The sequence below is a fragment of the Stegostoma tigrinum genome, chromosome 4 (genome assembly GCF_030684315.1).
Source record: "Stegostoma tigrinum isolate sSteTig4 chromosome 4, sSteTig4.hap1, whole genome shotgun sequence".
Lineage (NCBI taxonomy): Eukaryota > Metazoa > Chordata > Chondrichthyes > Orectolobiformes > Stegostomatidae > Stegostoma > Stegostoma tigrinum.
Genome location: NC_081357.1, coordinates 89,471,430 through 89,615,608, shown reverse-complemented (window position 1 = coordinate 89,615,608; position 144,179 = coordinate 89,471,430).

The following is a 144,179-nucleotide window of genomic DNA, read 5'->3' as shown; positions in this document are numbered from 1 at the left end:
AGGAGAGAGATAACAAGGTGTAGAGCTGGATGAACACTGCAGGCCAAGCGGCATCAGAAGAGCAGGAAGGCCGATGTTTCAGGTCTAGATCCTTGTAGTAGTTTGCTGCCACTGTCCTCTTCCGTTGATTAGGTGTAAAGAGCTCTTTGATCTCTCCTCTTTTCCTCTCCCGATCACTTTCCTCCGTCTGCTCCTGACTGTCACTATTATTTGGGAGAGTGGGACAACTGTATGAACCAGCATAAGTCAAGCTGCTAATATGAATGTTTATATCAATGGCTTTTAACAGTGCACTGGACCTGCTACATTTTGTGTCAGTTCTTCCTGCAGTATTTTAAACAGAAAAGAGTAATATCCTTGCAGATTAAATTATCTAAGAACACTAATTAAAATGGACAGTTTTAATTGATTCAAAGGTCTTTGATGTCATTGTACAAATGATCAGAATTGAAGATTGTGGTTGAAATAGATACATGTCGAGATCATTTCAGGAAGGAACAAGTTTTGTCGCACCCGTAAAGTTCTACCTTCTGAAAAATATCTTTTATACTATATTTGTTCGTTAAAAATGTCTGCACTCTCTTATTAATAGATGCAACGCCCATATCATTGAATTGCCAGGCCAGTTTTAATTTAATTGAGTGCAGATAATGTTGTCAATTGTTACAAGAAAAGAACTGCAGTTCCTAGAAAGCTACACTTTTGTTGCTTTCTTTAGCTTGTCAAGCTGTCTATTCAGCATCAAATTTCAGTGACTTATAATTTCTTCCATTTGAACTTTTGGAGAACTTGAACCATTGTCTTTAATTTCACTCTCGTAATGCCAGTCACTGATATCATTTCTGTCCTGGCAAGCCTCAGGTCGAACCAGATTATATGCAGCCTTTTCACCAGAGTTAAGTGTCTCATTCTAAACCTTCTCCATCACAAATATTGATCATTTTCACCTCTTTAACATTGTGACATAACTCTGCTACTGCCAGAATTCATCTGCAGCTAACACACTCAACCATGTATCTCTCACCTCTGGCTTGGATTACTTCAAAATTTCCTGAAGAGTTTCTCAACCTCTGCTGTCTATAAACTGATCCAAAACCCTTTCATATCAGAGATAATGGGAACTGCAGATGCCAGAGAATCTGAGATAACAAAGTGTGGAGCTGGATGAACACAACAGGCCAAGCAGCATCCTGGAGCACAAAAGCTGACGTTTTGGACCTAGATCCTTCACAGCAGGCCAGGCAGCATCAGGGGAGCAGGAGCAGGGAAACAGAAATTTCTGAAGAAAGGTCACGACCCAAAACGTCAGCTTTCTTGCACCACTGATGCTGCCTGGCCTGTTGTATTCCTCCAGCTCCACATTGTGTTAACTCGAATAGCAGCCATGGCTCAGTGAGTAGCATGATCACTCTGTCGAAGCCATGGGTCAAGCACCACTCCTGCAATTTACATAAATAGTTAAATGTCCTTTTAGAGAAGGAAATCTGCTGTTTTTAACCTAGTCCAGTCTTCACATGATTCTAAACGCACAATATGTGGTTTTGTCTTTGTCTCTGAAATGGTCTAGCAAATCAGATAATACAAGGGCAATTAGGGACCTTGGCAGTGATGCTTACATTCCATGAAAATATGTGTAAAAAAAGTCTAAGGTGATCCTTTATTGGCAGTGTGGAGAGAATGCTGTAGAGATTGTTGTAATTGCCATATTTTAGACGATATCTATTCAGCGCTCTCAAATGATGCAAAAGCTGCAATGACACTATTTCAGGGAAGTACTCCCTAATGTATAGACCAATATTCATCCATCAATCAATGACACTAAAAGTGGAAAAAAAAGTGTCATTGTCACATGCTATCTACAGGAGCTTGCTAAGTGCAAATAGGCTACTGCATTTCATATGGTTCAACAGCCAATACACGTCAAAATAATTCTTAATTGGCTATAAAGCAATTTGGAAAGATCTGAGGCCATGGAGGATGCTATGCAAGGGAAATTATTTCTACCAAGCAAAAGGATAATTCATGTAAATTTTCTTATGTATTTGGTTTGATTCACTGCCTGTAAGATAGTTGACTGACGTTTGTTATCCAAATTTAATCTGCAAGATTATTTTTGGCACTGCTCCTTTTACTGTTTGATTTCAGTAACTTTTTCCAACAAGTTGTAACATCCATTCAGCAGGTTTTCACTGCCCCACTGGGAAAAGAAATGCTGCACTCCCAGACAACAGAAGGTAATTAATATGCTGCAATTAAACTGGGCTGACAGTGCTTTGCTGAGATGTCCCCATTTCAACTCTTGCTTTTGAGACATACCTATTTAATTAATTAATTTATGCTTTAATGACTCTGTACAAACCCTGTGAAGCTGTGTGATTTTATTGAACAAAGGTAAATTAGGTGCAAAAATCTACTTAATGATTAAATAATTGCCTGTAATCATTTCTGTTGCTGCATTGACTACCCCATGATGAAACCGTCTGTGGAAAATGCATTGCTTTCGAAAGGGTTTCTAAGCAGGAGTGGAAACACATCGGTCAGATTTTTGGCATGCTATGTGAATTGCAACTGAGCTAACAGTAAAACATAAATGTCATGGCACAGCTATTGATAGTCACTCCCTTCATCACTCAACACAGTGGCTGCAGTGCGCATCATCTACAAAATAGGCTGCAGCAAGTCGTCATCGTTTAAAACAGGATTTCTTAATTTTTTTTCCACTGTGACCCCCATTTTGAAGCTTGAAAATTGCTTTGACCTGTCAGTGGGACTTATGCGAACAGGGATGGGAACGGAGGGAACCTGCAATTTTCATAAATCTGAACACAGCTCCATTGGAGCCAAACCCAAAATTTCAGCTCCTGGCCTTAATTGGGATTCCAAACCTTACTGTGGGAAACCCTGAACTAGAAGGGAGAGGGCAACAGACACATGGGAGACCCACCACTCAGACTCCCCTCCAAACTACTGATTATCCTGATTTGAAAAGGTATCACTTTCCTTCACCACTGCTGGGTGTAGATCCTGGAATTCCCTCGGAAAGACTGCAGCCGCTCAAGAAACAGCTCATCACCACCTTCTCCTGGGAATGAGGAATGGACGGCAGATATTGGTTTTTCCAGTCACTCACACGTCCCAAAAATGAATAGAAAAGCTAACATGAAAATTTACTTCAAAGAACGGTAAATAAGAGAAATCGGTCACAAAACTATTTTTCAGCCTCCTGAATCCTCAAACCAAAGTGATAAAAAAACAAGGTCTTGATTCCCTGTCAGCTGCAATTTCTTATAAAATTAGCCTTGGCAGCCATAGTCTATTTCTTTAAGGTTGCAGCTTGGCAATACAGAAAATGCTTCTCTTTAGCCACAACTTAATGAGGAATTAGCAACCTCATTCAAAGGTCACAAAACTGGCTGGAATGAAAATGAAAATGTCACAAGAGCGTGTTGAATAAAATTTTGATGTTGGTCATAGCCTGAAACTTGGAGCTTTTGACTGTGTATTAATACAACAGCTTTGACGTAATAGTTATCTTATGTGCAGGTGGATCCCCACCTTTGGCCCTAGAAGACATTATTTCTCAAATAGCTTGGGTTCATTTTTGGAATAAGCATGGCGGCAACAATTGAATGCATCCCGTTTATGATTTAAACAGATCACACAGGGAACAGCCAACCACTGCTGAATTCAGTGCCATAGTAACCATTATCAGGTAAAAATTTGGCTTGGAATTCAACTCTATGGAAGTATTACTCTCGTAGAAGGTGACTGCCCATTTTATGCCTCAAAATGGGATCTCAAAAATTTGACTTTTGCACAAGTGTAAATGATAAATTTTTCAGCTGAGACTTGGGCCCACAAGCTAAAGAGATGGAACTGAAATGTGTGCTTGTGTACACTTGCATCTACATGGTTGTGTGCATGTGTCAACATGAGACTCCACCCCCCACCACCCGAAAAAATAATCTACTAGTTCGGTCCCTTTTACTTTCGAGGAAGACAGCAGTTATGGCAAGTCACAGAGCATGAACTATTTAGGATCTCAGAGTGCAAAGCTGCATGGAATAGATTGAACTTTGGCTGAGCTGAACTGAACCTCACAGAAATATCATCACGTGTTCTCCTACTTTCCAGATACTGATGCCTTGTGACCAATGCTTGGAACCAGCAGCAGGAATGACCAGGCTGTTTCAGATAGGAGGCAAATCCAAACAGGCAAATCAGATCCTAAGAGATACTTTGAACTCCAGACATTTTGAAGACACAAACAAATAGAGTATGGTCCCTGTCCATTTGTCTCTGCACTTTTTGCCTTAGCTAACAACAGACTAGTTGAAAAAATTCCAAAAATTACTTAAATTAGGTGACCCTTCAAAGTGCAAAGTATTAACTGAGAGCTTCTTGAAATACTTAAGGAAGAAAGAAGCCAAGCTGAACATGGGCCTCTTGGAGAATGAGGCTGGAGAAATAACAAAGGAGAACCAAGAAATGGCGAAGAGATAAGAAAGCATCAGTTCTCAAAATTACAGAAGGGGCAAAAGCAGGAGAGGAAATAAATGTCACTATGACTCGAAGAAGTGTTAAGGAAACTAATAGGGCCAAATTCTGATAATTCACCTAGGCTTGATGCATCCGAAAATGTTAAAAGGAGTAACTATAGAGATATGGGTACATTGTTAGTAAACTTCTAGGAAGCCTTGATTTCTGGAGAAGTTCCAGAAGATTGGAATATGGCCAATGTAACATTTTCATTTACAAAATGAAAGAAACAAAACGGGTATATATAGGCTAGTTAGCCTAATATTATCTGAATAACAGATGATAAGTCTATTATAAAGGATATAATACCATAGCATGTAGAAATACATAATATGATCAAGCAGAATCAGCATTACTTCATGAAGAGGAAATCATGCCTGAAAAATTTGCTAAAATTCTTTGAAGAGGTATCATGCAGGATAGATAAAGGAGAAGCAGTATTTGCAATAAATTTGGATATTTAGAAGGTGTTTGATAAGTTACCATACATTATGTCATGTCATGGACAAGGACAAGAATGGTTCTCGAGTGACTGTGCTTAGTTGGACAAGGGCCAACTACATTCAAATTAGACAGGAACTGAGGAATGTGGAATGGGGCAGTTCTTTGAAGCAAATCTATGTCTAGCATGTGGGAGGCTTTTAAAGACCCATTGATTAAAGTGCAGGTCATGCATATTCCTGCAAAACTGAAGGAAAGGAATGGCAGGATTCAGGAACCATGGATAATAAAGGAAATTGTAAGCTTAGTCAAAAGGCAAAAGGAAGCATACATTTGGTCCCTCTGATGAAGGGCCGAGGCCCGAAACATCAGTTTTTGTGCTCCTGAGATACTGCTGGGCCTGCTGTGTTCATCCAGCCTCACATTTTATTATCTCGGATTCTCCAGCATCTGCAGTTTCCATTATCACTCATACATTTGGTCCTGGCAGCTACAAACTACAAAGCCCTTGAAGAGTTTAGAGAAATTAGGAAGGAACTTAAGCATGGAATTAGGAATGCTAAAAGGGGCTATGAAATGTCTTTAGCAAACAGGGTCAGGGAGAATCCCAAGACTGTTTATGCATGTATTAGAAAAAAAGAGGGTGGCAAAGGAAAGAATAGTCCCACTCAAGGACAAAGAATGAAGTTATGTATGGAGCCACATGAAGTGGAAGAAAGCCTTAATGAGTACTTTGTATTGGTATTCACCAACAGAAGGACATGACCAATGTTGAGGTCAGGAATAAGTGTGTAAATACTCTAGTGAATGTCAATATACTGAAGGTGAAAGTTTTGGGTATCTTATATTGCATTACAGTACACAAGCTCCCAGGGCCAGATGGGATCTATCCCAGGCTTCCACGAGAGGCAAGGGAAGAAATAGTTGGGGTATTAGCAGATATATTCACATCTTCTTTCACCACAGGCGAGCTTCGAGAGGAATGTAGATTAGCCAATGTTTTTCACTTGTTTAAGAAAGGAAGTAGGGATAACCCAGGAAATCATAGGCTGTTGAAACTTGCCACCCAGGTTGACAGGGCTGTTAAGAAGGCATACACTGTTTTAGCTTTTATTAATAGGGGGATCAAGTTCCGGAACCAAGAGGTTATGCTGCAGCTGTACAAAACTGATGCGGCTGCACTTGGAGTATTGTGTGCAGTTCTGGTCACCGCATTATAAGAAGGATATGGAAGCTTTGGAAAGGGTGCGGAGGAGATTTACTAGCATGTTGCGTGGTCTGGAGGGAAGGACTTACGATGAAAGGCTGAGGGACTTAAGGCTGTTTTCGTTAGAGAGAAGAAGGTTGAGAGGTGACTTAATTGAGACACAAGATAATCAGAGGGTTAGATAGGGTGAATAGGGGGCGCCTTTTTCCTAGGATGGTGACGGCGAGCACAAGGGGGCATAGCTTTAAATTGAGGGGTGGAAGATATAGCACAGATGCCAGAGGTAGTTCCTTTACTCAGAGTGGTAAGGGAATGGAACGCTTTGCCTGGAATGGTAGTAGATTCGCCAACTTTAAGTACATTGAAGTCATCATTGGACAAGCATATGGACATACATGGAATAGTGTAGGTTAGATGGGCTTCAGATTGGTATGGCAGGTCGGCACAACATCGAGGGCCGAAGGGCCTGTACTGTGCTGTAATGTTCTATGTTCTAAGCTGGTGAGCCTGATATCTGTGGTGCGGAAGGTCTTGGACAAAATACTGAGGGACAGGATATATGCGCATTTGGAAGAAAATGGACTAGTTAGTGACAGGCTGCATGATTTTATATGGGAAAGTCATATCTCATCAGCCTGATTCAATTTTTTGAAGAGGTGATAAAGACAATTAATGAGGGAAAGCCTGTGGATGCAGTTTATGTAGGCTTTAATAAGGTATTGATAAAGTCATGGCAGATGACAGATTGGAACAAAAGCTAAGATCACATGGATTCAGGGTGGGCTGGCTAGATGGATACAAAACTGGCTTGGTCATAGCAGACAGAGGGTAGCAGTATAAGCGTGTTTTTTCGGAATGGAGACCAGTAACTAGTGGTGTTCCACTAGAGATCAGTTTTAGAACCTCTTTGTATTATATATGAAAAGATCTGGTGGAAAATGTGGGTGGTCTCATTAGTACGTTTGAAGATAATACACAGATTTCTAAAGTTGCTGATATTGCCGATGATTATGAAAGGACACAACAGGACGTAAATAAATTAGCAACTTGGGCAAAGAAATGGCAGATGGAATTCAATCCAGCCAAATCCAAGGTGATGCATTTTGGAGGACCAAATTAAGTGTGAATTATACTGTAAATGGCAGGACCCTTAGAAATATTAACATACACATGGATCTAGTCATGCAGTCCCATAGTTCCCTACAATTGGCAACATATCTGGCCAAGGTGATTAAGAAGATATATGGCATGTTTGCCTTCATCGACTGGGTATTGGAGTACAAGAGTTGGCAAACCAGGTTGCAACTATATAAAACCCTTGTTAGGCCACATTTGGAGTATTGTGTGCAGTTTTGGTTGCCACACTACCAGAAGGGTGTGGAAGCTTTGGAGAGAGTGCAGAGAAGGTTCACCAGGATGTTGCCTGGACTCAAGTGCATTGACTATGATGAAAAATTAAAAAGACTAGGATTGTTTTTACTGGAAAGATGGCAGCTAGGATGAGACCTGACTGGGGCCTGTACAATCATGAAAGGCACAGATAGGGTGGATAGCCTGATGCTTTTCTCCAGGGTTGAAGTTTCAATTACAAAGGAGCACAGATTCAAGGTTAGAGGGGGAAAGTTTAATGGAGATGTGCAAGGGACAATTTTCACACAGGGAGTGGTAAGAGCCAGGAATGCACTGCCAGAAGAGGTGATGGAAGCAGGCACATTAGTAACATTTAAGATGCATCTGGATGGTTTCACGAATAGGGAGGGAATAGAGGGATAAGGATCGAATAAAGGCAGAATGTTTGTTTCTTAGTTTAGTTAGGACATGATGATCAGCACAAGCTTGGAGAACCGAAGGGCCTGTTCCTGCGCTGTACTTCTCTTTTGTTCTTTGCCCATTATGCTACTAATAGGATAACAAACTATGGTGTTGAGATAGTACATTAGCATAGAGAGAAGCTTGGTTAACTAGTAGAAGACAGAGAATTGGAATAAGGGACACATTTTCAAGATGGAAACTTGTAACAAATAGAGTGCTGCAGGGATTGATGCTGGGGACGCAATTACTTATAACAGTTATTAAATGACTTGGATGAGGAATGTGAATGTACAATAGACAAGTTTGTAGATGAAACAAAAATAGGTGGAGTGGCAAATGGTTTTCATTGTTGTGGGTCTGGAGTCAAATATGGGCGACACTAGAAAAGGACAGGAGAATTTTTTTCCCTGAAGGACATGAGTGAACCAGATGGGAAATTACAACCATCAATAATGGTCACAAGGTCACCATTAATGAGACTAGCTTTCAATTCCATATTCAAAGCTTAAATTCTACCAGCTGCCTTGCTGGGATTGGATCTCATGTCTACAGAACATTAGCCCTAGTGTCTGATTGCTGCCCCACTGATATTATAATGACACCACCACCTACTCTGCTGTACTGAATTAGCTCAGAGAGCCATAGAGACCTATAGCCCTTTGGCCCAAACTGGCCCATGCTGATCAAATGTTCATCCACTCTAAGATAACAAAGTGTGGAGCTGGATGAACACAGCAGGCCAAACAGCATCTCAGGAGCACAAAAGCTGGCGTTTCGGGCCTAGGCCTTTCATCAGAGGTCTAGGCTCAAAACGTCAGCTTTTGTGCTGCTGAGATGCTGCTTGGCCTGCTGTGTTCATCCAGCTCCACACTTTGTTATCTTGGATTTTCCAGCATCCGCAGTTCCCATTATCTCCATCCACTCTAACCCCATTTCCCTGTACTTGGTCCATATTCTTCTACACCTTTCCTCTCCATTTATTCATCCAAATGCCTTTTAAATGTTAATGTATGTCTGTCAACCACATCCAGCGGTAGCTTATTCCATATGCATACTGCCCGCTGTGTAAAAAAAGTTGCCTGTCGGGTTCCCATGTATTCTTTCCCCTCATACTCTAACCTGATGCCGTCTAGTCCTCAATTCCCCAACCCTCGGAAAAAGACTGAGTGCATTCACCCTGTTCATTCCTGTCATAGTTTATACACTTTTACAAGAGGCCCCCTCAGTTTTCTGTGCTCTATAGAAAAAAGTCCTAGTTTGTCTAACTCTATAACTCAGTCCCTTGAGTGCTGGCAACATCCTTGTAAATTTCTTCTGCACTCTTTCCAGTTTAATAACATCCTTCCTATAGCAAGGTGACCAAAGTGAACACAATATTCCAAGTGTGGCCTCGCCAATGACCGGTAAAACTGCAACATAATTTCCCAACTTCTATACTCAATTCCCCGTCTGCCCTGTCTAACTGTGACTCCACTTTCAGAGAGCCAAAACACCTGAACTCCAAAGTCCCTCTGTTCCACTACACTCCCTAAGGCCCTACTATTCACCATGGAACCTCCAGTTTGAATTGACTTTCCAAAATGCAACACCTCATACTTGTCTATTTTAAATTCCATTTGCAAGTTTATTGGAAATTGGAAATATGTCACTGTTACTTGCCTGTTGCTGGGTCAAAATCCTGGAATTCCCTCCCTAAGGGCATTGTGCGTCAACCTACAGCAGTGGGGCTGCAGGTGTTCAAGAAGGCAGCTCACCACCACCTTCTCAAGGGCAGCTAGGGATGGGTAAGAAATGCTGGCCAGCCAGCAATGCCCACATCCCACAAATGAATAGGAAAAGAAATTGCCATTTCACAGTCCATTTCCCCAGCTGTTCAAGATCCTGCTGCAATTTTTGATGACCTTCCTTGCTGTCCACATTACCGCCTATTTTAGTGTCATCTGCAAACTTACTAGTCATGCCTTGCACATTCTCATCATTGATACAGATAAACAGCAAAAAGCCCAGGGCTAATTCCTGAGGCACACCACTGGTCACAGACCTCCAGTCGGAAAAGCATCCTTCCACTATTACTCTCTGCTTCCTACCATCAAGCCAATTGTGTGTCCAATCTACCAGCTCCCAATTCCATGTGGTCTAACCTTCCGGAGCACCCCCCCATATGGAAACTTATCAAAGGCCTGAAATCCACATAAATAATGTCTACTGCTTTCTCATCAACCTACCTCATCATTTCATCAATGAACTTTAACAAATTTGTAAGGCATGACGTCCCATGCACAAAGCAATGCTGGTTCCTACTAATCAAACCCTGTCTTTCTAAATGCGTAGATATCTTATCCCTCAAAATCTTCTCATGTAATTTACCTGCCACAGATTTTAGGCTTACTGGTCTACAATTCACAGATTTTTCTTTGTAGCCCTTCTTGAGTAAGGGCGCCACATTTGCTAACCTTCAGTCTTCACACCTCTGGCTAATGATGATGCAAACATATCAGACAAGCACCTCCAGAACTTCTTCTCTAGGCTCTTGCAAGGTTCTTGAATATATCTGGTCAGGACCAGGAGATATATTCACCTTGATACATTCTAATACTTCCAACACCTCCTCTACTGTGATATGGAATATCCTCAAGTTATCGCCACTAACTTTCCCAAGTTTCCAAGCCTTCATGTCTTTCCCCATGGTAAACACAGAGGAGAAATATTCATTGAGGACCTTGCCCATCTCCTGGGGTTCCACACATTTCGCAAATGTCCTTGAGGCATTCTATTCTCTCTCTGGTTGTAACTTTTCCTTTAATATACTTAAAGAATCTCTTTGGATTCACCCGAATCTTCTCAGCTATCTCATGCCCCCTTTTGCCTTTCTGACTTCCTTTTCAGTAAACTCCTGTATCCCATATATACCTCCGGGGATTTCCTTGATCCTGGATGCCTGTACCCGAGCCTTGCCTCCTTTGTTTTACTGGTCAAAGCCTCACCATCTCTTGTCATCCAGTGTTCCCTACTCCTCCCAAACTTGCCCTTCACCCTCATAGGAACATTCAAACCTTGAATTGTAGCTATCACACTTGTAAAGGCCTCCCATTTGCCAGAGGTTCCTTTGCCTATAAACAAACTATTCCAATCAATCCTTGCAAGTTCCTGTTTAATTCCGTCAAAACTTGTCTTCCCCCAATTTAGAAATTGAACCTGTGGACCAGTTTCGTCCTTCTCCATAACTATTTTAAAATTAATAGAGCTCCGGTCATTGCTCCCAAAATGCTCCTCCACTGTCACCTCAGTCACCTGTCCTGTCCTATTTCCTAACAGTAGGTCACGTTTTTCCTCTTCCTGCATGGAACCCTTTATATACTGCTTAAGCAAACCTTCCTGAGCACATTTAACAAATTCTACCCCGTCTAAGCCCTTAACACTATGGCAGTCCCAGTCTATGTCAGGAAAATTAAAACCCCCCACTATGACAGCCTTATTGTTCCTGCAGGTCTCCCCAGACTCGCTGCATAGTTGTTCCTCTAATTCGTGTTGACTATTTGGGGGCCTATAGCACAAACCCAATATCATCACTGCATTTTTTTTTCTTAGCTCCATCCACAAAGCCTCACTAGATGATCCATCAGTTATTTAACCTTTGACTAATACTCTGCTACTCCCCTTAATCAAAAATGCAACTGCCTCACCCCTTTTTCCTCCATGTCTGTCCTGCCTAAAGGACCTGCACCCTGGCACATTAAGCTGTCTGTCCTGGCTCTCCCTTAGCCATTTTCTTTTAATGGGTATAATATCCAGTCCTATGTATCTATCCATGCCCTGAGTTTATCAGCCTTCCTTATCAGCCCTCTTGCATTGAGTCATCCCCCTCATCCTCAGTCATACCCCACCAACAATATACAAAACTGTGCACTTGTTACAAAGGGGAATGGCCATGGGGGATTCCTGCATTCTCTGCCTACTCCTTTTGCCTTTCCTCATGATCAACTCACCACTCCTTGATGCCAGACACATGACAATTCACTCTTCAGTGCAGGTGGCTGCTTCCGGGCTGAAACAAATGCATCAAAATAATGCCATTTCCTCCTAGTCAACCTCTGCTGGATGCTGTTGGAACATTGCAGAAGTCTGGGTAGCAAATCAATTAGGGACGCTATCCGTGCTCTGAAATATCATGGTCAAATACGACCGTGGGCAGTCTTACAGCCTTACCTGCTGGAAAAATGTCTACAAGACCTGGGACATGGCTGAGATGTCAAGCCTTCTCAAATATCTTCACCATTCAAAGCGTGGCAAGCATGTCGCGATATTAGGAAGGATCACTCATGTGGTGGAGGTGAAGTAATCATCAAAAAAGCATTGCAAGTGATGATAAAACTGGGGCTGAAATGGGATGTTGCCAGCCACTGCCCTTCACACTCCATTGCTAATTGTTCGATGATAAAGACTATTTCCTTTTGCAACATACACTAACTGGAGCAGGATGTCATGGGCAGTACAGTTGCACTGTACTGCTTTCAAGTGTGCTCTTTGCCTTTCCTGAGTCAAATTACTAACTTGACTTCATTCAGTAACTTTTCAGCAAAGTAATCCTCACAACACATCATTCAAAGACAAAGTAAAATCTGGATCACTGTGATGTGTGTAAAACTGATTTGCGCTCGATTGTCTTGTGTGAAAGAAAAGAGCATGACAACTGCATAGCTCCTTGCGAACAACAGCCTTGGAATTTTTGCTCTTTGTCAGTATGAATTGAGCCTCTGCTTCGTGTTTAATGATAGTATCTGGAGGTGTTCTGACCATTGGATCAGGACATTATCTGAGATGGCACCGAGTGAGGCAGTCACAGATATGTTCCCATGCCAAACAGCGAGCCTCTTCACTTTAGACCTAACAGTAAAAGTGGCACAGACAGGGATTATACCCTCCAGAAAAGAGGAGAGGTGAGAATCATTAGAAGACTTGGCTCCCCTTTAGTCTTTCATGGGATATGAGTCTTATTTCTTGCCCATCCCTAATGGTCTTTGAATTACAATCTCAAAGTCAGCCACATTGCTCTGGTCTGAGAACTCGGTAAGTTTTTACAACAATTGATCATAGTCACCATGACTAAGACCGGCCTTTGCATGTCATATTTATTCATTGAATTAAAATTTGATGAGTTACCACGCTGGGATTTGAATCCATGTCTCCAGAATACTTGCCTGGACCACAATATCATCATATCTCTCTTTAATATGAGTGGTGATGGGCCCTTTATTTCGTAAGTATGGAGACCAAGTCAGTGTCAACAGCCTATGGTCAGATCCCAGTCTCTCAGATTTGGAAGTTGCCCATTTGTTTTGCTTGTAAGTGAAAGTCATGGCACTTTGCAATCAATCGACAAGTAATCACCAAGGCACCTGTTCAGGCAGAAAGACAAAGAACTAAGGTGGAAAAAAGGAGATTGAAAAGAGTGACAACCAATATAAAATAGCCATTAAAAAATATAAGAAATTCATAAGAAATATACTTACCAAGAGAGCGATGGAAATGTGTAACACTGCAAGGAGTGTTTATGGTGAAGAATATAGAAGCATGTTGCAGAAGGCAAATAGGTATATGGGACTGAGAGAAATAAAAGGATAGCATGATGTGTTTAGATGATGAGGGACCAGGGATGTTCATATTGATCAGAAATAAGTGTGGGCTGGTTGGGCTGGATGGTCTGTTGCTGTGCTTTTAAATACAATGTAATTTTGTGACATCATATCAATGTTTCTTCACTTGTCTTCATAATTAGGTGGTGATTACTGAGGGTTACAGAAGCTTTGCAAGTCAGCAGTCAACAGAATTGACTTTTAACACTCAATAGGTTTGCACAAGTCTATCAGGTTTCCAGCCTGCTCAGCAGCAGGATATGGCAATTTTAACCTGCCTAAATTATCGCCAAACCTGTTGCTGCCCATCAAATTCAGAATAGGCAGTGACTGATGGTTGGCCTTGTCCAAGGTTAACTGGCAACAAGTGGACAGGAATATGATAAAGCAGTTTCCTGGAAAGATTCCTTGGGGGAGGTATAGTTGGTCCTGGTGTAGACAGTTGGAAGCAGTCAAACCTCTTCAGACACCTTTCAGGCTTGGGTCAATGGGCAACTCCCAGCTTTCACAGTGATCTCCCAGTATCTCAAACAACAAACACTGGCGTCAGAACCAATCAACCATTGTATCTCATTAAAAGGTTTTCCTCCTCTTTAGGATTTCAAACACGTTTAGAAGGGCTAAATCTGTGGCACAAAAATATCTCCAACAGTCTCAAATGGAACATTATGAGGCTTTTTTTCCCTAATAGCTGTGAAATGTACTTTAAGGAGCAGGCCTGAAATGTTTTATGTATGGTTGACTGGATAGCTTGTTTGTTGATTACCCAATGCATTACGCATGAAATCAGGAAATGTAATTATGTAGGTGATGGGCATCTTGCTGACCGTTCAGGGAGCTAGTGAGAGCCCTGACTCACCAATTGGTGGGAAGACCCAATGCATTGAATGCCAACCAGGCAAAGGCAGTAGTGAGATTTTCCAGGATCAGCGACATTGAAGATGGATATGCAATAATCCCTTCGCCAACTCCCAAACACTGGCCAACCAGACACTAGCACTGCAGACCTTGCCCAGCACAGTGGTTGCTGCAGGCACTACATAATCCCAAGACCTGGGATCACGGGGCACCCAAGCATAGATGAGTGATTGCACAAAAGTGGGGAATCACTGAGTTGGTGTCCATGGGGTGGGGGTTCGGGAGGTGTGGTACTTAACAGGCACCCCTCTCTAATAATGTTTAGTCCATAGCCAGAAGGGTTCCCATCCGCTATTGATCTGCCTGAATAATGCCACTCCCACCCCCAAGACTCATTGCAAAGGGAGGGCATCACATTCTGTCAAATTTGCATTAATGGGAGGGCAGTTTGACAAACGAATTAATTTTATGCCCTCTTCCCTTTGACTGATTTGTTGAGATTTGGACATTCTGGGGCTAGAAAAGGTTCTTTATAAATACATGACTTTTCTTCAATGCTCCTAGCTTCGAGACAATCCCAAGAACTTCTGCCAAATATCATCTTGCTTCGAGGATGAGGTGCAATCTTCTGGCTCCAGAGCACTTATAATTCCTAAATTACAGATATTGAGATAGAAACAGAATTTTCAGAAATGCAGATAAATCAAATTAAAAATAAAGGATAATTTGGGATCAATTTTTTATTTAGTCAAAGACTATCATGCGAATTGAAAGGTCACAACATATAGCTTAAGGTGCTTGAAATCTATGTCAGGCCAGGGTTTATTACCAACACATCATCATAAAAAAGATTTCTAAATTATGAACTAAAGACAGCAGAGCTTTTAGTGATTTTGAACTCAAATAAGCAAGGCATTTTCAAAGAATTAATATGTCCTCACTTTAAAGTTAGTTAACAGATAACTCCATTGACACATACTGGTGACAGTCAAACTTTATGGGAACTTGGGTTATTGCATGGACATACCCCTTTTCATTTTAGAAATGATGACCGTCCCCACGCATACACACATGCACACTAATCAGTGTGTATGATGTGCAAAAAATGCACACAAGATACATTTCTGGCACGTACAATGTGTTCACATGCACAAATGCAGTCATTTAAGGGTAAGTGTGGACAACAAATTCTCATTCATAAAAATATAATATCTCATGTGCAAGCACATTGACACAAGTAGAAACATAAAAACAGCCAGATGTCTGCTGATCACTTGAACGGTTTTTACTTGCTAAACACAAGACTTTGGGTCTTGCTGCATGCATTATCCTGTTCTACAGTGGATTTCTGGGGATCCAGTATGGTGCAAAATGCTGACTTTGCACCAGAGTTGGGCTCTTGGCAAATTTATGAAGGCCCCTTCATGGGTGTGCAAGTTCCTGTGTGATTGGGGTCCTTTGCATACCCACATCAGCATCCGTTATTATTCTTTAGGGCTTCCTTTGCACAAACTGAAGATGAAAGATCACAGCATGTGCTGTGCTGTTGCCTTCTTTGAGTGGTTGGCTTTGGGCACAGTCAATTGACAGCAGCTTCTACAGTATATTTTGTACTTCATATATAAAATTTTATATCAGCTTTCCAATAGCAACACTTCTAGTACGCTATTAATGCAATGCTCCCCTGTGTGACCCCAATGCAGTTGGTGATAATCATGGGTTGCTGAGATATTTTTGACACGAGCTCCTGAGAAAATGCTTTGATAACTGTTTAGAGTTTGATAAGAATAGCGGAAGAAGAGATCTTTTCAACTGAAATGTTTTTTTTCAATAAATGTCCCTTTGATTTTCATCTCCCAGATGATAAAAACAGCATTTTAAAAAAAAATTCCTGGACACTTCAACTCTAGACAGTTACCATACCCAGTCTTGCATCTTCACTGATATGACTCTCCAGTCAAATCAATGGAGACTAAAGTTGAATGATGCATTGAACAGGCATTGAATAAAAACTCATCCATTTCGGGTAGGGAATGTCAAAAAGACATTCCATCAACGGCCTCTGCACTTCCCTCAATCATTTAACATAATCATCTTGCTCACATCAGGATGTGCATTCAGAGCTTCACACACTGATATATGTAGGGGACTGTGAAACATGGAAAAATGATTTGCGTGAGGTAGCCTTCTGTCTCATAAGATGATAGTTTGTGCTTGTTGGTTATCTATGTTAAAACATTGCTTAGTGTGGCTCAGGACTCCAAGATCATGGAAAGAAGAGTTTACATTTATGTAGCATCTTTCATGATCTCAGGATGCCCCGAAGTGCTTTTGAGGTTGTGAAGTATTTTGTGAAGCACAACCACTGTGTAAAGCAGTGACAGATCAAGCTCTCCTATGCAGTAATGTGATAAACTTTCAAGGCACCATGCATTTAAATGAGTTTCTTTTATTAAATTGTCAACTGTTTTCTCAAGTGACTGTCAAAAATATGTTTTGATAACTGTTTTGTCATACTGGCAAGGAAATTTTTTTTTGAAATTACAATTTGAGTAAAACGGTTTATAGAAATGCAATGTCTCACAATTCAGACTTGGACAGAGGAATGACAAGTATTCACGCCATTCAAACACCAAGCAATGACTGTCTCCAGCAGAAGAGAATTCAACCATCATTCCTTGACATTTAATGGCACGGCCATTGCTGAAACCCCATTATTAGCATTCTGAGGGTTATCATTGACAAGAAACTGAACTGAACTAACCATAAAAATGTAATGGTTACAAGAACAGGTCTGAGGCTAGGGATGCTGTGATGAGTAACTTGCTCACTGACTCCCCAAATTCTGCCAAGATCTACATGACACAAGTCAAGACGGTGACGGAATATTCTCCACTTGCCTGGATAGTGCAGATCCACAACACTCAAGAAGCTTGAAACCATATAAGGCAAAGTAGCTTGTTTGATCAGCCCTCTGCCCATCACCAATGTACAATGTGTCCCCTATGTAAGATTTTCTGAAGCCAATTAACTAAAGCTCCCTCAACAGCACCTTCTAAATCCAAACTTAGAAAGACAAGGGCAGCAGGCACAAGGGACACCATTTCTGCATGTGCCTCTCCAAACTACATACCATTCTGACTTGAAATGTCTCACTGTTCCTTTATTTTCATGGGTCAAAATCCTGGAGCCCACTCACTACCAGCATTGTGGACTTCCCTACATCAGTACTAGAGTCCCTACTGCAGTGGATCATGTGATTAGGAATGGGCAATAAATGGTAGCTTCACTAGCATGCCTCACATCTCATGCACAAATAAACACCAAAAATTGTTAGCAGAATAAAATGATACTCCCAATGCATGAAGTGGCTTTAAAGCCAAAAAGCAAAGTATCCAACACGTATTTGAAATCACAGGAAACTATACTTGGCATCCACATTTTCTTCTAGTTATCACATCCAGAATCTTATCATTGTAACACACTTTAGAAAGGCACAAATAGCTAATTGAAACCAATTGACACATTTGGCTAAGACTAGTAGAAGCTTTCAACTTGCAAGCACTGATTTACAATTGATCTCATTTTAACAGTAAATGGCTAGTGCTGATTGTCCGAGTCAGACAACAGATTGTAATAAGCTTGGATTGTTTAAGACGCACAACACACAAACCTTTCTTTAATTAGACAAAGCCTAACATGTAGTTAGAAAACAAAGGACTCTTGTCATCCATAATATTTGCTGAATAGATAACAGTTACTGTCACAACAGAATGAGTAATCAGCCACTTCTATCTTAAGGATCATTGTCCCAAGGATGACTGTTTTCTGATGTTAGAGAGAGCTAACAGAACTCTTTTTTATTTGTGACCCAGTAAAGCTCCATTAATGATTAAATAAGACCTTTGGAGATACATTTCTAGCTTTCAGAGATGCATTTGAAAGTTTTTTTGTTCAAGTTTCCATTTTTAAAAGCTCTCTGTTTCTGTTGTTGGCAGGGGCCAGACGCAGTTACAGCTTGTGGGTCTAAAGACTGAGAAGGTAGGAGAAAGAAAAATGATAAGCTAATTTCAAGGTGGATGGTGAGTTTGATCTGTTTCTGGAGAAGCAAGAGATGAATGATATTTGGAGAAGATGGGCATTCTACATATTTCTGAACTTGTACCTTATCCCATTCACTAATCACCCCAGCTCTGTCTACTATGCATCCCAATCTAGCAACACTTTAATTGGAGTATTTATATCTGAACATATATATTCCTCTCTTGGAAACACTGCCTGTGCCATCAGCTCCCTAAACCAGTCTACATCTGTCTCTCTCTCTCTCTTCCTTTAGAGAATCACAGAATTGTTATAGCTCAGGATGAGTCCAGTTGGCCCATTTTGTCTGCACCAACACTCCAAGTGATCAACTCACCTGGCACCTTTCTCCTGTCTTCTCCCCATAATCCTGCAAATCCTTTCTTTTCTGATACATACTTAATTCCCTTTTGAACGCCTTGATTGAATCTGCCTCCACCATCTTGAAGTAGCACATTCCAGATCTTTACTGTTTGCTGTGTGGAAAAGTTCTTTCTCATGCCACATTTACTTCTTTTGTTTATTCCTGTAAAATAGCGCCCTCTCATTCTCAAATGCGCTTCTTAAAACCTGTTTCTTTGATCATTTGGACATCTATCGTCATATGTCCGTAAAGAGGCTCAGTGTCAAGTTTTATTCTATTTCCTGTGAAGGACCTGGGATGTTTTACTATGTTACTATGTTTACTATAAATGCAAATGGCTGTTGTTATAAGTCTATACATTATCCTAGAAAACAATATAGTTTAAAGGGGGAATTTGGAACAGTTGGGAAGTGATTTCAACATTTCAGAATGAGATATTTTTAACCAGATTAAACATGAACAATTCAAATTGTATAATTTCATGTTAAGGTTATCTGAAAACCTCTTCTCCTATTTTCAGACAGAAGGAGTAGTAGCTGGGTATTGAAACCATTCTACATGGTCTTCAAGACATAGAATAGATTGCGAGATACTAAACATATGGAGATATTGGGACAAACAAGAAAGCTTAAACAAATAATTACATGACTGACAAAGAGGTAGACAGATAAATGGGTGAACAGAATGAAAACAATAAATAAAGAGATAACCAGATTCCGATAGATAATCATAGATTAGAGATAAAAATAGAAAGACTGACAACTGATTAGATAGATTAAAACAATTTGAGAAAAGGTAGGCAGACAGAAGAAAGGGATGTTGTTAATACTGATCAAAGGCAAATAAAAGGAGAGTTGAGGAGCTAAAGTTGGACTTGGGAAACTTCACACGCTTCCAACTTACCACAATCATTTCAATGAAGCGCTTTCCATCCATTTCCAATTGAAAAGATCACAGTAATGCCCTAATAATACCTCGTAAATGGTACGCCATATGTGGTAAATGGAATGTATATGGAAGGTGATGAATGAGGACAGCATGACCGGACAAGATTGATAGTTTACTGCCCCTGAAGGAGGAAGAAAGGGCCTCCAAGCTTCATTGTTATGACTCAGAGAATCTTTTATTATTGGATTCTCCAGAACTACATCCGGCAAACAGATTCATCCTTCTACAGCTCTCAAGTCAGGATCTTTCATTGACTTCAGAAGCCATTTTACTTCCTTAGTTCTGGATGGTACTAGAAATGAAGGTGAAGGATCATGAAAAGGAATTACTAGGAGCAGCAGAACACTCAATCTCCAAGCTTGGGCTTCTCCAAGGATGGGACCTATGTGCAAGAAGCCACAATTAACACTCAGATTCTATAGATCAAGATACAGAGTCTTTGATGTTTATTGGCATTTCTATAGCTGAATCCCCCACTGGCAACATCCAAGGACTAACCACAGACAGAAACGGAACTGGACCAACCAAATAAATACTGTTGTTACAAGAACAGAAATTCTGTGCTGAATAAATCACATTCTGACTTTGAAAATCCTATCTGCCATCTGCAAAGAACAAGTCAGGAGTGTGATAGAACATTGCCTGGACGGAAGCAGCTCCAACAACATTGAAGACGCTCAGCACCATCCATGAAAACACAGCCCATTTGATTGGTGCCTCATTCATCACCTTCCACATACATTCCATTTACCACATACGGTGGTACCATTTACAAGATGACATACGCTGCAAAAAACTGACCACAGCTTCTTCAACATCAACCATCTCGAAGGAAAAGGGCTGCAGATGGATGGGAACACCACCACCTCCAAATTCTCCTGCAAACCACTCACCATCCTTAACTGGAAATGTATCATCATTCCTCAGAGTTGCTGAGTCACAATGCTTGAACTCTCTCCTTAATAGCTATGTGGATGATCTTATACCACAAGGACTGTGGCAACTGAACTCCTCCAACATCTTCTCAAATGCAGCTTAGGGATGGGCAACATGTGCTGGCCAGCCATTCATGCCCACACCATGTGAAAGAATATAACAAAGTAAGAGATACATCTGAGTACTGATGCAAGGGAAGGTAGACTCTCTCTCAGTGGACTATCTTGGGCCCCTATAATCTTGGGCAGTGGCACTTCCTAATGTTTAAACTATTGGGATATACTAAGCCATGTCATGTCATGCCAGTAGGTTTGCAGTCCTGAATTTCTTTGCCACTAGAGATTTTCAGGGTCTTTATAGTGGGTATCATTTACATTTTGCTGTCAGCAGCTCATAGCTCTGCTATCCAGATTTCTTGACTCTTCTCTCAGACTAGACTGAGGAATACAAAACCCTCGCTGCTAAATCTTGTAGTCTTGGGTTTGTAAGTAAAATGCCTTCTCTTACACAACAGATGTGATTAACTGGATTCTATCATTGTCTGAATATGAATGCACTCTCTGTCATAATTGTTGCACTTTTTGCAACTGTGTGAGGAATGTGACAGGAAGCTGCTGGGGAATAGGAAAGGCCCACCAGTGAACTTGGTTATTGACACCCATTGAAAGTTGAGTTACTACCTGAAAGGGTTAATTGACATCACAAGGTACTTAAATCCATTAGGATATAAAGGACTATTCTGGATGAGAGTAACTAGAGCTTCAGGATACCTAATGATTCAGTGATTGATACTTCATTTTAAAAACAAGTGGCTAAAGTCAAACATGCAGCTATTATAGACTTAGCCATGCATTGAGCCTGAAGTCTCAGAGGAGAATATAACTTCTCAGGGTGGCAGTAACTCAGTGGTTAGCACGCTACTCTCTCAGCACCAGCAACCTGAGTTCAGTTCCAACCTCGGGTGACTGTCTGAATCGATTTTGCAAATTCTTACCATGTCTGTGTGGGTTGTCTCCAGATGCTCTGGCTTCCTCACAAAATCCAAAGATGTTCAGTGTAGCTGGAATGGCCATGTTTAATTGCCTAACGAGTCCAAGGATGTGCAGGCTAGGTGGATTAGCCATGGGAAATGCAGGATTACAGGTTTAGGGTAGGGAGGAGTAGGTCTGGGTGGGATGCTCTTCAGAAAGATGGTGTGGACTTCATGGGCTGAATGGCCTGCTTCAAAACACTGGGCTTCCTGTGATTCTATGAATTAAACTGTCCAGCTAAGTTATATGTAATAAATCTACTCACTGATTATCAAGATTGAGGTCAGTTTCTTTCGGACAGTTGTGTGTGAATTCTTTCCCACAAGCTATCAGTAGCTTAGACTGATACAAGCAAGACAGTGGCAGTTAATACAACAAGAGGCATCCCAGATGGTTCCAGTAGAAATCAACATGTACTAGATTGCGCAGCACAGGTACAATGGAAGACAGGACACAACCACAATCTTTACAGACCACATGATAGCAAGGTTCAAGCAGACAATTTAGGTCTTTGGACACTAATGTTCCTTCAGTAATATGCCACAGGCTGAGTCCACTGCATTGCTGTGTACTTGTATATCGCATAGCACTGAATTATAGAGATGCCTACACTTGGGCAGATAGGGCAGCAGCAGTGCTCCTCATCAAATGCAGAGGAACAGAAGAAGGAGATGAGGAACAAGTTAAGTCTCACAATCTTGCAACCAGGGATGTGCAGAAGCAGCCATTTGCTCAGCAATCCTACTGACTTTCACACACAGCCTGCACCGTGAATCTTGTTCCATCCTTCAGTGCCTTCCTGCATCTGGCACTCTCAGAAGAACATTCAAACCATTCAGAATAGCTTCTAAAACCAATAAACATTCTGACAATGGAAAGACAGAAGGACAAAGATAGATAAAGGAAGGGAATGAAAGGTACCCGCTGATCAACGTATATATCTATGCACCTTGTTTTGATTTAAAGTGAACCCTCGGGGCAAATTGATAGTGACAATATTAAAATAATACTTCATATGAACTGGTACATATCTTACAGTAAATAATAATAACTGACATATTGATTTAAACATTTGTCTTTGCTCCGTTATTCAAACTTGTGATTAGGAAGCCACTGTGAATGAGTTTTTTTTTTGCCATTCCTATAAACAGCTGACATGAAACCAATATAAATGACTACACTGGGCATAGATTACTCCACACACCTAATTGTCTCAACAGGACATTTTCTTTTGCAAAAGAGCTTCTCAAGATGTGTTGCCAATGAACTGCTTTTAACTGGAAGAACTATTAACACAGGAACGGCACCATATTTCAGTGAATTGAAAATTGATGGCTTCACGAATATTGACCTTCCTATTAGTAAATGAGTGAGGGAATTCAGTATCCAATTGCTTTGACACTTGCTGAAGCAAATAACGCAAGGAATACAAAGAAAACACACTACCGAATGACACAAACACCAACACTTTCCAGCAGACAGCAGTATGTGCCCAACAATGAGGACTTCTCAAAAAAATTAGTAAAGGCTCTAAAAGCATAACCTTTAGCAAATTTACCCATGTCATTGTATCTCAAAATTATTCAGTTAATCATTCCCAGTACAGGAAGAAAAATCAAATACCTGTGAGCCTAAGAAAACACCAATTCCATTTCAAACAGAAACAAAAAAGAAGCACGAGCTTTCCTCCCTGAATCAAGATTATTCCTTGCATAGTTTGGCCTAATATTTCAGAAGAAGCTGCCAGAAGATGATTGCAGTGGTACATCCCCTGGGTAGGTGTCCTGCAGAGGAGTTACTATTCTCAGCCACAGCTTCAGGGAATAGAAAATATTAATTCACAATGTACTGAGCATGTGTCTAATATTGAAGTTGTTATGCTGGGGATTTGGGGGTGTCCATGTCAGACTTTACTCCCCCACTGGACCATAACCTGTTAAGATTAGTTCTCATGCTGCCTTGTTAAGGCTGAATTTGTAATAGAGTATAGGAGGCAGGAAAATTATTCTGATGAGAATCTGAACGAATATTACAGCATTAAAGCACAGTTTTAATACCAATAATAATTTCTTATTTGATTCTTTTTTAATTAGCAGCATCACGTACAATTATATCACTCCTTTAATATTGTAAAGTTGTCCAAATGTGTCACACAGGAATATTATCAAACAAAATTATTCACTGAGTCACTTAAATGGATAATAGGAAAGTCAACCAAAAACAGGTCAAAGATGTTGGCTTCAAGGAGCATAGTAGAGGAGCAGACTGAGCAATAAAGAGATGCTGTGAGGCAGAACATACATTATATCAATTGTACTGATTGCAACAAGGTGAGGCAGGCTTTTGTGCTCCTAAGATGCTGATTGGCCTGCTGAGTTCATCTAGCTCTACACTTTGTTATCTCAGACCTCATAGAATATGAATTCACTGATTTGGCCTGTTAATCTGGTCCAATTAGGTAGCCCTGGCTAAAAACAGGAGTGTCAGATATCCTGACACTCTTAGAGCTGGCTCTGAGGGAGCTGAATCAGTATCAACAATGTTCAGCATGTAAATAAATAGTGATTTGGTGACAGGATACTGACCTCAGTGAAGTTATTTCAGTACTTTTTTTTGGGTCATTTGTTTGTAACAATTTGTCTGAGTTTTAGCTTGTGGATGAACTGATAAATCAAATTGTGAAATCAGTTTTTCTGAAATATACGTTGGGACTTTGTGATTCCATTTACAGAGTTTGATAAGCTGGAGGTCATTTGACTGTAGAACTGGGTGTGTTTGACTGCAAACAGTGGAACCAGGATGTGGTGTTGCTACGAGAAAATTTGCCTTTTGTTCTCATGATGGGAGTTCAGCCCTCAACTGTTACATTGGGAAGATGTAGTTAAAAATATGCTGCCTTGCAGCCTGGGTTGTTGAGTGATGATTTAGACTGAGAGATGTGAAATTGTGGTGATTTCAATAATAAGCAACTATAGATAAATATTGAAATTATGTCAGAAGGCATAGCAATGCAAATTAGGGATGTAGAAGAGGTCTGAAATGGAGGTGTTCAGGAATCTGGACTTGGAGAGGGTTGTAAGAAAATAAGGAGGGACATGATCAAAATAGAATTCTGAAAGAGGAAATCTGTTAGCCCTATACACTTGGTGCATTGCCACGATTCCCTGATTATGTGCACAATTTCAGTTACATCACTCACAGGCTCCAATCACATTGTAGCGACTGCCATTGCATAGACAAAGTAGAAGCTCACACTCATTCACATCCAACTTACACAAAGTTCCACAATATCCTACTGCACAGATACACTGGAACCTGAGGGAGAGAGAAAGAGGGAGACAGATTTGTGTACATAAATTAAATCAATAAACAAGGATGACCATGATAAAGCAGCCTGTGTTTTGTTTATCTTATTGATTCTGACTCAGTTTCTATTCTGGTCTTGAGACTGTGACATTGTCAATGTTGTTAATTTTCAATTGGAATCACAGTAGCGGGCAAGTTGACTTGATTCAGATGCTGATTTTCTATTCATGCTATGTGGCTAGCAAGTGAATGCGCACAGAGGGCAGAGTATAGACATGAATAATATAGATTGAGAGAGAATGGGAACAGCAGATGCTGGAGAATTCCAAGATAATAAAATGTGAGGCTGGATGAACACAGCAGGCCAAGCAGCATCTCAGGAGCACAAAAGCTGACGTTTCGGGCCTAGACCCTTCATCAGAGCTCTCTGATGAAGGGTCTAGGCCCGAAACATCAGCTTTTGTGCTCCTGAGATGCTGCTTGGCCTGCTGTGTTCATCCAGCCTCACATTTTATTATCTTAATATAAATTGAGGTTGGCCTTGGAATTCTAAAAGGTTATATCTCAACTAACCAGGCCATCAAGCTTATTTCACCATTCACTAAAATCATGGCCAATATTAGTGTAGCCTTAAATAAACTGTCATGTCTACCCAAACCCACTAATCCTTGATTCTTTTGATCAAGAATCTATCTACTTTTGCCTTAATAGTAATCAATGGACCAGCCTCCACTGCTCTCTGGGCAAGAGTTCCAAAGAGTCATTGCACACCGAGAAAAGAAAACCTCCTCATTCAAGTTTGTTTTAAGTTGTGTCCTCTAGTTCGACATACAAAAGACAGGGAATAAGGATTAATGAGTTTTTCTCAGATTGAAAAGGCAAAATCAGTAAAAAGTCACAATAGTTAGTCTTATGGCCTCAATTATTACCTTGACATTAATGTTTTGGAACAGGGAGGAAAGTGCACTGTGTCCAAATTTTCTGATGATCCAAAAATAGGTGAAAGGGCATATTGTGATGAGGACAAAGGTTAAGCAGAAATATATGGGATTTAGGTCAATTGAGTAAGTCAGCAAAACCCTGGCAGATAGGGTTTAATGGAGAAATGTGCGAGGTCATGTACTTTGGAAGGAAGAATCAAAAGGTACATTATTATTTAAATGGAAAGAGATTCCAAAAATAGTACAGCACAGAAGGATCTGGATGTTCTTGTGCATGAAACACAAAAAAGTTGGCATTGGACGTGCAGCAGTTACATGATAAGTCAAATGGAATTTTGAAATTTATTGCTTGGAGTTAGAGCTTGAAAACAGGAGAGTCTTGTTACAACTGTATAGGCTTTTTCTGAGGCCACTCATGGAGTACTGTATATAGCTTTGGTCCCCATATTGAAGAAAGGATTTCCTGGTATTGGAAGATATTTCAAAGAAACCCATGAGGTTGATTCATGGGATGAAAAGGTTGACTGATCAAGAGCAGCTGTAAACAAGTTACATCTTCATTCTTTAGAGTTTAGGCTAATGTGGATGACTCTGTTGAACAAAAAAGTTTCTGAGGGGATACTGTTGTTGTTGAGAAGATGTTTAGTTGGAAATCTTGAACATAGGGGACATAGTTACAGAATAAAGGATACACATTTTAAACTGAAATATGAAGGAATTTCTTCTCCCGGATGAATGAATATCTGAAATTCTCTAACCTAGATTATTGTGGAGATTAGATTACTGGAAGTACTTGAGAGCAAAACACTGAGTAATTTCAAGAAGGAGTTAGATGCAATTTTTAGAGCTAAAAGGATCAAAGGAGATAACGGATAGTGAGAACAGGATATTGAGTTGGACGATCAACCATGATCATATTGAATGACACAGCAGACCCAAAAGGTTGAATGGCTTACCTTTGGCTCCTAAATCCTATGCAATAGTTCAATATGCAGTTGTATCTTCTTCCCCATGACAGAAAACTTTTTGCAGAGTTTCAGAAACAAAATCCAGGTTGACATTTGTGTGCAGTATTGAAATAGGGCTGCATTATCAGAGGTGTTGTCAATCACATAGGAAACTCATCTTCCTTCTGCTTTTAGGGTCAATGTAAAATATCCAATGGTCTATTTTGATAAAGAGGAAAGAAGATCACCGAATGTCTTTGCCAATAATTATCGCCCTGGTTTCATTACTAAAAAATAATTAGTTTGTCATGGGAACTTGACTTTTTATGGGAGCTTCCTGTGTTCAAATTGGCTACTGTATTTTCTGCATTCTTTGGAAACATTATGAGGTTATGAATGCTAGACTCTTTAATTTCTTATTATGATTTTGATGAGCTGGATAAATATATAAAGTCCTCATCCATGGACAGCAGTCTCTTAGGGTTAGTTAGTGGCCTTTAGGTGGTTCTGTCTTTAGTGGATTGATGTTACATTTTGAAGACAAAGGACAGTCTCTCAGCAGCCCATTTTCACCTTCACTGCTTCCACCATCAATGACTTCAGGCTGTTTAGTACGTCCATAGCAACAGATGCAACCTGCACATTGCTGTTATATTTCCAACAGATGTTTCCTTCATGTGTTTAGCAAAATGAAATATTAAGTAAACTTCATTTGAATCTTAAAGGTGATGAATAATGAATCATAACAAGTGTTTGTTAGATAATGCCAGTGACTTTCTACAGACACGGGGTTATGCTATTAGGCAATAGTTGCGTTCTAGTGCAACATTGCATTATACAAAATCATGCTATAGTGATAATGGGGCCGATGGGAAAAGCGCGCTTGGGGCAGAGCACAAAAAAAAATCACTCAACGCTCAAACACTCCAGCTCTGTGTCAGAGATAATGGGAACTGCAAATGCTGGAGAATCCGAGATAACAATGTGTGGAGATGGATGAACACAGCAGGCCAAGCAGCAACTTAGGAGCACAAAAGCTGACGTTTCGGGTGTAGACCCTTCATCAGAAAAGGGGGAGGGGGGGAGGGTTCTGAAATAAATAGGGAGAGAGGGATAGGCGGATCAAAGATGGATAGAGGAGAAGATAGGTGGAGAGGAGACAGACGATTAAAGAGGCAGGGATGGAGCCAGTAGACGTGAGTGTAGGTGGGGAGGTAGGGGGGGGATAGGTCAGTCCGGGGAGGACGGACAGGTCAAGGGGGCGGGATGAGGTTAGTAGGTAGGAAATGGGGGTGCGGCTTGAGGTGGCAGGAGGGGATAGCTGAGAGGAAGAACAGGTTAGGGAGGCGGGGACGAGCTGTGCTGGTTTTGGGATGCAGTAGGGAGAGGAGAGATTTTGAAGCTTGTGAAATCCATATTGATACCATGGGGCTGCAGGGTTTCCAAGGGGAATATGAGTTGCTGTTCCTGCAACTTTTGGGTGGCATCATTGTGGCACTGCAGGAGACCCAGGATGGACATGTCATCTAAGGAATGGGAGGGGGGGGGGTGGGGGGGAATTGAAATCATTTACGACTGGGAGGTGCAGTTGTTTATTGCAAACCGAGCGTAGGTGTTCTGCAAAGCGGTCCCGAAGCCTCTGCTTGGTTTCCCCAATGTAGAGGAGGCCACAATGGGTATAGCGGGTGCAGTATACCACATTGGTAGATGTGCAGGTGAACATCTGCTTGATGTGAAAAGTCTTCTTGGGGCCTGGGATGGGGGTGAGGGAGGAGGTATGGAGGCAAGTGTAGCACTTCCTGCGGTTGCAGGGGAAAGTGCCGGGTGTGGTAGGGCTGCAGGGGAGTTATGGAGCCGACAAGGGAGTCATGGAGAGAGTGGTCCCTCCGGAAAGCAGACGAAGGTGGGGATGTTAAAATGTCTTTGGTGGTGGGGGTGGATTGTAGATGGCAGAAGTGTCGGAGGATGATGCGTTGTATCCAGAGGTTGGTGGGGTGGTGTGTGAGAACGAGGGTGGCCAGTACTTGTACACCTTCATTTCCCATGCAGATGGCCAAAAGGCTCTCTGCTTTGTCCTGTCCCGCAGGCCCGATCAGTCCCCCTCCACTGACACCCACATCTGCCTCGCCGGTCTTGTTCTCATCCTGAACAACTTCTTTTTTGATTCCTCCTACTTTCTACAGACAAACTGGGTCGCCATGTTTACCCGCATGGGCCCAAGCTATGCCTGCCTCTTTGCAGGTTACGTGGAACAATCCCTCTTCCGCACCTACACTGGGCCTAAACCCCACCTCTTCCTCCATTACATTGATGACTGTATCAATGCCACCTTGTGCTCCCAAGAGGAGCTCGAACAGTTCATCCACTTCACCAACACCTTCCACCCCAACCTCAAGTTCAAGTCGACGATCTCTAATGCATCCCTCAGCCTCCTGGGCCTCTCTGTCCCCATCTCAGGCAAACATCTAGAAACCGATATCCATTGCAAGCCCACAGACTCCCACAGCTACCAAGAATACACCTCCTCCCACCCACCTTCCTGCAAAGATTCCATTCCCTATTCCCAATTCCTCCGCCTCCGCCGCATCTGCTCCCAGGATGAGGCATTCCACTCCCGTACATCTCAGATGTCCTCATTTTTCAAGGACCGCAACTTCCCCTCCGCAGTGGTTGAGAATACCCTTTACCACATCTCACGCATTTCCTGCAACTCATCCCTCACACCCCGACCCCCCAATAACCACCAAAAGAGAATTCTCTTCGTCCTCACATACCACCCCACCAATCTCCAGATCCAACGCATCATCCTTCGACACTTCCACCATCTACAATCCGACCTCACCACCAAAGACATTTTTCCATCCCCATCATTGTCTGCTATCCGGAAGGACCACTGTCTTCATGATTCGCTTGTCTGCTCCACACTCCCCTACCACCCCACAACACGCGGCACATTCCCCTGCAACCGCAGGAAGTGCTACACTTACCCCCATACCTCCTCCCTCACCCCCATCCCAGGCCCCAAGAAGACGTTCCACATCAAGCAGATGTTCACCTGCAGATCCACCAATGTGGTATACTGCATCCGCTGTACCCGTTGTGGCTTCCTCTACTTTGGGGAAACCAAGCGGAGGCTTGGGGACTGCTTTTGCAGAACACCTACGCTTGGTTCGCAATAAACAACTGCACTTCCAAGTCGCGAACCATTTCAATTCCCTCCTCGCATTCCTTAGACAACATGTTCATCCTGGGCCTCCTACAGTGCCACAATGATGCCACCCGTAGGTTGCAGGAACAGCAACTCATATTCCCCTTGGGAACCCTGCAGCCCCATGGTATCAATGTGGATTTCACAAGTTTCAAAATCTCCCCTCCCCCCACTGCATCCCAAAACCAGCCCAGCTCGTCCCCGTCTCCCTAACCTGTTCCTCCTCTCAGCTATCCCCTCCTCCCACCTGAGACCGCACCCCATTTCCTACCTACTAACCTCATCCCACCCCCTTGACCTGTCCATCCTCCCCGGACTGACCCATCCCCTCCCTACCTCCCCACCTACACTCACCTCTACTGACTCCATCCTTGCCTCCTTAACTTGAGCATCTCCTCTCCACCTATCTTCTCCTCTATCCATCTTTGATCTACCTCTCCCTCTCTCCCTATTTATTTCAGAACCCTCTCCCCTCCTCCCCCTTTTCTGATGAAGTGCCTAGGCCTGAAATGTCAGCTTTTGTGCTCCTAAAATGCTGCTTGGCCTGCTGTGTTCATCCAGCTCCACACTTTGTTATCTCTTACTCCAGCTGTGTTTGTTCATTTCATGTGCACGTATCTCTTGCTGCCTGGGTCCATCCCCATCTCTGGAATCTAAGCGTGTTATAGCCAACAGAAACTTTGTACTTTAGAAATATTGTTCCCTGTTTGCCAATCGCATTTTAGCCAGCTTGTGTTGCCAGAACACACTTTGTGCAAGACCCCCCTGTATTAGGAATATTAAATAATAATTCACAATTCGTTAGGTCAGAAGTGGGGGTGCTCGATGATGATGCCATAATCTTCAGCACCATCCATGACTTCTCAGACACTGAAGCGGTCCAAGTCCAAATACAACAAGATCTGGACAATATCCAGGCTTCGGCTGACATGTGGCAAGTAGCATTAATGCCACATAACTACCTGTCTATAACCATCACCAACAAGAGACAATCCAACCACTGCCCCTTGACATTCAATGGTGTTTCCATCATGGAATCCCCCACAGTCAACGTTCTGGGGGTTAAAATTGATCAGAAACTCAACTCACCACATAAACACAGCTGCAACAAAAGCAGGTCAGAGGCTTGGAATACTGTGGTGAGTAACACATGTCCTGATTCCCAAAAGCCTATCCACCATCTACAAGGGGCAAGTCAGGAATGTGATGGAATATTCCCCACTTGCCTGGATAAGTGCAGCCCGACAACACTCAAGAAGATTGACACCGTCAAAGACAAAACAGCCTGTTTGATCATCATTGCATCCACAAGAATCCACACTGTTCACCATCAATGTTCAGTAGCAGCAGTGTGTACTATGTACAAGATGCACTACAGAAATTCCCTTACGATCCTCAGAAAGCACCTTCCAAACCCATGACCACTTCCATCAGGAAACACAAGAGCAACAGATATATGGGAATACCATCACCTTCAAGTTCCCCTCCAAGCCACTCATCATCCTGCCTTGAAAATATATTGCCGTTCCTTCACTTTTACTGAGTCAAAATCCTGGAGTTGGTTCCCTAATGGCATTGTGGGTCAACCCACAGCAGGTGGACTGCAGCAGTTCAAGAAGGCTGCTCACCATCACCTTCTCAAGGGCAATAAATGTTGGCCTGGTAGCGATGCCCACATCGCACAAAACATGTATAAGTGAAAATGCCTGGTCATTAAGATTGCTCTCAAAGCAAACAAAGATCAGTGGCAATTTCTGAAAATAGTGCCATTGTAATCCTCTGGCATTTAAGGCAAATAAATTGGTCAGAGTCCCCTGGTATTGATGAAATGGGTGGATGAGAGTAGCAAATGAGTCAGTACTTTCAGTTTCCAACTGGAGTTTAGTGCACTCTGCAAGGAAATGTGGTACTTGTTTGCAAAGTGCTCATGCCGCCTACAAGAATCAGGGCAGTTGATATATGGAAACACTACCCAAATTGAGAGTATTTCTCCAAACTGTGCACCATCCTGACTCAGAAATATACCCTTGTTCCATCAATGTCGCTGATCAAAATCCTAAGACTCCCTAATGGAAGGTGTATCTTCACCATGCGAACTGCTGTAGTTCAAGAAGGCAAATTCCCAAGCGCGGTTATGAACTGACAATAAACGTTGGCCTGGCTAGCAATTCCCACATCCTGTGAACAAATTAAAAACTTACGGACACTGGAATCATCAAAGAGTTAGATTTGTACATCAAGTGGCAAATTCAGAATAATCTGCTATGGATCAGTGCTAGCTTCCTTCATCTTTGTTAGTCCCACTTCAGGGACTCGAGCACAAGATCCTGGGCTCTCACTCATACTGACGGAGTGCTGACATTCAAATGGGAGATGCTATATATTTGTTTGAGACTGAAAGAGTTCACGATAAGGAATGTCTTAATCGCAACACAAAGTTGCTGGAAAATCTCAGCCGGTCTGGAAGCATGTGTGAAGGACAAAACAGAGTCATCGTTTCAGGTCCCCAGTTCTGAGGAAGGGTCATCGGACCCAAAATGTTAACTCTGTTTTCTCCTTCACAGATGCTGCCAGATCTGCTGAGCTTTTCCAGCAACATTTTTTTTGTTCCTGATTTACAGCATCCGCAATTCTTCTGGCTTTTAATATCTTAATCACAGCCTAGCATTATGTCATGATATGGGCTTAGTGAGAGAATAACTTAGGATCCAAAGAGCATTCAAAGCTATCAGCTGGATCCAGCCAGTAACAAAGTCCATCACACCTGTGTAACTTGTACTCAGTTGCTATTATCCAACAAACTCTTGTTTAATAAAGAGTCTTATCGTAAGATGACAAAGTGGTATTCCTCATCTCAACCAAGCAAATCCTTGATTCCAGACAGGAGGGACAATGGTGACAGCATATCTGCCTTATAGTGAGTAATAATCCAGAAAACTCATACCACATGGTGAGCAGTGGTACAGATTGCTGATGCAACAGGATATTGAAGATGAATCCAAAAGATCATACAGCAGAATTTTGAGGAAAAGCATCAGAGTCCACCACTTAATGTCCTGAGAAATATTCATTCCTCAGGCCATATTAAAAAATGAGATCATCTGGTCATTAAAGTTTGCAGCGTACAATGAGTTATTATAGTTTACTGTACTACTGTAGTTACTGTTTTAGTAATCAAATGCAAATATAAAATACTAAGCAACTGAGAATCTGAATATTAGAACATGTATTGTTGCAAATATTCAACTGGCCAAATAGCATCGATGGAGGGAGAACAAAGTTTACATTCCTGGTCACTGATCTTTCATCAGAAAATCCTGAAGTTATGAAAAAAAACTGTAGGTGCAGGAGATCTGAAACAAAAAGAAACAGAAATTGCTGGAGAAACTCAAGAGGACTGGTAATATCTCTGAAGCGAAAACAGAGTTAATGTTTGGAGTTCAGTGACCCTTCTTCAGAATGGAAGACCACGGTTGCCTGAGCTGCTGAGTTTCTTAATCAATTTCAGTTTTGGTCTGCTTCTGAGGTTGTGAGTATTTCTATTTAAATGTGAGTCTTTTATTTTAAAAAAATACATTTACAAAGCTTGAGAAGTCAGTCTGCATGTGACAAATCATATCCCAACCCATGTTCATACTTCTGATGCATTAAGGACCTGAAAAGGAAAGAAAATTAAGAGGTTATATCATGCAATTATTTAAAGCTGTATTAGTCTCCAGTGGCAAAGAAAGCCAGAAAACTATCCCCAACTGTAACTGCAGGGATGTGGTCATCTTGGAATCACTTGAATTAAAGGGATACCCAAACAATTTGGAATAAGGCTTGTTGCTAATTTCCTCTTTCAGTAACTATAAGAGTTAAACTCTCAGATACATTTTATTCAAATCTATTTCATTCTTAGAACAAGTTCCATTTATTTTGGCGTTTTTTTTTCCTCCACAGTTGATATAAACTTTAGTTCTTAACTGGTAAGCCAGAGACTTTATAACTGTGAGCTAACATGTACTTTCTTCAAGCAAGTAAAAGTTTATGGGGAAGAAAAATCAAGGAGCAGCACATTCTGAAAAGATAAATAAAGGACCATCTCAGTCAGCCCTATGAACAGGAAACAGTGAACTGCCTTCCTAGCCTTTTCCTTTACCCATAACACCCATTTTCTTTTGTCTGTATCTGTCTTATTTATGCGTGTTTGAAGAGGGGGAGTTTAGAAATGGGTTAGACTTTTAACTAAAAGAGTTTCTCTGTTAATGGTTATGAACTGTTCATCTGTTTATCATGATTTATTGGTAAGGAATAGTAATTTTTGTTAAATACAGAAGCCCGGTCAATGATTTCTGTTAGCCTGGGCGTGAAAAATAGGCAAATTAAGGAATTATTTAATTTTTTAACATTTGTGACCATTATGGGAACAGGAGGGCTCAATTTCCAGTCTCCACATGCAAGTAAAACGTCACAACACGCACAGACAATATCATCACATCTTCCGAGCCACTAAATCTCTGAACGGAGTAGCCAAGTCACCCTGGCTCTCCATGGGCAGAGCAGGAATCAGATAATCACCTCCATCACAGGTTTGCCACTGATCAGCAGCTCTGACCTGAATATTCCCACTGGCTTTACGACATAAGTAGTATCAGCCATTTTTTTGTGTCTACCGAGATGTGAAATATATCACAAAGCACTGAAAATCATTGGTCTCCTTGCCTGACACCACACCATTTTCATTCGGCATCTTTACAGGTCAGGAAGGGTACAAAATAAAAAGGCGCCTTTTGTGAGATTGGGGTTCCTATTGTGAAGATCACAGTAAGATGATGTTTTCTCCTGCATGTAATCTCTACTTGCTAGCATGGAAGCCCAAAAAAAACAGACCTCCTTGAATGGTTCATTACATCTGCAAAAAGCCGACTGAAGAATCAGTACAGTGTGGGGATGGAGGAACACAGCAGGTCAGGCAGCATCAGAGGAACAGGAAAGACAATGATTTAGGTCGGGGCCCTTCATCAGGAATGATGAAGGGCCCCGACCTGAAACGTCAACTTTACTGCTCTTCTGATGCTGCCTGACCTGCTGTGTTCCTTCAGCTCCATGCTGAATCGACACAGATTCCAGCATCTGTAGTTGTTGCTGTCTCTGAGTGAATGAAGAGACTACCGAAGAGTCAGGAGTATTTTAAAAGGCAAGCTTAAAGTGTTTACACCCTCTTAAATGTGACCATTAGCTATTGTACCGTAATATTGATATGTTTTAATGAGTTTCAAAATCATAGGGATCTGTCCTGCAGAGGTGAGTTGACCTTTAAATTTACTAGCATTGTGCACATGTTATTATGTAGGACAAGGCCTCTCTGTTAAGAGAAAAGTATCATTATGCATTGCATGAGGACAAAACAATCCTGTCAGCCTTTGCTATTCTTTTTTATTAACTTATTTTCCTAATCAACCTGTTCAGTGATCTTAGTACATATCTCTGCAATGGGTGGGACTTGAACCCAAGCCTCCCAGTCCAATTTAGGGACACTAACACCATGTCACAAAAGGGCCTAAGCCTTTGCTGTTATGTTTGGATTTAAGTTGCTTGATGGCTCTGTCTGTTTCAATAAATTCCTTGCTTTTAAAATTTGAAAAGTTCCTTGCATGAGCTGCCATTATTAATTGGCAGGCACTCTGCTTTAAAAGTGAAAAGGGACACCATTCTACTCTGTCAGTTTAAGGCAATAAAGCAGGAAGCAATGGCTGTAGCCATAATGAATGCTTAGCTTCATTTCAGAATTTGACAATAGCTTCAGTACTGCAGATGGCTCAAGAAGTTGCAGTAATAGAATATGCTACTGATGTGGCTACTTGTTTGTTTATAAACCTAATTGGAAGTCATCAAATTGTTCTTTTCCAGCACTGCATTTTTTTGTTCTTTCTGATATTAGTAAAATTGCTTGAATTCAGAATATTATGAGACTGCAAAGGCTTTACCTTTTTACGAATTAAAGCAATTTCCATTGTTTTAGAATGTCTCCCTTGAACTGTATACAGTATATTATTAGGTGAGAAGCTATGAAGAATGCACAGGGGAAGCACTGGTAATCCGAAATGGCATGGGGAGTATTAAGCCGGTGGCACACTGTGTGGGGTGCTCCACGTCAAATTAAAGCACAGGAAAAGGATGAAAGAAGGAGATACATAAAGGCACCTCAGCACATGGGATCACAGGGTGAGAGTTATATCTTGGATGTCTCTGTGTGTTTGTTTGCTTGCAAAGATCTATACTCACTCCATTTCTCTCTTTCTAATCGATAACTTTAAGATATGATTTGATTCGATTTGATTTATTGTTATCACATATACCTAAGTACAGAGAAAAGTTTTGTTTTGCAAACAGGATTGGCTGATTATAGCAAATAAGGACATACAGATAAAGCAAGGCATGCAATGTTACAGCTGCATGGGAAGTGCACAAAATCAAGGTCAATGTTAGATTTGAAATTAGAAAGATCTGTTCAGCAGTCTGATAACAGCAGGGAAGAAGCTGCCTTGAACCTGCTGATGCATATGTTTCAAGCTTATGACAGAAGAAGTTGGAAGGGAGTATTACTGATTTGGGAGGGGTCTTTGATGATATTGACAGCCTCTCGGCAGCAATGAGAAGTGTAAATGGAGTCCATGGATGGGAGGTTGGCTTCCATGATGGACCAGTTGTCATGTACACAACTTTCTATAGTTTCTTAGATATGGCCAATACAATGGTAATCATGTGAATGAAGGGCTATGATGAATGAATGAACTTGGGGTGGTATCACCACCAGGTCCTGTGTATCAATCTGGCCTTTAATGAAAGACCATCACAGCAATCACATGCGATTTGGGGTGGCAGGCATTTTTAATTGTATTGCAGGAAGTTGACAGTGTATAAAACACATGCATACTTCCCTTGCACACATGCCAGCGACCATGTCCATCATTCCCTCATGTCACACCTAGTGGTTTTCACCTCATCCTCGTCTTCAAACACCACACACTCATTATTGTTGTCCTCACTGAACATCTATCCACAGCAGTAGATTGTACCAAACTGATCAGACTGTCATATATAGGAGACCCTAACTGTTCATTTGGAGGCCAACTCCAACAACACACCAGCGACCAAGTTGGAAAGGTCTGAAACACGTTTTCTGAAGCTAAGTGCCTATTTAACGGTCATCCTGTGATTCCTTTTGAAGTAAGATTGTAATTACAGCAGTGGTGTAAGGCTATTAGCGGATGAGTGTCTCTCAGATCCTCTGCTGTGCACACAGTAAATGAAGCCAAGGTGAAAACATTGCAACATGAGGGATGCTCAGCACTCACACTTATAATTCAACAGTCAGGAAGACAAGTCAAGAATGACAGTACATGAGGATAGCAAGCAATCTAATAAAATGATCTTACATGTTAAAACCCTACCAGAGCTTCCAATCTCTGCCCTATGCCTACCTGCATGAAATCACAGTTGAGCAAAATAGCAGTTGGGCAAAGGCAACACTCCGCCACAGTCAACCCTTGTGTCCTTGGATCTGGAAAAAGAGCTACTGAAACACACGCGTCCCCAGGCTCTATGAAAGGTTTGAGGTGCTGTAGAATATTATCCTTAATGGACAAATTAACTGGTTCAATTGGTTACGCACAACTCATCAGAAAATTTCTGATCTCACTGGCTGAATCCCTACTACTCACCTCAACACTACCTCAAATAAATTTGGCCAGTGGCAGGTAGTCTCTCCAATGTGCTCACCCATCATTTTCCAGCTCCCCTGCCCCCAAGCTCATCCTATTTGGTGAGTAATTCCATGTCTCACCTTGAGTCCCAAACTGAGTTTTGTAAAGCTGGCAAGTTTAACTGAAGCAGCAAGGTCCACTTCACTAAGGGAAGAAGAGAAGGTTGGTGAATGAGGACATAGGGCAACATACCAGGGTCTTCATAAGGATTGTACCATAGGCATGGCGGAGAAGGAAGAAATCTCTGCAGATGCTTGGTTTACACAAGTCATGATGATTCAGGTACAAACACAATGCCTCACATTCTAAAATGGTGCAAGTATGAATGTTTCTTTTTCATTTATTTATTCTAAGGATATCGGTTTTGCTAGCTCGGCCAAAATTTACTGCCCATCTCTAATTGCTCTGGAGAAGGTGTTATGGGGTCACTGTTTTGAATTGCTGCAATCCAGTGGTGCAGGAGCATCCACAATAATGTAAATAAGAGAGTTCCAGGAATTTGACCAGCAACAGTGAAGGAATGGTGGATAGTGAGTGGCTTGAAGGGGAAATTGCAGATGGTGGAGTTGCCATGTACCTGCTGCCCTTGGATTTCCAGGTTTGGAAGATGCTGAAGAAGGAGATTTGGTGAGTTGTTGCAGTATACTCTGTGGCTGTGCATCAATGTGGCAGGGAGGACATACTTAAAGTTAAGTGCCACTCAAGTGGGCAGCCTTGACCTGGATGATGACAAGTTTTAGAATTAGAATTGGAATTACATTTTATTGTCATGGGTTCTCAAGTACAGGGATACAGGAATAGTGAAAATTCTCCAATGTTATCATTCCTGGCACCATCTTAGGGTCAAGATACTTAGATACTAAATCTTAGGTACAAAACAGAAAAAGAAAGAAAGTACAACATTAAAATCCTTCTTAGTGTAAAGTAGAAATATAAAGAAATAAAGTTCAAAGTTGCTGTCCTTCTTAAGTGCTTAGGTAAGCTGGGCTCATATTCCCCACAAGGCATCGATCTCCTTCACATTGTCTCAATCTCTCCTCACTCGTTGCCACTCCAGATGCTGGGAGATCTCAAGCTGCCTGCTCTTGCCACTGCCGCATATGCTGTACTATTGTTGGAGCTACATTCATCCAGATGAGTGAAGAGTATTCCATCATACTCTTCATTTGTGCCCTGTGGATACCATGAAGGGTCAAGAGATGCATCTCCTAATGTGACTCCTATTATTGTTACTGCATTAGCAGGTGAGAGCAGCTGATGCAGTAAGTGGGTTAAACATTGCAGTGAGTTATTGGTCCTTCATGTCTACAAAGCACTGCCAGAAATATCTTGCTGTTCTAATGATAATACATATGCTTCTGTAACTTTTTGATAGTTCTTGTTCCCAGTGATCAATTACCTTGGGAAAGAGAAAATACGCACAGTCCTTCCTATCCTTCACAGTATCATGCACCACAAAAAAAGCGTACTATGTAGCTCCAACATATTACCAACAATTGTGTGATTTCTCCCACCTCAAATATTCATCCAGGACATAAAGAATCTCAAGATTTTCCTTGGGCAAATAACTATATAAAATTGCCAAGAAGGTTTACTACCACTGTCAGTTTACTTTGTATCTTAAACATTTTATTATTTTAGTGGAAGGCATTGTTAAAGTTCTGTACTATATACTTGTCCAGTATTAGCTCAGCAGCTTCAGAAAGAGCAGTCAGAAAGACACAAAACCAAGATTATCATATATCTCATGATAACTAACAGCAGTTGATTGGATGAGTTCTTACCCCCTTCATCTTGAAAATGACTTGCCTATAAAATTGCTGGTTGAGCCGAGAACATCATAGACAGGTAGCAGGGTTGTTGATGAACAATGGGACACTCATGACATTTCCTAAACCAATTAAACATAAAAATTGAGAAAAGGTCTCTTGAGGGGCAATGATAATGTCTCTATCTGTGTGCAAGGAGGCTTGGGCTCACATCCCACCTCCTCCTCCAGAGTGTCAATGTATGCCTGAACAAGTTAATCACAAAATCTAAAAATTGAAAAAGGCATGAAATGAAGGTGAAGGAACGAGGTTGAATTTCAATAAAATTAACACCATATGGGAAAAATAGTCCAATTAAGCCCCATTATCAACATTCTTCTATCCAGGACCAACAAACAATGGAAGCATTGGATACCATATCCACAATATGTGCCGCAGCAAATCACCAAGGCTCTGTCAATACTAGCTTCCAATCCTATGCTCTCTACCATCTAGAAGGACAAGGGGAGCAGATTCAGAAGAATGCCACCATCTGCAAATTCCCCAACATAACTTGGGACTAGCTACACCATATGGAATGAAGAAGGTCAAGAAGGCAGATCAGCCCAACTATTCAAGGGTAAAAAAATGTTAGCCCAGGTAGTGATGCCCACATTCCATGAAAGAACAAGAATGGAGAATAAAGAGAAGGAAAAATATCAGATTAAGAGACAGAGAAAAAGTATGATAGAAAAATCAACAAAGAAAACGAAACAATTAAGAGTTGACTTTTTTATGTACTTATATCACTTCACAACTTTGAGGAATGGGAATTCACATTTATAGCACTGTAAGATGGGGCAATGCAGTGACTCAAAGGTTAGCACTGCTGCCTCACAGAGCTGGGGACCCAGGTTTGATTCCATGCTCAGGTGACTGTCTATGTAGAATTTGCACATTCTCATTGGTTTTCAAAGAACAAAGAACAAAGAACAAAGAAAATTACAGCACAGGAACAGGCCCTTCAGCCCTCCAAGCCTGCGCCGGTACTCCACTTTCCTCCTACAGTCCAAAGATGTGAAAGTTAGGTGGATTGGCCATGGGAAATTCAGGGTTATAGGGATAGTGTGAGGGTTAGTGGGGTCTGGGTCGGCTGCTCTTCAAAGGGTCATTGGGAACTCAATGAGTCGGATGGCCTATTTCCACATTGCTGGCAGCCTGTTCTGTACACATTCTATATACCTTCTGTGGGAAAAAAGTTGCCCATGCCTTTTAAATCTTTCCCCTCTCCTCTTGAAGCTATACCCTCTAGTACTGGGCTCCCATACCCTGGGAAATGACCTCGGCTATTGACCTATCTACGCCCATCATGATTTTATAAACCTTTATAAGGTTACCCTCCTGACAATCAAGATTGGTTTCAAGGTTACCATTAGACTTTTAGTTCCAGATTTTTACTGAATTCAAACTTCACTATCTACCATGGCGGGATTCAAATCCAGATCCCTAAAGTATTACTTGAGTCTCTGGATTAATAATCGAGCAATAATATGACTCGGCTAATTCCTTAAAAGAATACGGTTCAAGTTACACAACCTCTGCTCGTAAGAAAACTCCTCAGTAACCAGGATATATGAATTTTCTCTTTGGGTGCCTCCAATGCCAATAATCTTTCATTGACTAAAGAGACCAAAACTGTTCACAGTATTCGAGGCGTGGTCTATGTAATGCTTTGTATATTTTTAGCCAGACTTTCTTCTTTTTGTACTCCACTCCCTTTGTCATACGGATCAACACAAAATTTGTTTTCCTTCTTTCTTGGCTGAGTGTTAGTTTCTTGTGATTTATGCACAAGGAATCCCAAATCTATCTGTGCTGCAGATTTCTCAGTTTATAAAGTTGCAAAATCTCTATTGAAATAACATTCAGTTCCTCTATTTTACTGTTAAATTGCATAACCTCACATTTCCCCCGTTGTTTTTCATCTGCCACGTTTATACCCATTCATTTCACCTATCTATATCCTTCTGTCGGTTCCATGTGTCATCCTTCCCAGTTGCCTTCCCATCTGTCTTTCTGTAATTTGCAAACTTGGCTAATAGTATAGACATTTTTCTCATCTGCATCATTTATAAATATTGTAAATATTCGTGGCGCCAGCACTGATCCTTGTGTCACTCCACTAGTCACATATGGCCATCCTGAAAGCGCAACCCTTATCAAATCTCTCCATCTCCTTGTACTTAGCCAATCCTCTAACCATGCTAATGATAATACCTCATTATGTTGCCTAATGCATGGTATTTATCAAATGCTTTCTGGAAATCCAAATAAATTACATACATTGTTTTCTCTTTATCTCTCCAGCTTGTTTTCTCCTCAAAGAATGTGGTGGAGTTAGGAGGCATGATTTCACCTTCATGAAGCCAAGCTGACTCTCCTTGATTATATTGTGTTTTTAAGTTCTCTACTACATCTTATATGACAGAATCTAGCATTTTCTTTTAACCTTGACTTTTTGAATAATGGTGTTTTATTGGCAGTTTTGCAATCCTCCAGTCCTTTTCCAGATTTCAAAGATTCTTAGATGATTACTTCTAGTGATTCCACTGTCTCTGTAGGTACTCGTTTTAATATCCTAGAATGCATCCTATTAGCTCTATGGGCTAAATAGTCTTTAGCCCTTGGAGTGGAGCTTTCAGACTGTGGTGTTCTGTTGCATCTGCCCTTCTTTTCCTTCTAAGTGGTACAAGTTCTAGGTTTGAACAGTGCTGTCTACAGGGCTTTCGTGAGTTATTGCAGCAAATCTTAGAGATAATACACATTGCTATCTCTGTGCATCAACAGTGAAGACAGTGAATGTTGAAGGCATTGGATGTAGTGCTAATCAAGATGGCTGCTATGCATACAACATTACACAGAGAGTATCAAATGTGCATTAGATCACTTATTTGTGTGCACAGAGCTGCATTGCCTCTTATCTGGCCTAAACTAATATGATGAGCAGGAAACATCTAGCACATAACGAATTAGTGTTTTCTATTTGCCATATTGGAAAACTAAACATCTGTTTATGCCTTGAAAAATGGATTTGATCTTCTGAGCCAGTTACTCAAGTACAGGAGAAAGAGATATTAGAACACAGCAATGAGAACAAAAAATTACAGGAACAGTTAGCACCCACAATAAAAATAATTTTCTTTGATCGTTAATTGAAGAATCGGAGAATCCCTATAGTATGTAAGCAGGTCAATTAGCTCATCAAGTCCACACTGACCATCCGAAGAGCATCCTACCCAGGCACACTCCCTAAACTAACCCTGTAACCCTGCATTTCCCATGACTAATTGTCCTAGCCTGCCCCAGTCTTAACACGACTTTCCGATATTCTGCATGAGTACACATTTGCCCTCATTTAATCCCATAAGTGTATGCTTTAATCTTATAGATTTAATAGAATCCCTAGGCCATTTGATCCAACAGGTCCACACTGACCCTCCAAGAGCATCCCACCCAGACTCATCCATCTGCCTTGCATCCCTGCATTTCCCATGACTATCCAGCTAGCCTGCATATCCATGCACACTATGGGCAATATAGCAAGTTCAAACCACCTTACTTGCACATCTTTGGACTGTGGGAGGAAACTGGAACACCTAGCGAAAACCCACGCAGACATGGGGAGAACGTGCAAACTCCACACAGACGGCAGTCCAAGGGTGGAATTGAACCCAAGTGCCTGGTGCTGGGATGTAGCAATGCTAACCACTGAGCCACTATGCCTCCCCAATCTTCTTGCTTGCTAAATCAGAAAAAAATAAGCATAGTTTTATATATTGATTGGTACTATATCTAATGTTATAGTTCAACGGGGCATGAAAGCTGGCACAGATACTTATTGACGTTCTATAAGGTATTGAAAATAATTTTAATCAGAGAACAAATACGTTCATTAGAGAGCAAGATTTAAAATGAGCTAAACATAAAGGGAAATCCATGTGTTGTTTTGTTAATGAGCTGTACAGATTAATGGAAAAATGAGGCTTGAGTTTCAAATCAGAATTTGTAAGAGAAGTATTGTTGAAGTTACTAATGAACATTTATCAGATTTTGGATACTGCAAAGAAGATCAGATTTTGGAGACATACATTCAGAACATAAGGGAAACAAAGGACCAGAAGCAGTCACATATCAATCCAAAGACGAACAATTCAATTGTATCACAGGATATTATCAAAATCCTTTCACTTAAGGCATAAAAATCATAAAGACAAACAACATTCCAGCACACAGCAGCAAACACTAAAAGTCCATATCAGTAGAACAAAAAAGTCTCACAAATACAAGCAGTGCTCAATTTTCTTTTAAAAAATGGTATAACTGAAACACAGCGTATCACTTGCAGAAGTAGAATGCAGTTATAAAACAGCGAAATGTAAGCTGAAAACATATATAAATGAGGTAGTGCAACCTTCAACAGAAGAGATAACTAATGCTTTTTAGGTGCAACTGGTGATCAAATGAATTCCTTTTCACTAGAAGTGATTTCTCTCAAAAGATCAGTGATCATAATATGACTGAATTTTGCAGTCAGTTTTAGGGCGAGAGGAATAGATTCAGACTATCATTTTAAACACAAAGAAAAAGAATATGAGAGCATGAAAGCAAAGCTAAAATAAACTATCAAATAGTTCAACAGAGATGTAGTAGCAAACTAAGGAAATATTTCAGATTATATTATTTACATATATTTAAGTCAGAAAATAAAATCCAAAGAGGAGAGCCCACCGCCCATGATTAAATAAAATGTTAAAGATAGTATCAAAGTTAAATCAAAAAGCATATAATTACAGAACATGGGTGGCAGGTTCAGAAGATTAGAAAGAATACTTTTTTAAAAGTTTAATATGGACAGAGAAATTAGACTATAAGAGAACATTAGCTAGTAAGATAAAATAGATCGCAAGCATTTCCCTAGACAGTTGAAAAGGAGAAGAGTTAATAAAGTAAATGGGATAACAAGGTGTAGAGTTGAATGAACACAGCAGGCCAAGCAGCATCAGAAGAGCAGGAAGGCTGATGGTTCGGGCCTAGACTCTTCTTTAGAAACCTCTAGGCCTGAAACGTCAGCCTTCCTGCTCCTGTGATGCTGCTTGGCCTGCTGTGTTCATCCAGCTCTACACCTTGCTATCTTAGATTCTCCAGCATCTGCAGTTCCTACTATCTCTGAAACAAAGTTAATTTGCCTTGATCTCTAACTTATTTGAATGGCAGGAGTAAATTAAGCTTAGAATTAAAGTAGGAGTAAAACTCTAGCACACTGGACAAAGGCAACCCATCAAGCCATAAACTTCAAGGAGGTGTCAAGGAGGTGACATCCAAATAGTATTGTCATTACAAAATCCAGGGATCCAGGTTCTTCTGGAAACCTGGATTTGAATTCCTGCCATGATAGATGGTGGAACTTGAACTCATTAAACATATGGAAATAAGAGTTTCATGATGACCATGAAATCACTGTTGATTTTTGGAAAACTCCATCCAGTTCATCAATACCTTTAGGAAAGGAAGCTGCCATCTTTACCTGATCTGGCCTACGCATGACTCCAGACACACAGCAATGTGATTGACTCTGAACTGCCCTCTGGGCAATTAGGGATGAGCAATAAATGCTGGTGGCACCACCATCAAAACCCATGACCGGTAAATGAAAACAAAGTTTAAGGGGGTGAACTACTTCCTAAGCCAAATTTGCACAAAAATTTGGAGTACAGTCAAACTGTGCTGCAGCCATTGAGCAATGTAGGATTAACCCTACATTAATCAACAACATGTACATTTGAAATTGGAACAGCATTGCTCCTGTGGTGTCAATTAAGTGTCCTAGATACATTGGATACTCAGAAGAATCAAGGGTTGAATAATAGAACAGAATAGAACAGACTTTATTGTCACTTATACTCAATGAGTACAATGAAAAGTTTATATGTTGCCAATTACAGTGTTAACTACATACAAAAGCACCTAGGTACAGCTTCTTCAGTTACAAGATCTTAGATGATTGAGAAACAAAATGCTTAGCAGTACAGAAATAATAGTACAACAGTCTACACTGGTGCCTAGTCTGCACCAGACTCTGTTACCATGCCATGCTAGAAAGACCCAATGGGAGGATGCCAGTAGGTCATCACACCACATTGGGAGGTGCTGTGCCACTCCAGGATGCAACTGTGCCACTCCAAGAGGCCACTGTGTCATGCTGGAGGCTGATGTGCCAGGTTCTGAGCTTGCCATGCCAATGCCAGGAGGCTGCTGCATCAGGCTGGGAGGATGCCACACCGGGAGACTGATTTGCCAAGATGGGACTCATTGCCAGAGACCAGGGATCATGGCTCCCTGGAGACTGGGAATCATGGCCAGAGGCTGGGAGCAAATGAGGCAAAAAAAGTGAGAAGAAAGCACTGAGAGGAAGAAAAAGAAGAAATGAAGAAGAGGAATGATGGAGCAGACAGGGTCCAGATGGAACATCCTATTCTGCCGATATCTTGCAACAATGGGAACAGGAATGTGAAGTGGAGTTGAAGTAGAAGATCAGGCGTCATCTGGAATGGTGGAGCAGGCTGGCAGTGCTAAATTTTCTACTCTTGCTCCTATTTGTTATGATTTTGTGTTCTTATGGTTGCAGCATAACTGTATTAATGATTGAATTGTACAATATCTTAAATAATCAGCTCTTGTAGGGCAGAACAGAACTGTTGGCATTGTTTTAAAATGAGCAGTCCTCCTTTAAGCACAGAAATTAAGATTATTTTTCTCTCTCATAGGGCTGTACAACTTTGGAACACTCTGCTCAGAAGGCAGTGGCTATGGGGTCATTTTTTTTTAATGGCGAGGCTGATGGCTTCTTGTTAGGCAAGGGAGACAGGAAAATGGAATTTGATCACAAACAGATGAATCGTCAAATGGCCGAGCAGACTTGAGGGGCTGAAGGATCTCATATGTTCAAAACAATGTAATTTTGGAGCCTGGCTCCATGAACCAATGGCTACATATACTTACAACCAGTTATACGGGGTTAGAATGAGTTATTCTGGGATCTCAGAATGGGAACAAAACCTCTTATTCAGTGCTCCTCCATTTAATTAAATTGATACTGACTTGTGTTTCACCCACTACTGCCTAAACCTGTACCTGTAACGTTTGCACCAAACAAAAAGCTCTCAGTCATATTCTAACAGATCATCAATTGAAGTGCGTATCATCAACTTTTTTGGAAGAGACAATTCCATGTAGATTTCACTATGTTTTTTGTGAAGTAGGGCCTCTTGATTTTCCTTCTGAATGGCTTAAAAGTAAGTTTAATTTTATTGTGAATAAACATTTGTGTCTTGTGGATTATGCAATTTGAGTAACTTTTTCAACATTTAGAAATTCAACAAAACAGTCATAAAATAATATCATGAGCAAGAGGTGATGTTGATAACTTTTTTTACCCTCTATGCCTGAAGGCCACAGGTTCAAGTCACCTCAATACTTAATGGTCAGAGAAGAAACCAGCCTTTAGTACAAGCATTGAAGTGTCAGAACCCAGCCTCAATAAATGGAGAGAGTCAGGCACAGGAAGAGCATGTGAAAAACTACCTCCAGATCCAAAACCTTTTTATTGCTATAAAGGGTGATCCACCAGCTTTGTGGTAACCCCAGCTAACATGGAAAAAGCCAAAAGAGAAAACAAATTATTTACTTTCCATCTGATATACATGATTGCTTCTTGTTAGACATTATGCTCAACTTAATATCAAGTACACATGAATATTTTTGAAACATTCTGTAAATGCACAGATATTAATATTCACACAGAGAACAAGTCAGCTTGTCACAGGAATAGTCCTGCATTTCCTAATGGGTGAAACATAGCTTAAGATCTCAGTTAACCTGTTCAGTTAAAAAAAATACAGTATTTAAACTGATGGTTCTGTGCATGTTTGAGAGACTGCAGAACTGTTGGTAATGAAGCCTCCTGGATGTATTGACAAATAATGGCCCAATCTATCCCTCTCAGACATCTGAAACAGAGCTACAAAATTCTCCTCCTTATCAACTTTTGCATTACAGCCAAGATATTATCCCAATGAGCATGTCAGTGAATTCAGTTCTCTTTATGTGAGCTTGTTGTGCACAGATAGGTCACTAAGATCCCCATATTACAAGTGACTACAGGCCAAATCTTGCATTTTATTGGCCTTGACTGCAAGTTGTAATTGGCATTTTGGAGGGATTCTCACCACAAGGTCTGGTGAAATTTCTGGCTATATCTTACCTCAATAACTGCCTACAATCTCCTACGGCGCCCCATACATCCCCATCTTACTGTGTGCCTTTTCCAGAGCAGCTTGGTATTCAGTAGCTATCCACCTGCCAACATCTCTTGCATCCAGGATATCTGTGAAAGGCTGCTGTGCTACAGACAAGCATTGACAATCTGGCACAGCTCCTCACCAGCAACATAATGACACAGCAGCCATAGAATCAGATGAAAAATAGCTCGCATGGCTGTTATTCCTCACATATATAGCCCATTCTCTCACCCCAGTTGATATCTAACCATCTGGCCAACACTTTATTTGTCCTTAGTTACACTTCATCTAAAGACCCTGTCCAAATTCCTGCTATTCTATTCCATTGTCCAGTGCACATCTGCATGGTTTCATTCTCTTGTCTGGCAACATCATTTACAATATGCAATTGGCAACATCTAAATATGAGGTTTTATTGACAGACACAACAGTAAATACAAAGGAAATTAATCCAGGGTGCAATTCACTTCCATTGCAGACCAAATATTGGCATATGACGTTGACAGTCAAAGATGGTTTGCTGTACCAACTGTGCATTCCTCTCCCCATAGCCTTGAAGCTTCTGAATGACCAATGCTTTCAAGGCAGTGGGCTTGCTCTAATATTCATTTCATGCTTTCATGTTCTACAAAGAACTACATGAGGAAATAGATTCTCATTTTTTTTTATCCAATCTCATCTTTTAGTGATAAACATATTATTTTGTTCATCCCTCAATCTTGTATATTTTGGGGAAAACAAGTCAAATCTATGCATCTTTTCTCACAATGTAATTTCCTAGGGTAAATGTTAACATTCCATTCAGCTTTTTTAATTATTTGTATGCCTGTCCACTAGTTTAGAATCATTTCGACACTTAGATCTCTAACTCTGCAGGAACAGTGGCCACACAATAATCTATGGTGGCATCCACACTGGAATTAGATCCACTGGATGATGGAGGGTTTGGAGACAAGGACATTACTGGCACAGTGTTTTTTTAATGAAATTCACCAGATAGTTCACTTTGATGTCATGAACTTGCGCCTAGGTTTCAGGTCTTTTGACCTGGACTGATTTGTAAAACACTATGAATTAAAGCAATGAATTAATTGTCTCTTAAATACTAGTCTCCCGTTGGACAGGGCAAGTGTTCATTTATAGCAGTGCAAGTGTTTCTTAATTGTGTCTGTATTAAGTCAATTCAGTGTTCATGTTCTTTTGAACTTAATTTAGAGTACAAAATGAAAGGACTAGCAAATGAAATTGCAACATAATCAGTGTTTACAGATGCACTGGCAGTAAAAAAATAAAAGTAAGAAATCATGTTCTTAGGAAGGAACATAAATTGTTAAACACCAAAGTAACAGGGTTGGCGTCGAGTACACATCGTGCAGCTACGAGACAAAGCCCAAGAAGCAAAGAAACTGGGCTGGTCAAAAAGGGGAGACAGGTGATGAATTTCTCAATAAATGAATAAAAGCAAAAGACATGGGAGGAAACTGAAGAATGAGATATGTCAATCAGTGATTAGGTGTTAAAGTAAAAATAAAGAATGCTTAACCCTGCCCTATACTGCAGTTAGTGGGAATGGATTTCACCTTGTTAGAAGCATAACGATACAAGTACACTCTCTTGGGGAAGTAGTGATCATCCTTCATTTTGTCAGCATACAAACTAACCTATGTGCTTATATAGAGGGCAACTGTTTATTGACTAATAAAGCAGTATCAATTTCACTAATATACAGATTTGTGAATAATTTGCTCTATGGCTCAAATAAAAATACAAAGGCAACAGAGTGAATCCTACATAGAGTGTGAAATCTCCCATAACCACGTGGTGAGTTTCAATCTTCAGACAGTATTATTCACATTATAAATGTTCCTCCTAATCTTTTGAAGAGGTGATAATTAGAAGCAGCTGACTTGAAGTTCTTTGTGGTTGGTCTGATGAGTATAATTACTAGCTATGGTTCAGCATTGCAGGTGATTCTTTCCCAGGGCTGCAGTGCTATTCCTCAGATTAGTGAACTGTGACCCTGTTCACATGCCATTATTCAAGATGTCAACCTCAGGTGAGAAGTCACTAGATCTTCAAACATGTACAAAAATCTGTGCATTCAGAAGGTACATGGAAGTACTAAAACTTATAGTTAAATGGAACTGCATGTGTGGACCTCAGATATGTAGTGTTTCACTTTTTTGTTGTGATTCTTTCTTTCCTTTTTACGTGTAAGGGTTTTACAACTGGACAAACTGCCCCAAACCTCCCTTCTGCTAGTTTTAACAAAGATGGGACAAGAGTTGGGACAATATTAAGTTGGTCAGTAAGTAGGTTTTAGTAAGGTGGCAAGATTCTATATTAATAAACATTTTTGCCTAACATTGGCTGGGATACCCATGCCTTGGGAAAGACAGTGAATATAATAAGGCAAGAGGTTGAACCAAAAAGATAAGTACCATTATGACACTGCTTGTGGGTCAGATTGAGCAGGAGTGCTTCATCCAGGCCCAACAAATTGATCCATTGATGTCCCTGGGACTGTCAACTTCCTAAAGATTCTATACAATATTACAAAGAACACTGTCAAATCTCATGTTTCATTTTCCCAAATTTAGCATTATTCAATCCCATCTTTAATTAAGAAAATTCCTGTCATATATGAAATGTATTTATGCATAAATCAACTAGTCATTTTTTTTATTGGTACATACCTGTTTTTGAGTTCCAGCCATGAGGCATTATTTCTGCAGAGTCTTGATGAACATTCATTGATGTTCCTTTCACAATGTTTTCCAGAGAATCCTGGCAAACGGAGGCATCTGGAAAAACATGACAGAACAGAGTTAAATACCAAATGTCACTTCAGAGGCTGAGAATCTCGTCACCATCACAGTCAAGGAAAACAACAGCTAATGGAAATGAATAATTATGGGATCAATTCATCTCTAGATCAAAACGTCAATGAATGCAGTTTTTGTTCTTAAAACTAAGTTGAATGCAAAGGTGTAAAATGTAGTGATGTAATAACAAGGCTGTCAGTCTTGCCTCATTGATTCCAATTCAAGAGATGTTTCATTGCATCACTGACACTCCAGTACAGAATATGAGGAGTGTTGCACTAATGGTAGGGCTGTCTTTTGGTTAAGTTGAGGCAGATTTTATGCTCTGAGCTGAATGTAAAAGATCTCACAAAACTATTTTGACTCAGAGCTGGAAAACGCTCCCTGATGTCCTGATTAATAATTATCCTTCAATCAAAATCACAAACAGATTGAATGCTTATTATCTTATTGTTGGTGGGAGTTTGCTGTTTGCAAACTGACAACTACGTCACCTACACTAGTGACAGGATTTAAAAATGTTATTTGCCGCATAAGGTATACAATGTGTGTATAGTAGTGTCAGGATAGGGGAGGGAGAGAACTTTAGGGTGACTGGAGCAGGAAAGCTGCTGAGGGAGGGAGAGGCAATTCAAATTACAGAATAGATAAACTGTGAGTTGGTCTTTTCACACATCTATCCAACAATTTGCAATCTCCCTCCTTCTACCATCTTCTCTCCTTTCTCCCTTCCCCTTTCTTATCTCCTCTGTCCTGCCAATATATATTCTTCTCCTCTTTACTCTTGCTTGTTCCTTGTCCTAGCTCCTCTTCCATTATTGAGGATTGCAACAAATGTACTTCAAAACAATGATTACTTACTAGCAGCTATAACTGGAAATGGTTGGTCTGTGGTCAGCACTCCCTCGGGAACATAAGACATCCCTACTCTAACATTCAAAGAGAAAAGGATGCCATACAAAGATTTACTTGTGAGACTTTTCTTAACCGAAAGCTATGATGTGGAATGCACTACAGTGTAGCAGCGCGCCCTGTTTCAGCATGCTTCAGTCTAAAGATTTTCTGCCTCAGCCTGCTGGAAGTGCCAGCCGATAATGGGCTTGTCAGGTTAAATCAGGCTGAGAAAGAGAAGCAAAGAGAAAGAAAGAAAGGCTACATTAAGATTAGATTAGGAGAGGGGAAAGAAAAACAGAAAGCAAAGGTAAGAAAAATAATGTAAAGCTTTAAAAAAAAGTTATCCTTAAAATCTCTAAAGAAATTTTATTTCTTGCAGCAATTATACTGATAAGTTTAAATTGTTCAATTTTTGGCAAACAATGGTTGCCGTTTGCTGGGTTCTTAGGTCATTAAGTTCTGGCCTGAACTTTCTGTAGCGAGTTCATGGGCATTTAGTGTTTGAATCCAGCAAATTCTTACAAATAACAGGCAGGTTGAAATTAGGATGTTGTTTGTGACGCAAGCTGTGAAGAGCTGGAAATCACCCTGTAATTTCTAGAGATTCACAATGGTGGCACAGTGGCTCAGTGGTTAGCACTGCAGCCTCACAGCACCAGGGACCGGGGTTCGATTCCAGCCTCGGGCAACTGCCTGTGTGGAGTTTGCACATTCTCCCCGTGTCTGCGTGGGTTTCCTCCGGGTGCTCCGGTTTCCTCCCACAGTCCAAAAGATGTGTGCGCTAGGTGGATCGGCCATGCTAAATTGCCCGTAGTGTTCAGGGGTGTGTGTGGGCTATAGGGGGATGGGTCTGGTTGGGATGCTGCAAGGGGCCGTGTGGACTTGTTGGGCCAAAGGACCTGTTTCCACACTGTAGGGAATCTAATCTAATCTTACTGTATTTGAATTAAGACTCCGAACATTGTCTGATGTACATGTTAATAATGGTGTCTGACACTGACAGAGCAATATTTTTGCAACCAGATCTGGCCAAATAGGTTTACTGCACTTTGCACATCTAACTGAAGGTTTATGAGACCCTTATTTCCATTGCAGCATGACTGTAGTTGGTGATAAAAAGATACTGAAATATAGTTGTTATGTAAATGCAAACATATAAACTGTAAGGCAAATCCTTGATTATGTTGTGCTCCATGTCACATGTAACTAGTTTGGGCTTTCTACATCTGCATACAGCAGGGCAATTGCACTATTCAGAGTTGATGTTCACTCAGAGCTACCACCGAGACACATCTCTCCTGTTTTTGTTCCAATCCATGTCATGACCTGTAGGTGTTGTCATGATCCCTGCAATTGCCCTCGTTTTGGCAGGAACTGGAGAGGCACTCAATAGTGTCAATTTCACAGCGAGCTCCTTCAATGATAAATGAGATAGACATGGATCAGAGCTGCAGGACATAGTGCGAGCAGCAGCTTAAATGATAACAATGGCCCCAGTGGGCACAATCTTAATGGAATGAGTAACCTCAATAGCTACCTTATTTTCACACTTCAGACACCAGCCAATTTAAATCACATACAAGTTCCACTTATACTTTGAGAAAGAGGCCGGACTGATTTAAAATGAGGGAGTATTTGGCTGAATGGAATCTATATCAGAAAGAAGGAGAAAGGGAAAAAAAAATACTTTTTAAAAAAAGTATTGTAATCATAGAGTAGAGCCCCTTAAAATTAAGTCACAATGTTCCTAAATTTTAAACTTCTCATCCATGTTTTCAACTTGCTCCGAGTCATCTCCAGAGGGCTGAGAAAGATTTGTCTTTGAGGATATTTAAAAGGAGAGAGTGATAGATGTCTGAATACCAATGATTAAAAGGGTTATGGGAATAGTGCTGGGTAAAAAGGCATTGATCAACCAGGTCATAATAAAGGTGCATAATACAGATGCAATCTTGATGGGCTGAATGGCCTACTCCTGTTCGTATGTACAACCCTCAGAGATAAAAACTGAAAGTGCCAGAGAAGCTAAGTAGGTCTGGCAGGATCTCTGGAGAGAGAAGCAGAGTTAACATGTCAAGTCTAATGAGAAGCAGTATTGGACATGAAACACTTGCGCTGTTTATTTCTGCACAGATGCTGCCAGGCCTATTGAATTCTCAAACATCTACTCTTTAATTTGAGATCTCCAGCATCAATAGTAGTCTGTTTTTACTTAAATTTTGATGCCAGATCTCAACAAGTTTCACTATATCACTGTAGATGGCTGAACATTCAGTGCTGTGGAATTCATCCCCTTGTGCAGCACGGTGGCTCCGTGGCTAGCACTGCAGCCTCACAGCGCCAGGGACCCAGGTTCGGTTCCAGCCTTGCGCAACTGTCTGTGTGGAGTTTGCACATTCTCCCCATGTATGCATGGGTTTCCTCCGGGTGCTCCGGTTTCCTACCACAGTCCAAAGATGTGCAGGCTAGGTGGATTGGCCATGCTAAATTGCCCATAGTGTTCAGGGGTGTGTGGGTTATAGGGGGATGGGTCTGGGTGGGATGCTTCAAGGGGCAGTGTGGACTTGATGGGCCGTAGGGCCTGTTTCCACACTGTAGGGAATCTAATCTAATCACTCAGCGTGTCCAACTCTCCATTCTCATTTCAGAACTTCCTAATATTTTGATGAAGCTTTATGCTGTCGATCACTAATATTCCATTTAATATCCCATGTAAAAGCTTTCTTCTTTATTGCGTCCCTAGTCAGCAGAGAGCCATTTGGCCCATCAAGACCATGCCAGCTCTCAGTTCAGCAATACAGTCAGTTCATTTCGTCCTGTAAATTTATTTCCTGCAAATGCCCTTACTGCTTCCTTCTGAAACCAAAGATCGTCTCCGTTTCCGCCACCCACATGGGCAGCAAATTCCAGATCATTACAACTCACTGCATTTAAAAATTCTTTGCCACATTGTTCTCTTTATCTCTTGCCTCAAAGCCTTAACTCTATGTCCCCCAGGTCCTTATATCACCAACTCATGGGAATAGTTTTTCTTTGTTAATATAGCTCATAGCACTCAACAGAAATGAATTGCGGTCAAAAAGAAGGGCCTAGTGAGAAGGATGAACTGCCTGTGTTTAATAAAGATGGTCAAGGAGAGTATCCAATCAAAAACTAAGGCTTACAAAGTGATAGGCCAGAAATGTTGGAACATGTTTTAGGAAATGTTAGCACATACCTATAATGTTAATAAAGAAGGAGAAAACTGATTATGAAAATAAATTGACAAGAGCCCTATAAACTATCAAAAATACACTCTACAGGAAATATAAAGAAGAACACTGAAGTAAGTGTGAGGCCCTTGCAAGATGCAATTGGGAAATTATAATGGAGAATAGGGAATTGTCACATAACTAAATCAATATTTTGCATGTGGAGGACACTGTATGTATCTCAAAGATATCAGATAAGTGAAGTTCTAGTGGGAGGAATAAACTTGTAACAGTCTCTTTCATGAGTGACAAAGTATTTGATAAACTATAGGGTATTGAATCCAAAACAAATCATCAGGACCTGATGGCCCGCATCCAAGGGTAGCCACTGGAACATCACAAACGCAATACCCCCATTCAAGAAAGGCGGGAAACATAATGCAGGAAACTATTGACTAGTTAATCTAATATCTGTCTTCAGAAAGTGTGAGAGTGTATTATCAAGCTGAAAACCAGAGGGCAATTAGAAAATTTTAATGTAACAGAGCCAACACAATTTTATGAAAAAGAAATCATGAATGACAAACTTATTAGAATTCTTTGAAGGTGTAACATGCAGAGTTGATAATGAGGAAGAGATAGATATTACACATTTGGATATCCAGAAGACTTTCACTGTGGTGCCACATAAAAGCTTAACACACAAGATAGGAGCTCATTGTATTGGGATAATGTATTAGCATGCATTGAGAACCAAAACAGAAATTGTCAGAAAAAAACTCAGCAGGCCTGGCAGCAGCAGTGGAGTGGAATCAGAGTCAGTGTTTCAAGCCAAGTGACCCTTCTACAGAACTGATGGTAACCAGGAAAAAAATATTTTTTTAATGCCAAAAACAAGCCTAACTTCTGATTTCAATGATAAATAAATGTAAAGCACCTAAGGAAATATTATATGCTAAACCAAAATTGTTTAATCTTAAAGGAATCGTAGTCCAAAATCCATTTCATTCAATTCCTATGATTTTAAATGTGAAGTTTGTAAGTTTGTAATGTTTTGGGTCCATTTCTTTAATTTAGCATGAGGTGGAAGAATGAAGAGCTTCATGCAGCCTAGTCTGAATTGTATCTGACATCAAACTTGACTGGATTGGTTATAAAAGGGAAAAGAGCTTGATTTACACGGAAGAAGGTGCAAATGTTCACACCTGTAAATAGTGGAAGAAGCACCTGTATGGATAGAATTTATGTTAGGTAGAGTTAAGTATATCCAGTTCAAGAAAGGGTCATTTAAGGAGGCCGAGAGAAAGGCCGATAAGTGTTTCTACTTGGACATAATTCTCATAACTCACATTACATTAGAGGTTGGTTCTGGGGGAATGGAGAAAAAAAAGAGGGGGGAGAAAGTCAGCCAAACAGAGATAAAAAGAGGGGGGAGAAAATGAAAAAAGAGACAGAGGCAGCAAGACCTGTACACAAAGGAGAAAAATGCTGTTTTTGTTGTTCACTACGTGGAACGTTATTGGCAGGTCACATTCAAATGTTGAGCTCTCGAGGTTTAAAAAAGTTTGGACGTTTCACCTCGCTTTGACGAGAGGCATCAATCTCCAGGTCATCCCGAAATGTGAAAGTCGGTCTTGGGTCTGCAAGTTACGTGGCTGGGAAACAAAAGGGTCCAAGCTGAATTGAATGGAGACTTAGAACATAGCACATAGAACATTACAGCACAATACAGGCCCTCGATGTTGTGCCAACCTGTTATACCGATCTCAAGCCCATCTAACCTACACTATTCCATGTACGTCCATATGCTTATCCAATGACACCTTAAATGTACCCAAAGTTGGCGAATCTCCTACCGTTGCAGGCAAAGCGTCCCATTCCCTTACTACTCTCTGAGTAAAGAAACTACCCCTGACATCTGTCCTATATCTTTCATCCCTCAATTTAAAGCTATGTCCCCTCGTGCTCGCCGTCACCATCCTAGGAAAAAGGCTCTCCCTATCCACCCTATCTAACCCTCTGATTAATTTATTTGGGAGAATAAACATCTGATAAAAGGGCAGGGTAAAATATATGGGATCAGCAGCTGTACCGAATGCTGCTTCTCAACCTTTCCCCTTGCCTGAGGTGTGGTGTCCTCAAGTTAAAACTCCAACAACCATATCTCTTTATTGGGAAATAGAAGGGCTGTGGTAATTTTACTTTTAGCTGGAATGGAATCTTTTCAGTATTTTAATATATAAGTTGCCTCTAAATATAATCTTGATCAATACAGCTCTTACCACTTTCTCTCCAAAGATGCTGTCAGACCTGCTGAGCTTTTCCAGGAATTTCTGTTTTCTTTCGCAGCTTTTAGTTTGTTCGCCACAGTCAATGTCTTAAAATTTTGTCATGTGATCTTTTCAGTTGGTTGTTGTAATTCAACTATAAACTTTGTGAAAAGGAAATGAGAAGCTGAGGCTTTTCAATTAAATTCATCAAATATATGATAGACCATTCACAACGCCTCAGACACAGAAGCAGTCCATGTTCAAATGCATCAAGAGCTGGATGATAGGCAGGCTTGGGCTGACAAGCAGCAAGTAACATTCACACCACAGAAATGCCAGGCAATGACCAACTCACATTAGACAATCTAACTACTACCCCTCGACATCAATGATGTTATCATCAGTGAAAGCCCACTATCAAACCTGGGGGTTATTAATGATCAGAAAATCAACTGGACTGGGCACATAAACACAGTTGTTGCAAGAACAGGTCAGAGGTTAGGATTATACTGGCAAGTAACTCACATCCTGATCCCCAAAGCCTGTCCACCATCTACAAGGCACAAGTCAGGAATTTGATGGAATGCTCCCCATTTGCCTGGATGGGTACAGCTCTAACAACACTCAAAAAGCTTGAATTGATCCAGGAAAAAAGGGGTCTGCTTGATTGACATCATATCCACAGCATCCACTTCCTTCTATCACTGATGCTCAGTTGCAGCACTGTGTACTATCTACAAGATGCATTTCATAAATACACCCCAGATGCTTAGACAGCATCTTCCAAACTCATGATCATTTCCATCTGGAAGGACAAGAACTGCAAATATATTGGAACACCATTCCCTGCAAAGTCTTCTTCAAGCCACTCACCATCCTGACTTGAAAATATATCACCATTTCTTGACTGTCATTGGGTCAAAAGCCTGAATTTCCTCCCTAAGGGTGTTGTGTATCAATCTACAGCACATAGACTGCAGCGGTTCAAGAAAGCAGCTCACCACCATCATCTCAAGGCAGCTAGGGACAGGCATTAAATGCTGGCCAGCCAGTGACTCCCAAGTCCCATCAGTGAAGAAGGTTATTTCAGACTACAACAGGACATTGATAATTGGGCCAACAGGCCAAGAAGTGGCAGATGGAGTTTAATTTAGATAAATGTGAGCTGCTGCATTTTGGTAAGGAAAATCAGGGTAGGACTTATACAGTAAATGGTTGGGCCCTGGAACGTGTTGTTAAACAATGAGACCCCGGGTGCAGATGCATAGTTGCTTGAAAGTTGAATCGCAGGGAGACAGGGTGGTGAAGAAAGCATTTGGCTTCAATAGTCAATGTATTGAGTATAGAGTTGGGGTGTCATGTTGCAGCTGTGCAGGACATTGATCACATTTGGAATATTGCATTCAGTTCTGGTTTCCCTGCTATAGGAAAGATGTTCTTACACTTGAAATAGCTCAGAAAAGATTTACAAAGATGTTGCCAGGATTGGAGAATTTGAGTTACAGGGAGAGGTCGAATGGGTTGAGGCTTTTTTCCCCTGGAGTGTCTGAGGCTGAGAGGTGACCTTGTAGAGGTTTATAAAATCATGAAGGCGACAGATAGCAAGTTCTTTTTCCCAATGTAGTGGAGTCAAAAACTAAAGGGCACAGGTTTAAGGTGAGTGGGGAAGGATTTAAAAGTGACGTGAGGGGCAACTTTTTCATGCAGAAGTTGGTCCATGTAAGGGAAGGAAGAAGTGCTGGAGGCGAGTACAGCTGTGACATTTAAAAGCCACATGAATGGGAAGTCTTGAGAGGGATATGGGCCAAATGATAGCAAATGAACTAGATTCAATTAGGATATCTGTTCAGCATAAACGAGTTGCACCGAAGAGTCTGTTTCTATGCTACATGACTCCATGAATGATATGAAAAAAACAGACTTGAAAAATCAAGATACCATTGTCAATCCCTTGGTTAGGAAGTCGAAAATCAAGGGACAAAGTCTCAAGATATGGAATAGGCCATTTAAGAGTGGGATGAGGAAACACTTCTTCATTCAGAGGGTGGTCAACTTATTGAATTCACTACCATCGAAACTGTGGAAACTCAATCAGTGAAAATATTCACAAAACAGATCAATAATTCTTTTCTATTAAAGCCACCAGAGGGTAAATAGAGAAAGCAGGACATGCCAGTGAGATGGACGATCAGCATTGATAATATTGAATGGAAGATTATGGAAGGCTTGAAGGGCGAAATGACCTATTCCTGCTCCTAATTTCTATGTTATGTACCATAAGAAGAGGGTACTTACTGATCGGGTGACAATTGGAATGGAGATGCAGCAAGAACAGTTAACTGTTAAACTTAATTCTCAGACGAGGCAAGTCTGTGACCTTAACTGTTTTTGTTGCAGCTGCATGCCAATGACTGTCACCAATCAGCATCCTTTTCTCATGATACATAAAATAGTGTCACTTTTCAACAAGATATTATGACTGCTGACGGTGGAGAATCTGAGATAATATGGTGTAGAGCCATATAAACACAGCAGGCTAAGCAGCATCAGAGGAGTAGGAAAGCTGGTGTTTCATGTCGAGACCCTTCTTCAGAAATGGGGAAGGGGAAGGGAATTCTGAAATAAATAGGGAGAGTGGGGGAGCCAGATGGAAGATGAATAGAGGAGAAGATAGGTGGAGAGGAGATAGACAGGTCAAAGAGGGGGGTTGGAGCCAGTGAATGTGAATGTAGGTGGGGAGTTAGGAAGGGGATAGGTTTGTCCAAGGGTGACAGACAGGTCAAGGAGGTGGGATGAGGTTGGTGGGTGGGAGATGGGGGTGGGGCGTGAGGTGAGAGGAATGATTAGGGAATGGGGGACCAGCTCGTATCCACTGTTCCTGTTGTGGCCTCCTCTACATTGGGGAAACCAAATGGAGGCTTGGGGACCACTTTGCGGAACACCTACGCTCAGTTCACAACAAACAACTGCACCTCCCAGTCGCAAACCATTTCAACTCCCCCTCCCACCCCTTGGATGACATGTCTATTCTGGGCCTTCTGCATTGCCACAATGACGCCATCCAAAAGCTGGAGGAACAGCATCTCATATTTTGTTTGGGAACCCTGTAGCCCAAGGGTATCAATGTGGATTTCACAAGCTTCAAAAATCTCCCCTCCCCCAACCGCATCCCAAAACCAGCCCAGCTAGTCCTCACCTCCCTAACCATTCCTCCCACCTCAAGCCCGACCCCCATCTTCTACCCACCAACATCATCCCGCCTCCTTGACCTGTCCGTCCTCCCTGGACCGACCGATCCCCTCCCTAACTCCCCGCCTACATTCACCTTCACTGATTCCAACTCCACCTTTTTGACCTTTCTGTCTCCTTTCCACCTATCTTCTCCTCTATCCATCTTCTATCCACCTTCCCCTCTCTCCCTATTTATTTTAGAATCCCCTTCCCCTTCCCCATTTCTGAAGAAGGTCTCGACATGAAATGTCAGCTTCCTGCTCCTCTGATACTGCTTGCCCTGCTGCGTTCATCCAGCTCTACACCGTGTTATCTCACTTTCTAAGTTTGCTTTTTTCATTCTAATTGTGATGAGTGCAAGACAAAACCCTTCAACTTCTAGCTTCTTTTTAGCGATGTTTACATTCTGCACTACCAAAATTCAAGTATTGGCTCGACAAGCTTCAAGAAACTTTCAAAATAGAATTGGGTCAAATACTTCTGGGGTGAGATAATTTACAAGTTTGTCAGGCAATAAAAAGAGTTGCAAGACTAATTGGATTACTCTTTCAAGAAGCCTGCACAAGCATGGCGAGCCAAATAGCCTCCTTGAATGCTGTGTGACTCTGCATTTGCTTGTTTGCCACGTAAAATATACCTGTCTTAGCATCCTGATGATTTCTAATGTGTTCTCAAGGTTCTGTTTTCAATATCTTAAAACCTCAGAAAGCAGAATCCAAACTTCATCTAGCAAAGACATTTTGATGTAAAGCAGTGATGATTAAGGATTTTTTAAAAATTGCAAAAGGCTTAGGCAGGAGTTCGACAATCTAATTTCTGGAGGAAATGAAATCCTATTAGATCAGCATGTGAACAGCATGCCAGTGGTTCAATTATTCATAAAGAAATAATTATATCATGTGAATTTGAAAGGAATATAGATTGCTTGTGCCTGCTTCCCATTGTCTCTGCGATCCCAATCTACTCCATGAAACAAAAGAATGACAGAATAAATTAGGGACAATGTCCTTATCGCAGGTTTCTGTGCCAACCATTACTTCCCACCTACATGATCGGGCATAGTCAAAGGCAGAGAGATGCTAACAGCTATGTCTTGACACTGCTACAGTAACGGAGGAATATCAAATTTGTAAGCTTGTAAACAAATCTTCACATCCAAATTGTAGCATCATTCATGGCAAAAAAACCTCACAAACTCAACAACTGAAATGGCTATGAATAATACGTGTTGGCGCAATTATTTAGGTTAGACATTGGGAAAATTCTTTCCTCGCAGGATATGGCTGAGCCTTAGACTGAAAAACTAGCTTCATCAACAGGGTGTAGGCTCACGGATTATGCTCAAAGGGAATTTGGATGAGGAGATAAATACCATGATGTTCAAAAGGTGAGCAAAATCTTGAGTGGTTGGATAGATGGTCGCTTATAGATTAGGAAAATCATTTTGATTGAAAATTTGGAGATGTGGTATTTACTAAAGAATATTTCAGAGATTTTGGTTTTCTGTCTCTTTTGTTTTTAATGTTCGTATCAGAAAATATTAATTGAAAGTAATATGGATGGAAGGGTTACACACAAAATAGCATGGTTAAAATACGGCTTAATGCTTCTTAGATTTGTAGAACAATACAGAATTGATGGAGACCGTGCCAACATTCTGAAATAATTGCCCAATATATGCCACATCTCCTGCAATTTCATCATAGTGCTGCAAAAGCCCTCTAACTTTCACATTCATTAAATTCCATTTGCAAATTACTGCTGAACCTCCTTCCATCATCCTTTCAGGCAGAATGCTCCAAATCATAATTTGTTGAGTGAAATAAACTTCTCTTCTCACTCTTTGCCAATCACGCACAAGTGGAAAGAGTTTTACCTTATTTGTTCCAAAAAGCTTTCCTGAACCTTCTTTGTTCTAAAAAGAATAATCCCAGTTGCTCCAATCTCATCATGTATTGCAGTTGCTCATCCCACATGTTATTCAAGTAATGACACGTGCTCGTTCTATATTGAGGATAGAACATACAACATAGAACAATACAGTGCAGAACGGACCCTTCAGCCCTCGATGTTATGCCACCCTGTGCACTAATCTAAGCCCACCCCCCCCCAAACTATCCCATCATCATCCATATGCTTACCAAGGACTGTTTAAATGCCCCTAATGTGGCTGAGTTAACTACATTGGCAGGCAGGGCGTTCCATGCCCTTACCACTCTCTGAGTAAAGAACCTGCCTCTGACATCTGTCTTAAATCTATCACCCCTCAATTTGTAGCTATGCCCCCTTGTACAAGCTGACATCATCATCCTTGGAAAAAGACTCTCACTGTCCCCCCTATCTAATCCTCTGATCATCTTGTATGTCTTGATTAAATTCCCTCTTAGCATCCTTCTCTCCAATGAAAACAGATTCACGTCCCTCAGCCTTTCTTCATAGGGCCTATGCTCCAGACCAGGCAACATCCTGGTAAATCTCTTTTGCACCTTTTCCAATGCTTTCACATCCTTCCTGTAATGGGCGACCAGAACTGCATGTAATATTCCAAATGAGGCCGCACTAGCGTTTTGTACAGTCGCAGCATGATATCATGGCTCTGGAACTTAATCCCTCTACCAATAAAACCTAACATACTGTAAGCCTTCTGAACAGCACTATCAACCTGGGTGGTGACTTTCAGGGATCTATGTACATGGACACCAAGATCCCTCTGCACACCCACACTACCAAGAATCGTTCCCAGTATTCTGCCTTCCTATTATTCTTCCCAAAGTGAATCACCTCACATTTATCTGTATTGAACTCCATTTGCCATCTTTCAGCCCAATTCTGCAGTTTATCCAAGTCTCCCTGCAACCTACAACATTCTTCCACACTGTCCACCACTCCACCGACTTTAGTGTCATCTGTAAACTCATTCATCTATGCCTGCGTCCAAGTCATTTATAAAAATGGCAAACAGCACTGGTCCCAAAACAGATCCTTGAGACACACCACTGGTGACCTGACTCCAGGCTGAATATTTTCCATCAACCACCACTCGTTGCCTTCTTACAGAAAGCCAGTTTTTAATTCAAACTGCTAAATCTCCCTCAATCCCGTGCCTCTGTATTTTCTCCAATAGCCTACCATGTGGAACCTTATCAAAGGCTTTACTGAAGTCCACATACACCACATCAACTGCCCTTCCCTCATCCACATGCTTGGTCACCTTCTTAAAAAAACTGAATGAGGTTTGTGAGACACAACCTGCCCCTGACAAATCCATGCTGACTGTCTCCAATCAAATTGTTGCTTGCTAGATGATTATAAATCCCATCTCTTATAATCCTTTCCAAAACATTTCCTACAACAGACATAAGGCTCACAGGTCTATAATTACCTGAGTCATCCCTATTGCCCTTCTTGAACAAGGGCACAACATTTGCAATCCTCCAGTCCTCTGGTACTAAACATGTAGACAATAAGGACTCAAAGATCAAGGCCAAAGGCTCTGCCACCTCCTCTCTAGCTTCCCAGAGAATCTTTGTAAAAATCCCATCTGGCCCAGGGGGTTTACCTACCTTCACACCTTCTCGAATTGATAACACGTCTTCCTTACTAACCTTAATCCTTTCAATTCTAGTAGCCCATAACTCAGTCATCTCCTCTATAATATTCTCCTGTTCCTCAGTGAAAACAGATGAGAAATAATCATTTAGCACCTCTCCGATCTCCATAGCGTCCACACACAACTTCCCACTTCTGTGTTTGACTGGCCCTATTCCTACCCTAGTCATCCTCTTATTCGTCACATACCCTCAGAAAGCTTTAGGATTCCCCCTTTTTCTACCTGCTAATGTCTGCTCATGTCCCCTCCTTGCTCTTTAAGTTCTCTCTTTAAATCCTTCCTAGCTAATTTGTAACTCTCCATTGCCTCATCTGAACCATCTCATCTCATTGTCACATAAGCCTCCTTCTTCCGCTTAACAAGAGATACAATTTCTTTAGTAAACCATGGTTCCCTTACCTTATCGCTTCCTCCCTGCCTGACAGGGACATACCTATCAAGAACACGCAATATCTGTTCTTTAAACCAGCTCCACATTTCGATTATCCCCATCCTCTGCATTTTGCTAACCCATTCTATGCCTCCTAAGTCTTGCCTAATTGCATTATAATTGCCCTTCCCCCATCTATAACTCTTGCCCTGTGGCATGTTCCTATCCCTTTCCATCGCGAAACTAAACATAACTGAATTATGGTCACTCTATCCAAAGTGCTCACCTAACACTAAATCAAACACCTGGCCTGGTTCATTACCAAGTACCAGATCCAATGTGGCCTCCCCTCTTGTCGGCCCTTCGACATACTGTGTCAGGAAACCCTCCTGCACACATTGGACAAAAACTGATCCATCCGACGTACGAGACTTATAGCATTTCCAGTCAATGTTAGCCTAGAATAGTTTTGCCAATCCTCTCCTCCACATCCCTGGAACTTTGTGGAGGCCTATAAAAAAACTCCCAGCAGCGTTACCTCTCCTCTCCTGTTTCTGACCTCTGCCCATACCACCTCAGTAGACGTGTCCTCATCAAAACTTCTTTCAGCCACTGTTTTACTGTCGTTGACTGACAAAGCCACGCCTCCCCCTCTTTTACAACCTTCTCTGATCTTAGTGAAAGATCTAAACCCTGGAACCTGCAACATCCATTTCTGACCCTGCTCTATCCTTGTCTCTGAAATGGCCACAATATCCAAGCGCCACATACTTATCCATGCTGCAAGCTCACCTACATTATTCCGTTAATTGCTTTGACATTCTACTGAGATACTCCAACAATATGGTATCCTGACTGAAGCCTAATAAGACCAAAAGATGTAGGAGCAGAAGTACACCATTCAGTTAATTGAATGCTGAAGCAGACTCAATAAGATCATGTCTGATCTCATGATCCTCTCGTCCTCATTCCTGTGTTTCCCAATAATCTTGGTTTCCCATTTGACTAAAATCTGTCCAGCTGTGCTTTGAACATACGTAATGATCCAGCTTCAACAGCCCTCTGTGGTAAAGAACGCCACAAATTTACAACCCTCGGGAGAGAAGAAGTTCCTCATCATCTCTGTCTATAATATAAACCTCTTATCCTGAAATTATTTCTTCTGGTATTAGACTTTTCCAAAAGAGGTAATACATTTTCTGCAACTATCCTGCCAAGGCTCCCATGTATTTTGTATGTTCCATTCTCATTTTTCTAAATTCCAACGAGTATAAGGCCAATCTACTCAACTTTTCTTCATCAGATATTCCTTCCATACCAAGGACCAGCTGAATAAACCTTCTTTGAGCTGTCTCCAGTACTGGTTTCCTCCCACAGTCCAAAGATGTGCACGCTAGGTGGATTGGCCAATGCTAAATTACCTGTAGTGTTCAGGGATGTGTAGATTCGAAGGATTATAGGGTATGGGTCTGGGTGGGATGCTCTGAGGGTTTATGTGGGTTTGTTGGGCTGAAGGGCCTATTTCTACACTGTAGGGATTCTAAAACTGAGAAACAAAACATGAAGAAATTCTTGCACTGAACAGACTTCAGAACTGCCTTTATCCTTTCAAATTATATTGAGTGAGAAAAGGAATGCTTTCAGCATTGTACAATTGAAAGCAAAATGTTTGACTCAGCTAGACCTGATGATGCATTTGTCACATTGAGACTTTTTCTGCTAAGCTTTTAGACTTGTTATTTTAAATTGCAGTGATGCTTTACCCCAAGGCATTTATTCTGATAACTTGCCTCAATATTAAATTAAGCAGAAGCTTGGGTTTATACAGAAAATGGGATTTGTTTCTGATAGTATTGAGTGGCACAAGTGTTGGGGTAATAAGCACATTTAAATGCAACCAGTTGGTGTCACTGCTTCTGCAAATTACTCATGTTTATGTTACAAATTGTTAATCGATGGCAACATAAATGATCTGATCCAGGCAATTTTTCTTTTGTACCTTGTGATTCTTATTGCTTGTTCAAATGAGTTAACATCAAATTTCTTTCCTTGACCTTGTTCTCTTGACAGGAAGTATCGGCTATACATTCTGAACATAACGTTTTCTTCTAACCTTTCTTTTTTTAAAAAAAACCTACTTCATTGGATCAATATCAGAGTACAGACTACTTATAGGGTTACATTAATAATGGCCATCAAGTTAACTGATAGCTTCACTAGATGTTCTACCATTTTGACAAATACTAAGTAAGCATTCAGACCTTTTGTGCCAAGTCAAAATAATAAATGAATTTAGCTATGGGCTGTGCTGTTATTCTCAAGAAATCACTGCAGTTGAAAACATATATAACAAATCTTACAAATACCAAAGTGACATTCAGGTTCCCTTCAGACTCCTGAAGCAGTTTCTCAATTCAAATTCCAAGAGGAACGCTCTTATAGGTAACATTTCTCAAAGCAGACAACCTCAGGACCAAATCCGTGCTGAATTTTGGATCTTGCTGGTTTTTGGCTGGGTGAGTTGACTGTAGTGTTGGCTAGCAGCTTTACCCCAGCTTCAGTTATTTATGGCTCATTGACACTGCCCCAGTTCACTGTGGGTGGTTGTTGACAAGTTTGGAAATCATGCTGCCAGGTAAGGCCTATTTGGATCAAGATGATTCAGGTGTAGTCAGGTTGGCTCATTTTGGATAGATTTGAGTTGAACCAGGTCACGTGGAACCAAAGATTGTCCAGACCACCAGGAATGTAGTTGGTGCAGTTCGACAACTAGCCTGGTATGGATCAGATTGGCATCAGTTACACCCTGTTCCAGTTGGGATGGATTTGTGACTTGATCCCTTGCCTTAATCATTGTTGACATTGCAGTGTTGTGGGTTAAACACACCATCAAGATGAAGATGAAGCTTGCTCAGAGTATAAGTATCAGCATGAACCAGCAGCAGTGCGTCACTTCCTTTCAATTGTATTAAGTTCTACACGTGCTTTATTTCCATTTGGATAAGTGCTCTCCAATATGCCATAACACTTGAAAGCTCCTGTTACAGAGCTGCTCTAATTTACTGCAATCTTGCTGAATATTACTGCTGGAAACTTCTACAGGAGTAGAAATAAAGAAACTGTTCTTAAACATTATCAATGTTTGGATATGAGAAAACAGAAATAGGTGGCAGTAATTTAGCCCCTTGAGCTTGTTCCACCAGTCAAGAAGATAGTAGTTAATCTTTATAACGAGATCCACCAGCTGCAATTTAACATGCTTGTCTAACAGTAACCTAAGTGTCAGATAAAGTCATGGGTTTCAGGGGGGTAATGTTTATGGGACATTGTTTCCATTCATTTTCCTGATGTCACACAGCCTATTGGTGAAGACAGTGAGTTCTACTCCTACTTTCAGAGGGAACAGATGTACTGATACCAACGCCACAAAGTCCTAGTAACAATTCCTGACTCAATGTAGTTCTACTCATTGCTATCATACAGTAAATGTTCTTATTGTGTAAGAATAGTTTCCTTTGTAGATGGTCTCCTGTCATGTATCCTATATCAGTAAGCAGACCCAAGATAATGCAAAGACAAAGGAGACTGATGTCAATCAACTTCCTCAAACAACTTTTATCCAGCACCACATACTGGCAGAGATGGCAAACACCAGGAGTGGTCAAATGGGAAAAAAAACACTGCAATTCTCAGCTCTGAAATTGGCTTATTCAATGGCTACCTACTAACCTCATCCCACCTCCTTGACCTGTCCGTCTTCCCTGGACTGACCCATCCCCTCCCCACCTCCCCGCCTATACTCTCCTCTCCACCTATCTTCTTTTCTCTCCATCTTCGGTCCGCCTCCCCCTCTCTCCCTATTTATTCCAGAACCCTCCCCCCATCCCCCTCTCTGATGAAGGGTCTAGGCCCGAAACATCAGCTTTTGTGCTCCTGAGATGCTGCTTGGCCTGCTGTGTTCATCCAGCTTCACACTTTATTATGTTCTTCAACGGCTGTTTTGTTTGAATGATGTGGTGTGAGGAAGTGCTTCTTGCTGTAATTTGGATTAACTGAGTTTAATCATAGATGTTCTTTTAATCACAGAATCCCTACAGTGTGGAAACAAGCCTTTCAGCCCAACAAGTCAACTCTGACCCTTGTAGCATCCCACCCAGACCCACCACCCTATAAGGAATGTGTACCTAAGCTACACATTCCTGAACACTGTGGGCAATTTAGCATGGCCAATCCACCTAGCCAGCACGTCTTTGAACTATGGAGGAAATCGGAGTGCCCAGAGGAAAACCACGCAGACATGGGGAGAAGGTGAAAACTCCACACAGACAGTCGCCCGAGGGTGGTATCGAACCTGGGTCCCTGGCGCTATGAGGCAGCAGTGCTAACCACTGAGCCACCATGCTGCCCCAAGTTCTAATTTTAAGATTTGCCTCCATGTTATCAATTCTTAATTACATCTGAAACTTTTCAATTAGATACACACAATAATCTTAAAATGGTCACTGTGATGACAATGAGGATGTTTCAAGCCTCAACATTACAGAAATAGATAAAAGCAGAGGAAACACTTTAAACAAAAGTATTTGAACTCAGTACCTGAACGCAGCTGGCTTGCACACATGTTCTTTATTTTCCCTGCATTTTCATTTTAATTTATTTGACTACCAGTCAAACATCACCCCAGAAGTGCTCAAAGGCACACAGTCCAACCTGCGCAGGCTGATAACAGAACTGTTAAACCAGTCTGCACGTGCACTGCCTTTTAATACCGTTGATCAGATGAATTGAAATCAGAGTGAACAAACAGCAACCACAGAGAGCCAGAATGTTTAGTGTCAAGTTTCACTTGCCATGGAGCATCACTATTACTAAATGATGATTTTATGTCATCAGCTTTGTGTTTGGTACACATGTCACAATGTCCAACCAACACAAACATCCTTCCCTTTTCAACTGTGGGGTGAAGCAATTTAGCAATAGGGAAAGCACAACACTTTTGCTCCACAAATACAATTAAAATCAAGGCATTGGTATCAGAGGACTACAGTATTCATAACAAGTCTCCTCACATTCACCAAGTTTAAGAGTAGTTTTTTGCTGTCATTTTGATGTCTTTTGGAGAGAAGCCTCAGATTCATTACGTTAATTCTGGCTTGACCAAAATATCCTCCTTCCTACATTCAATCCTAAAGTGACAAATGTTGCTCATGCAAAGAAACTCTTCAGCATACTCACAAATTCACTCTTGATCTTGAAGCTCTCTGACCTTTTATGCATAGTGACACTGTGGTTGCTCTTAACCTGTTGGAACACTCACTTAACTGATGCATTCAATGTCTTCATTCTCACACAACTAGAATCCCCATGACCACTCTCTCAAGTTAGAGGATCACAAACACAAATGTTCCTTGAGCACAGCTAGCCATTCATTGTCACAGCCTTATACAATCACATGAAACATTGTTTTGTCTTGCCCTCTGAAGTAAGTTGCATTGTGCTCCAGGTCACCCAAAAGTGCTCAGAAACTACAGGCTTTATTTTTCCATGACAAACAGCCTTATCATATTGTAATAACCTGATCTTTCCATCCTCATTGCAATGATGAGCACAATGAATACATGGATTTCTTTACTTCTAATATTGAGGCCAGAAATGAAGTCACCTGCTCTAAATTTGTCCCTTTCCTATTCAACATTTCTTTCAATCTCGTACATATCTCAATCGTAACTCCACGTATTATTGATTTATCCCTTGCCCATCCAACCTCTCATGACACCTGTCGCACTGAGATTTTAATGGATTAATTGTGTCAAGCCTGCCATCATCATTTTTCTCCTCATAACAAATTGACCCAGTTGTTCTCTCCAATTTCTTTTCTAACCCCTCTTCGTGACCATGATTTTCAAAAATGTCACAACCTCATATTTCCCTTGCCACATGTTTCGAAGTTCAGTTCAAATTGTCCTTTACGCATATGAAAAAGGTACAGTGCATGCCCTGATTTAGACCATAAGCTGTGACTGAGACAATGTTGCATTATCATTCTTTTTGCTCCTAATCCTTTCGACAGCCTTTGGCACAACTTGATTCCCCTCCACCAGGCCTGTTCTATCATCCATCTCTGTGAGGCTCCATTTCAAATCACAATGTCAATATGTCACTTAATTATGTCTCTGGTTGTTCCTGCACTAACACCTCTTGAGTACTCAAATGATTTATTCTTGATTCCATAATGGGTGTTGGTCATCAATGCTGTCAACCTCAGGCACATGAGAGATTGCTTTCATATATGTTGGTGATCTTCATCTCTATTTGCCCACCTCCCTGTTCCAAAATGCAATGCATGTTGTGAGATTGCAAGACCCACTCCAACAATCTCATGCATTTGAACATATGGAAAAGAGAGACCACTGCCTTCAGTCCTGCTGTAAACTTCGGTCCACTGACACTGATTCCATTCCCCATTATGGCTATTCATATTTGGCTTAACTAGATCCTGCAGACCCTGCATAACCTGCTGAAACCTGAACTGAGCTTCAAAATTGTCACAGCCACTGAAAAACTAGTAGTGTGATTTCCCTTTTCACTTGTGATGAAATCCTCTCTTTCCATCATTTTTGTACTGAGCAAACTAGCAGTCTAGGGCTGGTAACATTTATAGAACAGAAAGTACCAAGCATTGCATATAGAAACATTTGTTTCTGCCCAGCAATAGATCACTCACGGAAATTTGGAGATCACTGAAGGAGAAATCAAAGGTTCCAAGTAGTTGGGAAAATGGGCAGGTATCTGAGCGGTATAGGGAGAGGTGACTCCACCTGAAAAGATGTAGTAATTAGCTAAGCTGCTGAAGACAGCTGAAGTGCACATATTCTGTGTCGGAGTGGTCGAGAATAGTTGCATGGCTCTGTGCTGTTAGAATGCAAGGGGAAATTCTAAGAATTAGTCAGCAAGTAAATGCTGGAGTTCAAATTCAGAAGTTGACTGGGGGAGCTGAGAAAGTGGCTATGTCATTGCCTTTATGCTGGGGAAAGATGCCAAATGCTTTGAGGAAGACTGCAAGTAATAATACTTCCAAGTCATTTTCAGGTTAAGGTTTGAAAAGCTCACAAGCTTTAAGTTTCTTTCTTGCAGTCCTAAATTTCAGTTGATAAGCTTCAAGCACAAGCTCTTAGGCATTGAGCATTGACTCTTTGACAGTGTCATACTTTACAAATTGTTTTCCTGACAGAAGTGTAAAGTGTCATAAAGGTAGCTGTCAAAGCACGAGCATTAAGATCCAGAGGTTTCCTAGCCATTTCATTTGACTGGCTATCTTCTCAAACCAGGAAATACCTTCTGACAACATCACATTAAATTTACGGATGAGGTGAACATTCTTCAATAAATCAAAGCCCTCACAGGAAACAGAAACGTCATCTGAGCTACTACAGCTTCTTTCTTTCTTCTGAGCTTTTGTTAATTCATCCCTAATTTTTTTCTCACTTTGGAGTTTAAGTCATTTTAATTTCATCTCCTGGCATCAACCTAGGCATTGGAAATAACAACAGCAAAAGCTATGCTATAAACCTTGTAAACGTCGTTCTTACTAACACCAGGGTCTGGTGCCAAAATAAGGAGATCTGTCTCACAGACTAGTCAAGCAATAGCCTGACATAGTCAGACTCACAGAATCAGACCTTAAAATGTTCCCTCCACCAACATCTCCAACACTGGATATGCCCAATCCCAACTACAGGACAGGCCCAGTAGAGTTGGTGACACAGCGGTACATAGTCAGCTCTAGCAGTCCTCAATATTGACTCTGGAACCCATAAAATCTCATAGCATCAGATAAAATTTGGGCAATGAAACCTCTTGGTGACTACCATGTACCATACCCCATTGTCTGATTAATCAGTGCTCCTCCATATTAAATAACATATTGGAGGAAACATTGATTGTGGCAAGGGCACAGAATATACTCTTAGTCGGGGTATTTCGATATTTAATGCCAAGAATGGCTCAGCAGCAGTACTACTGATTTCGTTGATCGAGTTCTCAAGGACATTACTGCAAGACTGGGTCTGTAGCAGGTGGCGGGGAAAAAAACAAAAGTGAAAAGCATATTTAATTAATAACACAAATCTGCCTTCCCAGATGCATCTGCCCATGATATTATCAGTAAGAAGCTCTACTACACAGTCCTTCTGGAGTCAAAGTTTCTCTTTCACATTGCAAATACCTTACATCAGGTTGCACGGCACAATCACAGTGCCAAATGGGATAGATTTCAAACAGATTGACAAATTAAGGGCTGAGCATCCATGAGGAATTGTGGGCCATTAGAAACAGCAGTATCATATTCCAACACAATCTGTAGCCTTAAGGCTTGGCTTATCACACAATCCACCATTACCATTAGGCTTGGGGTTCAATTCTGGTCCAATAAAGAGTGCAAAAGGGCATACCAGAAGCAGCACAACATGCACATAAAAATGAAGGGTCAACCTAAAAACGCTAGAAAACAGGATTACCTGGATGCCAAACAGCATAATCATCAAGTGATAGAGCTAAGCGATCACACAGCCAACAGATCAGATCTAAGTTCTGCACTCCTACCACAACCAGTCATTGTGGTGGACGATTAAATAAGTTACTGATCCAGGGGGCTCCACAAATATCCCGATCATCAAAGCTAAGTTTCCCAGCATATCAGTGAAAAAGGTACGGCTGAAGGATTTGCAACAATCTTCAGCCAGAAGTACAAGTGAATGATGCAGCTCAGCCTCTTCCAGTGGTAACCAACATTTCAGATTCCAGTCTTCAGTCAATTTGATTCACTTCATATCATATCAAGAAATGGTTGGACACATTGGATACTCTAAAGATTATAGTCCCTGACAATTTTCTGGCAACAATACTTGTATTCCAGAACCTGCTGTGCCTCTGGTCATTCTGTTCCAGTACAGAGACAACACTGGGAATCTACCCAACAACGTGGAAAATTTCCCAGATATGTTCTGTACCCAAAAACAGGACAAATCGAACCCAGTCTATTGCCACTCCATTGGTCTGCTCTTGATCATCAGTAAAATAATGGGCGGTGTCATCGATGGTGCAGTCAGCAACTCCTGCTCAGCAATAACCTGCTCATTGGCACAAAAATTGGGTTCTGTCTGGGCCATTCAGCTCCTGACCTCAGTACAGTATTGGTTCCAAAAAAGAGCTGAATTTCAGAGGTGAGGACAGTGTCGTGATTCAATGGTTAGCACTGTTGCTGCACAGCGCCAGGGAACCATGTTTGATTCCAGCGTCGATAACTGTCTATGTGGAGTTTGCAAGTTCTCTCTGTATCTGGATGGATTTCTTTTGGGTGCTCCAGTTTCCTCCCACAGTCCAAAGATGTGATGGTTTGGTGGATTAGCCAAATGGATTAGCCATGGTAAATATGGTGCTATGGAGATAGGGTAGGGGGCTGGATACATGTGGGATGCTCTTCAGAGGGTTGATGCAGTCTCACCAGGTTGAATAGCCTCTTTCCACATTGTAGAGATTCTGAGATTGACTGCTTTTGACATCAAAGTTGCATTTGACTGAGTGTGGCATCAAGGAGCCCTAGCAAAATTGGAATTGTTCAGAATTAGGGAAAAAAAAATCAACTGTTTAGAGTTATACCTAGCCCAGAAGGAAGATGCTTGGAGTTGTTGAAGGTCAGCTATCTCACTCCCAGGACATCTCTGCAGGAGTTCCTCAGGGTAGTGTCCAAGGTCCAATCATCTTCAGCTGCTTCAACACTGGCCTTCCCTCCATCATAATGTCAGAAGTGAGGATTTTGCTGATGTTTGCACATTGTTCAGCACCATTAATGATTCCTCAAATACTGAAATAGTCCAGGTCGAAATGCAGCAAAATCCAGGCTTGGGTTGAAAAATGGCAAATAACATTCACACTACACAAATGCCAACCAATAACTATTTGCAACAAAATTTAACCATCATATCTTATGCCTTGACTATCAACACCCTGGGTTACCATTGACCAGAAACTAAACTAGGACTCACAAAATAAATAGCGTGACCACAGAGCAGATGATGGATAAAAATCATGCATAGATGAACTCACCTCATCACTCCTTAATGCCTGTCCACTCTTACACTTTGTCTCCTTCCTCTAATTTCAATCATTTCTTTCCTAGTTGCACTTTAGCTAATTCCAGAGGTGATGTCCCAATCATAGTTCTCCTATCTCTCAATTCTAACTTCTGCATAATCGCTGAAAGTATTTCATCCTTATGAGATTCTATTTTTACATCTTCTTTCAAATTATCTTCTAAATCCCCTAGTTCACCTTCAGCCATAGATTTTAAATAATCCATTTCTTTACTTTCCACTTCTAGAAAACTCTTAGCAACATTCAAAGCTATCTTCAAATGTCATGCAATAAAATTCCCCACAACACAACTACTTTATGCCCCAATATCACATCATAGATGCTAATACAAAGATCTTGGATGATGTGTACCCAATTATTATGATCTCCTGGCCACAACAGTTATGGGAGAATGCTGAATTATTAATAATAACTGACAAGTCAGTTTCCCAACAGCCTGACTACCCTGGCTGATCATTTATTTTTAAAGCACGCAATGTTGTAGTCTTTATTTTAACAACCGAACAAAAGTTTAACAACAGAAATAAAGATAAATAAGGGACGAGAAATCCTCTATGTCTTTGGCACACAGATTTAAAGATTTTTAAACAAACAGTAGAAATAACCCAAGCATGGTACACCTGAGAACTCCTTAAAAAAAGTTGTTGCAATTCCAAGAATAACCAGTACTGCACTTTTAGCAAGGCCCAGCCCATGCCACTTCCTAGGGAGAGAATTTTTTCTATTTGTTTTTGATGGCTTGAAGTGATTAAACTTTCAACTCAAACTGTAGATTACACGTTATTATTGTGCTCCTGATTTAGCTTATTCCAATGCTGTACTATCCGTGCTAAGGTTTCAGTATCTTTTCCTCTCTTTCTTTTTTTAATAACTTCAAAACAACTTAACTTCATTCCTTTTCCAAAGATTGCATCCTCAACATTTCAGTCAGGGCCTAATAATAACTTCTCATTCTAAAATAATTTTATTATTTTAAACTTGCTACTTCATTGAAAGACTTCTCAACATTTCAGAGCTTAATACATGGTTCTTTCTCAAATGACTTCCCGGGTTAGTCTGAATCAATCTGGAAAGTTCTCTTCCCACGCTCTCTGTGTGACTCCCTAGGAACTCTGGGTAACTTCAACTTGCTTGGAATAATGTAGTTTTTCCTCAAAAGCTGTCGTCAACTCCAAACACACAGACAAAACCACATGTCCAATCCAGAATTCCAACAACCCAAAATTGGAATAAGAACATTTAAATACACATAAATCCCACTGTTTCATCACAGTCAAAACAAGTGAGCAAGGTGAGTGGCATGGTGGATCAGTGGTTAGTACTACTACCTCACAGCACCAGGGACCCGGGTTTGATTCCACCCTCAGGTGACAGTCCATGTGGAGTTTGCACATTTTTCCCGTGTCTGCGTGAGTTTCCTCCACAGTCCAAAGATGTGGAAGCTAAGTGGATTTGCCATGCTAACTTGCCTGTAGATAGCGGGGTGGGTCTTTGTGGGATGCTCCAAGGGCCAGTGTGGGCTTGTTGGGCTGAAGGGCCTGTTTCCACGCTGTGGGTTTCTATGATTTATGATGATCATAAAATTGGAACTTCAGCAAAATATCTGTGGTATTATTCATTCAATGGTGTTAGCCATTGGTGAAGAAGTTATGTTTCCGAATGGGTACTGGAGCTTGGCTTCATAATCCAGGGGGATGTAGACTGAGGAAAAGAGGGTGATCAATGCGAACAGGAGCAGTTATCAAGGTAGTTCATGATAGAGTGGCTGTCATGACAGAGATTCAGGGCCAAATTGGCAAAAATGAAGAATTTTGATTCCTTGCAAGTTTAAATGGAATTGATTACACACAATGTCAGTATGTTTTGTGTGTGGGGTGTGGGGGATAATGCTGAGAAATCCATGTGTCTTGTTCTCATTTACCATTTGATGTGTACTGCTGGATGTTTAATCATAGTTTAATGTCCATGTTTACCATATGCTAATTCTAAGAGTTAAATTTAAGCTGTTAATGTATAGTGGATCATATTAGTTCTCTGGGCTTCACACGTTGCCTTTATTGAAATAAAAAGGTACTGATTCCTAGCCAGATTGGAGCATAAATTTGGTGGTAAGGTCACGGATTGTAATATACGCAATACCTGAAATGCATGTGCATCAGCATGCACACACATACATGCCAAGGTGGTTTTAAATTAAACATGGATCTTAATCAGGAAATTGTGGTTTAAACCCCACTCCAGAGACTTAAACTCAACATAAAGTCTGACACTTCAATGTGTACTGAGGAAGTGCCGCAGCTTAAGAGTGCCACTTTTCTAATGAAATATTAAACCCATCTGTCTGATCAGGTTGTTGCAACAGCAAGAATGTCCTAGACTAACATTTATCCTTCAACCTACATTACCAGAGCAGTTACTCTGATTACAAAATACAATGCGGTTTGTGGGAATTGGCTGTGCACAAATCAGTTGTGTTTTCTAAATCACAAAAATGACTATACTCTGAATGCTCTTCATAACCTGTAAAGTACTTTGAGATATCCTGAGATATTCAGAAAGACTTGTAGCTATTTGACACCTTTCATTGAGACAGTATATTGTCAAGTGTTTTACAACGAATGAAGTGCAGCTAATGATGTCATCTAGAAAATGTAGCAAACAATGTACATAAAACAAGGTCCAGATACAGCAATGTGATAGTGAATTGATAATCTGTTTTAATGATACTCATTGAATGATAACTATTGGCCAGGACACCAGGAAGAAACTTCTCTTCTTCAAACAGTGCAGTTGGATTTTTTATGTTTCTTTAAGGGAACAGACTGGCTTCCAATTAGTGTGCAGCACAAAAGACAGCATCTATAGCACTTTAAATATGCAGCTGTTTGGCCACTCGCTAAAGAATCGAAGAGAGCTACTGATTTTGACCCTTGAATGAAATAACTTTGGTTACAAAAAATAGAGATATCCTGTCCAGGAGAATTCTCTTGAAAATGCATGGAACATTACATAAGATTAAAATTTGCTGATACTTGGTTTGGTGGTTGAGGTGAAAAATGGAGTGTTGTTCCATCGCCTTTAAAACTTGCAGCACTTGGCACTAACAGAAAGATTTGGGTAGATGTGTGTGGTTGAAGTGCCTGGCAAAGAAAATTCAGCAGGAGGTAACTGCCCTGTTATTACCAGCAATAATGTTGTCAGTAATTACCTTGATGCACCAAGTATTTCCTATTGCTGTACTCTGACATGAAGAGTGGAATATTCATTAAGAAGGCAACTAGCTGGGAAATTACCTGAATTGGCAGATTTAACTCAACAAATAAGTGCCTGGCTTTCACCTTGTTTTGGCAGGGAAGGAATACAGTTAAGTCCAGCAACCCAGAAGTGCAATATACGTGGCCGTAAGGATCGACAAATGTCAAAATATGCTGGTTAGAATATCCACCTTTTCTTGGGAACAATTTTCCAATTGTTTTAGAAATTTATAGCTCCCCTGACGGCCCTCCATCAGAAACACAATGACCCCTCATACCTCCCATGCCAACACTATATCAACTCATGCACTACCACCCTCCCTATGGCCTTTTCATAGCCCATTCCACCTTAATGCTAATTGATTTCATTCCAGGATCAAAATTTCCTGCTATATTTGCCATACCACCTCCATAGCCACTTACCAAGTATTCACCAAGAGAAGACTACTGGTGCACTGTGGAGAATCAAAAGAAACATCTTCGCCATCACTCAGATGGATAGAAAATCAGCTAACAGGTAGCAGTGATGGGTTAAAACTTTCGGATGGCAAAATGTAACTTGTGGAATGCCATAGAGATGGTGGTCTCGGGCCTCAACTATTTATAAACTATATTAATGACTCTGATGAAAAAAGACTGTTGATAGCCAGATTCTTCCTTCAGGTGATCAGTCATTTTCAGAATTCTCCACCTCTGTGTAGCAGTAGAAAATCGCTGAAAATCCTAAATTTAAACAGATTTGAAATCATCAAGAAAGTCAAGGATTATGGATGGAGTTAAGAAGGTGGTCTTGAGACCATAATCAGATCAGCCATTATTTTATTTAATGATGAAGCATGATCGTCAGGCAAATGGCCTTCTCTTTATCCTATTTCTTATGATTTTATTAATGAGTTGGTGCTGTGGCCACAAACAATTTGATGCCATATTAATAAATGTTTAAATGCTACAGTTATTAATATTTTGGTGCAACAATTATGAATAATTTAGTGCCACACTTAGGAATTGCCTGGGACTACAGTCTGAATAGTTCAATACCGCTGTACTGAATGGCTGTACCGATTGAGCAGCCATGACAGGTGATGAAATTACTGAAGACTGACCTTATGGCATTATTATAAACAATGGCTTCAAGATTTTACTGTTAGAGACAACTATCACCTAACGTTTTGCCCAAATCAGCCATATAAAAACAGACCACTGTTCCAAACCAATTGGCATTAAGCTGCTTAGAACTAAGAGAGGGTGAATAATTCCCAATTCAGAAAGAGAATTGCAATGTTTGTAATGAGACCAGCCAGGTAGATCTCATAGAATATGAGTTCCCTGATTGAGGCTGTTAATCTGGTCTAATGAGGAACCCCAGCTGACAGATATAAACAGGAATGTCAATGGTTCTGCTCACCCTGAAGTGCCTGGATCAGTGTCAAGGGCTTTCTACATGTAAATAAAGGATGAATTGGTGATGGGATGCTGACCTCTGTGGTGTTATTTCAGGAATGTTGTCAAAGATTCCACCCGTAGGACTGAAGATAACAGTAGGTCATTGGCATTAAATTTTGGATTGCTTGAGTGAAGACACAAAACAGACATAATAGGTTAAATAGCCTCTCTTGGGTTGTAAACAGTTGTGGTTTTAAAGAATTCAACAGAAAGAAAGTTGCCTTTGTTTCAGCATAAATTTATGCAAGTAATCCTTGGACAGAGGCCTTGGGCAGGAACTCCCCTTCCACTCAAGAACAGGCAACTTTAAGACAGGGATACGGATGCAGATTCTGAGCACTATCATGTCCTGTATCATGCCCATCAAAATTAATATTGAGCATCTCACATCTTTTTCTCAGACTGTAAGCAGAGCAGATGAAAGAAACAAAAAAGAAATACATTGGTGCGGAAACACTCTTCCTTGCTTTAAAGTGATGCTCTTTTCATCACCAGTTCTTTTTTCTGAAAGCCAGATTGTCAACAGACTGTCTCTAAAGCTTTACCAAGGCCAACTTAAGAAGATTTTGTTTAAAGCTGTGGAAATATAGCAATATTTTCCTAGCAAATCAAAGAATTTAAAATATTTTCATCTTCAAGTAGAAGCATTCTGTTTTGAAACCAAATTGAATGAATTCAAAAGCTCATTTTCTGCATAAATTTACGTAGTTGTTGCTATATGGAAAAAAACTGTAATGATCAAATGTTATTGGAGCTGATGTTGTGCAAAAATGCATAGTAATGTATTTTCTATAGATGCAAAACTTTTCGTCTACAAGAGTTATGGAAAATCTTTTATGAAATGCAATGTACTTGAAGTTTTTAGTACGTGCAGCATAATTTATTTGCAGTCGCAGTCAAATAATGTTGCTCTCTTGGTAAACTCTTCAAAAATCAACCTTATTATCTGAACAACACGGCTCAGCATAACTGATGAGATAACAACCTTAACTGAAAATGAAAATCTATAAAAGCAATACCCTGACTAACTTGAATATAAACATGCCTCATTATATTACAAGCACACAATACATTACTTACCGACCTTTGCTTTATGGAAGATTATAATACTATTCAAATTTTGGGGAAAATTAAGTTGTATTCATGTAGCACATGCTATACTCTATTTAAGATGATATGAATTTTGCAATTTAATGAAATGTTTATGACTATTTAATATTATTCTGTTAGTTCACAGGAATACCAACAGAACTTCATTATGCACTGTGGACTGCATACATTTGATATTCATCTCTCTTCCCAGCTTCAGCCTGTGGCTTATTATACTTCACTGTCTCCGTGTCGCAGAAAATAATAAGCAGGCGGTGCCATTGTCATTTGCCAATAAAGGTTGAGAGCAAAGGGTAATCCTAAATGGGCACAGTAGTGGACACAGTTTTGATGTTCATTGTGATAATACTGGAGTAAGCCTAAATTCAATAATTTTCTATCTTTGTTAAAGGCCCCAAAGAAACACTGCACATGGTAGCTATTTCCGTGTCATGCATTGCAGAATATTGCAGAGATTCTGCAGAGAAGCAATGTCACTCAAACCTTCTTATTCTACTGAGTCCTGAAGTTACACTGAGTGTCCCATTACACTCATCCCTTTGTCCTGGATCTAAAATGATAAAAAGAACCGAAACATTGGCCCATATGAGGGAGGTGTGAATTCTGAAACATATTTTTGCCCAACCCCTCTAAATGCAGGGAAGTTCATCTGTTAGTAAAGTAGGTTCAGTAGACCAAGTGAATGCCATACACATTGGGCACTCTGTCATGGAACAACTTTCCTCAATTTTGGAAGCCATATAGCTTATTGCCTACTTCTGGGACTTTCATGCACCTGGTCCCATTGAAGCTTCAGTTCAGCATAATGAAGAAGAGTAGGTGGTTAGTGTACAAAAAAAGTTTCGATGTGAAGTGATTCTTGTTTATTGATTAGTCACTTCCAACCTACAAAAACATGAGTTCATCTAAAACTTTGGCATTTCATTGCCGACTCTCATGAAGTTCTAATCACCCATTTACTCTGCACAATCTGGTTTACATTGCCTCTTATTCCAGCAAAACCATGATTTTAAAATTCTTTTCTTTATTTTTACATTTCTGTACATGGTCTTGCCACTCCCTATTTCTATAATCTTTAGTCCTACAGTCCTCCACGTTCTTCTTGATACTGGTATAGATTCAGATAACAGCTCTGCTGGCAACTGACCTGCTGTGGTTATGTCAATTGGATAGATATGATATCCTTTGGATAAATTCGCTGCGACGAATGTCTAAGTTACTAATGCCAACTGGGGAAGGATACTCACACAAAATGTTCGATGAAAGTGAGGCTTGGTTTCATAAGCAGAGTAGATGTATCACATAGTACTTTCTAGCTAGTTATGTCACATCTGAGTTGGATGAGACTTCACGGAAGTACATATTACTGTTACCTACATGGAGATCAGCAACACAACAACATTGACAAGAACTGTGATCAGAGATAACATAGAACATAGAACATTACAGCACAGTACAGGCCCTTCGGCCCTCGATGTTGTGCCGACCTGTCATACCGATCTCAAGCCCATCTAACCTACACTATTCCATGTACGTCCATATGCTTGTCCAATGACGACTTAAATGCACCTAAAGTTGGCGAATCTACTACTGTTGCAGGCAAAGCGTTCCATTCCCTTACTACTCTCTGAGTAAAGAAACTACCTCTGACATCTGTCCTATATCTTTCACCCCTCAATTTAAAGCTATGCCCCCTTGTGCTCACCGTCACCATCCTAGGAAAAAGGCTCTCCCTATCCACCCTATCTAACCCTCTGATTATTTTATATGTTTCAATTAAGTCACCTCTCAATCTTCTTCTCTCTGATGAAAACAGCCTCAAGTCCCTCAGCCTTTCCTCGTAAGACCTTCCCTCCATACCAGGCAACATCCTAGTAAATCTCCTCTGCACCCTTTCCAAAGCTTCCACATCCTTCTTATAATGCGATGACCAGAACTGTACACAATTCTCCAAGTGCGACTGCACCAGAGTTTTGTACAGCTTCACCATAACCTCTTGGTTCTGGAACTCGATCCCTCTATTAATAAAAGCTAAAACACTGTATGCCTTCTTAACAGCCCTGTCAACCTGGGTGGCAACTTTCAAGGATCTGTGCACATGGACACCGAGATCTCTCTGCTCATCTACACTACTAAGAATCTTACCATTAGCCCTGTACTTTGCCTTCCGTTTACTCCTACCAAAGTGCATGACCTCACACTTGTCTGCATTAAACTCCATTTGCCACCTCTCAGCCCAGCTCTGTAGCTTATCTATGTCTCTCTGCAACGTACAGCATCCTTCGTCACTATCCACAACTCCACCGACCTTAGTGTCATCTGCAAATTTACTAACCCATCCTTCGACGCCCTCATCCAGGTCATTTATAAAAATGACAAACAGCAGTGGACCCAACACCGACCCTTGCGGTACACAAGGTGTTCGATAAGGTTCGATAATGGGAACTGCAGATGCTGGAGAATCCAAGATAACAAAGTGTGAAGCTGGATGAACACAGCAGGCCAAGCAGCTGCTGTGCTCCTGAGATGCTGCTTGGCCTGCTGTGTTCATCCAGCTTCACACTTTGTTATCTTGACAAGAACTGGTTAGTTTCCCCCATGAACTGGTCTTTATACACTGAGTAGTTGTGCTTATCTCATGATGCACGTTAGCTTTTTCAGAAGCTCATTTGTACAATCGGCACTTCTCTGGCTCTGGCCTCTTAAGCAACCTGACATTCTCTACAATTAGAATGGACTGACCTTCAGTGGTCCAGGACTCTCACTTTGGATATCCCTTTCTGTTACACTCTGCCCATTCATTGCTCTCACATGGTCTAAAAGTACCCATCACAAGCACACATCTAAATAATTCTACAGGCTGTGAGTTCCAGATTCCCACCTTCCACTGGGTGAAAAGACTTTTGTTCAAATCATCTCTAAATTTTCTGCTCATTATTTTAAATTTATGTCCCCTCTTCATTGATCCTTCAATCAATGGGAAAAAATTCTTCCTGTCCATCCTATCTATGCCTGTCATAATTTTAAACATCTCATTTGTGTCCCCTACAATCTCCTCTACTCTAAGGAAACCAATCCCAGTCTGTCCAATCTCGCTTCTCAGCTGAAATTCACCAGTCCAGGCAATATCTTGGTAAATCTCCTCTGCACCCTCTCCAGTGTTATCACATCTCTCCTAATGTGTAGATTCCAGAACTACACAGTACTCTAGCTTTGGCCCAACCAATATTTTATACAGTCCCGGCATAACTTCCCTGCTCTTACACTCTGTGGCACGAGTAATAAGGGCAAATATATCATTTTCCTTCTTAACTACTTTATCCACCTGTCCACATACCTTAAGGGAGTGGTGTACATTAGAGTCCCTCTGATCCTCGGTGCTTCTCAGGATCCAACCGTTCATCATGTATTCCTTTGCCTTGTTGGGCCTGCCCTTCATTTGCCACTGGTCAGCCTGTCTACCAGCCTGTCTACATCCTTCTTTATTCTAAGGCTATCCTCATTTCTGATCACCCCAACAATTTGATTAATCTGCAAATTTACTGACAAACCCTCCTACATTCGAAACTAAATCGTTTATCGAAACCACGTGCAGCAAAGATCCCAACTCTGGCCCCTGTGGGGATCTGATGTGATCTGATTCATGTCTTGTGTAATTCTAACGTAACCTCCCTTTTCTCAACACTCCACACCTTTGTCAATAAAGGCCAACCATCAGCTCTCCTTCTTGTTGTCTTCTAAACTGGAATGTTATTTTTTTAATTCACACACTAAGACTTCCAAATCCCACAGCACTGCATCTCACTGCAGTCTTTCGCCACCTAAATAATATTCAGTTCCTGTATTTTTCTTCCCAAAGTACATTATCTCATGCTGTCCTGTATAATAGTCCATCTGCCAAAGTTTTTTATCACTCACTTAACCCATCTATATCTCTCTGTAGGCTCTTTGTGTCATCCTCAATACTTGCCTTCCCATCTATTCTTGTGTGATTCGCAAACTTGGCTGTAGTACATTCACTTAAATCATCTGGGTCATTACTACATATTGTAAATAATTAGGACCTCAGCACTGATTCTAGTGGTATTCCACTAGTTATAGGCTACCCCCTTTATCTTAATTTTCTGTTTTCCATTAGTTATCCAATCTAATATATAATTTGCAGCACCACAGGGTTCTGAACTTATTAATTAGCCTTGCGTGTGGTACTTATTAAATGCTTTTTAGAAATCTAAACATATTACATCTACTGGTTTCTCCTTCTCTATACTACTTGTTACTCCTCAAAGAATGGTCATAAATTTGCCTGGCATGGCTTCCACTTCATGAAGCCATGCTGACTCTACTTGATTATATTATATATTTATATATGCTTTGTTATTCCATCCTTTATCATAGGTATTTTCACATCACAGATGTTCATAGTTGAGTCAATCAGCCTGTAAAAAAAAAACTAACTTGTGGTGGTCCAATCACATGACATGGCAGATACTTTGGAAGTATAATTAATAGTTTGTGTTTGCAACACTCCAAAATGGTACAGTCATTTCACCATTTGCCAACAAGTGTGCTGTTCCAACACAGAGTAATCACACTCCAAAACATTTGTCAATTTGAGACATTTCTGCAGAGTGGAGATAATAAACCATTTCAGGTGAAAGTATTAGAATTTGAGCCATGTAAAAAAAAAGACCATTTGGCCCAAAATATTTGTACTGGTTCTTTGCAAGAATTATCCTGTCAACTCATCTTCTCTGCTTTCAACCCATTATTGATATAATACTTCCTTTAGTGTTAGGAATGAGCGATAGTGTAAGACAAATTGGCTTTGTTTCAATCTAACAGTTTTAATATTGTATATTATGTAACAAGCCAAAGACAAGGCTGAATACCTTTGACGAAAATTAATGGATTTTAGGCGTTTCCTCCTGCATTCAGCTTTGAAGTATGAAAAGAGAACTTGTATTTCTCAAGTATATCACAGTCACCCAGCTTTTATTTGCAAGTACAATTACTACTGTTGTGCCAGATCAGACAATTAGCAATGAATTCAATGTGGCCGAAACGTCAGCTTTCCTGCTCCTAAGATGCTGCTTGGCCTGTTGTGTTCATCTAGCTCTACTACTTGTCATCTCTAATTCAATGAGTAAGTCATATTTGTTTTGAACTGGCTAAGAAATCAAGACAAAAGAAGATTCATTGTTCTTCACAATCAACGATACAAGAGATAACACGGTGTAGAGCTGTATGAACGCATTGTTATCTCAGATTCTCCAGCATCGGCAGTTCCCACTATCTCTGAATCAATGCTACAAGACTTCTCTTGGCTTTCATTTGTCAGCTGACCTGTATTTTCTTTATTCCTTAATGTTATGTGGGCATTGCCAGCATTTGTCATCCATCCCTAATTGTCCTTGAATTGAATGATTTGCTTGGCCATTTCAGAGGACAGTTAAGAATCAACCATAAACTAAAACAAATTTGCTAGAAAAGTTTAGCAGGTCTGGCAGCATTTGTGAAGGAGAAAATAGAGTTAATGTTTCGGGTCCAGTGACCCTTCCTCAGAACTGATGGTTGCTGGGAAAACATCAGTTTCTATGCAGAAAATAGGGAGGTGGGTGGAGCAGGGAGTAAACGATAGGATAGACCCTGAAGAGAGAGAAACACAGTTGGACAGACAAAGGAGTTACTAACAATTAGGCTGGGAGGGCGAATAATTGTTAATGGGGACAGTTAGTGGCTAACAACAGGTGGTGTGTAATGGCAGTCTATGTGGTAACAAAGGCTGGTGTGTGGGGTGGGGGGCTGGGACATGGGAGAGATTAGGCCCTAAAATTATTGAACTCAATATTGACTCCGGAGGGCTGTCGGGTCCCCAAGCGGAAAATGAGGTGTTGTTCCTCCAGCTTGCGTTGGACTTCACTGGAACACTGTAGCAAGCCAGACAGAGAGCTGTTGGCCAGGGAGCAGTGTGGTGCATTGAATTGGCAGGCAACGGGTAGTTCAGGGTCTTTTTTATTAGTAGACTGTAGATGTTCTGCAAAGTGGTTGCCAAGTCTAAGCTTCATTTCCCCAATGTACAGGAGACCACATTGTGAGCAACGAATGCAGTAGACTAGATTCTGGGAAGTGCAGGTGAAGTGTTGCTTCACCTGGTAGATATGTTTGGGCCCTTGGATACTGGGGAGGGAGAAGGTAAATGGGCAGGTGTTGCACCTTCGCCGGTTACAGGGGAAAGTGCCATAGGGCTGTGGGGTGGTGTTGGGGTGCAGGAAGTGTGGACAAGGTGTCCTGGAGGGAACGCTCCGTGCAGAAGATAGACAAGGGAGGGGAAGGGAATATGCGTCTGGTGGTGGTATCTTGCTGGAGGTGGCGGAAATGAAGTCTGACTATCTTCTAGATGTGGGTGCTGGTGGGATGGTAGGTGAGGATAAGGGGAATCTTATCGTTGTTGTGGGAGGGAAGAGAAGGGGTGAGGGCAGAAGTGCGGGAGATGTATCAGACCTGGTTGAGGGCCCTGTTGACAGAGGAGCTGGGGAAACCGTGGTTGACGAAGAAGGTGGACATTTTGGAGGCTCTCTTGTCGAAGTTGGCCTCATCTGAACATATGCGACAGAGATGGAGGAACTGAGAGAATGGGATGGAGTCTTTACAGGAAGTGGGGTGTGAGGATGTATAGACCAGGTAACTGTGGGAGTCTGTGGGTTCGTAATGGATATTAGTGGCCAGTCTATCCCCAGAAATGGAAACAGAAATGTCGAGGAAGGGAAGGGAGGAGTCAGAGATAGGCCAGGTGAAAGTGACGGCAGGGTGGGAATTGGAGGCAAAATTTATGAAGTTTTCCAATTCCAGGTGAGAGAGGGAAGCAGCACCAACAATATCGTTGACGTATAAGAGAAAGAGTTGCGGGTGGGGGCCGGAATAGGACTAGGACAAGGAATGTTCCACATAACCCATGAAGAGACAGGCATATCTAAGGCCCATTAGGGACCCCTGGCAACCCCACTTACCTGAAGAAAATGAGAGGAGTTGAAAGAGAAGTTGTTGAGGGGGAGGACAAGCTCGGCCAAGTGGAGGAGGGTGGTGGTGGGTGGGGATGGTTCAGGTCTTTGCTCCAGGAAGAAGCGGAGACCCCTAAGACCCTCCTGGTGGGGAAGGGATGTGTAAAGGGATTGCACATCTATGGGAAAAAGGCGGTGGCTAGAACCAGTAAACTGGAAGTTTTGAAATTGGTGCAAGGCATCAGATGACTCATGGATGTATGTGGGTAGGGATTGAACCAGCAAGGAGAAGACTGAGTCAAGGTAGGAAGAGATGAGTTCTGTGGGGCAGGAACAGGCTGAAACAATGGATCATCCTGGGCAGTCCTGCTTGTGGATTTTTGGCAGGAGGTAGAAACGAGCTGTGCAGGCTTGTGGAACTATTAGCTTGGAAGCTCTTGGAAGCGAAGAATCAACCATATTATTTTAAGTCTGTCAACACATATAGACCAAACCAGGAAAGGACAGCAGATTTTCTTCCCTAGAGGACATTAGGAAGCCAGATGGGTTATTATAACAATTACATGATAGTTGTCAAAGTCATTGAGAATAGCTTCCAATTCCAGATTAATTGGCAGAATTCAAATTTCACCCACTATCGTGGTGGAACTTGAACACATCTCCCCAGACTTTAACCTAGACCTATGAATTATTCATCCAATAACATTACTACTGTACCACTATAGGCTTGGAGTAACCGAAAAGTGGCCCGGGCAAGACACAGTGCTTTATTCAATACTGCACCAACTCATCAGCCAAGAATATGTGCTTAAGTCAAATACAGGAATGATGGTGATTTTTAAAAAAAAGCTCATGGCACTAATGTAGCCATTATTTTGGTTTAGTTTATGGAGTCCTGTTCCCCGTTATTGTTCTAGCGTTATGTCAGTGAGTAGGCTCCAAAGTATTATTTACTTGGTAGAGACAATTTTGTGACATCTGAGGTTATGGATAACATGATATAAAATGTGTATTTCTTTTTCTTTGCATTGATTAGATTTAGACATACCTTCACTACACTTGGGTCATTGGTGCAGTCCACATGAATTTAAGGACAAGATTTGATCATGTGGACTAATGTAAAAAAGCTTAACTGTTCAAAATTTCTCTGTGAGTAAAAGGAAAGTTATCTCAGCTGATAAGATTACATCGGTGAAATTATTTCAGAAATATTTAGATTAGGTCGAAAAATTCTTATCAGGCAAACATTTCAGCAGAGTCTCAACTAACTTAGACAACCTATGATGATTACTTGACAATTACACAAATTAAAGATGATTCAATAATTGCTCAAATTCCTTTGGTTTGACATTTTTAGAAATAGTTACTGGTAAATCAGAGACATGCTATCAAAACATCTCATCTTGCATTTATCAGGACAGAATGGCATGAATGTCAAACTTCAGAGGGAACAAAAGTTTATACTGCATGGAAAAAGGATTCTAGTGGTTAGTCAGTGGATTCTGCATTGCAACGGAGAATGCATCGGGGAACAGTTAACTGCCAAGGTAGAAGGTTCTGACTTTTTGATAAATTTTGCTAATGATTACCAAAATACAAAAGGAAATGAGAAAACATGGTAAACGTAAGAGTTTATCAGCAAATAAGGCCTGAAATTATAAAGGCAGTGAAAAAAATTGTCCTTGGCATGAATGGATGCTGTATTTCTAGCGAAAGGCAAAGATCGCACTGCATTCAAGATTGCGGCAGAGTAGGATGCTTTAGTCAGAGCTCATCCACTCCGCTCGTTCTTCTTCTCCTTTTTCTTCTCTTCTCTTCCTCTTGGTGTTCTTTACACATTCTGCTCTCCTGGCCTCCAATGATGACACCCGGCCTCCGGTTAAATCCCATTCTCTGGTTGGCTCCCAGCATCACAGCAGACGAGATGAGGCGTCGTTCCTGCCTGGCATGATGGCTTCCTGCCCTGGTGTGGCAGTCTCCCGTGGTGATTTCCCAGGCTGCCACAGCAACCTCGCAGTCAGGTATAGCAACTCCTGCTCTGGCATGGCAACATCCCAGCTTGATGTAGTGGCCTCCCACGGCACCCGCTTGGCATAGTTGGGCAGACTGCCAGCGTGGCATTCTCTCAGCCTGGCGTGGTGGTTTCTCACACTGATGTCACCTCAGCATAGTCACCGGTCTCCCAGCTTCATGATCCTCAAAGTGAAGCTCAACACAGTCTGGAGCCAGGGCACAGTGTGGACTGGAGGCTCGGTGTCAGCTTTGTATACGTTGGAAGTCTGCTGTTCTGGACTTACACTTCTAAAATGATAGACATTTTATTTCTCTATTTTCTAAGATATTGTAACTAAAGAGGATGTATCTTGGTATATTTGTACCTAAGATGAGACTGTAAGTGGCTTAAATACTGTAAGTACTTATTTGAGTATATGTGACTATAAAGCTAATTCAAATCAATTCAATTCATTAGCACAGCTAAGGATAAATATGTGTTATCTGATCAGCATAACAGAGACTTTGTTTAAAGGTAATCAATGCTAGGACCTTAATATTGAAGGATATTTGACAAATTGGAATGACAGAAAGATTAGAGAGAGTGGTGGGATTGCTGTATCAATTAAAGATAACGTGTTCAGAATTGAAATGAACTTAACTTCAAAGATCAAGATGTAGAATCAGTTAAAAGTTCTGATAAAAATGAGTTACTGAAAGAAATCATTTGCAAAAATTGTTTTGAAATCCCCTAATGATCATAACACTATATGTCAGAGCACACAGGAAGGCATTAATGTGACAAGTGAACGGAACACAATAATTATGGCTGACTTTAATCTGTTAGCAAATAGATTAGCTAATAATCTAATTATTTTAGATTTATAAGGACAATCAGATCGACAAAGGTAGCTCAGAGAGTAATTTGAATGAGTGTCTCTGATATATTATACAAAAGCCGAAAGAACTGCAGATGCTGTATATCAGGAACAAAAACAAAGTTGCTGGAAAAGCTTTGCAGATCTGGTGACCCTTCCTCAGATCTCAGTCACCAGACCCAAGACATTAACTCTGTTTTTTCTTCACTGATGCTGCCAGACCTGCTGATCTTTTCCAGAAACTTTGTATTTGTCTTTGATATATTGTTCTTAGAACTATATGTTGCAAAGCCAACTGGTAATATCTGCTGAGACAAGACTCATCAATTATATCATGGTGAAGAAGCCTGCAGGCGACAATAATCATAACTTCTTAGAATTTAATGTTCATTTTTAAAGGGAAAAGTGTGGGTTCATGATTCATGTTTTAAACTTGAATCAACAGAATTATGAGAATACAAAGGTAGAGCAGGTTCATGAGGAATTGGTAAACCCAGTTTAAAGTATGGCAGAGTTACAATGGCAAACAGTTAAAAAGTTGTTTGCTGACTGACAGCAAGCATTTACCCCAATGAGAAAGAAAGGCTCTTTGAGAAGGATGAAGGATCCAAAGTTAAATACCCTGGAAGTTAAGGATGGCAATTAACTGACAGAAACATGGTACAAACTTGTAATGGTTAGTGGCAGGTCAGGGGACTGGATCGGAGCAAATTATGGCAGATGCTGGAATCTGAACTGAAAACAACAAGCGCTGAAGATCACAGCAGGTCAGGCAGCATCCATGGAGACAGGCCAAACTAACGTTTCAAATCCAGATGACTCTTCATTGAAGCTGAAGTGAAGTGTGGAGGGGTCAGCATTTATGCAATAGTTGGGGGGGTGTGGTGGTGGAATGCAGAGTGCTGGGGGAGAAAGGATAGTGATCAGAATGCGAGAATGGCAAAACAAAAGCGCATCTACATGCCAGACTTTAAAGAACAGACAGTCACACTGGGGTGAGCAGAGGGGAGAGAGGACATGGTGACAGGGAATATGACAAGTAAAGCAAAAAAAAGGACAGGAATGGGAGTTGGTTAACAATTTGAAAGCGTTGAACTCAATGTTAAGTCCAAAAGTTTGTGAAATGCCTAGTCCAAAATGAGATGTTCCTCCAGTTTGCGCTGTGATTTCCTGGAATATTGCAATGTGTCGAGGATAGACAAGTGGGCATACGAGCAGGGTGCTGTGTTAAAATGACTGGCCACAGGAAGTCGGGATCACGCTTGTGCACAGACCAGAGGTGTTCTGCAAAGTGGTAACCCAGTCTGTGTTTGTTTTCTCCAATGTAAAGTAGGCATCATAGGATATAGAGAGTGCAATTCACGGGATTGAAGGAGGTACAAGTGAAATGCATCCTTCTCTGCCTTTATTGATATGGTACTCATCCCATACATTTTGAGCATGTGCAGTTTTTGGGTGCTCAGGTGTACGTGTTGCACCTGAAAATTTGCCTTCCAAATTTCAATGTCAGAATTTGTAGGGTAGTGTGTGTACATTAGAAACAAACTCAACATTCACTGCATTGATAATTAGGCCTTGATTACTGCTTAGTAAAATATATTAGTCAATGAAACATAGCTAGTTGCTGATCTATTGGTGTGCATATTTTTTATCCAATATGAAACTAAGTACAAAGACAAATTCTCCATGCCTTTCTTTCCCCTATTTGTACTCAGACACCTGATTATTAGTTGCTTCCCACCAAGCTGATAGATGCAGAGAGCAGTCCCATTGCTTTGTTTGGTGCAAGTTGAATTGTTCCTGCATTAATTGTGAGGGTAGCCACGGGGAGCATACAGTCACCAATGAACAAAGGAGAGCACAGGCAGTCAAACTTTCCAATGATGGCAGACACAAAGCAGGTGGTCCTGTGCTGACAGGAATTGGAATCACATACCTTTATGCTCTCAGTGCAGGTTGACCCTCACCAGCTTGGAGTACATTTGCAGTTGCCAAGATACATAGATAATAAAGGTCATTAGTTTACTGAATCGCTTGGCCATGGACAGTCTTCCCGCAGTCCCTGACAACAACTCAAGATATTCAAATGTGTGAACAGCATGTCAGAAACTCTGACACAAATGGAACTTGTATAAGATATGTATTACAGCAAAAGCAATTCTGATGCTTCACTAATATTTAATTTAAAAACTTGGAAAGAAAAAACATTTTAATCTAAATGAACATAAAAATGTTGGTTATAACATTAGGGCTTTTTTTAAAACTCCATTAAGCACGTCAAAGATACATTATTCAGAAGCTCAAATATTCTTCAGTTGGAAGAAATATGTTTCTTTCCTTCAATTAAAATTTTCATTCAGAACAAACTGTCCATTTCCTTTAACATACTTCCAAATATTCTCCTTTTATAACACCATAAAGATGATGAAATTCAGTTTTGTAGAGAGCTTGGAGAAGCTGGGATTGTTTTCTTCTGAGAGAAGAGAATGTTGAGGTTTTATTGAAATGGTGAAAACCATGAGGAGTCTGGGCAGAGTACATGCAGAAAACTACTTACATTGGTAGAGAACCAGAAATCTCTGAATTAAAGTGATTGGCAAATGGCACAATGGTGACATGAGGAGAAATATTTTCACACGTTTGTGTAAGTAACAGTTATGACAGGGTTAAGTTTGGAGACTGCATTATACTTCACCCAATCTGATGATGCCTACAATCATGAATGGAGAAAAATGGAGTCTGGCACAAGATCCAAAGGAACTGGACTTATCATTCCTAGTTTTTACTTACTATACTGAAGAAGAATCAGATTCCATCTTGAAATGTGAACTCTGTTCCTCTCTCTGCAGATGCTGCCAGGATTGCTGAACTTATTTGGCACGTTCTGTTTGTTATCATCCCTGGCTCCTGATGTTCTCAGTAATGATATCTAACTTGTCAATGTAGTTTATAACAATTGATATCAATGTAAATTGTATCTACAAATATCATGTGAGTAGATAAACCACCTCAGCCTCCCCAGCGTTACAGATGCCACTCTGTGAGATATCAAGAAATGGTTGAAGACACTGGATACTGCAAAGGCTATGGGCTATGACCACATCCAGCAATAGTACAGAAGACTTATGTTCCAGAACTTGCTGCTCTCCTAACCAAGCTATTCCAGTACCTTAACAATACTGGAATCTACACGATAATGTGCAAAATTTCCCAGGTATGTCCTGTACATAAAAAGCACGACACATACAACCCAGCCAATTACTGCCCATCAGTCGATTCTTGATCAGCAGTAAAATGATGGAAGTCATCAACATTACTAACAAGTAACACCTGATCAAAAATAACCTGCTCAGTGACTGAGTTTGGGTTCTGCCAAGGCCACCCAGCTCCGGACCTCATTACAGTTTTGGTTCAAACATGGACAAAAGGACTGAATTCCAGAGGTGAGGTGAGAGTGACAGCCCTTGGCATCAATGTGGCATTCGAATGGATGTGGCATCAAGGAGCCCTAGCAAAACTGGAATCAATGGGTATCAGGAGGCAAACTCTCTAGTGGATGGACTCATACCTGACACATTAGAAGATGATCATGGTTGTTGGAAGACAGTCATCTCAGCTTCAGGACATCTCTGCAGGATTTCATCAGTGTGGTGTCCTAGGCCCAACCATCTTCATCTGCTTCATCAATGATCCGCACTCCATCATTAGGTCAAAACTGGTCTGTTTGCCAATGATTGCAGAATGTGCAGCACCATTCATAACTTCTCAAATATTGAAACAGTCTGTGTCCAAAAGCAACAAGTGCTGGATAATATCTAGGCTTGGGCTGACAAGTGGCCAGTAACATTTACACCACACAAATGTCAGGCTATGGCCATCATGAATAAGAAACAATCTAACCACTGCCATTTGACATTCAATGGTGTTACCATCATTGAATCCCCTGTTGTCAAGATCCTGAAGGTTATCATTGCCTAGAAACTCAACTGGACTGACCACATTAACAGAGTGCCTACAAGAGCAGGAATACTGTGGCAAGTAACTTATCTCCTGACTCTCCAAAGTCTCACCATCCACAAGGCACAAGTCAGGAATATGATGAAATACTGTCCACTTGTCTGGATGAGCGTAGCTCCAAGAGCATTCAAGAAGCTTGACACCATCCAGGATAAAACAACCCGCTTGATTGGTGCCACATCTGCATGCTCAGTAGCAGCAATGTGTACTATCTACAAGATACACTGCAGAAATTCACCAAAGCTCCTGAGACAGCACTTTCCAAACCCACGACCACTTTCATCTAAAAGCACAAGGGGAGCAGATATATGGAAATACCACCACTTCCAAGTTCCCCTCCAGGCCACTCGCTATCCTGATTTGGAAATATATCACAAACCCTTCACTGTTGATGGGTCAAAATCCTGGAATTCCCTCCTTAATGTTATTGTGGTTCAATCCATAGCAGGTGGAATGCAACGATTCAAGAAGGCAGCTCACACCAACTTCTCAAGGGCAACTAGAGATGGGCAATAAGTTCTGATCAGCCAGCGATGCCCACATTCCACAAATGGATTTTAAAAAAAACTACATCTTTCGAAGAAAAGTGCCTCTCTTTGCTAAGTGCAAAGATATGCAGGTTAGGTGGATTGGCCATGGGAAATGCAGGGATAGTTTAGGGGCTGGGTCTAAACGGGATGCTCTAGGGTTGATGTGGATTTGATGGACTGAATGGCCTGCTTTCACACTGTAGGGATTCTTAAAAAACAGACTTTCATCTTCTACCACTGATAACCAACCAGCCCCTTATTCTGAGCACAGAAAGATAAAATGGCTGTTGTGGTTCAGAGGCAGAAGACTCAGATCGAAGTGCCACCTGCTCTAGAGGTATGTTATAAGATGTCTGAGCAGATTCATTAAAAATATCTAGAAAAGAGAAATATTCCACCCCAATCATAACTGGCATTTCTTAATTCTGCACTGTAGACAACATGGTGATCAGTTTTGTGATTGCTGCTTAAGCCCTCAAGGTAAAAATCCCGAAAAAGTTCCAAAAGGCCCAGGGAAAAATATATCAGAAGTTAACTGTATTTGTCACTGTAAATACATAATGGGCAGAAAGATTACCCAGGCAGTCAGGAAGCAGTTACGAATGCTTGAACAGAGAAACATTCAGCTGAACCAGTCAAAGGAATAAATGATACTCCACTCTAAACTTCACCCTAAGCTGTTAAGAGGTGCAGGACAAACTGTACAGGTGAGGAAGAGAGTAAAACAAAAACTGGTCACATTTGGCAGTTAGAGAGTCCTTAAAGAAGGATCTATAGGGACAATCCTGATTCAAAGTTCAGCTGGGAACTTAAAGTCAACTTAAAAATGCCTGTGGGTAAGGGAAATATTTTAAATTTCTGGTGCACAGCGAATGTTGCCACCATCATGAGTGGTCACCATGAAACACAGTACTTAGTAGTAAAGTCAAGGGCCTTTAGGTTAGTTAAGACTGAAGCTGCAGCAAAAGGAATTTTGAAACTTGCTACAAGGATGAGCGATCTTGTCCACTTAGATCAAATGCTGTGGCAGGAGAAACATAAATCACACATTATGAAGAAGCTATATGGTCCAGGTGAAATACCTGTCAAGATTAAAGACTGCAACACAATGAGTATAAGACAGCTGATATTACATATGTATTTCACAATTAACGCTTTTTAGACTTAGTCCTACATGTATATTTCACCTCAGCATTTTTGAGATGACAAAAGGAGCTCAACTAGTTCTAAGAGAGCTGGTCCAGGAACAAACCATTAGCAAGCAACTACTGAAAGGTCAACAGGTAAAAGATTTCATTCGGCTCCCTAGACTCAAGATAGAAGCACACAAATAAAAAAAAGCATCTATGCAAATGAGCTACGCCAACATTGAACTATTTTTACATTGTTAAGATGAAGAAAATCTGTGGTGGAAGTGTGTTACATTCCTAATATCACTGAAGTCAGATCAGATGACAAAAATCAATAAAGTAACTTGTATCTATTGCTATCATGCTATAACTTACATCTTGCTGTTAAGACAAGTGTCTCTTATTACGAGTTTCATTCTCTATCTCTGTTAACAGCAATAACCTGGCAGCACTCTAACCCAATGATTAGCAGGTAGTGGCTGGTTCTGCACCACAAACTAGACAATGAAATGCTGCAAAATATCGTGAAGGCAGATTTAGACACGGCAATTAACTGAAAAAGAAGAATACACAAATTACAGAGAGAAGGGAGGAGAATATCAAGTGATGAATTGCTCATTGCAAGATCTAGCAGATGTGATACACAAAATTGACTTTTTGCCTGTTATCAATATTCTGTGATTTCATGTTGGCTCGCATTTTAACATACAAGTGGAACAAGCATGGCTTCTATGATCTGTGGAAAGGAAACCATAAGGATTTGAATGCTTGATACTCTGACAGTTATTCACAAGCAAATGGTGTTAAAAATTGTTGAATCACAGAAGGATGCCATTTGGCCCATTATATCTGCACTAGATCTTATAAGAGGTATCTAATGAAGTTCACATTTTTGTTGTCCATGCTTTGGACACTTCAACCAGTTAATATATTTAAAACACTTTAGCCAAGCATTCTTGTCAATGAGGTGGACAAAAATACACAGAGTTCTGCTTGTGGTTCAACTTGATTTTATTTCTAAAAATCCTTATCAGAAACACCACATGAGCTTTTATCAAGTTCCCACAATATTTACTCTATATCTAGCTCTATTTCTGAGAAAAGATATTATTACTCTCAGTGATCCATGTGCTCGAGTTGGGCCATCGGGATCATCTGCCTCTCTTAAATAGAGATGGCTCTCTTCTGTGAAAATGGATCTTGTAGTCAGGCAGATCTTCTTTTAGGTCTTAATGGGTTGTCACATGGTCTTCCACAATGGGTCTTGCTGAGAGTTTTCACTGAGGAGGAGGCTTTCAGTTGTGTGTTTTATGTCACCTCGCTTCAGACCTTATTGAATGTTCTCTGGCTTTTGGTCAATGAGATCGTGAGCTTGCTTCAAAGAATCTAATAGTGTCACATCAACATTCTTCACCGTTGCCAATACACAATCCTTCAGTTGGTTATAACTGGTTCCCCTGCACCTTTGTAAACTCTTGGCATTGGTTTCTACAATTTTCTATGTCTGATAGTTGCTGACAGCTGCTTAATTTAGTTTGGCCAGTTTTCTGACAGACCAGTTGTCTTTGTTCTGAGTCAATTTAGAATGTTTAATTTTGGGCTCATGGTCAGTTGACCATATATTATACTTATTTAAAGAAAATAATTTACTTTTCAAGTATTTATTCCATTCTGTTTGGTAAATTTCACAAAATATGTTTGCACCTTTTTTTTTTACTGAGTGGATTCCAGTTGGTAACAACTTGTTGATCTGAAATCTGGTGCCAAAATCTTCATTTCTTTGAATTGTGGAGATTGAATGCAAGTTGGGGCATGTGTATTTGGGCCCCGCTGAAGTCCTGAGGTACTCACATCCACTAAAATAGGCTATAACTTTTGAATTTCTGCTGGAATGATTTGCCCTGGTTGGGACCTACATCAACAGTTCCTGATCTTGGATTTTGTAATAAAGAATCAGGCCATATATACACGAGACTTATCTGGATAACTAACCTGGGAATATTACTGAAATGAAATGTTGATTAATTGCTAGCCTAAGGCAGTTATTATCAGGTATAACTGAACCAACAAAAACCTAAACACCCCAATCTATCACTTTTCCACTGAGCTACTGATACACCGATTCATTCATCCATTCACTGACACACTGATAAACATCTGATCCTTGAACAGTTGAATGTAGCAGCTATTGTCATGAAAATGTGTATGTTTTCTCCTCATCTACATTTCTAGTGTGAGATGATTCCCTCCATTGATTCCACCATTGACCCTGCGCCGTTTCAGCTGGGATTAAAAATCCTGGATGATAAATCGCCAAAGAATGAAGCTCGGAAAACCTTGTGGACAGTGTCAATGTAAGAAGCATTGAAACTGACCAGAAGATTGAGGCTTTGGTCCATGGGTTACTGACTCATTCTAGTAAAAGCCGATTCACTGTACTTAGTTTAGTTTATTAAATACATTCATGACAGAAAACAAAACACCTCTATCAAATATCTTTTCAAAGTTTCCAGCTTTTGAGGCACTCTCTGTAGACTTGCTTGAGATCTCATGCTCCACTCTGATCGTTTGACATGGTGACATGACAAACATGCAGGAAGTCAGCTAATCCCCAATTACAATCTGTAATTTCTCTGTATTACAGGCATCCTCTTTCTGGATTTTCTATCCTCTGGGTGGGAATGGTTGACAACAAAATTTCAGGTTATTTAAATTTGATTCATGGACATTTCACTGCATTTTTTCCCTTTAAAAATTTTGATGGATTTTGCTGTCAAAATGCTTTGAAAACAGAAAATGGAAACTAGAAAACTTCACCTCGGGAGCAATTTGCTCAATTGCTCCCATAATCTAGTAGATGCAATGATTATGCTTCAGAATTAAAATCATGTGGCAGAAATGGCAGGCCACCTACTCTGTCAGATTTCCACCCTAACAGTAAAGGCAATAATCTTCATTATGAAGAGTGAGTATGTCCTCTCTTTTACCACACTTTGAATATTTTATTGTGTATATCTTAGTGAGACCATCATTTCCATCTTGCACAACAGTGAAAACAATTTATCTGTATTTTCTAAAGGTATTTAATGGATGGTACTTTTTAGTGTAGGGGTTAGACAGAGATGTAAAGGCCCCAAATTTATCAAATCTTGAAGCAAGCTTAATGACATGACTGACCTCCTCCTGCTTTTAATTTGTATGTTTGCATGGCCTCCTCATTTAAGTATGTTGGCTTTGGCCAAAAATTGCAGGTGATTGAAGGTTTCAGTGAAAGATTTTCTCTGGGCTTCATAAGGTCAGAGGATGTGGAGTCTGTGTGGGTGGAGTTGAGGAACTAGAAAGGCCAAAAAACCATAATGGGAGTTATGTACAGACCATCTAACAGTAATCGGGACCAGGGGTGCAAGATGCACTGGGAAATAGATAGAGCATGTCAGAATGGCAAGGTCACGGTGTTCATGGGGGACTTGAATATGCAGGTAGGCTGGGTGAATAATGTTGCCAGTGGATCCTAAGAAAGGGAATTCATGGAATGTTTACAGGATGGCTTTTTGGAGCAGCTTGTGATGGAGCCCACAAGGGAGCAGGCTATTCTGGACTTAGTGCTATGTAATGAGCCTGATTTTATAAAAGATCTTAAAGTAAGGGAACACTTAGGAGGCAGCGATCATAATATGGTAGAGTTCAGTCTGCAGTTTGAAAGAGAGAAGGCAAAATCAGATGTAATAGTGTCACAGTTAAGTAAAGTTAATTACAGGAGCATGGGAGAGGAACTGATGAAAATCGACTGGAAGCAGAGCCTGGCAGGGAAGATGGTGGAGCAGCAGTGGCGGGGGTTTCTGGGTATAACTGAGGACACAGTACAGAGATTCATCCCAAAGAAAAGGAAGGTTATCGGGGAGGGGAGGGATTATACAGCTATGGCTGACAAAGGAAGTCAGGAAATGTATGAAAGAAAAAGAGATAGCCTATAAAGTGGCCAAGAGCACTGGGAAATCAGAAGATTGGGAAGGCTACAAAAACAAACAGAGGATAACAAAGAGAGAAATAAGGAAGCAGAGGGTCAAATATGAAGGTAGGCAGGCTAGTAATATTAGAAATGATAGTAAAAGTTTCTTTCAATACATAGGAAACAAACGAGAGGCAAAAGTAGACATTGGGCTGCTCCAAACTGATGCTGGAAGGCCAGTGTTGGAAGATAAGGAAAAATAAGTACTTTGCATTAGTCTTCACAGTGGAAGACATGAGTAGTATCCCAACAATTAAGGAGAGCCGGGGTCAGAGTTGAGTATGATAGGCATTACAAAAGAGAAAGTGCTAGAAAAAAATAAAAGGTCTAAAAATTGATAAATCTCCTGGCCCCGATGGGCTACACCTGAGAGTTCTGAGGAAGGTAGCTGAGGAAATAGCAGGGGCTTTGGTTGTGATCTTTCAGAACTCACTGGAGTCAGGGTAAGTCCCAAATGATTGGAAATCGGTGTTGTGACACTCTTTGTTTAAGAAATGATAAAGACAAAAGATAGAAAATTATAGGCCGATTAGCCTAACCTCAGTTGTTGGTAAAATTTTAGAATCCATTTTTAAGGATTTCTAAATTCTTGGGAGTGCAGGGTCGGGTTAGAACAAGTCAGCATGGATTTAGTAAGGCGAGGTCGTGCCTGGCAAACCTGTTAGAATTCTTTGAAGAGGTAACAAGTACGTTAGACCAGGGAAACCCAGTGGATGTGACACATCTAGGCTTCCAAAAGGCCTTTGATAAGGTGCCTCACGGGATGCTGCTGAATAAGGTGAGGGCCCATGGTGTTCGAGGTAAGCAACTGGCTTGGATTGAGGGTTGGCTGTCTGACAGAAGGCAGACAGTTGAGATAAAAGGCTTTTTTTTGGAATGGCAATCAGTAACAAGTGGTGTCCCACAGGGTTCAGTGTTGGGGCCGCAGCTGTTCACTTTATATATTAATGATCTGGATGAAGGGATTGGGGGCATTCTGGCAAAGTTTGCCAATGATACGAAGATAGGTGGACAGGCAGGTAGTGCTGAGGAGGTGGGGAGGCTGTAGAAAGATTCAGACAGTTTAGGAGAGTGGTCCAGTAAATAGCTGATGAAATTCAACGTGAGCAAATACGAGGTTTTGCACTTTGGAAAAAAGAATACAGGCATGGAGTATGTTATAAACGGTGAGAAAATTCGTAAAGCAGAAGTACAAAGGGATCTGGGCGTGTTGGTCCAGGATTCTCTAAAGGTTAACTTGCAGGTAGAGTCCGTGATTAAGGAAGCAAATGTAATGTTGTCGTTTATCTCAAGAGGGTTGGAATATAAAAGCAGTGATGTGCTTCTGAGGCTTTATAAAACTCTAGTTAGGCCCCATTTAGAATACTGTGTTCAATTTTGGGCCCCACACCTCAGGAAGGACATACTGGCGCTAGAGTGTGTCCAGCGGAGATTCACACGGGTGATCCTTGGTATGGTAGGTTTAATGTACGATGAACGGCTGAGAGTCCTGGGATTGTACTAATTAGAGTTTAGAAGGTTGAGGGGAGATCTAATTGAAACTTACAAGATAATGCATGTCTTCGAAAGGGTGGACGCTGGGAAGTTGTTTCCATTAGTCGGGGAGACTAGGACCCATGGGCACAGCCTTAGAATTAGAGAGGATAAATTTAAAACGGAACTGAGGAGACATTTCTTCAGCCAGAGAGTGGTGGGCCTGTGGAATTCATTGCCATGGAGCGCAGTGGAGGCTGGAACATTAAATATCTTCAAGGTGAGATTGATAAATTCTTGATCTCACAAGGAATCAAGGGCTGTGGGGAGAGTGCAGGGATGTGGAGTTGAAATGCCCATCAGCCATGATTAAATGGTGGAGTGGTCTTGATGTGACAAATGGCCTTACTTCCACTCCTATGTCTTATGGTCTTATGGACTTTTCTTTTCCCAGATGTGAGCATTATCATCAAAAAATACCATCCAACAAATGCCTTTTGAAAGTTCAGATAAATTGTTTTCACTGCTCCGCAAGATGATAATGATAATCTGACCAAGATAATCACAATAAAATATTCAAGATGTGGTAAAAGAGAAGAGATGCTCACTCTTGAAAGTGAAGATTTTTGCCATCATTGCTGGGGCAGAGATCTGCCAGAGCAAATAGCCTGCCAATCATCCTACATGCTTTTAATTCCCAAATTTAATGATTACTTCTGCAATATTATAGGGGTGATGAAGCAAATTGATCCCAAGGTGGAGATCCTAGTTTCCATTTTCTATTTTCAAAGCATCATCAAGTCCGTTGATGAGATAAAGGCAGGAAGGTTGGGATTTACAGCCAAGTTTCTTTGAACAGTACAATATAGCTATCAGGCTACACAGCCTTCTTTGAAATAGTCTACATTAACTACAGCAAACAAAACTGATTTGTAAAACCACAGAACAGGTTATTTTTCCAACTGAAATGCAGAGTGGAGGATAGTAACGAACATGCAATCTTAACCAATCCCAATTGCCTACAGAATTGCAGTCTCCCAACATGATTGTTGGGTAAATTACACAATCACTACTGCTCTGGTGTGCAAATTTGGTAAAACTCGATGCAGTCATTTTGGAAAAAGAAAGGTTCTGGGGAATGGATGTGTCACTCGCAGGTTGGTGTCGAACCCTGATTCCCCCAAACTTAATACAGCTTAATGATACCTGAAAGGTGACAACTAAACAAAGTCAACACAAAGTTAAAAAAAACTCAGATTTTTTTTCACCTCCCTATATTTTGTTGGAAGCCAGCTGTTGGTGGTGCTTTTGCTTTTGCTTTTCTCCATATGTGTCTCCTCCAGACACATCTGTTGTTCCCTCACTTGTTGCATTACCAGCTCTATTTGCCTTATTGCCACATCATTTTTATTGTCTAATTTCTCTGCCTTTCATTCCATCATGGATTTTCCCTTTTGCTATGTTGTCTCCAAATTCCATGCTCTCACTTTGCTTATGAGCTGTTTTGTCTCTAAGTCCTCCTAGTTTTGGCGAGGAAACACAGACCTCAAATATTAATGCTACTTCACCCTCTGTAGATGTGATGAAAGCTGTTGAGTATTTCCAGCATTTTCTGTTTATACTTCAAATATCCAGCATCCACAATACCAGTCTCTTATAATGGTAGACTGTGCTCGTGTGAGATGGAGGTCACACAAAAACCAGATCCACTAAGAACAGCAACTTCCCAAATGGAGAAATGTGGGAATGAAAGGTATCCACTTGACAGCATTTGCCACCACCCCATGTATCAAAGCTTATTCTGACATTCAACAATATCATGCTGGTCTGTAATGTAGGTCCATAAGCACATCAATGTAACAATTAGGTACTTACAATAATCATAGATGATCATATTATTTTTCCTGATACTGCTTTTTATCTATTTCCAAATTTTTAAAAATGAAACTAAACTCAACAATTTCAAATGACTGAGAGAATTTTAACTTTCCTTCATTGCAATTATCTGTTCAGTTAACACAACCACTATACTACCGCGTCTAATGTTTCTCTTTTCAGTAACTTGGCAACAGTAACTGTAGTGTACATAGTGGTCTTGCAACATAGTTAATTCTTAACTTCACTCCAACATTGCCCCAGAAAGCTGCTCAGTTCAAGTGCAATTAGGATGGGCAACAACTGTTGGCCTTTCCAGGAATGCAAACATCACCACAAAAGAATAAAATGAAACATGAGAGCAACTTCTGAATGACTGCCTGCCAACGTAGTTAACTCAGCCACATTAGAGGCATTTAAACATTCCTTGGATAAGCATATGGATGATGACGGGATAGTGTTGGCGGATGGGCTTAGATTAGTTCACAGGTTGGTGTAACATTAAAGGGCCGAAGGGCCTGTTCTGCACTGTATTGTTCAATGTCGTATGTTCGAAAGAACATAAAGGTAAATTTGACCCAGGTTTGCCGCTGAAGTACTTAGAACGTCTTAAACTTGCAATCATGAACAGAAATTACTTCATGAGTTTCAATAACACAGAAGGACGTACACGTATTAGCTACCATCTCATTGAGTGGTAGTACAGGCTCAAAGGGCTAAATGGCTGCAACCCATTCTTTTTTAAATGAATTGTTCAAGGATGTGACCTGTATTTGGGTCCCGACCTAAAACATCAACTTTCCTGCTCCTCTGATGCTGCCTGGCCTGCTGTGTTCCTCCAGCTGCACACTGTGTTATCTCTGACTCCAGCATCTGCAGTTCTTACTATCTCGTGACTGGTATTTATTGCCCATCCATAAATGCCCTGGAGACAGTTAAAGGTCAATCAGATTGTTATGACTCTAAAGTCACATCAGGCATAATTAGCGAGGATGACATTTTTCCTTCCCTAAAAAGGACGATTATCAACAGGTGGATTTTCATGGGGATCAACAGTGGTTATATGATCACCATTAGGCTCGGTTTTATTTAGATTTTACTGAATTCAAATTTCACCATCTGCCATGGTAGGATTTGAACCCATGCTCCCAAACATTCATCAAGGATCTAAGATTATCTCCTATGTTTTTAAAATAATTCAAAAAGGCAAAAGAATTGAAGACTGCCGAATCAAAACAAACTGTGCCAACCTCAGAAAATGTACAAATGAAGCAGTGACAGCATCCCAAATCCACACAACCATAAAATACTTCCATTTGGTTATTTAAAGATATCATACTTGTGAACTCAAAAACAACTAATAGATTAGAAATATTGCATGGTAATTATTTTAAGATAAATGCACATTCAGATTTAGAAAAGGAAGGAAAGACTCATGGAGGATTTAGCGGGGCATCGCAAGAAGATATTCCACTTCAGAAGAAAGAATGTTTTGAGCTGATAAGGGCACCAGTAATGCATCAGGTGGTAGCAGTCTCACTATAGACACACAAGATTCTTTCAGGAGTTAGGTCCTAATCCAGTTATTGAAGCATATGCTCCAGCACAGTATTGGTGGAAGTGCTGCACCATTAGATGCACCACCTTTTGGGAGCAAATATTAAACTGAGGCCCCATATGTCCTCTCATTATGGACAGAGAACAGTCCATAATACTATTTTGGTCAAAAACAGCTATTGGTTCCTAGTATTGTGGCTTCTATTTATCCCTTAAATAATTCCAAAACAGAATAATCCGTTCATTATTTATCTGATTATACCCAATGGTGAAGCAGGTTTGAAGGACCAAATACTCAACTACTGCTCATTTTTTCTGTTTCTATGATACCTTGCTATTCGTGGGAACGTGCTGTGCTCAGGTTGAGTATTACATTTCCTACATCATGCTGGTGGGTGACAACACTTTGTTGACTGTGAAGCACTTTGCTATGTGATTGGTGCAAATGCAATGGAGAGATTTTTGTTTCTTTATTTTACACGTGATGTAGTCATCTTCATTCTTTCTAATTTTTTTTCCACTGCATGGACCGAAACCAGAAGCCAATGCGGCAGCACTCCATTGGTGTATACAGAATTGCTGAAGAGTCATCAAGGCATGCAGTGTAGAGGAAATGTTGGTGGGTATTGCTGGCAAAGCCAGTAGCTGTTCCTAACTGTCCCCAAACTAAGTGGCTTGCTAGGTTGTTCAAATGACATTTAAGAGTCAATCATATTGCTGCAGGTCTGGATGTCAAATATGGCCCAGATTGGCTCAAGGAGGCAGCTTTTCTCATTAAAAAGGTATCACTTGCAATGGGGCTACTAGCAGCAGGTTGTGAAAGTGAGGGAGAGCATCAAACAAGGCAACAGAGCACTTCTGTAAGATCTCTATCAGCAAATGGTGACAGTAGGGGAGGACAACTGAAGCAGTCTAATAGACTATTTATTAACAAAGAAAGAATGTCTTTTGTGGTCAGAGGGCCAACAAAAAGGGCGCTGAGTCATAAAAAGAATTCCTGAGCTCAAAGTAGCCCATGCAGTCATCCTACATGAGTAGTTTTTTTTTATCATCAATTTCCCTATCTGTTTATAGTGACCTGATGCCAGTGAAATAAAGAATCCCTGTGTCATGAACTTTGGACAGTTTGTGTTTTCAAAGCTTATATTACTCATTAATAACCAATTAATTGTTGAGATAATCCATACAATCACAGATTTATTTACAATTCCACAAGCTGCCATGTCCCTAGGTCATTAGCCTGCACCTCTGGATTATTAGTCCAGCAACATTACTACAATACCACTATCTTCTCTTTGGAGGAACATCAACTGAACTCAGAGGGGGTAGTGAATCCAAGAATCCCAGACAGTGAAGGAAGAAGGAGACTGAAGCCCCACAAAGAAAATAGATTGCAAGTGATGATTATAGTTTTATGAGATTGAGATTTGCCATCATAGACCTGGAAGAAACAATATATTAACAGACTTAAAAACTGGATCAATAATCAACTATTAAACTATCTCGGCAGTGGATTGGATGTTGTTTATTTTAAGCACCTAAAATCTGAGAGACATTATTACATTCCTCATTTCTTATAATCATAAAATTAAAAATTTTGCCCACAATAAAATTTAGCAGTGTTTTCAAACATTAATGTCTGGATAGAAATACAAAGAATCTGCTGCACTGATCATTTATCATGCAAATTGATGTAGGTGCTACTCTTTACAAACATGTTACCTGGCACTTGACTGATATAACTATGGACAGCAGAATGGTTGATAGTTCATAAATCACCTGCAGCAGACAAAGTGTTTATTTGAATTATAGCATAATGCAATAACGGTGGTTCTTATGATGTAGAAGGGTGAATGCTGACAATGTAGCAATAGGACTAAGTGTATAACTGTGACTCTGAGGGGCACATTGAACAAAGAACAGAGAACAAAGAACAAAGTAAATTACAGCATAGGAAAAGCCCCTTTGCCCCTTCAAGTCTGCACAAACATGCTGCCCGTCATAACTAAAAACTCCTACCCTTCCAGGGATTGTATCCCTCTATTGCCATCATATGCATGTATTTGTCAAGATACCCTTTAAAAGCCACTATCATATTTACTTCCACTATCTTCCCTAGCAGCGAGTTCCTGGCATCCACCACCATCAGTGTAATTGGTTCGATAGATTACTCCAATTCCTATAATCTTACGGTTTTATCTTCGTAATTCAAATCATCCAAATGCTATTGAAACTCCCACAGGTATACCTATGCATTGAATATTGTTTTCTCCGGTGATATTGAAGCAGTGAAATTGCAACTATAAAAGAAATGGCTAGCACCCACTGTGTTATATTGTTGGATATCAGCCAGAAAACATTTAGGCAGTTTTGCTGTCACCAAACTTCCTCCTGGAATTAATTTAGACTACAGATATTATTTGAGAAGGATGCCCACACAGTGTATCAGGGCAGAAGATAGACTCAATTTTGATGAACAGAAGACACTACTTCAATTCAATAATTTCTAATTAGATTACATCTGTGATACTTGATGGTTTCTTGTGGGACATGAGGCACAACGTAAAAGTCGGTTTGAATTACAACCGCCACAGAGCATTCTCACAGAGCGTTGGAAACAAGTACAGAACTTGAACGATGTAAACAAATATAATGGATAGCTCCTCCCATGAAGAGTCCTTCGTAGATATATTCTATTAGCATGTTCAGATGAATTAGCAGATGGAACTTGATGGGACTTCTGGTAGGGACATTATCAGAGCATTACAATTCTTTATCGTACCACAGTATCAAAGAATACTACAGCACAGAAGGAGGCCATTCAGCTCACTGTGTCTGTGCCAGGTCTTCCGAAGAGATTTCCAATTGGCCCCACATACTCTGTTGTTTCCCGATAGTATTTTAAATTTACTTTTTGAAAGTTAGGAGTGAATCAGAACACAGACTAAAAGTTGCAAAATACCCCAAAGTAATCTAACAGCTATTTGCATTTACACAGCGACTTGATAGTAAAACGTTCCAAGTCACGTCACAAGAGTATTATAAACAGAATCTGTTCCTGTGTGATATTTGGACAGGCAAGTTTTGTCAAAGAAATAGTGTGGAAAGAGGCAAGAGAGTAAGAAAATGTGGAGAGGCTGAGAGGAGAGAATTCCTGAATTTCTGATCTAGGCAGCTACAGGCTATGGTGGATTGAAGCATGTCAAGGATGAGTGAGATGTCACAATTGGAGGTTGCAAAGATCAAAGAGGTTTGAAGTAGGTTACAGAAACGGTGAGTGACTGAGTTGTTGTGACTGTCACTAGTTAGTCCTGCTAGAAGTTAAAAATAAATTTGAAATGTAATTATTGCGTGTTTCACATGTAGAAGGGCTTTCAAAATAAGCTTCTTTGGGTTTGCACATGAAGAACTGTTGCTTGAAGTGGGCATTGAAAGGAAAGATTGAGATTGGAAAAATTGGGAAGAGTTTATGTAAGCTTCTTAAAATCCATGCTGTCACCAATTTAAGATTTTCTTTGCTTACAGGCACTTCAATATTTTGCTTCCATAACTGCAACATTAGCAGCAATGCAAAATCAATTCTGTTTCCTTTGAAAGGAAACATAAATTTGACATTGGTCCTTACAGAGTGAGTTTTCCCTGAGGCAGCAAATTTGACTTTTCTTGAACTGAATTCCAATTGTTACGACTTTTAGCGTTCCTGTCAGTTATTTTAAAAAAAACTCTATTGCTTTGGCTTAAAGTTCATAATTCTATCTCCCTCCGAAGTCTAGATTCTTCAACTGTGGACTTTTCCAGGTGTCTAAAAGGGAGATTGTTTTTTTCAAATGTTAAAGGCAGTTTCAGTTAAAAAATGTTCTGCTATTAATCTGACATGTAAAGAAATGTTTAAGTATTCAAGATTTCTCAAAATAACTGTGATGTTTTGAATAATTACTAGCTCAGTTCTGAACGATAGGCTGATTATCAGTTCAGTGGCCAAATAAACGAAACAGTATTTTACCAGTTGCAGTATTTGTATGGAAGCTCATTCTCATTCAGTCACAGTTTAATTATATAAAACTAACTGTTCATAAAACCTATTATTATACAACAGTGAATGCACCATTCTAGTTTGCACATTATTACAAAGATACGAAGGAACTGGAGAAGACAGCAGACTTAGGTGTTATTACGATCAGGAAAGATTGAATAGGCTTGACCACTTCTCACAAGAAAAGAAAATACAAATGATGATTTTGTATCAGCTTTTAAGATTATGAGCAGGTTTGATAGAGTACACACAGAAAAGGCATTTGGGGAAAACAAAAACTAAGGAATATAAACATCAGATAGTTATTTGTTAATGCAATGGGGAACGGCAACTACAAGGAGCAGGTTCTCCAATAGTGTAGATGCTTTAGGGAGAAGTATTCCCATTATGGACCCTGATATTTAAGGGAGGAATTTAACCAATCACGCTTTTCAAGAATAAAGCATGTAATGGTGTAAAGGATAAGGGATTACAGGGTTGAGGGTGAAGAGGGGCTTTACACTTAACTGAATTTCTGCAACTTGCTCCATAAAATAGAGGCACGGGATTTAACTTGGCTGTTTGGCTATTACTACCTATGCCAGGAGCAGTTAGAATTCTGGAACATTTTCCCTCCGGGAGATAATAATCTCACTTGTCACTACTATTTGGAGACAGGTTGGATTTTGGAATTTAGTTGAATGATGATTTTCTTTCTTCAAAGGTCAATTCTGATCATAGAGTTAGCTGCAGGATCAATTACTTCTCATTGCATGAATGGAAATGCTTTGAACTGGTGAAAGATCTTCTCCCACTCTTATATTCTTACATCACATTCCTTGCCATTTTCTACCTTTCTGTATCTTAAATTGACTTTTCTTTTAGGTGACCAAGGTACCTGTCTTGCTCAGCTGGAGCTTCAGTGGTGTGCACCAGAAGACTTATAGGACATCAGATGTAGAAGCAAACATTAGCCATTCAGCCCATCCAGAATGCTTCAACATTTAATGAGATTGCAACCAATTTAATAACCTGCAACTCCATTTAACTATCCATAACCCTTTAGATCAAAACCCTTAATTTCCTATTTCATAAAAATTTGTGTCTGAATATAATTAACTACACTTAATTACTTAGATTATTCAGGCCTCTGTGGCAAAGAATTCCACAGATTCACTATGCTCTGAGAGAAGAAATTTCTCCTGATCTCTGTTTTAAATGCGCAATCCTCTATTCTGAGATTATGCCCTTTGATTTCAAATTCTCCCATGAGGGGAATCAACTTCTTTATATCTACTCTGTTAAGCCATCTAATCAGCTTACATGTTTCAACAAGGTCACCTCTCATTCATCTAAACTACTATGAATACAAGCTTAAACTACTTAAGCTCTCCTCATAAGACAGTCTCCTCCATATTTGGGATCAACCTATTGAACGTTCTCTGGACTGCCTCCAATGCCAGTATATGTTTCTTTAGATAAAGATCATAAAATTGTTCACAGTATACCAGTGGAGGGCTGACGAGTGCCTTGTATAACTTTACTGAGCAGTCTCTATTTGAGAATCAATTGCCTTTGAAATCAAGGCCAGTGTTTTTGCCTTCCCTAATACCCTGTGAAACTAGGCACTTGCTTTTTGTGATTCACGCATGTGGACCCCAAAGTCCTTCTGTGCTGCAGTTTTCTGCAGTCTTTACCAAAATAACACTATTCAACTATTCTTCCAGCCAGAATGCAAATCCTCACATTTTTGCACATTAAGCTCCATCTATCAAGTTTTTACCCTCTCATCCAACCTGATTATGTCCCCCTGCAGACTGTGTCATTCTCATCATTTGCCTCCTCACTTATTTTTGTTTCACCTGCAAACTAGGTGATAGTACATTCACTTGTGTTATCCAAATCATTGATATAAGTATTCAAAATAATTATGGCCCCAGTACTGGTCACCTAGTTATAGGCTGCCATCCTAAAAGTGTCCCCTTTCCCACTTAATTAGGATAATTAATCTATTAAGCAACAAATCCTCTATCCTTGCTAATATACTACACTGAATACTGTGGGCCTTTATTTCATTAAGTAGTCTAGCATATGGTACCTTATTGAATGCTTTTTGGAAATTCCCCCAAATACACGTTACTTAATGGTTCCCCTTTATCAATCCTGCTTGCTAATTCTTCAAAGTATTCAAAGAAATTTATCAGACAAGATTTTCCCTTCATGAAGCCATGTTGACTCAACTTGATTATGTTATGTATTTCTAAATGGCCAATTATAACATTTTATTACAGACTACTACAATTTCCTAATGACAGATTTTAAGCTGTTCTTTTCTCCCCCACTTTTTGAATAAAAATATTGCATTGACAGTTTTCCAATCATGTGGAACTTATCCAGATTTTCAGGATTCTTAGACGATTATGACCACCTATAGGATCTGTTCTGATCCAATTCAGTAGTTCATTATTTTAACTCACAAATACCACTGTCTCCAACATAACTTTATCTGAGAATGGTCAGATTGTGGAACTCAATACCAAGGAAGTGCTGGAGATGAAAACAAAGATAGAAGCAGAATACTGTGAATGTTAGAAATCTGAAGCAAGCAAAGAAAATGCTGAAAAACCTCAGCAGGTTTGTTACCATCTATGGAGAGAGAAACAGCATTCACATTTCAACTTATAGAATTATAGAATTACTATAGTGTAGAAGGAGGCTATTTGGTTCATCATGCCTACTCGGACTGAATTATGTAGTTTGGGTCTATTATTTAATGCCAGTCTCCTACCTTGTCCCTATTACACACAAAAAAAATCCAACACCCTCTTGAATGTCTGAACTGAACCTGGTTCCATCACATTTCTAGACCTTGTAATCTCAACCCTAACTACTTGTTGTGTGAAAAAGATGTTCCTCATATCAGCCTTGCTTTGTTTGTATATCACTTTAAATCCATGTCCCCTTATGCTTGTTTTTTTTTTATATATGTAGAAATAGCTTCACTTTATCTACTCTAACTAGCCTGTTGATAATATTGAAGTCTTCAATCAGATCTCTATTCAGCCTTCTTCTATGCAGACAGAATAGTACCAATTTCCTTCACGACTAAAGTTCGTCATTCCTGTAACTATTGTTGTAAACCATTTTTGCACTCTCTCTAATGTATTTGTATCTATGACACCCACAAAATGTACACAATACTCCAAATGAGGCCTATCAAGTGTCTTATCAAGTTAAGCACCACCTCCTTTCTTGATAACTCCGTGCCCCTGTAGGACTTGTCTTCCAAACTGGCATAGATACATTTAAAGAGAATCCAGATAATTACATGTGAGAGAAAGAAACAGAAGAAATTCTGAAAAGATGATATGAAAATGGATAGATAGAGGAAAAGATTGGAACATAAGCACCATTATGAATCAGTTCTGTAAAATGTCCTGCATCTGTGCTATGTGTTCTTTGTAATTCTAAGTTGTTTCATTCTATTTCAGACCATTCCTACCCATTCTACACATACAGAAACATGAACATTTTGTGAATACTTCAGAATCAACTTCCTGTCAACTCAACGCATTTTTCTTTTCAAAATGTTTGTGAAATGAGCACCTACTGGTAGCCATCCACAAGACCTTTATAGGTTGCATTGTTCTCACAAGGTTCAGAAGTGCACTCATCGAAATCTTGTTCACAATAAGTCCACTTCCCATCCCGGGAGTCGGACGTGCTGGTGGCTTGAAAAATAAATGTACAAACATTTGGATTAAACTTTTCTACAAACAGCCCCTTTCCCATCTCAGATAGAACTGATTATGAAGTTCTATTTGTAAACTTTTAGAAACACAATTTTACGTGTTACTGAGAGATAGCAAGAACTGCAGATGCTAGAGTCAGAGACATATATTGTGGAGCTGGAGAAATACAGCAGGCAAGGCGGCAGCAGTAGAGTAGGAAGGTTGATGTTTTGGGTCAGGGTCCCAAACCGAAATATCAACTTTCCTGTTCCTCTGATGCTGCATGGCCTGCTGTGTTCCACTTTGTGTTATATTTGTTACTTATTTAATGCTTGAACTTGTTGCAAGGCATCAGACTTGAGTAGAATAAATAATAACACCCGCAATGGTCGAGGATTATAAAATTATTAAACAATGTCTCTTGAACTACATTTCAAAATCATAAGCTGAAGAACAAGCAAATATCATCACATAGGATCTGTCAATGGAAACAACACTTAAAGCAAATGTTTTTAATTCAATTTTGTCTTCTTTTTATTACTACCCCACAGAAACTGAATCTTCCCAATCCAGTTGGAGTTCTACCTTTGAACTGTATGATCACTTCCTGTATGACATCAAACTGTGAGTTCAAATAAACACATTCAGTCTGGATGATAACAATAAAACTGAATCTTACACACAATCCCCATTTATGCACTATAACACACAAATAAACTACTGATCTCTTTCACACACATCTTGATCTTTAACTCAATCAAATTTCGGAAGGGTTACATGTTCTCTGAAATTGATACACTTCCTGACCTTCTTTCAAAACCAGCTTGCTCGTGCCTGTATCTTGTTTAAGACATTCTACTCAGAGGCAAATTTAGTCAGTTCTGTTTCTTCATTTTTGCTCCTTTAACTCTTACATTTGTGGATAATTAAATTCAGGATGATATTCAACAGGAGTAATCTTGATTTAGGTGAGAGAGTAAGTGGGTGATATGGGAACAGTCTTCAAGTTATCGAGTGTAAAAAGGAATGAAGTAGAGCGAGAAAGAGAGAGAAAGGGACAGAGAATTATAGAGAAGGAATTCCAGGACACAGGCAATGAAATGTCATTCCACCAATATTGTCACAACTTAAATTAAAAGTGCAAAAGAAGCCAGAATTTCCATAACTTTTCATAATTCCTTCCAAGTTTCCAGGTGGTCATATTAATTTTTAAAGTTATTGAGATTTATAACAGACTTCCATTACAAATAAACCAAACACCATTCTGTCAGATCCAGCACTTGTTTACATCAACATACTCTCCTGGTCTGAGACTCATTTTAGACTCAATTGGAAACAAGCCATCCTTTGTGAGTGCACTGGTTACAATTTCCTTAGGGAGAATGTATAAACAATGATGATTGCCTGTTTTTGTTCATTGCTTTTAAACTGGATGAGAAGCTCAATGTATAGATGCACATGTATACCGTATATATTAATTTATAAGATGGTTTCCTTTAAGTTTAGTTGTTTTGACACTAGTGTCATCTGTGATTACATGCTGTTTAAGATGAATGTGAAGATTCTTATTGCCATGTCAGTTATTCAGCATAAAGCTCACTGGTGCCTGGAGTGACTGTCTCAACTGAAAGGTCACTGTGATTCTTGGAACCTTGATGAGAATGGGCATGGGGTCACAGACGTAAGCTGAATCTACCCATTTGACTAAAATTTAGGGGAAAGGAAAATATACTTCCCCTTTTCCCCTCAGGTCTTCCCGGGTCATGATCAGCATAAATCATCTTCATGTATTCACCATGATACAGAAAAACATTAATTCCTGGTCTGCTGGTTTCTCTACATAGATTTAAACACAAATTGTCTAACTCACCACCTGGGAGGCAATAGTCACAGTTACATAAAACACTGACAGATGACATTTGTGGTTGTCTACACTCTTTCTAATTTCAACCAGTACAAAGAGGAACTTTGGCCATTTCTAATCAGAATATGAGTTTCCAGTCTAAAAATACAGTATTAAAAAGGTCAATGTTCCCTTCCACCAAACCTAAATAAAAAAAAAGGACACAATCTTAACTCTCAAACATCTAACACAGTCCCTGCAGAACATAAAACAAAAATTTATCCATCTTAGTGCTGTGATAAGAAACTGATCTACAAAAACCTGTTTACGAAATGTTACATTAATTCATATTAGATCCCTTTAGCTGTGAAAAAGACAAAAATATCTCTGTTGATTGAATCGCATGCAAATTCTGGCCATGCCACTTGTTAAAATCAGCTCTTCTATGGTTTCCATATTGACAGGAACAAACCACAACAAGTACAGAGAAAGAGAAGGAAAATTATTTGACATCCACATTCTTTTTGAAGGAGAAAAAAACAAATACATTGCTTACATCATTTTAACTCTTTGAAATGATTGTTGGAGGCAAATATCTGTATAGGTTGAAAAATGAAAGTTATGAACTACAAAAGCAGAAAGCTTGTGACTGGGACTTAACATAAGACCTAGTAGAAGCAGGCGTAGGCAATTCAGCCCCATGAGTCTACTCTTTGATTTAATACAATTATAGCTAACAGCATCTCAGCCGTAACTCCATTTTCCTGCCCAATCCCATAACCCTTTAACTTGTTACTAACAAAAAATTTGTTTCTTTCCTCAAAATTATTCAGTGTCCAAGCATTCACAGCACTCTGCGGTGGCAAATTCCAGACATTCATGACCTTTGAGAGAAGAGATGAATTCTGGGTAATCCATGATGAAGGATGGGAGAAAATGTCTGCAAGAGCCGCTCCTTTTTTGAGTTTTTTTTTCAGCGTTGGAGCTCATTTCCTCCAATTCTTGGAGCAGAAATCATTGTGTTATTACTTGTTTTATTGTTTTGGAACTTTGAGGAAAAAAGATCAAAACAAAGGTAATTTTAAAATGGGAAGAATTGAAAGTACAGGTACCATGTGGGAGGTGATAAACAGGACAGTGAAGTGCACAGCTGACTGCCTGTGCTGTTTAATAACAAATATCTCTGGACAGGGGAGTTGGGTCCTAGAAAAATAAACAAACAGAGCAATTCACAGCTGACCTTGGAGGGATCTCTGGAGACCTGCTCGCAGTGAAGAGCTAAGTATCATTTTTAAAGCCTAATCTTGGTTTTTTTTCTGTAACTCTACAATTGTTTTGTTTATATATTTGAGATATGGCTCATGATTACACTTTCTTGAAATATAAAACATAAGTACCTCATTACCCTAGAACAGTGTTTTTACAGCAGAAAGTTTCTGGATCTGTAGATTGTTATGGTGCAAAGATGGCCTATAGTAGAGAGATGCAATCTTCTTCTGGGAGATTGGGAAGAATATCAACATTACTGATGATTATGTCTGCAGTTAATGTGTTGGATTGCAAATCTTACTGGATTGCATGACTAAGTTGGAACGGCAGCTAGAGTCAATGAGGAAGTTACAGGAGCCGGGGGTGAGATGGATGACAATTTCAGCAAGGTAGAAAAAAAATGCACATACGGTCAGGTAGATGAGTTACCTCTAGGAAAGTTGGAAAAGGTAGGCAAGTAGTGCAGGAGTCTCCTATGATCATCCCCATCTCAAACAAGTATGCTGCTTTAGAAAATGTGGGAGTGATGTGGCACTGACAGTCAGGTTTCTAGTAGATCCAACGTAATAATGGGTACATCAGGTTCCAAGAGATTGCTTTTGATATAGGACTGTCTAATTGGAGGCACAGACACATCTCTGCAGGCTGACACCAAGACATTAGTTTGTGTGTTGCCCCCCTGGTGCCAGTGTCAAGGATGTTTCAGAAATGGTGAAGAATATTCTCAAAATGGGGATGGACCAACAGGCAGTTGTCGTACACATTCAAACCAAAAGAAAAGGATGAGTTTCTCAGGAGAGAATATAGGAAACTAGGCAGGAGATTAAGAAAGCAGGTCTTCAAGGCTAGTAATATCTGAGTCATACCTAATGTGAAGTGCTAGTGGCAGTAGGAATAGGAGGATAGAGCAGCTGCATATGTGGCTGAGGGACTAGTGCAGGAGAAGGATTCAAATTTTTAGATCATTGGAATCTCTTCTGGGGTAGAAGTGATCTGTTTAAGGAGGAGGGTTTGCACCTGGAAAGGGACTAACATATTAGGTTAGATTAGATCACCTACAGTGTGGAAACAGGCCCTTCAGCCCAACAAGTCCACTCCACCCAGGCCCATCCCCCATAACCCACACACCCCGCATCTTTGGACTGCGGGAGGAAACCGGAGCACCCGGAGGAAACCCACGCAGACACAGGGAGAACGTGCAGACTCCACACAGACAGTCACCCGAGGCTGGAATTGAACCCGGTCCCTGGCACCATGAGGCTGCAGTGCTAACCACTGAGCCACCATGCCACCCTTATGGGTGGGATGTTTTGCTAGAGCTCCATGAGTGGATTTAAACTGGTACGTCGGGGTGGGACCCAGAGAGATAGTGAGAAAAGTGATCAGTCTGAAGCTGGTGTAGTTTGGAAAAGGAGCAAGTCAAATACTCAAGGCAGGCAGGAGCAAAGTGCAGAATGAGGTCAGACTGATAAATTAATCTGCATTTATTTCAATGCAAGAGGCCTGACAGGTAAGGCAAATGAACTCAGGGCATGGTTGGGATCACGGGACTGGGATATCTTAGCTGTTACAGAGACGTGGTTCAGGGATGGACAAGGTTGGCAGCTAAATTTTCCAGGGTGAAGATGCTATAGGAAGGACAGGAAGAGGGGGCAAGAGAGGAGTGGGGAGTGGCACTTTTGATTAGGGATAGCATTACAGCTGTGCTTGGAGAGGTTATTCCAAGACGTGCAACCCGTGAAATCATTTGGTAAAACCGAGAAACAAGAATGGAATGACCATCTTATTCGGATTGCACTATAAACAGCTCAGTTGTCAGCTGGAAATTAAGGAGGAACTTTGTAACGTGATGTCAATTATCTGGAAGAACAGCAGGGTGATAATGGTAGAGGTTTTAACTTTCCAGGCATAGGCTGGGACCTCCATAGTGTTAGGAGCTTGAATGGAGAGGAATTGGTTAAGTGTGTACAAGAAAATTTTCTTATTCAGAATGTGAATGTGCTTACTAGAGGATTAAAACTTCACCTTCTTTTGGGAAATGAGTCAGGGCAAGTGACTGTGGTGTCAGCGGAGAAGCACTTTGGAACCAGTGATCATAATTCTATTAGTTTTAAAATAGTGATGGCAAGTCATAGGTCTGATCTAGAAGCTAAAATTCTAAATTGGAAGACGACAGATTTTGACGGTATTAGGCAAGAACTTTCAAAGTTGATTGTGGGTGGTTATTCACAGGTAATGGGACAGCTGGAAGATGGAAAGCCTTCAAAAATGAGATGACAAGAGTCCAGAGGTGATGTGTTCCTGTAAGAGTAAAAGGAAAGGCTAGTAGCTGTAGGGAATGCTGGATGATTAGAGAAATTGAAGTTCTTGTCAAGGAAAAGAAGGAATCATATCTCAGGTATAGCCAGCAGTGATTGAGTGAATGCCTTAAAGAATATAAGGGTAATAGGAGTATACTTGATGGAATCAGGAAGGCTAAAAGTGGACATGAGATAGCTTTGACAAATGGGGCTAAGGACTATCCAAAGAGATTCTACAAGTACATTAAGTGCAAAAGAGTATTTTGCATCAGTACTCACTATGGGTAAGGATATGGAAGCTGGAGAACTAGGGGAGTAAATAGCAATATCCTGAAAAGAGTCCATATTACAGAAGAGGAAGTGTTGGACATCTTAAAATGCATAAAGTTTGGTAAATCTCCGGGACCTGATCAAGTGTGCCCCCAGAATTTTGTGACACGCCCGGGAAGTGATTGCTGGACTGCTTGCTGAGCTAAATGTATCACTGAGAGCCACAGAAGATTGGAGGTTTGCTAACATGGTACCACTATTTAAGAAAGGTGGTAAGGAAAAGCCAGGGAACTATAGGTCTCTGTGATAGACATTGGTGGTGTGCAAATTGTTAGAGGGATTCTGAGGGACAGGATTTACATGTTATTGGAAAGGCAAGGACAGATTAGGCATTGTCAACATGGCTTTGTGTGAGGGAAATTTTGTTTCACTAACTTGATTGAGCTTTTTGAGGAAGTAACAAAGAAGACTGATGAAGACAGAGCAATGAGAGTGGTCTATATGGACTTCAGTAAGGTGTTTGACAATGTTTCACATGGTAGACTGGTTAGTAAGATTAGATTACATGAAATACAGGGAGAACTAGCCATTTAGATACATAACTGGCTTGAAGGTAGGAGACGGAGGGTGATGGTGGCAGAGGGTTGCTTTTTGGGCTGGAAGCCTTTGACCAGTAGTATGCCACAGGGATCAACTTTGGGTCCACTGCCTTTTGTTATTTATATCAATTATTTGGATGTGAACACAGAAGGCAAGGATAGGTTTGCAGATGACACCAAAATTGGTGCACAGCCAAAAAGGTTATCTCAAAGTAGAATGGGACCTTGATCAGATGGGCCAAAGGGGCGAGAAGTGGCAGATGGCATTTAACTTAGATAAATGTGAGGTGCTACATTTTGGTAAGACAATGCAGGGCAGATCATATACATTTAATGGTAAGGTCTTCAGGAGTGTTGATGAACACAGAGGCCTTGGAGAACAAGGTCATAGTTCCTTGAAAGTGGAGTTGCAGATAGGCAGGATAGTGAAGAAGGTGTTTGATATGCTTGCCTCTATTGGTCAGTACACTGAGTATAAGAGTTGGGAGATCGTGTTGGCGATGTACAGGAAATTGGTTAGGACACTTTTGGAATACTGCATTCAATTCTGGCCTCCCTGCTATAGAAAAGATGTTGTAAAACTTGAAACGGTTCAAAAAAGCCCTGTAAGTGTGTTGCCAGGGTTGGAGAGTTTGAGCAGGCTGTGGCTATTTTCCCTGGAGCATTAGAGACTGAGGGGTGACCTATTGAGGTTTATAAAATTATGAGGAGCGTGGATAGATGTATTTTACCCAGGTAGAGGAGTCCAGAAGTAGAGGGCATGGACTTAAGGTGAGAGGGGAAAAATTTAAAAGGGACTCAAGGGGCAACTTTTTCATGCAGAGGCTGGTGTGTGTGTGAAATAGGCTCCCAGATGAAGTAGTGAAGGCTGGTACATTTACAATATTTAAAAGACATCTGCTTGGATATATGAATAATAAGGGTTGAGAAAGATAAGGGCCAAATGATGGCAAATAGAAAACCTAGGATGAGTTGGGCTGAAGGGTTTTTTGCCATGCTATACATCTCCATCACTCATAATTTCTGTGCACCCCTGTTTTAAATCTGCCATTCCTTTGACTAAACCTATGGCCTCTTATTCTGGATTGCGCCATAAGGGGAAACATCCACTCTATGAATACTTTATAAACTCCCTTCAGCAACTCACATACTTCAATTACATCTCTTGTTCTTCTAAACTCTAGAAAGTATAGACTCCAGTTCTCATGATACTACGCTCTTTTTAAAAATCATCCTGAAAACAGGCCTCACCTACAAATCTGGCCACATGGCATAGTAAGTTCAATATTACCAGGAATTCCAGCCACTGGTGTTTGCTTGTGTGCAAAGAAGTTACATAGACAAGTTGTCTTTTTAGGTCACAAGTGCATCAAGATTCATGTTTATCCAGCTTTTTGAGAATTTTGGTTTAATTTTTTGAAGAACTGACTGCTATGTTTCTGAAATTGGGCTTTCAAGGTGGACAGTAATTAAAGGGATAAAATGATTTTTAGAGCTCAGCTTCCAAAATGCAAAACCTGCAAAGCAACTTATTGCAGATGTGTGGTTTATTTCGATTAAACATGTCATAAACACAATTCACAAGAATATCTTGCTGAATGATTGTCCTTAGCATCTATGTTGGTCTTGCCAGTCTGTTTTGAACAGATCTTAAATAGGATGTACTTTCTACAACTATAAAGAACACATTTCATCAAGGCATCGTATCCCTGGCTCTCAAGCAGATATTTATGTAAAAGATGTCAACTGACGAGTGTGAATAGATGTTGACTTGGGCTATCAATTGTGGTAATGATTTCTTCCTTTTCTTACTTAGATTACCAGATACTACATTTCCTGTGTCATTGTTGTAACAATAAGTTTTATTGCAGGCAGCATTGAGATTGTGGAATGGTATACAAAGTGTTTGAAACATTGAATTGTTGAATAGGTCTGCTGATTTGCAAATGGAGATTATTTTACATTGGTAGAAAGACAGTCTACTTCATGTTTGAACAAAAAGACCATGTCATAATTATCGTTTTAAAATACTCCTCAGCACTCTCATCGAACATAAAAATGGTTTGGTCTTCTTTTTCATTTTGAAATTCATTTGAAATCAGGTTTTTCATGGATGGTGGATAGCGACTGAGGTAAAATTTTACAATTTGTAATAAACGTTTTGCAGTTGTAATAGTTAATATACATCAAGTTACATCTCTTAAATATTTCTCAAAGGAAAACGTTAACAAGAAATTACATTTGAAAACATTGCCCAATTACTTGTCTTGCTGGCAGGTTTTAGATCTGGCAATATGCGAATAGGTTTGAGTGGAAACTTATAGAAATAAATCTTTGAGGGTGGGCGCACATTTGACCATAATCTGTGGTAAAATCAGCAATTGTGTCAAAAGTAGAAATTTTCTCCCAGCGCTGGAGACAGGAAACTAACATAAAGAGAAAAGGCATGTAAACAGAAGAAGTGATATCAGAGGTATGGAGGGGCCAAACCAGGATCAAAATGGAGAACTGTTGGAGGAGATGAAAGGGAAATCTGAGGTGATATATGAACACATGGTCATTGAGTAAGACCTTTCAGCCACAATACCCTGAGTGATTGGAAATTGTGTAGAACATCTAGAATTATATGCGTCTTAGAATGCATTTATAAATGGCCAGAATTGAAATCGTACTGAGGATCCTCAGAGTGGAGTGTGATGTGCAGATAAATGTTGAATTATGTTGTACTTTCTGTAACATTTCACGTGAAATCATTTGTCTTTGGGCTGGATACGTGACCTGGAATATTTATTGTAAACTGCAAATAGGCTGGAAAGAGACCAACGGGCTTCAAATCGATTTAAACGGGCCAAGTGATTAGGGAAAAGCAAGGCGTAACACAAGTATCTGGGGTAGGAGTAGACTGTTTGGCCCATTAACCCTTTTCCAACATTCAATATCATCATAGTTAATTTTGGGCTTTAACTCAATTTTCCCATCCAGTCCCCATATCTTAATTCCGTGAGTGGCAAAACGTCCTTTACCCAGCACGAAATGTGTTAAACGATGTAGCACCCACAACCCCTGGGGTAGAGAATTCAAAAAATTTCACATACTTGGTTAAGAATGTTCTCCTCATCTCAGTCACAGATGACTGTCCTCTCTTCCAAAGTCTATGTCCCTGTGTTTCAGAGGCCGTGCAAACGGAAACAATCTTTCGGTGTCTGTTCTGTCATGCCTCCTTGCAGAATTTTGTAAGTCTCAATAAGATCACCTCTTTTTCATTGAAATTCCAGGGAACGATAGCCCTATCACATGCAGTTTTTCATGGCCCACTTTATAGTGGTCAGCCAGGTGTACCTCATAGAATATGAAGTCCCTGGTTGGAGATGCTAATCTGACTTAACGTTAAGAACAGGAATGTCAGGAGCTGTGTTTACTCTGACAGCTGGCTTGAGGGAGCTGATCAGTGTCATGGATTTTCCACATGTTATATGGTTATGAGATACCAGTTTCTGTTGAATTATTTCAATAGCAAGGAGATAAAAGCATTCTTATGTAGAAACTTGCTCACAACAGTCATCTTTTAATTGGGGTAAGCATTTCTGGTATTATGACATTATTTGGAAAGTTAGACTTGCTCGATACTGCCAAAGACTGAGCCAAGTGTGTAGAAAAGAAGTGGTAATGGGAACTGCAGATGCTGGAGAATCCAAGATAATAAAATGTGAGGCTGAATGAACACAGCAAGCCCAGCAGCATCTCAGGAGCACAAAAGCTGACGTTTCGGGCCTAGACCCTTCATCAGAGAGGGGGATGGGGTGAGGGTTCTGGAATAAATAGGGAGAGAGGGGGAGGAGGACCGAAAATGGAGAGAAAAGAAGATAGGTGGAGAGGAGAGTATAGGTGGGGAGGTAGGGAGGGGATAGGTCAGTCCAGGGAAGACGGACATGTCAAGGAGGTGGGATGAGGTTAGTAGGTAGGGGATGGAGGTGCGGCTTGGGGTGGGATGAAGGGATGGGTGAGAGGAAGAACAGGTTAGGGGGCAGAGACAGGCTGGACTGATTTTGGGATGCAGTGGGTGGAGGGGAAGAGCTGGGCTGGTTGTGTGGTGCAGTGAGGGGAGGGGACGAACTGGGCTGGTTTTTGGATACGGTGGGGGAAGGGGAGATTTTGAAGCTGGTGAAGTCCACATTGATACCATTGGGCTGCAGGGTTCCCAAGCGGAAAATGAGTTGCTGTTCCTGCAACCTTCGGGTGGCATCATTGTGGCACTGCAGGAGGCCCATGATGGACATGTCATCTAAAGAATGGGAGGGGGAGTGGAAATGGTTTGCGACTGGCAGGTGCAGTTGTTTCTTGCGAACTGAGTGGAGGTGTTCTGCAAAGCGGTCCCCAAGCCTCCGCTTGGTTTCCCCATGTAGAGGAAGCCACACCGGGTGCAGTGGATGCAGTATACCACATTGGCAGATGTGCAGGTGAACCTCTGCTTAATATGGAAAGTCATCTTGGGGCCTGGGATAGGGGTGAGGGAGGCGGTGCGGGGGCAAGTGTAGCATTTCATGCGGTTGCAGGGGAAGGTGCCGGGTGTGGTGGGATTGGAGGGCAGTGTGGAGCGAACAAGGGAGTCACGGAGAGAGTGGTCTCTCCGGAAAGCAGACAAAGGGTGGGGATGGAAAAATGTCTTGGGTGGTGGGGTCGGATTGTAGATGGCGGAAGTGTCGGAGGATGATGCGTTGTATTCTTTTTTCTGGACAAATAACATTGGGGCAGATGAAAAGAAACCAGTATTTCTTCTGATAGCTTGTGGATCAGCAAATCTTTCAATAGTTAGGAGCTGAACTTTCCCTGAGGCACCAGATATTAAAAACTTTCGAGTGTTGACAGATTTAGTTGAGGAATGTTATGGCCCAAAGCCTTCTCTAAATCTGAGATGCTTCAAGATGTACTCGGCAATTTGAGAACCAGGGAGTCAATATTGGGATATTTGACTAGGTTACGATGACTAGCAGAGACATGTGACTTTGGTTTAACCCTTAATGAGATGCTGAGAGACTGTTTGGTATGTAGGATTAATGATGTAACCATACAAAAGCACCCACTAGCTGAAGCACAACTGGACTTCAACAGGCACTATGATTGGCATTATCTTGGAAAATGCATCAAGTGGAGCATAAGAGTTACAGGGTATTCAAATGCAAGTGAACACCCTTGCCTGTGTGACTCAGCTTGCAAAACATGACTTGAGAGAAGCCAACTGCATAGCCTCACACAGGACATATTCCTGAACAGAGGGACACTAGGTTAGCCCACAGCAAAATCACAAAACAAAGCCAAGCCTTGGTCAAATAGTTAAAATTTTCTTCAGTATTCGGGCCAGCAAGCCATTTTAGAATGGGCAAGAACAGTCATATTGATTGTTCGCCTTTGTGTACATTTTAAGCAAATGGTAAACCGTTTTTTGAAGCTGGATAAATATCCAATCCCTCACATAGAGGATTTATATGCAAAGCTGGTAGGGTGGCTGTCCTTCACAAAGCTGGGCATAAGCCATGCGTCCTTGTAATTGTGGATAGGTGAGGATACCCAGATATATGCTCCAATTAATACTCATGAGAGTTTGTGCCAATGTATCAGAGTGCCATTTCAGGTATCATCAACTTGTGCAATTTTTTCAGTGTACAATGGAGATCATTTTACAAGGTCAACCTAGGTTGTCATTTATCGAGGTGATGTATTAATAACAGAGAATTCCTAAAAGGAACACTTAGAGAACTTGGGCATAGTCCTTAGACATTTCTCCCCTGGTGGGCATACAACTTAGAAGGGAAAAAATTGTGTGTTCCAGTCACCTCAAATGACCTATTTAGGCTACAGAGTTGGCAAGACCAAGTTACACCCTTTCAAAGATGAAGTGAGGGTGATCAAAGGCTGCCTAGCTCCTGTGCCCATACTGGAACCCAGGTCTTTCCTTGGGTTGGTGAATTATTATGGAAGGCTCATATATAATCTGGCTTCTATCCTGGCACCTTTGCACCAGCTCTTAAAGAAGGATCAGCCTTCGAAATGGTCACATAGCCAAGGCATCACTTTCAGGGAAGTGAAGAACCAGCTATCGTCATCTAAGGTGTTTGCATACTATGATCCTAAGTGAGATCTAGTATTGATATGTGATGCCTCCCTTTATGGCAGTCAGGTGATATTAGCTCATAGGTGGCTCAATGGAGAAGAACACCTAGTAGCATTTGCACTCAGAATTTTGACTAATACAGAGCATAAATACACCCAGATAAAGACAAAAGAAGGTTAGCCAGTCATATTTGGAGTCAGGAAATCCACTAATGCCTTTATGGATGTAAATTTGTAATAATGATGGACGACAAACCCCAGCAAGGGCTACTCGAGGACAAGGCAGTACTGTCCATAGCTTCAGGCCGAAATCAGCAGCGGGGAGGGGTTGCTGTTGTAGGCTTTTATGCTTAGGTTATAATTACAAGTTGGAACACCCTGTCTGGAAAACCAAGTAATGAATGTGGATGCACTGAGCTTCCTCCTGCTGGCAGATACACCACCAAAGGTACTGCCCCTCAAAGAGTCTGTAATGAAGAGTCTTTAAATTTTCTGGACACACTTCCAGTCACAGCCGACAATATCAGACATTGCGTGCAGAAAGATCCAGTCCTGGCCAAACTGAAACAGCTGGTGGTGTAGGGAGAAACCAAAGGGCTGCCACAACCAGAACTGAAAGCTTTTTGGACCTGGAAAGACCAGATCATAATAAAGAATGGCATATTATTATTGGGAGCAAGCATGTTTATCCTGAGCAGAGGTCGCTGCCAGATACTGGCTAAAGTACACCATGGTCACCCAAACTTATCCAAAATGAAGATCTTGGTGCAGTTGTGTCTGGTGGACAGGATTGGATGCAGACATAGTCATGTTGGTAGGGCTGAGCCCAGAGTGCCAGCCAACAAGCTCAAAAAACATCGCCACCAACTCCCGTGCACTCACGGCTGCATAAACTCTAAACTCGATTACTCATCAGCCTCGCAGGTCCTTTCATGGGTATAGTGTTCTTAATCATTATGGACACCCACTCAAAGTAGTCGGAAGTGCATAGAATTAATTTGGCAAACATGTGGACAATGATTGAAAAACTGCATGCATCTTTTGCAATACACAGACTCCTGGAAGTGTTGTTCACCAAAAACATGCATTGTTTCCCAGCAAGGATTTCAAGTATTTCATAAAGTTGAATGGAATTTGACATATTGATAGTTCCATATGATCTGTCATTCAATGTTCTGGCAGAAAGAACATTCAAAATTACCTTTTCCACTCTCCCTCCCATTCTCTAGATGACATGTCCATCATGGGCCTCCTGCAGTGTCACAATGATGCCACCTGAAGGTTGCAGGAACAGCAACTCATATTCCGCCTGGGAACCCTGCAGCATAATGGTATCAATGTGGACTTCACCAGTTTCAAAATCTCACCTTCCCCCACCGCATCCCTAAACCAGCCCAGTTCGTCCCCTCCCCCCACTGCACCACACAACCAGCCCAGCTCTTCCCCCCCACCCACTGCATCCCAAAACCAGTCCAACCTGTCTCTGCCTCCCTAACCGGTTCTTCCTCTCACCCATCCCTTCCTCCCACCCCAAGCCGCACCCCCATCTACCTACTAACCTCATCCCACCTCCTTGACCTGTCCGTCTTCCCTGGACTGATCTATCCCCTCCCTACCTCCCCACCTATATTCTCTCCACCTATCTTCTTTTCTCTCCATCTTCGGTCCGCCTCCCCCTCTCTCCCTATTTATTCCAGTTCCCTCTCCCCATCCCCCTCTCTGATGAAGGGTCTAGGCCCGAAACGTCAGCTTTTGTGCTCCTGAGATGCTGCTTGGCCTGCTGTGTTCACCCAGCCTCACATTTTATTATCTTGTAATTCTCCAGCATCTGCAGTTCCCATTATCTCTTAAACTAATGGCCTACATCTTCACTGAAGGCCAAACTGTCCCGGTTCCTATTTGATTATAAGATCACCTATCATGCAACTGCAGACGTAGCTCCAGCAGAGTTGCAAATGGTGAGAAGACACTGCACCAGGTTCAATCTGATCTTTTTGGACTGGCTGGGGTTGTGGTAAAATGGCACGAGGAATGTGAAGGCCAGACACAAGACTCCACGAAGCTAGACAGTTTACTTCAGGCGATAAAGTTTGGTAGAGGAACAATAGGAAAGGCCCTTCATTTTAAAGTGGCAAAGTTGATGCAAGGTCAGGTCCAGTGATATGCAAACTTTGGGTGGGTGTGATAGTCCTGAATAAGCACATCGGCAACTTGAAAGCTGCAAACTTGCAAACAGTGCAGGAGCAAAGTGTGCCCACTTCCTCGACAGCATTTCCAACAGTTCCAGAACACATAGGTTCTCCCTCTCCATCAAGCATTGAAGATACTCCAGAATCTGAGATGGACATGACAGGTGTTGCCACCTCAATGCCATTTCTGCCTGAAGGAGTGAATTACTTTCTTCTGAGATGCTCTAGGCACAAGAGGCAAACTACTATGGTTACACGTCACCTGTATCAGAGGCAGAGTTAGAAGAACCTCTCCCAGTGCTAAAACACCCCAGGAGGAGCTACAAAAACAAACTAACCTATGTCCTCTGACTTGGAGGGATGTAATAATTGAAACAAGGTCAGCCAGGTGGATATCAGGGCTGTTAATCTGGTCCAATCAGGAAGCCCTGGCTACCAGATACGAACAGAAGTGTCAGACATCCTGTTTACGCTGAAAGCTGGTTTTGAAGGAACTGGATCTGTGCCAACGGCTCTTCTCATGTAAACAAAGGATCACTTAGTAACAGGATACCACTGTGGAGTTATTTCATACTTCATTTTTTGGCTATTGGATGGGAAAATGTTCTGAAGCAACGGAGAGCAAATGTGAGGAAGTAGCATATGGACAGCAGGAAAAGCTTTGGTACAAGACCATGACTGCACATAGGTGCAGCATCTACTGGTGAAGGTGATGGTGTCTCTTATAAAAGTGCACATATCTATAATCTGACAAACATGTTCCCTTAAGACAGCCATGTGTTGGTATCTATGTGACATCATGATAATTGATATTCTTGCCTAAAGTCATCAGCTCCATCAGCTTGAATAGCAGTTATTAATTCATCAAAAAGTCAGTCAACTAGCTTGGGCTTACACTTTTTAACATTTTATAATGTGCTTATTTGCTGTGGAAAAGATTGTCTGATATTTGTACTTAGTGCGAATACAAACTCAGCCTTCATATTACCAAAGCTAACATAACAATTACAAACACATCAGCGTTAGTGTTTTGACAACTTATTAACATTTTGAGACTACCATACGAAGATGTTGACAGAACAGAACACCATTAAGAGTGGCGCCCATGATTGACATCACAATCACATCATGACCTCTCACAGCCTGACATCCCAGATGAGACATTCAATTGGGTGTGGAGTACCCTCTACTCCAGAAAACCCACACTCCTTGTAAAATGAATTTGTTGCCTTTCTGCCAGGCAGCCACTTATTGGTTGTGTGACACTTCATTTGCTGAGCTGAGGCCCTGAAGCTGTAGAGAGTGGATCACTTCCTTTATGTTCTGTTATACTTACTCCTTCAAGAAATGTAAAATCCAGTGTTAAATGAAGCGACCTGCAACAGTATAGCTTTTGCCAGCTGGTCAGGTGAGTTAAAAACAGCATAGGTCTGGTCACAGATTCATAGAATCAAAGAGATTTACAGCACAGAAACAGGCCCCTTGGCCCAACTAACCCATGTTGACCAGATTCCCTAAATAAATCTAGTTCCATTTGCCACCATTTGGCCCATATCCTTCTAAATCCTTCCTATTCTCATACCCATCCAGATGCCTTTTAAATGTTGTATTTGGACCAGCCTCCACCATTTCCTCTTGGAGCTCATTTCATACATGCACCACCCTCTGTGTGAAAAAGTTGCCCGTGAGGTCCCTTTTAAATCTTTTCCCTCTCACTCTAAACCTAAGCCCTCTAGTTTTGGACACCCTAACCCTGAGAAAAAGACCTTGGCTAATTATCATATCCATGCCCTTATGATTTTATAAATGTCTGTAAAGTCAACACTCAGTCTCCGACGCTCCAGGGAAAATAGCCACAGCCTATAGCTCAAACCCTCCAACCCTGGCAACATCTTTGTAAATCTTTTCTGAACCCTTTTAAGTTTAACAGCATTCTTTCTACAGCAGGGAGACCAGAATTGCATGCAATATTGCAAAAGTGGCCTAACCAATGTCCTGTACAGCCACAACATGGCCTCCCAACACTTATACTCAGCGTACTGTCTAATTAAGACAAGCATACCAAACACCCTGTTTCCTATTGTATTGACCTGCAACTCCACTTTCAAGAACTATGAACCTGCACTCCAAGGTCTCTTAGTTCAGCAACACTCCCCAGGACCATACCATTAAGTATTTAAATCCTATCCTGATCTGCATTACTAAAATGCAGAACCTCACATTTATCCAAATTAAACTCCATCTGCCACTCCTCAACCCATTAGCTCATCTGATCAAGATCCTTTTGCACTCTGAGGTAACCTTCTTCGCTGTCCACCGCATCTCCAATTTTAGTGTCCTGCTTAGGGTCCATGTTCTGAGATTGAGACATGGGGCAAGGGGCTGGGGATACGTGAAGCATGGGGGTTGGTTGAAATAAATTACTGGTATTAAAGCTCTGGAAATGAGGATATAAGAAGAGCTTTTCTTAAAGTTCCGGTTTTAAATTGGATGAATGGATAGCTCAGAAATCAGTGTGAGTAAGCGAGCACAGAACTCATAAGCGAGTGAGAGCATAGAATATAGCTGAGCTGGAGATTCCTTAAATGATCAGAAGCTTATTTTAAAGAAGAAACTTTGTTCTTTATTTTGTCATGGGATGTGGATATTGCGGGCCGAGCCAATATTTTTTGTCCACGCCGAATTGCCTTTGAATTGAACGGCTGGCTGGGCCATTTGAGATAATGGGTAAGAATCAACCACATTCTATGGAGTCACATGTTGGTCAGACCAAACAAAACAGTAGGTTTCTTTTCTAAAGGGATGTTAATGAGCAGGATGGATTTTAACCATCGTTGATTATAGTGTTCCAGCCATTATTTTTGAGAAAAGCTTTCAATTCCAGATATATCAGTTAGATTTTAAAACCGACATCTGCCACAGTGAGGTTTAATCCAACTCCCCGAGCATTAATCTGGATCTGGATCAAGAGACATAACTCTATGCCCGTGTTTCAGGAATTGAACAACAAGTGAGGACAGGGACTACAGCATGTCATGAAGGTGAAAGTTTTTCTGTGACAGAGAGAATTCAAATTTGCAACATTAATCCAGGGTGTCACAAGAGATAAATAGCCTGATGCAATGACTGGCATATGTGAAGGGCCTGTTGCAAAGGGTACAAAATTAGTGTTAAAATCAATTATTCCTAATAATTAGCTACAGAAAGTTTGCAGACATGCCCAAGGTTAAATATTGTTCAAGCAGTCTGAGAATACAATGCAGGGTTTAAAAGATGCCATGGAGAAATAGATTTATTTGTTATTAATCTAATCGTGGAAGGTGATTTCCCTCTCATCTTTTGCTAACACTAAGGAACTGCATGTAAATAAAGCTGAGGTAGACACGGTTCCCAGAGATCAAGTGAGTGTTAGAAAAGAAACCAGTAAGGATCGTGTACTTGCTACTATTAGGTAGGTAATAGTGGAACCAACAACATAGCACCATTGAGCTGGACCAGACAATGAGAAGAAAATGTTGCTGTGATCATTAGTGAGACTGAGAAGGACCAAGATGGTCAATTAGAGTCAAAGGGAATGTAATTTGTCACTGAGGGCAAAACAGCATTTCTGACACTGTTGGAGAGGTCTGATTCGAGAGATTCAAAGACATAACAGAAAACTTGCTTATCTAAGCTGTCATCTTAGATTGAGTTCTGTTGAATAATGTATTCTGGTTCACCTGCAGCACCACCAAAGGATTGCTAACCAATATTCCTTTTTAATTTGTTGCCATTGCTACTGCAGTTTAGTATTTAGCTTTGCTGCCTCATTTGTCAAGCGGAGGCCTTTTGTAAATCTAACAAATACAGCATACTTTAACAGTTAATTATTCCTTTAGAGATGTGTTTTTTAACAAATAAGAAGGTTACAGTATATTATACTGAACCTTGGACAGGAAGACAAATTCCTGAATCTAATTCTGAAGGTTTTCTGTGCAAACAGCATGTAAAATTACAGAGTGCAAATAAAATCTGGAGATGTTGATATTTGCACAGCTGATGAGGGAGCATATTTGCAATGAATTACAAAGAACAAACCTGAATTTATATACCAGCTTTTCATAACACCAGGATGTACCCAAGGTCTTTAAAGTAAATTAAGTACTTTTCTGAAGGGACACCATTGTTAGAAAGTGGAAAAATGTCCACTTCATCGGAGAATCCCTACAGTGTGGAAACAGGCTCTTTGGCCCAACAAGTACACCCAACATTCCGAAGAGTATTTCAACCAGACCCATCTCTCTAGCCATTTAACCCACCTAATCTACACATCTTTGAAAGCTATGGGCATGGCCAATACACCTAACCTGCACATCTTTAAAGTGTGGGAGGAAACCGGAACACCTGGGGGAAACCCACACAGACAAAGGGGTAACATACAAACATACAAACAAGGTTTATGCAAGGCATAAACACTGGCATATATGTGCTCAAACAGTGTGCTTCTGTGTTTTGCATTCTGTAAGGTATAAACACGTCCTTCTGCATTTCTTTCTCATATTCTGAAATAAGACAGACATAGACAGTTGCCTGAGGCGAGAACTGAACACGGTTCCCTGGCACCGTAAGGCAGCAATGTTAACCACTGAACCACTGCTGTCCAACTTCTGGGGGAAAACAAAATTAAAAGCCATAAATATGAGACAGTTGCCAAGTAATTCAGTAGGAATTTTCAAAGAAATTTCTATTACCAGAATGTTAGAATTCGGATAGCCAGGTAGTGAAGTACAGTGAAACATCCTTACTGGTCTCTTCTCCAACACTCACTCAAAAATTCTGGAAACCATGTCTCCCTCTCCTTTATTTACATGCAGTCACTTGGTGTCAGCAAAATTTGAGGGGGAAATCACCTTCCACAATTAGACTGACAACATCCAACTCGACTTCTCCATGGCCTCCAGTAAGAATGTTAATGACCAGTAACTACACAATTTTATTCACCAACACACTTTGCATATCGTGAACAAATAAACCAAGAAATGACCTTTCAGTCTGCTCCTATATACGAGTTTGAGTGAATTCAGTAACTTATACTCATAATCAGAAAACAATCAACACCCAAATAATATATAATCAACACCATGTAGGAGAAAATGGAACTTACTGTCAGAAGGCAGAGTTGAATTAAACAGGATGGATGCATTTAACAAAAATTTAACTGATTTTGAGAGGGACAAAGGAATAAAAAGTTGTTCCGATGAGCTGAGATGATGAGGGGGCAGTGGAAGAAGGTTTATGCAAGGCATAAACACTGGCATAGATGTGCTCAAACAGTGTGCTTCTGTGTTTTGCATTCTGTAAGGTATAAACACGTCCTTCTGCATTTCTTTCTCATATTCTGAAATAAGTACTGTACTATAGTACTATCGATGGATCAGTTTTTGTCGAGTACTATAGATGGGTCAGTTTTTATTTGAGTACTATAGATGGGTCAGTTTTTGTCCAGTGTGTGCAGGAGGGCTTCCTGACACAATATTTAGATAGGCCAACAAGGGGCAAAGCCACATTAGATTTGGTACTGGGTAATGAGCCCGGCCAGGTGTTAGATTTGGAAGTAGGTGAGCACTTTGGTGATAGCGATCACAATTTTGTTATGTTTACTTTAGTGATGGAAAGGGATAGGTGTATACCACTGGGCAAGAGTTATAGCTGGGGGAAAAGGCAATTACGATGAGATTAGGCAAGATTTAGGGAGCATAGGATGGGGAAGGAAACTGCAGGGGATGGGCACATTAGAAATGTGGAGCCTATTCAAGGAAAAGCTCCTGTGTGTCCTAGATAAGTATGTACCTGTCAGGCAGGGAGGAAGCTGTAGAGCATGGGAGCTGTCATTTATGAAGCAAGTGGAATCTCTGGTCAAGAGGAAAAAGGCAGTTTATGTTAGGATGAGATGTGAAGGCTCAGTTAGGGCGCTTGAGGGTTACAAGGTAGCCAGGAAAGACCTAAAGAGAGAGCTCAGAAGAGCCAGGAGGAGACATGAGAAGTTGTTGGCAGATAGGATCAGGGTAAACCCTAAGGCTTTCTATAGGTATTCAAGGAATAAAAGAATGACGAAAGTAAGATTAGGGCCAATCAAGGATAGTAGTGGGAAGTTGTGTGTGGAGTCAGAGGAAGCACTAAATGAATATTTTTCGACAGTATTCACTCTGGAAAACGACAATGTTGTCGAGGAGAATACTGAGTTACAGGCTACTAGACTAGGTGGGATTAAGGTTCACAAGGAAGAGGTATTAGAAATCCTACAGACTGTGAAGATAGATAAGTCCCCTGGGCCGGATGGGATTTATCCTAGGATCCTCTGGGAAGCCAGGGAGGAGACTGCCGAGCCTTTGGCATTGATCTTTAACTCGTCATTGTCTACAGGAATAGTGCCAGATGACTGGAGGATAGCAAATGTGATTCCCCTGTTCAAGAAGGGGAGTAGAGACAACCTTGGTAATTATAGACCAGTGAGCCTTCCCTCAGTTGTTGGTAAAGTGTTGGAAAAAGTTATAAGAGCTAGGATTTATAATCATCTAGAAAAGAAAAAATTGATTAGGGATAGTCAGCACAGTTTTGTGAAGGGTAGGTCGTGCCTCACAAACCTTATTGAGTTCTTTGAGAAGGTGACCAAACAGGTAGATGAGAGTAAACCGGTTGATGTGGTGGATATGGATTTCAGCAAGGCATTCGATAAGGTTCCCCACAGTAGGCTATTGTACAAAATGTGGAGGAATGGGATTATGGGAGATATAGCAGTTTGGATCGGAAATTGGCTTGCTGAAAGAAGACAGAGGGTGGTAGTTGATGGGCAATGTTCATCCTGGAGACCAGTTACTAGTGGTGTACCGCAAGGGTCGGTGTTGGGTCCACTGCTATTTGTCATTTTTAATAAATGACCTGGATGAGGGCGTAGAAGGATAGGTTAGTAAATTTGCAGACGACACTAAGGTCGGTGGAGTTGTGGATAGTGACGAAGGATGCTGTAGGTTGCAGAGAGACATAGATAAGCTGCAGAGCTGGGCTGAGAGGTGGCAAATGGAGTTTAATGCAGACAAGCGTGAGGTGATGCACTTTGGTAGGAGTAACCAGAAGGCAAAGTACAGGGCTAGTGGTAAGATTTTTCGTAGTGTAGATGTGCAGAGAGATCTCGCTGTCCATGTGCACAGATCCTTGAAAGTTGCCACCCAAGTTGACAGGGCTGTTAAGAAGGCATACAGTGTTTTAGCTTTTATTAATAGAGGGATCGAGTTCTGGAACCAAGAGGTTATGCTGCAGCTATACAAAACTCTGGTGTGGCTGCACTTGGAGTATTGCGTACAGTTCTGGTCACCGCATTATAAGAAGGATGTGGAAGCTTTGGAAAGGGTGCAGAGGAGATTTACTAGGACGTTGCCTGGTATGAAGGGAAGGTCTTATGAGGAATGGCTGAGGGGCTTGAGGCTGTTTTCATTTGAAAGAAGAAGGTTGAGAGGTGACTTAATTGAGGCATAAAGAATAATCAGAGGGTTAGATAGGGTGCATAGGGAGAGCCTTTTTCCTAGGATGGTGACAGCGAGCACGAGGGGGCATAGCTTTAAATTGAGGGGTGAATGATCTCGGACAGATGTCAGAGGTAGTTTCTTTACTCAGAGAGTAGTAAGGGAATGGAACGCTTTGCCTGCAACGGTAGTAGACTCGCCAACTTTAAGTACATTTAAGTCATCATTGGACAAGCATATGGACGTACATAGAATAGTGTAGGTTAGATGGGCTTCAGATCGGTATGACAGGTTGGCACAACATCGAGGGCCGAAGGGCCTGTACTGTGCTGTAATGTTCTTTGTTCTAAGTTATACTTCTTCAGCATAACTGGGGACCAGATAGTAAAAATTGAATTTAATATATATCGAGAATTAATTAATGGTGACCATGAACCACTATCAGGAGAAATCCACTTGTTTCACTAATGCCCTTTAAGGAAGGAAATCTCACCGCGAAGGAAGGAAATCTGCCCTCCTTACCTGCTCTGGGCTACACATGACTCCAGATCCATAGCAATGAGGACAGCATAGTGGCTCAGTGGTTATCTCTGTTGCCTCACAGCACTGGGAATCTGAGTTTGATTCCAGCCTTGGGTGACTGTGTCTGTGTGGGGTTTTCACATTCTCCCTGGGTCTACATGGGTTTCCTTTGGGTGCGCTGGTTTCCTCCCTCAGTCCAAAGATGTGCAGGTAGGTGGAATGGCCATGCTACATTGCCTGTATTGTCCAGGAATGTACTGTCAAGGTGGATTAACCAGGAGAAATGCAGGGTTACAGGGACGGGATTGATCCGGGTGAGATATTCTTTGGAGGATCAGTGTGGGCTCAATGGGCTGAATGGCCTTCTTCCATATTGCTGAGATTCTATTCTGTTCTAGCAATGTAGTTTTTTCTTAATTGTCTCTGAAATGGCCTAGCAAGCCATGCAGTACAAAGTTAATTGGGGATGGCCTACAAATACTGGCCTTGCCAGCAACACTCTGATCCCATGAAAGATTTTTTTTAAAACACCCAGTTCTTTCTGAAATGCCTGCTTTTGAATGCATATTTGTTTGGTTTCAAATGAGTAAAGTGGCATTTTTAATCTGCAAGTGTGACAGCAGGGAAGACAGCAGAATGGCTGTAATGACATATAAGAAATGAAAAGGTCATTGAACCCCCACAGTGTGGAAGCAAGACATTCAATCTATTGCGTACACACTGACCCTCTGGACAGCATCCCACCCAGAATCATCCCCATACCCTATCCCTGTAGCCTTGAATTTCCCATGGTTAATCCACTTAAACTGCATCTCCCTAGACACTGTGGGCAATTTAGTGTGGCCAATCCATCTAACCTGCATGTCTTTGGACTGCAGGAAGAAAGGCGTATGCTTTCAAGCCTCATTCTGAGGAAGCATTTTCACAGCTTTAGAGATAATTTTGAAAACTTTGGCATTACCTCTGCTACTATAAAGACTGTGTCTGTTAATTTTTTTGTGTGTTTTTAGAAATTGCAATGAGAACAAATTGCATTAAAAACCAGGGATTTACAAGGATGTCTGCATATTTTGAAAGCAGGGAATTTGATACCTTTTTTGAACAGTTTATGTAGCTATGGGGTCCAGCAATGTGCAACAAACTGGAGCCAAGGGGTTGTTTACTAGTGAAGCTGATTTGATGACTGTTCTTTTTCCCAAAAACAAATGACAAATGTCTTCTGTCTACAAACGATCGTATGATTGGTTGTCAGGTATCTGAACAGCTTGAGCTATTAGCAAAACAGACAGAAGTTTTATTAGTTTTGAAGAGAAACCCACAGATCTCCAGCAGCTGAAAACTGTCTCAGTTCTCCATAGTAAACACTCCTGGAGAGTATTGCCGAACAAAGAGACCATGGAGTGCAGGTTCATTATGCCTTGAAAGTGGAGTTGCAGATCAATTGGATAGTGAAGAAGGCATTTTCTAAGCTTGCATTTAATAGTCAGTGCATTGAATATAGGAGTTGGGAGGTCATGTTGTGGCTGTACAGGTAATTCTCCTCTCACGTGATAGTTGCATTCTTGTGTGACCTTGCACTATAGAAAATTGCGCTATAGAAAGTCATGTGATGAGAAATTGCTATACCTGTACACCGTAAAGTTAATGTTATCCAAACAGTTTCAACTATTCTTCAATTGAGTTTTAGCCAATTCGTGTATTGAATCACGTGTTATAGCAGAACTACCCACACAGGACAATGGTTAGGCCACTTTTGGAATACTGCATGCAATTCTGGTCTCCTTGCTATAGGAAGGATGTCGTGAAACATGAAAGGATTCAGAAAAGATTTACCATGATTTTGCCAGGTTTGGAGGGTTTGAGCTATAGCAAGGGGCTGAATAGGCTGTAACTATTTTCCCTGGAGCATTGGAAGCTGAGGGGTGACCTAATTGGGGTTTATAAAATCATGAGGAGCATGGATATGATAAATAGACAAGGTTTTTTCCCCTGGGGTGGGGAGTCCCAAGGTGGATTTAAGGTGAGAGGAGAAAGATTTGAAAGGGATCTAAGGGACAACATTTTCACGCAGAGAGTGGTGCATTTATGGAGCGAGTTGCTAAAGGAAGTGGAGGAGGCTGGCACAATTACAAAATTCAAAAAGCACTTGGAAGGGTGTATGAACAGGAAAGATTTATAAGGATGAGGGCCATATGCTGGCAAATGGGACTACATTAATTCAGGATATCTAGTCGCATACACGAGTAGGACCTAATGTCTGTTTCCATGCTGTGCAACTCTGTGTCTATAAGCTACTTTAAACCTGAATAAAGCCAACTTATCCTTCCTTGAGCAAATGCTGCATTTTGTCACCTTGAATTGGATAAATCAGGGAACATCCATGAGTGAACAAGCCAACCTTTGCTTCTTACAAACCATCAGAATCATTCAGATAAGATCAAGGAAAAGACTTAGAATCAGGAAGAACCATCCTAACCGACCTTGGGGACAAAGGCTATGGAACGGATTTCTAGACTTCCTAGTTTTTTTCCTTTGTTCCCTTGTTTATGTTTGCCATGTGTGTGTGTGAGGGGGAGTTTGTAAGGGTATTAGAGATGTACTTTGCATAGTTAGTTAATTGTCATTTTTTACTTTTACTAAGAATAAGGTCGACTATTTTGTTTTTAAGTATGGAGACATGACCTATGCTTTATAAATCTAGGTCAGAAAATCAGGTAGTTTGAGGATTATACAAATTTCTTTTTAAAGTTTTAATTCTTGTGATGGCTCTAAGAATAGCATGGCTTCTTTTCCAGTGTGCTCCCTCAATCAGAATATACCATGGATTCTTCTGATTTTGAATGAAACATTCCAACTTTGTCAGCCTTCACTGCAGCATGGGAGTCACCTATTCTGCTCTATTATGGATCTCAGGTACAGAAACAAGAGACAATATAAGACCAGGAGCAGAAGAAACCCTTGCAGGAGCAAAAGTTGCCTTCTTCCTCAGCCACGTGCTGCTCCCCAGGACAGAGGCAAGGGCACAGAGTTCCCATTCAAAAGGGGCAAGAGTGACAAAACTGGATAAACAGGCAAAGGATCAGTTTCCTCCATAAGATGGAACAGATTTTTGTTGACTTCCATAACATCTTGGAGTACAATACTTTTATCTGGGGATCAAGTGGCACACATCTCTGCCTCAGAAAGCAGTAGACATTGGTCATTCAATATTTTAAGACACAAGTAGAAAGAGACTCATGGTAGACAAGGGAATCAAAGGTTATTGGGGGTAGATGATAATGTAGAATTAGAAATGGGAGCAGATCAGCTCTGAGCATATTGAATCACGCAGCAGGTTCAAGGGGCTGAATGGTCTACTTCTGTTCTTAATTCATATGTCTGTACTCATTGACAGTCACTATCATAATCACCACAACCGTGAATTTCTTCATCTTTGACTCCTCACAGGGATCAGTCAGTGGCAACTACAGGTTCAGGTAGTCAACTGCCCATAAGAATGTCTCCTAGGCAATCCATGCCATATTTTCCAGCATCAACGCTGATGCTGAGTTTGAGATAAATCAAAACCAGAGAGTCTTTGTGATTGTAGCATTGGCTGATTTTCCACAGTTGCATAAATGCCCTTCAGATGAAATAGCAGTTTTTCATTTGACACCACAATGAGGTTTGAGCTGCCCGTTGCTGGGTTGATATCTCACATGCCCCGTCTGTTTTATCGGTAATCTGAAAATCAGATGCTCATACTGTAGCTGAATTAAAAAGCTGTTGCATAATCCCACCCCAGAAGCTTCTGAGTTCCTTAGGCACCACCAGCCTCCTCCACAGAAAGTGCTCTCTGTTAGAACTCTGCCTTAGTGCTGAGAATGTGCTGCACTGGTTGTGACAAATGGTGACCAAACGGTGTTGCAGAAAAGATGCTACTAATACTAGCGTGGGGTTCAGAAAGAGAAGTTTATCACCTCAGTAGTTGTAGACATGTGTGTAGGCTCACTTAGCACATAAAAACAGTGTTTCTGACAGGACAATGGAACCACCATTAAAATACCAATGCTACAGCGTACAAAGATAGGAAATAGGTGGCTGAAAGAAGCATGTTGACATTTTTTGCAGTTGAAATAGTCTCCCTATGATAAAACTCCCTCACCAATTTTTGACCTGTGCCTGAAATTGGTTGGCTCCAGTGCCGAGGCAAGATGGATTTCAATACCTGAACTGTCAAAGCTGACTATAATAAGCAGCAAAAATGAAGAGGGCATCCAGCAATTACTCTTTGTAAAGAAATATTCTTTTTCTCAGACTATACAAGCCTGATGGTTGTGACAGTTCGATACAAAGATTTGCTGTCTGTGTGGTGCACATGCTTAATTGAACAACATGCATAATTTATGAACATGATACCAGCTTTCAGCAGGAAAATTGATCTAAGGCAGCATCAGTGGGTGAAAAGCTGGAAGATTTTGCATATCTTGAGAGGTGCAGCTCATGTGAACCTCAGTCTGAGCTCCTAAGGTTTGAACAGAATAAACTAGCTGAATAAGTTATCCTAAAATGCATAAAGCTAATATTTTAAAGCAAGAAAAAAGAATCTCTGAAAGAAAGTACAAAAAGGAAAGAAAATTAAAAAACAAAACAGTTAAACTTGAAAGGGATGGCACTGACCAGTAGGTTCGACCATAAACAATTCAATGCTATTCAAAGCAGTGGTAAGGATGGTAAAGGTAAAAAGACCCTTTCCGCATTTCAAAATATCTGGGTGCCGACTTGAAGTGCCATGACCTACAGGGTTATGGACCAAGTGCAAGAAGATGAGACTGGGATAACTTCCTCAACTGGCATGGATACAGTGGGCCAAATTACCTCTCATTGCACTGTAAATTTTGCATGATTTCCCATACCTCCAACACTAGGAGCCACCAATTCAGAAATCAAATGGGGAATGCAAGTGAATTTGCATTCTTTTTAACCAGAGAGTGGTTAGAATGTGAAACTTGCCAACATAAGAAAGGGGTGAGCACCATGTATTAATTTAAAGGGAGGCCAGACAAATATATAAGGATGGAAGGAATAAAAGGAGACTCAAATGAAAAGTGACAGAGTGGGTGTGAGGCGGATAATCTTATATGAGGCATCAGCTTGGGCACAATTCAAGTTGTTCCAATAGCTTGCTTCAGTGCTGTAATTTCAATGTAATGCAGTCCAAATTGGAAAAAGCACAAGTATCATCATGATACATGATGCAACTCATAGTTTTTTTTCAAATAACACTTTTTGCGATTGCAGATCAGTATCGATCAAAATGTTTTTACAACCTCAAGATGTCCCGAACCTCTTTACAGGCAGAGATGTTTTTTGAATTGTACTTGCTGTTGTAACGTAGGAAATACAGCTGTCAGTTCACACACAGCAAAATTCAATAGAAACAATTCCATAAATTATCCAGTAATCAGCTAGTTGAGGTATAAACATTGGCCAGCTATTTTGCACCTTCACGCAAAATACCTCTAAGTTAATGGTCAATTGGCACTTGGTAAAATTGTTATTATCAATCCCCTATTGGTATGACTTTAGTACAATTCATTACAAGACTGGGAAAACATTCTAGTCTACAGGCCTCAAAAACATTTTCCAAAAGCTAATAACTCTCCCAGTGCTCTTTGGTTACTCCTTAAGCATTCTAAGTTACTAACCTTTTGTTTCATCAGTGTGCTTTGTTTTGAAGTTGCAGACAGCATACAGTACAAGGTTGTATCAGTGATAATGGGAACTGCAGACGCTGGAGAATCCAAGATAATAAAATGTGAGGCTGAATGAACACAGCAGGCCCAGCAGCATCTCAGGAGCACAAAAGCTGATGAAGGCTCTCTGATGAAGGGTCTAGGCCCAAAACGTCAGCTTTTGTGCTCCTGAGATGCTGCTGGGCCTGCTGTGTTCATCCAGCCTCACATTTTATTATCTTATACAGTACAAGGTTCACATTTTTATATGGTTTGCATAGCTTGGATATCCAAATCCACGTGGACAATAACAATCTCTGTTTTTCAACTCTAATTTCCTGGAAATGGATCCTTTGCATTTCTTATGGTCTTGCTAACCTATGATGTTGCTTTTAGTGAATCACAGAATAGCTATGGTGCAGAGGAGGCTATGAAGGAACCTTCTACTTCCAGTAAGATAGCAATAGATTAGGTCTTCTGAGCCTGGGACTTGTCCGCTCTGTCCACTTTTCTTGTTTCTTTTATTTTTTTTCCCTCTTCTGTTTCATTTTACTTACCTTTTGTTGAACAGCTTGGTTGTGCTGACAGCACTAGTGGTGTTGAGTGGGTCCAGCAGCGCAGACTCAAGTAAGTCCAGCAGCATGGTCTCATGAAGGCAACATTGGAGGCCTGTTTGGATTCCTGGTAGCTTCTCAATCGTCGAGGTGGTCTAGTGTTGACTCATGGCTGCTGCTACGGAGGCAAGTTGGGTTCCTGGCAGCATCTGCTTCAGTGCAGATTCATGGAGGCAACAGAGGTGAGTTTGGGCCTTGGACTGGGCCCAATGGCATCAGCAGTGGCTGCATCAGCAACCTAAGATCGGCCCAAAGTGCACTTGTAGTGGTGGAGTTGGGTTTGGGCCAGTTTGGTACCTGGCAGCATCGGTGGCATCCAGCGAGAACACATAGTGGTGAGGGTGTTGTTGGAATCCCTCTTCTCCTGCACCCCCTTTAGAAGTAATTCCTTTACTTTATATTCTCTCTCCATGTTTGTTCTCCCAAAATCAGTCAATTCAAATTTAATGATTTTTGAATTGCTCCTCTAGATAAATTTTGCCTCCAAAAAGCACTGCGTAAACTCATGTAAAAGGTGAGCTTTTGAAACCAAATTATGCATAAAGTAGAGGTTGACTTCAATAAGACTAATGTTTTCATCAGGATGGATTCCAGGCCAGTCATTAGCACTGCTGATCGAAACTTAGACTGGTTGCTGTCCATGGTGCTGTACTGAGCACAAAATGGCTGTCTCAGTCTACCTGCCAGGATTCCTGATTCACCAATCAGACTTGCTAAATTAGCACACAATATATCAAAAGTCATGAATTTGAGGAACAGATTATACATTGACTATTTAAAGTCAAAGGCCAAATGTTGCACGTAGACGTACAAACACAATCAGTTGTTTCATGAGCATATATATTATATAGAGGGTTTATTACAATATTATAAAACTCCCTGGATGCAGGAAACATTCCAGTAGATTGGGCAAATGCTAATATAACACATTCAAAAAAGGAGACAAGAAGAAAGTAAGAAAGTGAGAAAGTACAGGCTAGTTAGTTTGGCATGTGTCATTGGGAAATTGCAAGAATCCATTGTTAACAAAGTAATAACAAAACATTTGGAAAGTCAGAATATAATCCATTGAATCAGCGTGGTTTCATGAAATTAGGTCAAACATGGCAGACTAATTTGCTAGATTTCCAAGATGATGTAAAAAGGAAATGGGATAATGGAAATTTTGTAGATATAGTTTACCTTTATTTCCAGAAGGCATTTGGTAAGATTCCGCAAAAAAAGGTAATATATGAGGTATGATCACATGGCCTTGTGGATAATTTATTAGCATGAGTAATCAACAGGTAGTCAAGATAAATAGATAATTTGTGGTTGGTGAGATGTAGCAAGTGAGGGAAAAGATTTAAAAAAGAGACTCAAGGGGCAGTTTTTTACGCAGAGGCTGTTGTATGCATGGAATGAGCAGGCACAGAAACTGGTTTTCACGCAGAGGGTGTTGTATGCATGGAATGAGCAGGCACAGAAACTGGTGGAGGTTGGCATAATTACAACATTTAAAAGGCATCTGGATGGGTATATGAATGGGTTCAGAGGGATATGGACCAAATGCTTGCAAATGGGACTAGATGTACTTAGGATATCTGGACAAGTTGGACTAAACGGTCTATTTCTGTGTTGTACATCTCTAAGAATGTAAGAGTAGATCCCTGTGGAATAATCTTTCCCATCTTCCATTAAAAAAAACATATTGAACCCTTCCCACTGTTTTCGCTTTTGCAGTCAAGTTTTCTATTCTACTACTTGTTAACTGGTTCACGTACTCGGACATGAGTTTGTAGTGCATTATTTTATTAAAAGCCTTTTGAAAGTTCAGGTATAGTTATTATTCTGCTTTCAGTTATTTCTTCAATTGATTCACTCATATCATTGTATTAATTATGACAGCCCCTATTTAAAGCTATACCATGTACTGTACATTGAACTGGATATTGTGGTTAGCCATCAAACGGCACTACTCATCACTAATCCCGAGGAACTTTATCCATCAAGATCCAGTGACGTCTGCAGAGTGGTTTGTTGTCCATGCCTTTGAGACTTCAAGCAGTTTATATCTTAAAAAAATACTTTACCAAAGTGCTCTTGTCAGTGAGGCAAAGGGGCACAGAATTTGGTTTGTGGTTCAGCTCAATTTTATTAATGAAATTTTCCTTACTAAAAACACTAAAAGCGTGCCAAAATTCCAATAATATTTTGTCTCTATCTAGCTGAATCTGTCTGAGAAACAATATTGCCGGCAATGATCCATGTATTTGAGCTGGGCTGTTGTAATATCCTTCTTATCTGACCTAGGGCTGGCTCCCTTCCATGAAGGTGGATCTCTCATTTCAGGGTGGATCAACTCTTGGGTTACCACATAGTATTCTGTCATTAGTCCTGCTGAAAGTGTTCTGTGTGAGTCTTCTCCAAGTCTTCACTGATAGGCTATTTCCAGATGTGCGTATTTTTATCCCTCCTTGCATTGGACCTTCCAAAAGTTTATGTGGCCTTTTGACAATAGTGTCATCAGCTGGGTTCAAAGCAAATCAAAACCTTCACTGTTGCCATGCCAGAAGGTGTAAATTGCACATACTCAGGCAATCAAGATGCCAGA